The following is a 139,272-nucleotide window of genomic DNA, read 5'->3' on the forward strand; positions in this document are numbered from 1 at the left end:
AACGGACATTTTAATTACACTCATCATTAAAACCAACCAAGATTTTATTTAAGAATTGAGTACATATTTTATTTAATTTAATTTAATTATTTTAAATTTTAAATTTTTAAATTTTTATATAAAATTTAATAAATAATTTAATTTTTTTAAATTATAAAATAAAAATTATTTTATTTCATTTAAACTGCGTGACTAAATGACAACTTAGAATATACAATAGAGCGGAGACTCCAAAATCTGAAATTAGAATTGAAGGAGCAAATTGACTTGATATTTTAATTTTTAAAGACATTAAGGTCACCTAACAAGAGCACTTAAGATTTGATATATTAATATATGTAAAAGCATGTTTTCACAAATAAAGAAAATATAACCCTTACTTGGGTGTTGACAAAAAAAAAAACAAAGTCATTCGTTGAAACTTTTAAAGAAACCCCACACGAAAAAAAGAGAATAAAATAAGAAAATGTAGATATTTCTGAACTGTACATGCTATTGCTTAGGCGTGTACACACATCATGTACATGGGAAAGGGAAAGGGAAAGGGAAGGTGGGTTGTATGGAGCTAGCAGTCATGTTGATGGCACATTCCACACTTGCCAACATGGAACAAAACCTGTCGTACTAAATTAATGTCTTAAAATGCTATCTTTGCAAATAACTTTTAATATGTTTGAATTCGAACATTATAATTATAATAAAAATAAATCAGGTCTAAATGCAACACTAGTTCCAGTGTAGATTACTTAGCCTCCATATGTAAATTAAATATTTGAACAATATGAAAGATCATGACTTCATTTTCGAACTACTTAATTGGCTCCCGAATATAAATTTTATGTTTCGACATATATAGATTCCGAAGGTAATTATTTTGTATTTGAACATTAATATTTAATAGAATAACAAAGTATAAATACCGATTTCGATAACATTTTACTTTCAAACGTTAAAATATGCCAATATTCGAAAGTAAATTATTTAACGTCCAAATGTAAAGTAAGCATCCAAACAAACGCACGGGATAGACTTGGAGAAAGAAATAAACAGGGTTAAACGCTCGGGATGGAGTTTGAGAAATATATCATCTCCTTGGGTCTATGCTAAAGATGATATCCCTATTACTACTTGTTGGTACAAAAAGGGGCTGCAAAATAAAAAAAATAGGAGAGAAAAAATTATTTCAATGAGCGTTACAATGTCATTTTCTTAAAAATAATATTTATCCTCACTAATAATGGTATGCACACGAGTTACAAGCAAATTTATCTTCAAGATACAATAAAATTCAGAACAAGTTTATTTGTCTAATTATGTTATGTACACATAAAATTAGACCACGAATATCTCCAAATTTTTTTTATTTTACCAGAAAATTATAAATCTGCTCTCACAAGAATAAACAAATTCTAACAAGTTGAACGAAAATTTATTGCTCTTTATTTTTCTAAAAACTGTTTGGAATAGAGATGTATATCGTGTTTGTTACCATAAGACAAAACACTTGGACTTTGGTCCAATGGTCACCACGTTTCTCCTCCAACCAGTTGGCACCAGTTTGAATCAGTGTTCGCGCAACATTGGAGATTTTTAATTTTTTCCATGCGTTGCAAAGCTTCGCTTGTGCCCCTTGACGCGTTGCAGCGCCTCGTGCATGGCTCCTAGTCCGCCTTGCAGTGCCTTGCCCTTTGGTGCTGGGCCACGTTCCACGTGAATCCATCCCCATAAATCAATAAAAATCCCTTCTTATCATGGGGTGATTTGAACCTCAACCCTTTCGGTAAACCAAGAGCATCAATACCATTAAGCCAATGGACCTATTTATAAATGGCCAAAATGTGCAAACGTTTGTCTGAAAATTGTTCGAAATAAGTATATATATTGTGTCTGTTGCCATAAGAGAAAACATTTAGAAACATTTTACCATTCTTAATACAGTTGTAGACTATTTCCAACTCAACTAACAGTTGAACTTGTTCAGGAAGCCACTTCCTTGCTCGACCTTATCCCCACTCTTCTCTCAGAAGATGATAATAGTTCCATGCTTATCCTCCCACATTGGAGGAAGTTAAGAAAGCGATTTATAGTATTCTTATTGAATCATCCCCAGGTCTACATGATCTTTCTTCTTCTTTCTAGTTAACTTGTTGGGATATTATTTACCCTGATCTTTATGAGGCTATCATTGAATTTTTTTTCATGGTGGAGCATTACCTTCCTCTTTCAAGCATTCTTTCATCACTCTATTTCCTAAAATGGATACCCCTTCATCCTTTTTGGATTTTAGCCTATAAGTTTATGTCAGGTCTTTTACAATATTCGCCTTGCCTCTTTACTTCCCAACCTCATTTTAGTCCACCAATGGGCTTTTGTTGCAAGGAGGCTTTTTTTTTTTTGGAGTGAAATTTATTCGGTCCGGCCCGATCAATTCATAGGAGAATTTTTGGATTTAACTGGAAATTTTGGTCCGCCCTATTTTGAGACGAAGACCGGACCGATTGACCCTATAGACCTAACCAAACCATTAGCTATCGGTTCGATAGGTCCATTCGGTCCAGGCCAATGTCAAATGAGACAAACATATAAAAAGCCCAAAATCACTTCTAATGTATATTTTCAGCCCAACTATACAAAAAACCTCACAAATTTTACATTTTTTAATATCAATTATTTAAATTTATTTGCACGTTTTGTACTTGAAAATAGCCTAAAAAAGTTGGAGAAATTATCAAAATTCTCCATATCCATCCATGAAAATTAGCAATCATCAAAATAAAGTTAAAAACAAAAAATAGAGAAAATGAAGTTGAAAAATGCAATATCATCCAAAATTTAAATACATATGATCAATGGTAATAACTTAGACAAAAATTACAGAATTAATTTATACAACTATTATATAAAATAATATATATAATATTTTAAAAAATTATATATATATTTCGATCGGTCCTGTCCGGTCCAAAACATCCACACCCAGGGACCAAACCAAAAACTAAAATTCTAAAATTATATAGACCAAAACTGACCAATATACTTATCGGTATATTTATTATATTTATAGAGAAAGGAATGCTTTGACTGAAAACCTTGCTTTTTTTGGTTTTATGGGTAACACGGGTAATTTCTCTCCCCTTTTTGAATTACCTAGACACATGGTTGATCTCTTGTATATGGAAGGTCTTTTTTGGCATTAAACTTTTAGTATGATTGTATTAGTTTTTGTTAGGTTTATATATTTTCATAGGAGCTTGGTTTTAGGATTTTTTGTAGACTCATTGTTTCTTTTTGTATAACATATTTTTCGTCATAAACGAAAGTTATCAATAAAATTAATAATTAATTTTTTTTTAAAAAAAATAATTTTATTTGCAAAATGACAACGTACAAATGACGACCACTTAAACATTTGCATGTTATGTAATAACGGTTTATATACATTGGAATATTTGTTCATGGATATTCGATCGTAATGTCTAATTATTTAATGAGAAAGTGATGATAATTAGGATGATAAATAACATTAATATTACTCTTTTCAAAATTATCACCAAAAATTATCTCTAGTGATTTTTTTGGGTTAGCGTCAGAAACAATAAAAATGTTCCAAAAACAATTTTTGTGGCGGTGAAGAAAGCAAGCAAGGCTGCGTAGTAAAGGGAGGCCCGGGCCCCGATGTTTTATTTAAGCTGAAGACTACGTCTCTTGCTCTGCTGCAAGTACGTAATGGAAGCCATTTGTCACGAGTCACTTGGAGATCCAGCTTCTCCCTCGGTTTCTCGATGGCAATTGTTAATTGTTGGAGGCAATATCGCATGTAAAGGCCTGAGTGCAAAACAAGATTGCTCTCTATATGATGAAAGTATCTCTTACACTTTGGGTGTAAAATAGAGGGACAGGCTCCTACCGAAAATAAACTAATAAAGACATTAGCATGCCGATATTGCAACAAGTAGTGCACATTTTACCGAGAGCAATTAGCCACCTGTCATTAGCCTAATCTCCCTTTCAACCGCTACAATGGCGACCGCGAAAGCAGGATTTTCTTCTCACCTCTTCATATATATATAAATGGAACCACTTAATCTCTAACGGTCCTCCATTTCCCATTACTGTGCTTTGGCTTCTAAAGATCACCCTCGTGCATTTGCTTTGTTTTTAGCTTTTGGAATTCTTGGTCACTGCGATATATTTCATCTGGATTCTGTAATTTTTTATCCATTTTCTTTTGGGACATCAAAGACTTGGGCATGGAGATGCGTTTGGATCCTTGGAAAGTCCGAGAAATGTTGGTGGGCTACAGTTTTCTTGGTAGCAAGAAAGCCGTTTCTTGTGATTTGTATACATACCTCGCAGGATTTTAGTCTTGGAACAAGTGCTTGAGCGGGTGGAGGAGAGTACAGCTGGTTCGTACTGTATGGGCTTTCGGGTTTTTGTCTAAAAATGGGACTTTTATTTTAAAATTGTGAGCAATGGGTGTAATCTGACAGAAATGATTTTCGGAAAACTCTTGGGAATTCAGGGAATGACAATTTCTGGAGCTCTTTCTTTGTTTTGCGTTTTTGGTTGTGATTAATGGATTGAGTTCTTTATGAGTAGGTAGGGGGAGAGAATGGCTACAGGAACTGAGTTATCGCCTCAGATGGCCGTAATGGATGGTGGGTGCTTGAAGGAAACTGGTGTGACTACCATGGAGGGTCAGAATTATAATAATGATGATACATTGGAAAGCATGGCCCAAACTAATACGAGGAAACCCCCGAGAAACCTCTCTGTTATGCGGCATTGCACTAGCTCTGCTTTGTTGGCTGAATCGGTGAGCAAAACCTCTTGTCCTCCAAACTATTTTGTATATTAAATATTTATACAATTTGATAGTCCTTAAAGTCTGCTCATTGATACAAATTGTATGTGGATTTGCAAGACTTCTAATTCTGCAATGTGTTTTATCGGGAAAGGAAATGTGAATCGTGCTTATGGATATATAGGGGATTGATTCTTTGTTGAAATCACCAGAGTAATATACTAATATGTTATGTTTTAGAAGGATCTGTCTTTTGGCAAGTCAAGGATTTTTATGCGCACGTCCCATTGACCTGCTTTTCTAATCAATTTTCAAATTAGGAAAGAGCTAAAGCTCTATTTGGCATCCGATAGAAGAAGCTGATAGTGGAAACACCTATTAATGTTTTTGCTTTCAAAATGATTGGGTATAGGTTCCTTCGTATTCTTGGTATGCCAGTTTTAAGAATCAGGGCTGATGTCTTAATGATTGACCATTTAATATAACTTTCATAAAGTCACAGGAGTAATCTTCCCTTCTAAGAACCAGCAAAAGAAACTTCCTTGGTTTTGTTTTCTTGCATTTGTGAAGTAAAACATTATATTTTGGATAACTAACCTTGTTAGAGCAAAGGCTCAACACTCCAATGCAAGGTGCATGCTAGATTCAATTATCAGAGATCCTTCTAGAATCAACAAGATTCACTTCTCTGTGAAGTGTATACCATAATGTCTTTTGTTTAACATCGGGTCAAAACCTGTATACATTTTATATCATCCTTTTAATATGCTCTTTGTATCTGTACTTGCATGTGGATTGGCTTAGGTGGAATATAGGTGCGAGGCTTTGAAGAGTTGAGTTGTAGTCTTCCTATGACACATTCAAGATAGATTTAACTAATTATTTATTTATATTCCTTTAATGTAGGAAATAGATATTGGGGTTTTAGGCTTGAAGTCACCTTTGGATGAGAAAGCCGGATTTTTACCTATATGTCGCTCGGGAAGCTGTTCTGAGAAGGGGCCAAAACAGTACATGGAGGATGAGTACATCTGTGTAGATAATCTTCATGAACATCTTGGCATTGCAGCAAATTTCTCTTGTGGTGGTGCATTTTATGGGGTGTGTAACTTGGTTTGAATAGTATGCATCTATTACTTGGCTGAAACACAGTAACACGTATTCACGAGTGGAATAAGTCTCATAGTAATGCATCCAAAAAGTTCTTAATTGTTTTGGAACATTGTAATTTAAATGCATGCATCCCGGTTTGCGGATGCAGGCATTCATTTGCCAAGCTGCATGACATTAGCCATCTTATCAAGATAGTTTATCATTCTTTTACTGATAATATGGCAATATGAAGATACACGAGGGAAAATCCCTCCCTCTCTAAGAGGGGTTGAACCCAAGAAATACTAGACTCAGTGGTGACTCTTTTTTTAACTACTTTTAGCACATATTTGTTATCTTTCCCAGATGTTGCTCATGTCTAACCTGTTGGGGCCTACACACCAAGGAGCATCTATATAAAATTCCTCAATCACTCTACATTGTAAGTCAATGACTAATTAAAGTCATGGGTGCGGTATATACAGGTGTTTGATGGACATGGCGGTATAGATGCTGCATCATTCATCAGAAAGAGCATACTTAACTATATTGTTGAAGACTCTCATTTCCCATCTGGAATGAAAAAGGCAGTTAAGAGTGCTTTTGTGAAGGCTGATCATGCATTTGCAGATGCTGCAACTCTTGATAGCTCCTCTGGCACCACGGCTTTGACTGCCCTAATCATGGGAAGGTTAGGATTTGTACTTCGAAACTACCTATCCCTGTTGCAAATAAAATTGGTCTTGACGGGTTCAGGTATTGGTTTTTTCATTGAAGTTGGCGCAACATGATAAGGTTTAGTTTTCTACTTTAGTGGTGTTTACATTGTTGCAAATATTTATTTAACACTAAATACCACAGGACCATGTTAATTGCTAATGCTGGGGATTCTCGAGCCGTGTTGGGCAAGCGAGGAAGAGCAATTGAGCTATCCAAAGACCACAAACCCAACTGCACCTCTGAAAGACTTAGAATTGAGAAATTGGGTGGTGTCATTTATGATGGCTACCTTAATGGTCAACTATCAGTGGCACGTGCCCTTGGAGACTGGCATATCAAGGGCTCTAAATGTTCAAACGGCCCGTTAAGCTCTGAGCCAGAATTAGAGGACATTGTCTTGACAGAAGAAGACGAGTTTCTGGTATTGGGTTGCGATGGCTTGTGGGATGTGATGAGCAGCCAGTGTGCAGTTACGATGGTGAGGAAGGAACTAATGGTGCATAATGATCCTGAGAAGTGTTCAAGAGCACTTGTCAAGGAGGCACTCCAACGTAACACCTGTGATAACCTGACAGTTATTGTGGTGTGTTTCTCCTCAGATCCACCTCCTAAGATTGAAATTCCTAAATCCCATAAGAGGAGGAGTATATCAGCTGAAGGGCTTGATCTTCTCAAGGGCGTCTTGAATGGTTTATGAACAAGATTTTCAGAAGACCTTTTTCAAGACAAGAATTGATGTATACTTCTTCTATGGGGCATTTTTCTCACCATGTGTTGCCCCCCTGGCCCCCAAACTGCGGTCCGACATTTGCTGGTTTCTTTGAAAAATCGTATTGTGCATTTGAGATACTTGTTGTCAGTCAAGAATTGAACTTTCCTTTTTTCCATTTTTTGATTGGATGGAGCAAAATCAAATGAAGGAGAGTTGTTCATCTATGTTTTTTTTTTTTCCTTGGGCCCTCATCCTATTAGTTGTCCTCCTGTCCTGACAAACCATTATACTTAAAACAAAAAATCAAGGTGGGCTTACGAAGCGTTGGGCCAAGACACTTCAACAGACTCTCCTACTCAGGCGCTCATCCCCCGATGCTTAGGGGATTAAGGTTGTCGAGGAGTTGGGTTGACAACATTAAATTAAAATTCTATTCTTTTCATGGGGCTTCCGTCACTTTTATCTTGCTTTTTAAAACAGACAATAATCTATACGAGCTTTTGAGTTTATAAGTTTTGTGAATTTTTTTGTGAGAACCACGTGAAAAATTTTAATTTTTTTTTATAATGACTTCCATTTTTCAAAATAACAACATGAGACTTGTACATCATAAATCTATCTAGCATTAATCTTTAAAAAACTAGTTTAAAGTTGAAGTTATAAAATTGTATGGTGTTGAATATGTCTTCAATTTATTATAATTTGAGTTTTGGTCCTAATGAGTATTAGTGTAACGTTCTGTCTTCGAGGTCCGGAGAGTTAACTCTTATAACTTAAAATCATATTCCATAACATATTTATATAGTCCAAAATTCTCATAAAATATAAATTTATTTATTCAAACCAAACATATATGTTCCTCCAAAAGACACCAAAAAAATACCTCAATGAAATAAATTAAAATTTTCACAAAAATTCAAAAATATTCATAACTCAAAATATCAAAATAACATAAAATAATAAACCTACTAAATAAGACTCTCTAATAAATACATGTACCATTCGACACTTATTTTTCTACAATCATCAAATCTAGCTAACACTTGCTACTCTTGACTTTTACCTGAAGCATCAAAATTATCTGAAAAATATTATAGAGATAAGGGGTGAATTATCAATAACTCAGTAAGTAAAAATCATATACTAGTATGTAAATATGAGCATTTACAGAGTTCAAAAAGTAGAACAAAATATTTTACTTTCAGAATGCAGAATAAGAATATTTGCTTTCAAAATGCATAATCAAAACATCTTATCAAAAATATCAGAGCAAAACTTTCAAAAACATTTTTATTTAAAAATAAAATCCCTTAGCATATAATAATCTGAGACGTCATTTTCATATCATATTAGAGCATTACATCAGGATAGAGACAGAGACCATATTTAACCCCCATGGTAGGTAGGATTATAAACCACTATTATACCCGTGGCGGGGCCGTATACCACTATTATCACTCATGGCAAGGTCGTATACCACTATTATCACTCGTGGCAGGGCCGTATATCACTATTATTACTCGTGGCGAAGCCTTAACTGAATAGAATCGAAAACAAAATCAGAAAGTTATGCTAAAGATTTTTCAGATGCTACGTCATATCAAAACAGAGTACTAAACCGATTCAAATCATTTCATATATTCAAAAACAGATTTAGAATATCTTCACATCACATACACAAATTTTCAAATTCCATATTTGCTCTTTTTGCACAGTTCTGTAACAGGATGCAAAAAATAAGCTCATGTCTACACCAATCATGACAAAAAATATTTTCTTCTTATACAATGTCTCATGAGTAATGCAGAACACATGACTAAGGTTATTTTCAAGTTTTCATTTCAAAACATATAATGCACATTTTTCATAAATTCAATCTCAGTCCATTTCTTTTATTGTAAATTTATAAGAATCCCGCTTGTTTGAACTTCTTAATTTTTCTAAATCTTTTCACAATAGTATCAAACGAATAACAATCATCATCTATAAAATAGTCATGTAACTTGAGTAAATTTCCAATTGAACCCGTACTTCGTAATTGAACTTGAAATAATTAAATAACATATTTTAATTCCTCAAAAACTAAAATTCTCATAACCCTAAAATACCATCACTTTCCAAATTCATCGATATCCACTTAATTTCTCTAAATTTAAATTCTAAATTATTTCTAAAAATGCATGACTAATATTTTTATTAATTACAACTATGCCCATATAAAATACATCTCCAGTTTAAATATTCTAAATTAATTAAATATTCTCGTAACATAATTATAACATAATCTATTAAAGCAAAAGGCAAAATTTTGTTTAATTAAAATAGACTTAATATAGAATACACCTAAAGATGGTGTTTTAGGAAATAATCATAAAATGCATGGGCTCTTTGGGAAGTTGAACTTTACAAATAATTTATGAAATTACAACCATAAAACCATGCCACAAAGATTATGCTCACCCTCGAGAGAGCTAACATGAGGGAAAGAGGGACAGAGAGACAGTGGGGGAAGGTTCGGCATGGGCTTACCGAAAGGAAGACGGTGGATTGGGGTGGCACTGTCGGCGGTTTATGTGGCTCGTCTGATCGGCATAGCTATACCTCACCTTGTCGTGGCTGGTGGCACCTAATGGGATTGAGAGCTAGGCAAAATAGAGTTGCTTTGTTTCAGTGTGGTGAAACAGAAGACAATGGAGGCCGAGTGTGGTCTGGTGGTGCATGGCAGCGCTGTGGAGGAGTTTTGGTATTGCACCAAAGCTGAATAGTGGGAGGAGGTTGTGACATAGTGGCTGGAGCTTCTGAACGTGGGTCGTTTGACTTCACATAAGGGTGAAGGTTCTCAACGGTAACAACAACATTGCTGTTACGACTGAGTTCGTGAGATGGGGGTGGTAGCGCACGGTGTGGCTTTAGGCTTTAGTGATGGTTGTTTACGATGGATGGAGGGGCTACGGTACAACGGTGGCTGTGTTGAACGTATGGCTAAGACGGGGGTTGGTTTCTTTCTCTGGGTTTGTCCAAATGCTGTAGTGGAGGAGTATAGGTCTACTGAAATGTGGGGCTAGCGTCTTGGGGAGGTGCAGTAGGGTAGGGCTTGGGTAGTTTCTACATGCCTGAAATGAAAATATGTGTGTATATATATATATATATATATATATATATATAGATGATTGAAACCCTAGAGAAAAATGAGAGAAAGAAACGTGCATAGGCGTAGAATTGACCCAGGGTTCTCACGGGCTTGGGATTTTTGGGCCCATTTCAAAGTATTTGGCCCACATCTTAGATATTGTATAGAGTTAATAAATTGGGCTGGTTTAAATAGTCCAAAAATGTCTTTGGTTGTCTTAAATTTTTTGAGTTAAGTGCTTCATAAAAATTAATGGGCCTCACCTCAAATTCTAAAATAACAAACTCATCCCATAACTAAATAAAAAGATTCCACCTGATCAAATGATTTTAACCTAATTATCAACCTCAATAAGAATCCATACTCTATCAATATAAATTTTTGGGCCTACAGCCAACCCCAAAATTATTTGTTGCATACCAAATGGACTTTTCATATCTATCAATCTAAAAGAAAAATTTTATAGAACATGCGATTAGCTTAGACTTGATGCTAGGCCTGAGTGTTATAATTAAGGATCTTTTTAAATCCGTTAAAGAGATGTAAAACCACTTTTACTTAATGAACATTATGAATTAATAAAATATTTTTAAAAATACTTCACCTTCTAAAAAATGCTCCTTCTCTTGAGATGAAAGGTGGAATAATAGGAGCTAAACCTTTTTTACTTCTATTTTGCATGATTTACATGTAGAGCACGATGGTCTTAATTGTTAATAATTTATTGATGAAATAATTGTAATTTCCTCCTTTCTCTATGGCCCATAAGTACAAAGTAGGAACCGACTATTGGTGGAACATAGGTGAGTCGCTCTCAACTCACGTTAGCATGTCGGGATGCGTCAAAATTATGTTTGATTTTTATGGAAAAAAAAACTATATAATCATAGAAACTTATTTTTATAATATCTCCACATAGATCTAGTAATTATCTTTTGTCCAATAATTTTCAACAGTTTGTCATCACTTTGGTTCTTAAAAAAATGAGCTATATGCAATCTTGAAATAATATAGCTGAAATAGATAGCCCAACTTAAAAATATTACTCTTTTAAATCATAAAATTAATGATTTGAGTTTTAGAATTTGTAGAAAACAAGAGAAGCTTATTTCGTAAAGGATAATGATAGGCTTACTACTTCTTACTACTTATTTATTATTTATTTATTTTATTTAATAGTTAAGAAAGTGATTATTAGTAAAGTTATATATATTTTTTAATTTTTTCTTAATAATTAAAGATATTAAAAAAATATTTAAAAGAAAATAATAAAAAAATAAAAATTTTAAATATAATATAGAATAGGAAATGAGTGATAAGCCTATTATTATCCTTCTATAAATATAATGAGTGAGTTAAATACTAAAAAATGGCATGTTTAGATGTCATATTGTTGGGTACTAAAAATGTATTTCTAAATATTTATTATTATTATTATTATTATTATTATTATAAATGTGATAGTAATAGAAAGTTATAATATATGCGTAGATACATTAAATTCTCAAGAATTAAATGTGATTTTTATTTTAGGATGTTAGACATAAATATTGCAGTCAGTCGTCGAGTTGTTGTGACAGAATGATGTCACTTTTGCCATGTTGGACACACCCCAAGACATCCCCATTCGCTGGGTCTTGACGAAGAAATATATCGGAGACAAGAGTCCAACTCCTCTAAAACTGAACTACTCGATCCTCCGTCCGAGATCGATTCCATCTCCTCTTCCATTCCAACACCTCCAGCAAGCTACTAACTTTTTGTGCTCCAATTAGCTCCCCCCACACACCCAACTCCCCCCAAGTGTCATGGGACTAGAAAAGGAAGCAAGCTCATTCTCACATGTCCTTCATGTTCCGCGGGAGGATGCGGTCACCCCTCTCCTTCCCAAATCACCCCGCCGCCTCTCCTCCCAATCCAAGACCTTCGCCAACGTCTTCATCGCCATCGTCGGCGCAGGCGTTCTCGGCCTTCCCTACACCTTCAAGAGGACCGGCTGGCTCTTGGGCTTCCTCATGCTCCTCTCTGTCGCCCTCCTCACCTACCACTGCATGATGCTCCTCGTCCACACCCGCCGCAAGCTCCAAGACCCGCTCCTCCTCGGCCTCTCCGAAATCTCCTCCTTCGGCGACCTCGGCTTCGCCGTCTGTGGTCCCCTTGGTCGCTTCTCCGTTGACGTTATGATCGTTCTCGCCCAAGCTGGCTTCTGCGTTAGCTATTTGATTTTCATAGCCAACACTCTATCTTATCTTTTCGATCCCTCATTAACGACTCGGATTATTGGTTTGACGTCGAAGACCTTCTATCTCTGGGCATGTTTTCCTTTTCAGTTGGGGTTGAATTCGATTCCCACCCTGACCCTTTTGGCTCCCTTGAGTATTTTCGCCGATTTGGTCGATTTGGGAGCTATGGGCGTGGTGATGGTGGAGGACGTGATGATTTTTCTTCAGCAAAGACCCGCTTTGCAGGCTTTTGGGGGCTTTTCCGTTTTCTTTTATGGTCTGGGTGTGGCTGTTTACGCGTATGAAGGGATTGGAATGATCTTGCCGTTGGAGTCGGAGGCTAAAGAAAAGGAGAAGTTTGGGAAGGTCTTGGGATTGTGTATGGCTTTCATTTCTCTGTTGTATGGATCATTTGGAGCTCTGGGTTACTTTGCTTTCGGTGAAGAGACCAAAGACATCATTACCACCAATCTGGGCCGAGGATGGATTAGCACTTTGGTACAGTTGGGACTGTGCGTGAACCTGTTCTTCACCTTGCCACTGATGATGAACCCGGTGTATGAGGTGGTTGAGAGGCGGTTCTGCGGCTCAAGGTACTGCTTGTCGGGGAGGTGGATTATAGTTTTGGGGGTGAGCATGTTGGCTTTGTTGGTGCCTAATTTTGCAGATTTCTTGTCACTAGTGGGCAGCAGCGTGTGTATTGTTCTGGGGTTTGTGTTGCCAGCTCTGTTTCATTTGTTGGTGTTCAAGGAAGAAATGGGTTGGAATGAGATGTTTTCGGATGGGGCAATTGTGGTTTTGGGAGTCGTTATTGGAGTCACCGGAACCTGTTCTTCAATCATGGAGATTCTTGCACCCAAAGTCTGATTTCATTACAACTGGCTTTATGTTATTTTGGAATCAATTAAATTTGATACCTTTGTAATCTTATTCTATTTATTCTGTTGTTGTAGATTATTTGGTAATTCATGTAATGAAGGCTTGGTTTGAGCAATGAATCTGGCTTTGGTTTTTTCTGGGACTCGGTTGTTCAATAATGGTACGAAGAGATGTGCTACAAATAAGTCCTATAATTTAATATGAAATATGAAGATAAAAAAATAAAATTATATATTTTTAAGTGGGTATGTAGGGTGTGGAGTTTATATTTAGAAATTTTCATGGTATGAATATCATGACACTCGGCATTGACCGAATAGGTGGAACCGTGGAAATGGCAAAGTGCATTGAATTGAAAACCTTAATAGAAGAAGAAAGCCGTGTGAACTGAGGAGAAGAAAATGAAATTATTCATGAATAAAACATTAATCGATATCTGTGCGGAAATGGAGAAATCCGAAATAATTAGCGTCATTTTAGATTATTTGAAAATAATATGTAAATAATTTGTGAATAATATTAAACTATTTGAAAATAATAGTAAAATAATTCAAGAACAGTTTAATTACAAACAGACTCTAGAGATGGTCCAATAGAATAATAGTATAATTGAGAAATGTTTTCTTTAAAAAGAAAAATCTTTTTCAAAATTTTCTATTTTCTAGAAATGAAAATAAATGATAGGAAGAGGTAAGACTTAAGAGGAGGCGGCTTCTCTATCTAACGTCATTACAGGAGAATTATAGAAAAAGTTTTTTTTTTTTTTTAAGCATTTTTGTATGTATTTTTTAAGAAAATATAAAAAAAATAAAAAACACAATACTAAAATATAAACAAATACAAATCTCAAAAGATGGAAAAATGTCGTTTTTAATAGAAAATTCAATCAATTATTAAGCTACTAATATTCATAATCTAAAGTAAATCTATATTTTATAAATAAAACTCTAAGATATATTAGTTAGAATTCTACTTGAGAGTAACTCTATAATTATTTTCTAATTTTATTATATTTTCTCTTTTATAAAATGAGAACATAAGACATTTATAAGTTATAATGTTAGCTCTTGTGATCAACTAGTTATACCACAAAAATACAGCCTTTTTGGGTGGTTCTATCAAAGATTCGAGTTTGAACTTTTTATTATTATTATTATTATTTTTTTTTTTTAGTGAGTGTTGTTTTCACACCAATCGAGTTTTTGTTTGAAAAATCTTACCTCATTCTCTTGCACCCTCTTTTATTTTGATTTTTTTTTTAAAAAAAAAAGAATAATAATTGAGAGAGGAAGTGGGGTCCCAAGTCGAATGAATACATCATAGGATGAAAGGGTTGGCAAAAGGTCGTTTTCCAGTTTCTTAAAGTGTCATTATCTTTCTAGTGTCGCATCTCTCTGTCTCTGTTTTTTTATTGTTTGTCGCTTCGAAATTAATGAATTCGGACATCGTCATTTTTCAGAGGGGCCTATTTTAATTTTAATAATTCTAAGCCCATTTCATTCATAAACTGGTTCGTCGCATTACAGCAACAAGTGTCAGCTCTCGATTGATCTATTCTTCTCCCTCCCCCAATTGAATTTGAGGTTAATTAATTGGCCATTTTGGTAATTATTATTAAACCAACAACACAAAAACAAAACTCTCTTCAGAATCAGAACAAATGCAACGGTGATTGCAATCTTGGTTTCTATCATGTTAACATTGAGACGGGTTCTCATATTCTAGTTAATTGGATTAGCAAGGGTGAGTACAAATTTGATATCTGGTAGATTTTTTGGAGGAGCTTCATATTTATCTTGAAATTTTGGATTATAGAGTGAATCATGTTTATCGTAAAAGGAATGTTGTTGTTGATTATCTAGCTAAATAGGGAGTTTGGAGTTTAAACATGGATTGATTTGCAGATTGAGCTCCATTGACTAGTACTCTAAGAGGCATCCTTCGCATGGATCAACTTGGTTGTCCCAATTTGCGGATCTCGCCATGAGGTATTACTTTTATTCGGTTTGATTAACTTGTTAATTAATTGTTATGCTTGTGCTGCTTCGTTTATTGCAGGTTTCTTTTTTATTTGTTTTTATTTTTGTTTCGTTTATTGTAAGTTTGACTATATGTAATTTGGTTTGGCGTGTAGGTATTTTTATGCTTGAGTTTTGATTTTTTATGAATATCTATAACTTTCAAGTATTTTGCTGTAATCACGATTTTCCTTCATCACAAGTGAGGATTATCAATAAAATTGAGATATCATCCTCTTCTTAAAAAAAAAAAAAAAAAATTGTAAGCCTCGTTTTCATTATTCGAAGTCCTGATTCAATAGGTGTAAGTAAGTTGGTACACCAAACCAAGACACATAATAACAGTTAACAGACTGTTCAAATCTATGGCCAATATCCCAATATAAATAAAATCAACAAGGGCCTTTCTAGCCCAAATCGCATGTCTCTTGCAACTTAATTATTTCTGTATCTCAATTGCAATATTAATGGGCCTTCACAGAACAATTATAGGCCCATAATTCGGAAGAATCATATGAATTATATTAGATGGTAAGAAGGCAGGTGGCGGATCCACATCATTCCCAACAACGATCCATCTACTCCTCCTAAACAATTCCACTCTACCTTGTACCCCCTCTTATTATCTGTTTTTTTCTTAATTAATTTTTTTTTCTATTTTTTTAATTCATTTGATTACTTTTGGTGGATTTGGATGATGATAATAATCTAACCTAATAATATGAATCCAATTTTCTAATATAATATTTACATCATTTTACGTTCTAATTTAGGATATATTGTCTTTATACACAGACTATTTAATCCATAGTTTATGACTAAAAAAAATTGTTTTAATTTTATTATTTATATATATTATTTATAATTTTTTTCTATGTTTATTTGTAAATATACTAAGAAAATCAAAACAATTTGAAATAAAAAAAGAGAGGTGAGAATGAAAGGGAAAGAAGAAAACAGGTGAAAAGAAAGGGAACAGACCCACCAGCAAAGGAGCCTGAGAGGGAGGGGTTGGAAAGAAAAAAGAGAAAAAAGTGGAGAGAGAGAGAGAGAGAATTCATTGTACATGGCGTTGGAAGGCCACAAACACACCAACAATAATAAGGAAAAAAAAGTTAAAGGAAAACCAAAAAAAGAAAAGAAATAAACAGGGTAACACAGCAAGGAAGGGGTCTCCTTCACATCATCACCACCTGCAAGTAACATAAAAAAGAGACCCACTCTCTTTTCTCTCCTTCTCTTTTGGTTTTGGGTCTTCTCCAAATCTCATATCCGTCCATTTTCTTTCTCATCGTCCAGGATTTTTGTTACTATAAAACGAAAAGGAAAGTAGTGGTGCATAATTCAATCATACCCGGAAAACTAATCTATTACAATCAAGTCAGACGGTAGAGGGAAAGACATGTCTTGTTCGTCTTCATCAGGTTCGGAGGAAGATGAGGAGGGAATGGAGTCGTACAGGAAAGGAGGGTACCACGCCGTCAGAGTTGGGGATCAGTTCGCGGGAGGCCGCTACATCGCTCAGAGGAAGCTGGGTTGGGGCCAGTTCTCCACCGTCTGGCTCGCCTACGATACTCGCACCTCTGTACGTTTCCTTCTCTTTTTTCTTTTTTCCTTTTTAATTCAAATTTGTGATCTTTTTTATTGGGTTTGGTTTTTTCCATGCTTTTGTTCTTGATCTCGCTTGGAATCAGTCTTGTTTTGTATTCTCTGCTCGTTAGTCGTTATCTATGGTTGTGTGAAATCTTATATCGGGTCATCGAAGTTGTTGTAATTTAATGATTCTTAGATCATCTTTGTCTCTTTTTTTCATGGACCTCATTTTTGCCAGAAAAATGTTCTTTATTTCCCTGTTTTTATCGCATAACAACGCAACTGCAATCTTCAGGTGTTAACTTTCAACTGAACTTTTTTTCACATGTTGTTGGAGTTTAATGATTCTTAGATCATGTTTGCCCTTTTTTTGGTCCGGATTATTGCCAGGTAAATGTTTGTTCTTTCCCTGTTTATCGAATAACAATGCAAATTACATTACATAAACCTGTTCCTGACATGTAACTAGGTTTAGTATTTGTATACTTCTAGTGTACTTGGCTTTGCCTTGTTACTTTTTTTTTTTATAACCATGAGTGTTCGGGCCAGCTTGCGCACACCTCAACTAATTCAATGGGACCCTGAAGTTAATGACCAGGTAAACCTCCAATGGCTCTAAGGGGACTCGAATTAGTGACCATTGGGGAGCAAACCCAAGGTCGGACCAGCTGAGCTACTCCTCAGGGTTTATCTTTGCCTTGTTACTTGTCTCAGTAAAATCTTTCTTATTCATAAAAAAAGAAAAAAAGAAAAAATGACATAAACCTGGCTGTCAAGTTTTGACTTAGATACGATAATATTTTTTATCAGAAAGTAGCTACGAGAATTTGAGTGGTTAGAACCAACAATCTACTTGTGATACAAATCTGATAAAAAAGAACTATTTGACATTTGTGATACAATTTGACCGATTTACACAACTTAGTATGGTACACCTGTTGTCTGGTGGTATATCAGACAGCTTCTTCATACACACATACAAGTCCAAACATTGTTAAGTCCGGTGATGCAAAATGTATATGCAAGCAATGTCATTTTATTGCTAGTTTGAGACTTGGGCAAGCTTAACTCCTTCCATTTATTGTAAGCTCATTTTCCTTTCTTTGTCAGGAATTTGTGGCTCTCAAGATCCAGAAAAGTGCAGCACAATTTGCTCAAGCTGCACTTCATGAGATTGAAGTCCTTTCAGCTATTGCCAGTGGTGATCCCGCAAATTCCAGATGCATTGTGAGACTCATTGACCACTTTAAGCATACAGGCCCAAATGGGCAGCATCTTTGCATGGTGCTTGAGTTTCTTGGCGATAGCTTACTCCGGCTGATCAGGTATAATCGATACAAGGGCCTTGGATTAAATCAAGTTAGGGAGATCTGCAAGTGCATTTTGGCAGGTCTGGACTATTTGCATAGAGAACTTGGTATAATCCATACTGACCTGAAACCTGAAAATATTCTTCTCTTTTCCACCATTGATCCTAGCAAAGACCCAGTTAGGTCTGAACTCACTCCAATTCTTGAGAGGCCTGAAGGGAATCCAAATGGTGGAACTACGATGAATCTCATTGAAAAAAAGTTGAAAAGAAGGGCGAGGAGAGCAGTTGCTAAGATATCTGAAAGAAGAGCTTCCATGGGAGGACTAGGAGGAGGAGCTGCAAAATCTGAGAGAAATCTGGATGGGATTGATGTGAGATGCAAGGTTGTGGATTTTGGAAATGCATGTTGGGCTGATAATCAGTTTGCACAAGAAATCCAAACTAGGCAGTACAGAGCTCCTGAAGTTATACTACAAGCTGGATATTCCTTTTCTGTTGATATGTGGTCATTTGCTTGCACTGCGTTTGAACTTGCTACTGGGGACATGATGTTTGCTCCTAGTAGTGGACAAGGGTTTGGCGAGGATGAGGTAGGATGGTTTTTCCTGTTGTCTTCAGTGATGGATCCATGACTTTATGCTGCACAATAGCAATTAGGACAGATTAGTTCAACTGGATAGCTTCATGATTTATCTTGGAAGTTGAATGGAAATAGCATATAAAGGAACATTAAGATGAACATATTGGAAAATATAAATATGAAGCTGCTGCTAATATAAAATTTGAGTTGTATTGTTCTTCACTCACGTTAGCTAGGCATCACGTTGTTTGTAAAATACATTTTTAGTTATTGTTACTGTTGCTGTGAACCTATATAGCTAGGTAATGGAACTCTCATGTGGTTGGTTTCAGGATCATCTTGCTCTAATGATGGAACTCCTTGGAAAGATGCCTCGAAAGGTGAGCACATTTATTCTGCCACTGTCGGTACATAGTTATCCAATAACTATGGTTTTGATTCCTGTCTTTGGCTTTGGTTGACAGGTAGCCATCGGAGGAGCACGGTCCAAAGATTTCTTCGACAGACATGGGGATCTAAAGAGAATTCGAAGACTGAAATTCTGGCCTCTTGATCGATTGCTGGTTGATAGGTACAAATTTTCTGAGAATGATGCGGGTGAGTTTGCAGAGTTTCTTTGTCCCCTTCTCGATTTTGCACCAGAGAAGAGACCAACTGCTCAGCAGTGTCTGCAGCACCCATGGCTCAGTCTCAGGAATTCAACACAAGGTGAGATGAATAATGAGGCTAATCTGGGAAACTTAAATGTAGGGTTGAGCAACCTTCAGATTAAGGTGGGTAAGTGAACAAGGCATGAAAAATGTTGGTGGAGCCACACTTTATTTCAGAGCCCCTCCCTTCCCCTGTATGACTATTGATTGCAATTTTTTGTTATGTTACGGTGCTATTAAGATTTATTTATTTTACTAACTCGACAAGATGTAAAGTAGTAATGATTCTTGAGAGTTGATGACTTTAATGAGAAACATTTGACTGCAACTATAATTCCTCTGAGCTAACGGGAACATTATATTTATGTAAATATGTATGATAGTATCTTTGAAGTAGCACTTAAGGAACTTACCCCTAAGGATTAGCTCAAGTGGTATGGGTCTTGGTCTTGGTCTTGGTCTTGGGGTGCTCATCCAAGTCTACTCAAAGCCTTGGGTGTAAACAATTTGTAGGGACCATGTTTCATCAGTGAAAAGGATGAATTCCTCGTTTCCGCGACTGGGTTATACAGAACTCATTATATAGGATTTTCACAAGTCTCCGGGTTCTCTTGCAATTCAAAAAAAAAAAAAAGAAAAAGAAAAGAAAAGGAAAGTGGCAATCAGAGGAACTCGTGCTTCGTGAGTTATGGATCTTGGTATATGGAACTCATCATATAAGATTTCTTTATGATCATGTTGCTAGGAAACTTTGCATTCTACGATATGTGTCGTGCACGGAAAATACACACAAGTTTCTCAAACTTCCACGCTATTTGCAATCACCTCATGAACTATCTATTAGACTATTATAGCAATCATCCCTCTAAATTATCAAGAAATTGCAATCCACTTCATGTTCGCTTTAGAAGTCTAATTTATCCCACAATATAATCAACTAAGCTGAAATGTATCAGCCCCGAACACAGTAATTAGTTGATTAAATTCCTATCTTCAGAACAACCATTTAGGTTCAGGTCGTTTTCCTACCTTTTCGATTCATACTTGTGAAGGCATGTGTCAGTGCTCCAAATATCCACCACTCCTCCCCTTATTTTAGAGAAACTTTTGCCTTATACTGAAATGATATTCTATCAGATTATAAAGTTATTTTTATTATAAGATAGATCTAATAGATTATATGAAATTATATCAGTTTATAAAATTAATTTTGTATAATCTCTTTGTGACTATAACAATACTGTTTCTTTCAATGTTGCATGAGAAAAAGTGAACCCTGAATTGGATTGCAACTAAGCAAGCAAAATAGGAAATAAATGTTTCACTGACAAAGGAAGAGCATGCGATATGATGAGATGGGTAAGATTGCAAAAGAAAGAAATGTTTCGTTGAGGCTACTGGGACCCGTATAAAGCTAACTTGCTTCATTTCACCCTCCAAGATGTGGAACCCTCAATAAACTCTCCTCCTCCATCCACCAACCAAAGATGTAACAAACCTTAGTCTTGCACATCTGATGAAAGTGAGAAATGGCCCCCCACATATAAATAATCATTTCACTGATAAACAATAATTGGGATTTCCTTTTATTTCAATTCTTGTATAGATTTTAAAGAAAATCAAACAACTGATGATAAATCAACTCAAACGTAAATGGTGTGCAACTCTGCCTTGTGTTAAATCTTAATGATTTCTTAGCAGTGCTTCAAAAACTAAACAAGAAAGAATAAACAAGTACCCTACCCCCAACATGCACCATTCTTCAAAACGTTTCGTAAAAGATCTTCCATGGAATTGGAAGTGCGTCGCTTTCTCCATGTCATCTTTACTAAAAATGTCAGATTTTCTAGTAAGTAATCAGAACTCGCTCGACCAAGACTGCCAGCCAGCCAGCTAAGAAACAGTATTATATAAAGCCAAAGTTTCTTGTGGCCAATATCTTCTTCTATTAAAATAGCAAAGATATTTTCTTATGGTATTGTTTGGAGTGAGCGCTGGATAGATAAGACCAGTCTTCCATACAGATCCCTATCACTGCACTTTCCACACGGATCAGAGAATAGATGTTTGAACAACTTAAATGTTACACTCCATTTTCTTTTTCTTCCAGCATTAAAAGAACCTGGATCAAGTACCCTTTTGGTTTGACTAACAACAATCATACTCTGGTCTCTATAAAATATATATATATATATATATATATATATCTTAATACTATCCATTGTCCTTTTGATTACTATCTTCTTAAATAATTTTCAATTATTTGATACGGCATCAAAGAATATTAAAAAGATGACAAGTATCATTTCTTTCTATACGTATGTATGTGTATATATACACACAAAGAGGATCCAAGATTTCACTGACACATCGCATTAACAGATGTTTTCTAGAAGTGTGAAAGTGGAAGGCAATGCTAAAAGTAATTGCTAAAAAATATATACTTGCAAGGTCACTAACCGACATATTCAACACATCACTAAGGTAGATATCCGTCACATGAATTCATATAAAAAATATTTATGTGTTAAACGTTTCTTTTTATAACCGTAATAAGTTCCATTTCTACAAGAAATGTGTTTACATATCAACTTGGAAGCGGGAAAACTCAAATAACACTGCACACCGGATCTTGAAGCAATCGAGCAACTTTTACAACTTTATTATCGATATTTCCCTTGCTAATACTCTGGATCTATAACAGCATCAACAAGTACCATCAAATGTCATACAAATTACCACACTGCAATAATTTCGTGTATAGCTTTTCGTACATAAAAAGGAAGAATGAAAATAGAATCAACTTGCAAAAAAAATTACATCATAGGGTATACACACTCACATTGTATAATTCATTTATCATCAGTTCTATGAGGAGGATGAACATGCAACATGTTAACAGATGCTATCCAATTTATTGCGTCAGTCGCGTCTTAACTTGAAGCTTTTGCTATTCTGTAAAGCACGGGTGCAAGCAATTAAATATCTATATTTACATTGGGTCAGTTTAAGTTCCTTACAACTCCAGAAAAAAATGAATAAAAACATCAATGAAAGAAAGCCTTTTCTGTAAAAAGAACGCCATGAATCCTACCTCAGCTATCAACTTCTATCATGGTATCTACCAGTCGCCACATTACATTTGAGCATCACGACTGCAGGACTTTATTTTGCTCGACACATGTTGGCACATTGAACTCCTGGCATTTCCACACCGGCGTAGTCCCGATTGGCATCACACCATCAGCCAAAGTCTGCATTGAGAACAAGAGCATACCGCTGGCAGTCGGGCTGCATGCCCATGTTATTCTCAGACAACGGGGAGCTTCTCACATTCATCTCATCCTTGGGGTTTGATTGATCCCTAAAGTTACAAATACTTAAGGGCAACCTTTTTAGCTTCACTCTTCCCCTCCTTTTACCGGTTGTACTCACGTCTTCTCCAGTTTTATCCTTTGGCTGACTTGATTCTGCTTCCTCATATTCCATCTCTAGTTGACCAGCTTTATCAGACTTGGATGACTTTTCATCTGCTTTGTGTGGGTATAATTCATGGATGGAGCCTTCAGATTCAATCTTGCCTGTTACGGCATGACCATTGGACATAGATGGGAGGTGTCTTTCCAATACAATACCCCCATTGGATACCCTATTTTTCTTAGAACTTGCTGAGCTTTTAGGTTTCTTGTGTTTATGACCCTTCCAGTCAGAACTTGAAGAATTCTTTGAGATTCTGGGTGAGCTGTTAATAGCATGATGCAACTTACGGGCCAACTCTTCATCTGTCTTGTTATTCTCAATAGGTTGGTATTTTTTGTACAAGAGCTGAACAGGGAGATGCTTCTTCAGCTTATTCTTTTTCAGATATCTTTCCTTACAGGCTGCCTCTCCAGAAAATGAGGCAACCAAATCTAAAGCGCGCTTGGCAGCAGCCCTTGCTTTTGATGCTATTGCAGCCTTCTCTTCAGATGCAGCTCTTGCTGCCTCTGCAGCCTTAGATGCAGCGATTGCCACTGAATTTGAAGCCTCTACTATCTCCCCTGGTGTAAGGTTAGGACTATTCGAATGAGAACTCAACAGATTGTTAAGACGGGTTTCAAAGTCACTCAAAGCAGCAGAAGATGGAGCGGAAGCGGAAGCAGAAGAAGCAATTATAGAGAGACTCAAAGCACCATCAGATTCCGAGCTTTGTTTTTTCAATCCAGCAAGCAGACGCTTTCGAGGAGGCAAAAGAACATCCGCATCCAAGTGATTGACATCACATATATTCGCCTCCATTATTCCTATTATTTATTAGTTTGCTTTACAACCAAATGTTGTATAATTTTTCGCATATGAAAATCGACAGCTCCAGTTACATTCAGGCTAAAAACAAACATCAAGACATTACACCTTCAGAATTAATCCAATACCAAATCCACTATGAAATCAATACAGATTTGAAAATTTTGAAACTCACTCTAGTTTGCGCATTCTTCTTCATCCAGATCCAAAATTCAACCGGTTTTCAAGAGTGAATGACATACACAGATGCTTTCGTTGGTTGTTATAAATAACAAAGACATAAAGAACGAAATCAACAACCTCGTGTTTTGAATATCTTGGCTTCCAAAATGAACATAAAAAGAATTGCCTCAACTAAATCTCACACAAGTATTTGAGCTGAATTCTGTTTCCCTTGGAAAACAAAAATGAAAAGCATAAATGTCGAGAGCACAGCAGAATTCTGACGCGAAAAACATTAGCAGAATCATGCATGCACCGAGTTGTATGCAAGGCACGGAATTGCCAATGTGTTACTAAGGTTACGATTGAAAACAAAGAATCAAATCAGAATTCAACATTTATCTGGGAAGCCAGGAGCTTGATTTCACAGAATTATACAAATCAATGACAGTTAAAGCGCCATTACATTAGATTATCATTATAAGAAAAAAAAAAAACAGAGTTAGAGTTGGACCCATGAGGAAGGGAAGGTTGGGAAATTACCTGCCGATCTTGTTTTTTTATCTCTGAAAGAAGCAGAGAAAGAGAAAGGGGGACTTTGAATTAGGGTTTTCGGAGAGAGAGAAAAAGAGAGATGAGGAAGAAAATGCAGGGCATGAGAAAAACCGAAGATGAGATTATATATGATGTCAGAAAGTATTTTCGATTGGCTCTGTTTCTACAACACCACCACCACCATTTTTACTCCTTTACTATCCCAAGTAACTTCCTTTCTCGTTTTCTTTTTTCTTTGTAGGTGGCCAGTGCTTCCCTTCTCCCAAGTTCTCAACATTTAAATCCTCTCGGGCGTGAAGTAAATCGATAAATCCAGGCAGTATCCTTGCACCTTGGAGTGATGCTTGGTGTAGGTATACGGGGATATTTCTATATGTAATTTTAGAATATGGATATGCTATAATTTCATCTTGCAATAAGATATCATGGGAGTAAAAATCAATCTATATATCAATAATTTTAATAATAAGATATTTTTTAATTAGATAATATTATCAAGTTTGTAAGGGATAAAATATAACAAGCTCATGATATTTTTTTAGGCATAACCCAATGGGAGAAGCTCATCAAGAGAAAAGAATAAGAAGAGGAGGAGGAGACAAATGGATGAGGGAGCGCAGAGTGTCGTGAGGGAAAATGGGTGATATGACATAAACAAAAGGTGATTGGACATAAAATAAGGGGCACAAGATAAAAGAGACGGACACAACGACTTTAGGGACCTTTTGGCCAAACTTTTCCGGAAAAAAGCTTATTCAACCTTAGGAAAGGAGTTCCAGCAACGAAATCTCCACCAGAAGATAAACCTTCGAGATCTATTGTACAGTGAGAATGAGAGACCATGAGAAATTGTAAAACAAGCTTATTTTAGTAGATCCTCCCCTCCCCTCCCCGAACCCCCTAGACGTAGGCCTAGTGGTGAACCACGTAAATATGTGTGTTTCCCTCTATTTATTTTCTCTACATTTATTTACTGCTCACCGTCATGGATGTACACACAGACACCATACAGCCGCACCGGCCCACTGTTAGGGGCTCCACACCACACCAATCAAGGCCTAGATTGTCATAGTGGACCAGGAATGACTATTTCTCTCTTCCGGTCTGTTGTGCCAATTTTAGGCGTTAACAACGTTAATCAAAATAGCATAGCACAATTCACACATGTCAAGTCATACCATCATGTTTAACTGTCATTGATCTTTACGATACATAGAAAAGGTCTGCCAAAATATTGACACATGAGGCTCATGACACTTCCCCGTGTATCCACACCTCTAAATGCAAAAGCTTGTCAGGATTGGAAGTGACTTAATATGCAGTCATTGATCTAGTCATTCGTTTTTAAACATCCAATTATATTTTGACTTTCTCTAACTAATAATCTAGAGAAAAAAGAAAATGAATATTAGGGGCAAAGGGCACTGCATCTCCCCGCCTCCCCCCCAGCATCCGTCTGGCCAGAACGGCGACCCTTATCTGTAGTTGGGAGTCTAGGGCAAGATTCGAGCTAGGCCCAAGCCCACCCGACGTTTACCCCATCCAGCCGGTTTAGCACATACATACATACACACATATATATCATGTATATATTAAGAAAAATTAATAAAAACAATGTGATTTTATTTTAAATTTTTTTAAAATGAAACAATGTCATGTTTGGGAGACTCCCCAAAACGATATCGTTTCTTATTAAGTTTTGTTTAAAAATTGAAAACCCTCCCCCTAGCGTATCTCTCTCTTTCCTTTCTCAATCTATCCTCCTCTTGCAGCCTCAGTGTCTTAGACCCCCTCCATCCATGATTGTCTCTCTTTCTTTCTCTCATCGCTGAGTCGCTGACCTCAAGTATGTCTCTTTATCTCTGCTGAAGTTTGATTTTGGATTTTTTTTTTTTTTTTTTTCAGTTGGTTTTGGTCAGTAGTTCTGGTAGTATTTTGGACGGTGATTTTTGTAGTGGTAGAGGCTAAGCTGTATTTTACACTCTCCAATAGAAAACAGACACATAAACGATTTACTTTATTCACGTTGGAATGGGTTTGAGGAAATAATTTCCCCATTGAATTCACTCTCTCTTTCCCCTACGATTTCCTCTTTGTGCGACAAGTGCTCTCTCTCTCTCTCTCTCCCAATTTCATAGCAACACCTCAATCCAGTAGCGACTCCACTGCACCAACAAGCCACTGCCATTGTTGTTGCGCTGAACTCCCCCCTCCCAGCCACTCTAAACCACAGTCCTAGCACCATGCCTTGACACCATCGCTGCCCAAAACTGGCAAATGGCAGCACCTCCGTCTCACACTCAGTTGGCCCCTTCCTCAAGCGGGAGCACACGACCACAGCAACCCAAAGTCACAACAGTCTCTTCAAAGCTACTCGTCCAACCACCACTTGCATCACCTAGCAAACCAACAACTTCACCATGGTCTCATCGTAACTTAACCCTTACGATACCATAAGCCGCCCAGAGACCCACGAATGCAACAATAAACCCTAAAGACCAACCACTGGTTGTACCATGGCCAACCATCAGCGAGCCACCCGCTTCTAGAAGTAACCACCAAAGCACCATGATGCTGCCCAGGACCTCCCCCATGACAACTGCCATAATCCACAACCACCCTTATTTCTCTGCTTCTAAATAGAGTGTCTTCTTACTCCTCAACCCAGCCCCATTGCATTCCCACCATCCTTACATTTGCTCTACCACCAACATTGGTTTCCTCTCCGTTGTGCGAGAAGCTCCCTCACCTCCACTCTCTTGGCTACAACCGAAGCCAACACTCATCTTCTAGCAACCGATTTGGATGTGACTCAGTCATTGTCTAGAAATTGAAAATTTCCCTAGCACCACTTGTTGCCTCAACTGTCTTTGACCACCGCTAGGTTGTGCCTCCATTCACAACCAATAGCCCCTGTCCAATTCAATGGTCTAACGTGGGAAGAAATTATCGGCCAGATGGACTCAAATCTAACCTTCGGCTTGAGGAGAGGGGCGAAAATTTGAACTTCGACTTGAGAAGAGGGTAGGGAGGGAGAGGAGAGAGACGGGGAAAAGTGCATCATGGGATATGTTTCTCTACAATAAGTTTATTTTTCACTTGATAAGATATATGTGTCAAAAGAAGATTGCATGGTGTAAATCTCCTATTAACATCGGGTTCGGTCCCTAGCGCCTTTCCAATAAGAATTGTATGATTCTCTTCATATATCTATCTTTTCTTGCTCTATACCTTATATTTTGAGTAAGCTTTTTAAGGAAATTTTATCTAGTCAATTTGGTTTGGATTCTTCATCACATTGAATGCCATAATAATTATAATAATAAAATATTAAGTATAGGATTTGTTAGGGGAGAAACCCACCAATTAAGCCTAAACCAACCTCTGGCCCACCTTTTGGGCCTAAATGCTAGACGAAAGTTGAGAATCAGTTATGGATTGAAGCTCTCGCTAAAAGAAGTGTTTGCCAAAGGAAGTCTGTGCTCACTAGAATGTTGGCCACAAAAGATGCTTGCCAAGGGAGAGACCCTTGCTCCTTGGAATGCTCAAAGAGATCCTCGCTCCTTAGAATGCTCACCAAAGGAGTGCTAGTTCTCAAAAATTGCTTGCCATTAGAAGTGCTTGCCATGACAAGTACCTCTTGTGGGAGTGCTCGCCAAAGGAAGTTCCTGAGTGCTCGCGAAAGGGAGTCTTCACTCAAAGGAATGCTCACCCCAAAATGTTTGAAGCAGGATGAGTCACCAAACCTCCTTAGGTTGTAGGAGGAGAAAAAAAGGTGTCTTGAAGCATTGCTAAGGGGTCGAAATATGTATTAACAGGATTTGTTGACCATCTTTGATTCAAAAACTCGTGTTTGAGAATAAGGCATGGTTTAGATAATGAAAGTCTCTCATCTCATCTAAATATATAAACATCACAAACACAAACACTTTTCAATTTCAAATCTTTAACTTTTTTATCTAATCATTATAACTTTTCCAAACTTCTGAACAAAACACAAAAAATAATTCAATTTTTTCAAATAAAAAAATAATATTCTAACAATATTTTAACTTTATAATATTTTTATTCAAATTTTTTTTTCTCATTTCCTAAAATTCCATAAAACATTTTAATTCAAATTATTTCTAACTCACATCATTCCAACTCAAATATATCACTACTATTCACAAACTATTTCAACTCACTATCTAAATCAGCTCTAAGAATTCGACAGAACAATATTTAGTTTTGAGATTTAGCATTAGTAGACTACTTTTGTTTTAGTTTTGAGCATGTATGCATGATTATTGTATTTTAATTTTTAATTTTAGATTTTCTAACCGATTTTGCCAATCAGTATTGCTATTGAACCATCTGAAACTTATTGTTCAAATGATCTTTTTGATATAGAATCACCGCGTAGTGCCACATGGGCTATTAAAAATAAAAAAATAAAAAATATAATTAAACCAAAAGAGTGTCTAAAAATATAAAAATAGGAAGATTAAAACTCTAGGTTTCCTCTACCTCTTTTGTGTTTGTATTTTTTATTTGCTTAATAAACATCATGATAGTGCCACATCAAGAAAGTCATTTGAACGGTAAGTTTCAAACGACCAAAGAGTATTATTCTTGAAAACATCTATTTAAAAATTTTAATTCTATCACGATTAGTACAATGCAAAACTATCCACGACAATTATACTAAAAATAATTAATTTTTAATTTTTTTAAAATTATAATACCATTATAAATAGTATGCTAACACCCCTCTCAAGCTCTCCTTGTTGCGAAACTATTATTTTGCCCGTAATTACTATAAAGAGTAGAGTAATAGTCTAATTTTAAACTAAATTTAATATTTAAATACTTAATTATTAAATTATTAAATTTATATTAATTTAAAATTTTTTTACACATAAAATACATAATTTTTTTTAACTTAACATTTTTTTATACGTTAAATTCATAATTTTTTTTTTAATTTTTTATAAATACGTGTAAATTTATCTTAAATTCATCATAAATATGATAATGGAAAAGCAACAGGTTACACGTGTCCCAAGTAAGCTCTTCCCCTGTGATATTGTCAGAGCGCATCAATCTCCTCGACCGCCTTTAGCTTCCCCAGTCGTCCATTTCAAATCCCGCGAATACAATACCGGTGCTGATGGCCTGCTCAATCATCGACGTTGGTACAAAATCCTAATCCCTAATAATAATCATCTCTTCAGGTCACCAGTTCAATCCGTCTTTACATTTTGGTGCTACCCAATAATTGTATGGGTCGAGATTCTGTGAACAAATAGACCATAATGTGGTCTGGTTTAATTGCGAATTTACAATGGTCAAAATTGTTTCGTGATTTCCAGTTTAATTTCCAATGAGGAGCATCAATCCCTTGCCAGGGGCAGTTCGTAGTTCGATGCGCTCTGGCGTTATCCTCTTTGACCTGCCAAGGGTTGTGGAAGAGCTGGTTTTTAACAGTCTGGATGCCGGCGCGACGAAGGTAATATGTCCATGACGTATGACTTATTCTATGCTTTAGGAGATTGGATGTAATCTAATTTCTAGTGCCATATAAATTGTTTTATTGTAGAGCAACATCAAAATTCTGACATCCGACGATTATTTGTTGTTTCAGGTATCAGTTTATGTAGGGATTGGCACCTGTTCAGTAAAAGTAGTGGATGATGGTTAGTACCCAAGTCTTTCTGTGGGTTGAATTTGCTTAGCTTGTTTACTTTCGATATTATTTCTTCCCGTTTAATGTACTTGCAGGATCTGGCATTCCTAGGGACGGATTGGTGTTGTTGGGAGAAAGATACGGTAACCAAGTTATCAGTTATTATATATTTTTATTTTTATTTTTACAGGATTCTTTATAGTGGACGGTAGTCGAGGTTTTCAAGTGCTTATGTGATAGTCATTTTGGAGTTAACCAGTCATTTGTTTATCTTTCTATGATACCCTACTTTTTGTTTTCGTTTTCATCTTTATTTGTGGTCCCCAGGTCCCCAGTCCTGTTAATATTTGAGGAGGTTTAAATATTGGTAGTACATAAGTCTCAGAAAATTAAGTGCCGTGTTTTAAAGATGTGCTTGGACTCCCGAGATTTTCTCTTATCATTTTATGAGAATGTAAGGCAATGAGCTTGGTTTGGAAGGAAACTTTTTTCTCCTAACTGATACCAAGGGTTGCATACTTAGCTTTCGAAGGTAATGATAGTTAACTATTTATCTGGCAATAACTGTTTGCAGCTGTTTCTTTCGATCATTGGACCTGCAGTTTTCTTCTTATCAGAATTACAAAGATTTTATGTAAAACAGATGTCGATTTCCTCGATTGCAAACATAAATTAAAAAGAAAGAAAAGTGAGTGTGCTGACTATTAGGCTCAATCCATCAGACAAATATGGGAGGTTGAAGACTGTTAACACATTTAACTAATACATTGACATTTTTTTATAATGGGGATCTAGCTGGAGCATAACCAAAATTTGATCAATTAGGGGAACATCAAAGGTTGATCTTGTGGAATAGATTTAGATGCATCATGCATGAGAAATCAGGATGTATATTATATGAATTTGGAGTTGCTAGTAGCTAGCGTTTGTAATAATGTTTGGATATGAGCTTATAAAAACTTAATGTTTGGGTGTTTGTGCAATTTGTCTGAGCAGCGACATCAAAGTTTCACCAGTTGGCTGATATGGATGATGCAAGTGTGAGCTTTGGCTTTCGGGGAGAAGCATTGGCTTCCATTTCCGATGTTTCAGTGTTGGAAATTGTAACAAAAGCTTATGGGAGGCCGAATGGATATCGTAAAGTCATAAAGGCATGAGTTGTTAATTACTATTTCAATTTGCTATTCCAGAAGCTAAATTGCTTATTTTTGCTGCTATTCATGCAAGCCTGGCTCTGATTGACTTTGGCACCTGTTCAGGGATGCAAGTGCATATATCTTGGAATTGATGGTGATAGGAAGGAGGTAGGCACCACAGGTAATATAATGTTTCAGTTTTTTTATATCATTTGAACTACCTTTATTTATTGCGTTATTCTTCATAATAATTCCGTTCATTTCCACATGACCATGTAACTTAAACTTACTATATATGGAGATGATTTTTGTATTCTATATGTTAGTTAATTACCACACACTATAAACTTTCAACTAATTGCTTGACACATTGCAGTTAATGTCCGAGATTTATTTTACAACCAACCAGTTCGGAGGAAATATATGCAATCCAGGTTCTTTGGTTTTTTTTTGGCCCATAGTTTTAAAAAATATGGTTCTCAGCTGTCTCAGATAAAATAACAATTTTGCACTTCTATTTGAACTAATTCCGTTCGCCTTTCAATTTGCATTGCTGAATTGGTAGCCCCAAGAGGGTGTTGCACTCGGTCAAGAAATGCATCCTTATGATTGCCCTTGTCCACTCACAGATTTCCTTTAAAGTCATTGATAACGAAAGGTTTCTTTCTGTCACATTTTCAAGTTGGAGCTAATTCGGTTATCTTGCTTTTTTTCTTATATTTTTATTCTCTACATTTAGTGGGGACGAGCTTCTTTGCACTCATCCTTCTTCTCCTTTGTCACTATTGAAAAGTGAGTTTGGGGTTGAAGTTCCTGACTCTCTTCATGAATTGAACGTTAGTGATGATATATTAAAGCTATCTGGCTATATATCTGGCCCCTGTGATGGTTTTGAAATTAAGGTAGAAGATTTATATTTGATTATAGATTGATTATAGAACTGATTAATTGCATGTTTTTATCTTTTATTTATTGCCCTTGTTTCTTATTATACACTGCCTTCTTTTTTCAGGCCTTTCAATATGTCTGTATCCACGACTATGTATACCTGTCAGCAGAGTACTAGTCTCTAGGTTTGGTGTCATGGGGTTGAAGAGGATTAAGATATTCATAAGAATGTTGTTGTGACCTTCACATTAGCAGATATTAACTCACGGTTCATTTGCAAAGGTCCAATTCATAAACTGCTGAATCAATTGGCCATTCAGTTTGACTGTTTGGATCCATGGAAAATCAATTCCCAAAACCAGAAAAGAAGTAGGTCTCAAGCTTATCCAGCTTATATTTTGAATCTAAGCTGCCCTCGTTCTCTGTATGATTTGACCTTTGAACCATCAAAGGCAAAAGTTGAGTTCAAGGTAATCCTCTTTCTTGCCTGAACTTAAATTCTGATTTACATTAATTGCTAATTGGTTGTATGAGTTCTTCTGGATCTATTTATTTTAACTTCGACATGGTCAAGTGTCTTAATGTTTATAAAGTGTCTTAAGTTCTAGAGGATTTCTTTGTTATGGACCCAAGCTTATTGTAATATCCAAATAAGACCTCTCTTTCTCTCTCTCATGCATGCATGCGCACACACAAAATGAATGTTTAGCAATTGGTTTTTTAAAATCTGTGGTATATATTCCCACAAGACAGAAATGGCAAGATTGTGAGTTTTCTTTGTCAATGCGCACAGGGAAATTCTTAGCCTCAACTTTTTAGTAAAAACTCCTAGAACATGTGAATAGTTAAGAATTCCGTTACTTTTGTTGGCCCCCACTGACTTCTCTCAATTCTTCTTGTTTGCTTTTGCCAGGATTGGACTCCTATACTTACCTTCACTGAGAAGGTCATTCAAAGATTTTGGAATGACAATCTAACTCTTGGTATAGACTTGTCAGAAACTTCTGAAATTGAAAAAAAGAAGTGCAGGGTAAAAAATCATAAAGCTTCTCTTGACATTTATTCTTCCCCTTCAGAGATGCTCAAAGAGTTCGACCATTTGACTGAAATAGAACATGATAGAATTCCTTATGCAAACCTGCACAAAAATTCTGCTGAGTTTAGAGAGCAACAAAATGAAATGGGATTTGTTTGTCAAAATGATTATGCTTTCCAATCATGGGATGGTCTTGAAGCCAAATGCATACCCTCAGCAACCTGTAAGTATGAGAACCATCTGTTGACATCTGATAACAATTTTCTATCCATAGAAGGTAATTGCTTGAAGAATAGATCCAATGATGATGTGGGGAACAGTTTAAGCTCAGCATGGGGAGTTGAGTTCCTTAAAGTTGATCCAGTTGTGAGCAATGAATTGGCAGGGATTGCATTATCTTGTGACTTGGTTGGCAGGGATATCGAGAAACCTTTCCTGCAGGTTTGCTCCTCACAACGAAGGCTGCCCCTTGAGAGGGCTTTGTTTGCAAATGATGACGGATATGAATTTCAAAGGGATGGCTTCAGGACCAACTGGAAGCAAAGAAGTGCTTATGGCGGTGATGATGTTCTGGAATTTGAAGGCACTAAACAAAGTTTTGATTTACTTCCAAGGACCCAGTGGCAAGAAGATGCATCATATTCTCAGTCCTTTACCAGAGAAATTAAAAAAGTTGACGTGCCTGCAGATTTTGATTTTCCATCAAGAGCTTTTGGGAAGTCAATCCCATCTTATGCAGAGCATTTCATTGAAGAAGATGTTCTTGAATATGATTCAGCCGTCAAACACTTGGGGAAATTAGCCTCTAGTCATTCTGACCGGTGTCCCCTGGCCTCAGATTCCTTATTTCTAGCCAACCCTTGGGGTTTTAAGCATTTAAGGGATGGAAATGCACTCAGGGAGAGTCCTCACTCTGGTGAAAGTACTGGTTATGGGCATCTTGTGTCTAAGGGAAAGAGCGACTGCAAATCTAGTTTTGATATCATGCCAAAGGGCTCTAGACAGGAATATTGCACCTCCACTTGTCTGTATAACAAAGTAGATTTTGATGATTATGCTTGTTTTAGTAGAAATTCCTGCAAATTCTTTCCTAGAGTTAATCAAGAGTATAAATTTTCTCTTGAACATGCAAATATATTGCCAGATGATACAGGCTGGTTGAATCTGGAATCAGAAGCTAAAGATTACACACGTGTTGATAAATATGAAAGCCAAAGAGATACAATGGGATATCAAGATTCTGAACAGGATCGTGTTCCTAAAAAAAGGTCAAGAAGAAGCCTTTCAGCTCCACCATTTTACAGAGGGAAAAGGAGGTTCTTTTCCTTAAATTGTCCTTCAATTATGAAAGCGGGAAAACCCGGAGCAAAAATCTTTCACAATGCTCTTCCTTATCCAGGTTTGGTGTGATTTGACTTACCTTTTCATTGCCAAAAAAATAAAAAAAATAAAAACTAACTGAAAATGCACCTGTAATCTTTACAGAAGATGATCTGCTGAAACATGCCAAACAACCTTCTGGTGCTCATCATTTATATTTCAAGCCAAGTTCTGTGGAGCATTTGTTGTCAGACAATAGGTACTATAAAATTTTTTGCATCCTTATTATAGTAGTGCTGATGCAAAATCCTGTTGCTTAATTTCTTACTTGTCTTAGTCTTGCTTTCAGACTGGATGTGGAGAAGATGACAAGCATTTCAGCAAACTTGAAGGAGAATGAAGAAGGTGACACTGTTGAACAGTCCTGTTATTTTGGCAGTCAAGACATGGCTCCAGGTAATGGTAATGCCAATATCCAGGATCAAGTATGCTTCTTGTTTGAGGACTTATTATGCCAACGTGCATGTAATGTTGATTCAAGGACTAATTTCATAGGTGTGGATACTACATGACGTAAGTATTGATATACATATGTATGTATGTATGTATGTATTTTGCAAAGTTACACACATTCATACAGTAGCTGGTACAATTATTTTCTTGATATGTACAGAAAATATTTTGTGGACATGGAAATTATGTTCTTCAATAATGCTAGAAACTTTTATTAATTGGCCAATGGGCAATAAATGTTGTATCAGAATTTGTTATTGAAAACTTTTTGCTAATCTTGTTTCATTTGGGTTGTGCTTGTTGCTATTACATATCTTTGTTATCATGATTGGGTAATGTAGCATGGAACTATTTTATTTCCTCTTTCAGTCTTCTTCTCAAAGAAAACTCAAGATTCCATGAATTCTTGGTCTAAATGGCGGAGTTTCTCTTCCCAGATAACAGTTAAGTAATTTTTCAGATTAGGATATTTTGCTAAATACAGATGAGATTTTCACACGGTTATTTAAACATAACCAATGAATGCATGATGGATTCTATCCTTTTTTTCAGAACAAAAATAAATCGTGTGATACCAACAATGAAAGTCATATACTTGACATCTCTTCCGGATTCTTGCATCTTGCTGGTGATTCTTTAGTTCCTGAATCTATCAACAAGAACTCCCTAGGTAATGCCAAAGTTCTTCAGCAGGTGGATAAGAAATTCATTCCAGTTGTGGCTGGTGGAACACTTGCTGTTATTGACCAGGTTTATATATGACTAATTCTTTCGGATCCTTTTCTCCTTGCTTATGCATTATCTGCTTTTCATATTTCAGTGATAAGTTTCTTACTAGCTAGGAACACCTTAGATTCATTTATGGGGTAGCAATAAGAATTTGTGCATTTGATTATATTTTTAAATTGTATTGACTTGCATGGTAGTCTTTAGAGGCAAACAAGGGCAGTAATGATGATAGTAGTTTCCTATATGATTTTATGTTTGATGGACACCTTGTATACCTGGGCTTGGCCTATTCTTATTTATACTATCGTTTACTTATCAAAAAAAAAAATTGTTTGATGGAAAGTAAATCCAAATAAGACAATTGCCTCTTGTGATACCCCATATGATAAGGATAAAGGTAGGTGGTGCATGAGTCCCACATTGCTTGGGAAGGAGAAGTTCTTGCTCTTTATAAGGTTTCAATGGGGCTTCAATTGTATCATTGACTAGTCATTTTGGAGTATAGGTCATATGGTCTATACTCCAAAGGACTAGTTAATGATACAATTGAAGCCCCATTGAAATTTTATAAAGAGCAAGAACTTCTCATTCCTAAGCAATGTGGGATCTCATACACCATCTACCCTTATCCTTATCATATGAGGTATCACACATATTTTCTTCAAACTATATATATATATATATAAAAACATAAGTGCACTTGCATCTCAACACATGCACATACCCACATGCATACACACACATTGACTCTGCATAAATTATGTTAAGAGTTATGACTTCAGCAGTAGTCCATTTCTACAGCATGCTGCAGATGAAAGGATCCGACTGGAAGAACTACGCAAGAAGGTATTTTTTTAAACTTGTGTAGTTGATACATCTACTGTGGCTAATAAGACTACTTGACTACTTAGGTGTTTTCTGGAGAAGCAAAGACAATTAATTATCTTAACATTGAGCAAGAGTTGGTATGTCGGAATTTGATTCTATGTTAAGATTCTTCCGTTGGCCTGTAGAAGGAATTCTTAAGTATAACATCAATATTGCATTAACAGATCCTGCCAGAAATAGCCTATCAGTTGCTGCAAAATTATGCTGAACAGATAACAGATTGGGGTTGGATTTGCAACATTCATGGTCAAGATTCAAGGTCTTTCAAGAGGTATTCTCTCTCTCTCTCTCTCTCTCAAATCTTCATATGTGTTGATAATCTAAATAGAACAACGCAACCCTGGATGTGTAAATATTGGTACTAACACTGTGTTAGCATGCCTGTGTCTAGCATTATGAAATATAAACAAAATTAATAGAATTTTATTGCTTGGAAATGAACTACGAAGGCGTTCCTGGTTGAAGCAGTTTCAAGGTGCATGTTCTTGATTTTTTTATTCCCACTGTTAATGAGGCTAGATAGGAATTTCACTGTTATACAGTTCATAATGTCCTATTATTCTTCCTCTTTCTGAGATAGCTTTTTTAAAATATTTTTTCCTCACCTAGATTTTGTGGTTCCTAAATTAAACGTTTTGGCAGGAATTTGAATCTTCTCCACAGGCGTCCAATACTTGTCACTCTTCTTGCGGTGAAGCACTGCTCTTGTCTTTTTACTTTCTTACATTTAATGTTTCTATGAGTTGAAAACGTGTAATTAGAAGAAATTTATCCATCTCTACTGGTGGCTCCACTTATGCATGATTGAGCCTGAGCTCAGACCCAGCTGTGCATGGTTTGTAAGCTTTGAAGTCAATGTTTGATATATTTAAGTTTATTTTGTATAAATAGATCTTGCTTGCCCCAAGCTTGAGCTTGTGCTTGAATTAGGTGGGGAGATTGTGCTTGTGGTTGGTGACAGATTGGTTCATCAGTCCTATGCTGGCATGTTGGTGAATTTACTTCTTAATTTATTCTTTCCATGTTTGTGTCAATTTTCTCTTAATTATAGGATTTTCTCATTAAGTCTAGATTCTCCTATGGATGCATAAACAACAGAGCATATCAATGAAAATTTAGTTTTGGGGTTGAATTTCCCTGAGTATATTCCACCATTTGGCACAAGTAAATAGCCTGAGCTTGAACACGACTCTTTTATTATTAGCAAAGATTTTTAGGAGGTTAAGCAAAGCTCAATTCAAGTTCAAGCTGAGCTCAAGAGCCATATAAACTTGATTGAATCAAGGCAACAAACTAGGCGCCAACTCATTCTGTTTGCAGCCATAGTGGAATTTATTGCAGGTCACTTTTTAAGAGGTGCAACAAGTGCTGCCCTGTCTCATGTCTATTATTATTGAGATAATTGCTTTCTATGCAAATCTTGCAGGTACCGAACATTTTAGGTGTCAATTTGTCTGATGTAGATCTTTTGGAATTTCTTCAGCAGGTATTGCCTGGCACTCCACCTCTTACTGGAACATTTCCTTTTATTTTGGTTATCCTTTGTTCTTTTCCTTCAAACCATATTTGTTGTCTTTCTAACTCTAGTTTTTTGTGCAATCTGTAGCTTGCTGATACGGATGGATCATCAACAATGCCACCATCAGTCCTCCGCGTCCTTAATATGAAAGCATGCAGAGGTACATGCTTTATCTCATTACCAACATGAAAGTCATGAACAATGGTGTATCGAAAGCATGACTTTGATTATAGCTTTTGTCATGTGGGAGTAAGTTGTTACTCTTTATATGAATAATTACCTAAACAAAATACTCCCAAACTAACTTGTCTTAGTAAGTGATGTGAGTCTCTCTTACTTTAGAGATGCATCTGAGACTTCTTTTCCCTCTCATTTCACCTCCTTTCAAGTTTCTGCCTGTTAGCCAGTTTCCAGTCCTTTTCTTTTCATGTGTAGCACTCCTGTAATGATGAAAATCTTCATCTTATGTCAAGAAATCCTTACTTTTGTTGTACTCTGTATTAAGGTGCAATTATGTTTGGGGACTCTTTGTTACCTTCGGAATGCTCCCTCATTGTGGAAGAGCTAACACAGACCTCGCTTTGTTTCCAGGTGAGTGAATAATATTTAGAAACATTTTGAGTTGATTGGGCAAATTGATTTCGTTTGTGTGTGTGTGTGTGTGAGAGAGAGAGAGAGAGAGAGAGAGAGTATTGATTAGCTGTCCACTTTAATAACTGTGAAAAGTTGGTTATGCAGTGTGCTCATGGACGACCAACAACTATCCCCATTGTCAACTTGGAGGCCTTGCACAAGCAGATTGCTAAGCTCGAATCTTTGGGTGATAACCCAAACAAGTTGTGGCACGGTTTACATCGACAAGAACTTAGTATTGATCGTGCGGCACAGCGGTTAGGTTCTGCAAGAGCTTAGAGTTGAGGAGACGCCAAAGGCATTCCCAGAACCATTGCGGCAGCCCTAAATGTAATAGGCACGTCCATTGCAAACTCATTCTTTGTCATATGGTGTATATTTTCGTTTGTTAACATTTTAGTACGCGTTGGGATCCTGAATTCATGCATTGAGGGATTACAATAGCACATTGTTTGCTTATTAATATTCAATTTTACGTAATAAATCACAATTTTTTTAGATAATCTTGTAATACATTGTGTATGTGTATCTTGTGTCCAATTAAGGGAAGGGTAGGGTAACCAGGAATGTTAACATAGACTATGGTTATTTAATAGACATGAAAAGTTAATTTTAATTTTCGCTAGTGAAGGCAAGAAATCGTTACAACCATGAATTCGGCCTCCAATTTCATATTGTATAAGGCTATTGAGAAAGCTATGAAGGTATATGAGAGAGAGAGAGAGAGAGAGAGAGAGAGAGAGAGAGAGAGATTATCACTCCATAGTGTTTAAAAAACTAGAGATTCCAAACGGTGGTTTATTTGTCATAGATACTGGGTTAAAAATAGGAGAAACGTCCCCGAGCAAATGAGAAACACGGCAAGATGTAGCATTTCTTACCCAAAATAAGTTATCACAGCTCGTGCGGATCATCATTGATAAAGTGGCGTGACAAAGGTGAGTCACGGGTAATGCATGTATTAATACACACGAAAAACAATCGATTCAATCATTTGGAGTTTTCAAGTGTGGCATCTACCTAGGCTTTCACCCACCCCATCCATCTCTTATGGAAGCATAAATAATGATTTCAAGCGTCCAGAGGATAGTGATATTGTGAAATGTTATGCAAAATACACACACTAACGATGAAAAATAAAGTAAAAACAACACAATCAAGAATATGAAACACAGTATACGTGGTTCGGTAAATTGCTTACGTCTACAGAGCTGCAGAAATTTTATTAACTAGAGGAGATTATAATCACTCAATCTCAACTCACTCTCTAGGACTTTTTGCTCTCTCACACAATATACACTCACTAGATAATTATTCTCTCTCAAAATATGCTTGAGGCCGTTCAGCATAAGTCTAATATGATGTATTTATAGTGAGTGGCGCTGGAAACCATAATCTGGCAAAAACTGCGTACTTCGCTCAAGCGGAGTATCTAACGCGATTTGAGCAAACTACCAAATGAACATTGGCTCGAGCGGAGTGTTGAGCGAACACTAGGGTTTGTGTCTCGCTCGAGCAAACTCTTGGACTTGATCTTCGCTCGAGCGGTATGTCGAGCAACGTCGAGCGAACTTTGGTTCAAGTCAACTTTCAGCAAATACTTTTTCAGCTCCAAAACCAGTATCCACATATACCCCAACAAGTGAAGCAAAGAGTTGTAAAAGCATGCGAAATTAAACAATGTGAGGCAGTTGCACTACACTGCGCTGCTGTGGTTGAATCTACCAGCCAGCTTTGGCATCAGGACAATATGAGCACGCTCTCACTAATGTTGTGGTCAAGACCGACTTTTCCTTGATATTTTGATTTACGCAGACCGGCTTCAATCCAAGCACCCATACACCCAAAATCTCTAGCAATGCACGGTTCATGAGCATTTATCATGAACAGCATGAAGTATGGGAGCCAAAGAGTTGGAGAAGCATGAGAAATTCAACTGGACCGGCTAAGGTTTCAATACCAACTGATAAACTTCATCTTGCAGTCGTAAAGCTAAAATTTCATGAAGTGGTTGAGATGCGGATTTGGGGTAAAGGTGATTGCAAACTCCATCAAAGAAAACAAAGATTGTAGAAACATGGCATATCATAGACGAACAATTGATCGCCAGTCATTCTTTAAGCAGAACACTAACTTGCAAGTTCCTTTAAAATGACTTAGCCAGAAATTAAAAATATTTCTTATAAAACAAAGTGTGATATCCTGCACTGAATAGAAAACCTATGCCAGCAGAATTAGCAGGAGAGAGAACCCCAGTTGCAAAATGATTTGGAAAATCGGTAACAAATACCACCCTCAATACATAAGTATCATGCTGCAAGAAGAATAGATATTTCAGTAGTAATGTGGCTGCATATTGTCCATCAACCATTAGTTGCACGGCTCCTCAAACGCACAATGAAAACATTGAACCAAAATGAAATTAATAAATAAACAGAGAAGATAACATGAGCTTTTAACCTCAATGGTAAAGATACTAATTAGAATTAACTAAAGAAGCCAGCACATTGATTTCGAAGAACCATTAGCACCATGTTACATACACATTAATAGAATATGTCTGCATGGCTGTCACAATCATGCCAGCTTATTGCTAAAACGTTTCTTTCTGACAAAATAGATTATAAAAAATGTAGCAAGCTGTGATCATACAATCGACGAAATCACATAAACTAAGACCAGACAATTCAGAAGTTGGGGGCCTACTCTTTGCCAGAAAAAGGCAATCAGAAGAACTAATTTGGGCTCAATCAGAAGTTCAGAATCAAAGTCCTGTACTCAGAGATAATTCAGTTAGCTGACAACATCTTAATCCACTAAAAGTCATCCAAATTCCCTAATTTTAAAATACAATGTTTTTAAGAATACAAAGCAATGATAAATCTGAAGAGCAAAAAATGCCAAACCATTTTGAAAATCATAATGGCCTAAAAATTATTTTCATGGTGCAGTCACTGCTTACAGTATCAAACCACGCATTGGTAATGAAATTTAATAGCTAACAGAAAATGATAGGTGGAGTTTAACCCTAGTATGGATGCATCCACGAGGACAATTGCGGTTCATATCAGTCATCCAAAGGAATGCCTTCTGCTATGGCCTTTAGAAAGTTTCATAACTACTTCCACAGCAGTTTAGATAAGGCAATGTCTTTGAACACTGAGACACACAGGGATTACAAGATCCTGCTCAAAACCTGAGACACAACTAAGCAAGCATGTTTCTGCATATCGAAGCATGAACTATAGGCAACTTTCTGTTAAACATCTTCCCTTCTTTTCATTTGAGACTCCTCGTATGCTTTACCAACCAACCCTCAGACGAGCCCCAATAATCCATCATATAAGGTTTGCAACATATAATAGGACAAATAAATGGCCAAGTTTCATAATTATGTCAACGACTGCACAGGAAGAAGGGAGGAATTAAAGTCTTCAAAGATAAAGAATAGCTCTTGAATCCCGCTTCAGTTTTATACATGTAGAAAGACTCATGTTTGAATAACCAAATGAACAAAATTAAAAAACAAAGGTCTGAACTTCAGTCTGCATTTCTTTTGAAGGGTATAGTAGATTTTGTGAAGTTACCTCTTTTCTTGCTTCAAATTTGTTTCTTCATCCATGGATATCAACATATTTAAACCCTAATTCATTTCTGGCAAAAATGAAGACAAATGTGAGAATGATGCCAGTCCCAGCAAGAAAATTTAACACGATCCACCATCTTGCATGACTATTGCTTAATGATAAGAATTCTGCCCTTAGTCCTTGGATGTTGCAACATATTGTTGTTACCAATATTGAGACATAGAAACAAGCAAGCAACAATGCTCAGAGGCCACTGCTGGAAGAAATGCTGCCTGATCTAGGAGCACTGATGGGTCCATTAGTCGTTTTGCTTATGATTCCTTTTCCAAAGTACTCAGCAATCACCGAAAACCCATCCTTTGAACTCTTCACTTGCTGGAAGAATTGCTCCTGGTCTTTAGAATTCTGCTCCAAGCTTCTCTTCGTTTCCAGGACAGACCTATATTCAGGAGCACATTCAGGACATTCTTTTTCATTATCACCAAGGCAGCGCTGGTGGAATGAGTGCATACACATAAAGTGTACAGCAGGGAGATCAAGTGTGAAAGTGCAAGCAGTACACTTGCTAAGCTGAAATATTCTGGCATTTGTCCTGAGATCTTGAACTTCTTTTCTCATTGCCGACGTGTCTTCCTGCAAGTAGAATAACTCATTTAATAATTTTGTCTTCTCAATGAATAAGAATTAGGATGGTAATTGAATGTTTCAGAGTTCTATCATGCATCAACAAAATTCTTCTCACACCCCAGACTAGTATGGGGAAGGGTGGATAAGGAGGGACAACAGTTTATTTTGTACATTATCAACCTGAAATAATTATGTCATAGAATAGTGATTTTATGGTGACAATTAAGAGTATAAATATGCATGGTCAAAAAGAAAACTAAAGGATGCTTAAATGATCAAGTTTTCATTGATCTGCTACTGGTTACCATATGACCATGCATATGTAACATACCGAAGCCTCACACTTGCTAGGACAACTATAACCGAAGAACTATACTCAAGAATCATTAAACCAGTAAATACATGAAGATTAAGCTAGTTGTCTGCTTTGGATAGGGTACTAACATCCTGCAGCTATTAGAGCTCTTAGAACTTTTTCCATGCTTTAACTTGTCTACACTCAGGTGTCATTGAAGGGCTTTACAAATTAGTATAGTTATGCACTTCAAGACCTTATTAATAACAGATAATCTTGAAAACTAAAAACTGAAAAAAAAAAAATTGAGCATCCCTCCAGAGGTATAGGAATCTTAAGAAAAGATCCTTGACTTCTGCCACTGAGTTCTTACAACTTCCACTTTCAGAGGTGAAACTTCCACCGATCAAGAAAACTCCAGACTTTCAAGGTCTTGTTGCCTTGCTGATCAGTAGAACAATACCCAATGCCAGGACTAGAACCAAAAAAAATTAATGCCAACATGCCAATCTCTTAAAAATGCAACGGGGATTTTTGCGACATTAAGCATACGTAAATGTCTAATCCACCTTTTTTCAGACTATATTTAAGAAGAATACAAAATATACCGCAACAAGACATCTGGAGAAGCCTTCCAAGGTGGAATCTTAATCAAAGCCATAAACATAACCATGACCTTCTATTCTAGTTCCTTTATTTACGTTTCCACTTCAGGTTTTTAGGAGATTTTGATAGCTGTTTCCACGCCATTCTCTTTTGGTGATACCTTCCATGTATTGCATATTTTAATAAATCTCTATTTATCACAGGAAAAAAAAAAATGTCACGACACCATAATTTGAAGTGGGTCTGATAACAGTCATAGTTTCAACACATAAACTTTGACGGAAAGCTGCAATAAGCAAGCACCAACCTGATACTTCTCAATAGCTCGCCGGTCCTCTTCGATCAGCTTTGATTCCTGTTCAAGCTTTCGAGCAATATAATCCTTGATGACAGAGAGTGTGAGGCATGGATTTCTGGACAGCATTTGAAGAACAATAATTGGAGGCAAGATGTCATCCCTTTCGATATAGGTCAAAACTTCCTTCACTTCTTTGGAGCAATCTTCTCCAAGTTCACCAAAATACTTCAGCAGATCTGCCCAAAGAGAAGGGTCCCCTCCTTTACCTGAATCCCCAAGTCTTTTGCAGCAACCAATCAATCCTTCGTGATCATGTGCCTGCATATAGCAAGCAATCACCTCTTTATAGAGTTTCATCTTTTCATATAAATACAGCAGCCCTTCATTGAATACATTCATTTCACATAGAATAATAGCTAAATCAACATCATATAGCGGATGTTCAAGCTCAGATGGCCAAGCACTTTTAAGCAAGCATAGCCCCTTGTCCCGCCTTTCCGGACGGTCCTTTTCCTTGTCTGAGTCTTTGCAATCAGCGACATATTTCCCATTGGACTCAGCTCTTGACATCCCAGTTCCTCCAAGATTAAGACCCTCAATATAGTTTGCTTGTAAGGTTGATGGAAAGTTCATGTCATTGGACAAGTACAACTCCAAGAGTGTGTTGTGGATTTCAACTTGAGCAGGTGAGTCTTTCACCTTATTGGTATATCTTTCAAGAAAATCCATTAGGGACTGCGGGTGGTGGATGAAAATGTTGAGAAAATCAACAGGAGATGGCAACATAGATAAGTATGCATCACTTGAGGCTCCTTGGTTAACTGATTCTTTATCCTCTGTGCAAAGCCTCATGAGTATCTCAATTGTCTCCACTGGCTTGTGCTTTATAAGAATCTTACCATACTCCTTCACCGTCATCCCTGCTTGACTTGGTTCAAGGCTTGAAATATATTGCAAGGCTTCGTCATATCTACCAAGATCTTCGAGTAAGATTTTTAAGTACAATTCATGCCTCCCTGCCTTCTTAGCGACATACATTGCATGCTCATGATAATTGGCAGCACGGCAAACCCTTATTGCAGTTTCCACATCAAACTTATGTTCCCCAACACCATCCTCACTTTTAATAAATATATTTAGCTTTTCCACATCTTTCAATTTTGTGTAACAATTCAAGAGAAGAGTTGTGTGATCTTTAGAAGCAAGCCCCTTCTCATGTAATTTCTCCAAGTAGTTGGTAAGGTTGTAGATTCTTTGTGCATCTAAAAACTTCTGTATGACATACGAAGGTTCAAGATGACCAATAGTGTGGATATACTGGGCCATAGCCTCATCATAGTCTTGTTTAATATATAAATGGTCCCCATACTTTCTTAGCACCTCTGCAGTTGCGGCAGCATCAGCCTGTTGACTTTGAACAAGATTTATGGCTACTGTATATAGGTTTTTTTTAAACAGCATATCTAACTTGCTTTCCATATCTTTCTCCCCAATACACAAAGCTGATTTGTCAGACATTATAAGGATTATGTTACCCCATTCACAAAGCATGTGAGTAACTTCTTTAACCACTATACTATGGGCAATCAGACGGTTCTTCAGGTCATAAACATTGAAAGTATTCTTGCCATTTCTTTGGTCTGCAATAACGCATAAAAGGTATCCACGAAACCATCCCAGAAATTTCTTCTCTCCTTCAAAAGCCCAGCACGGACCACGTCCATCAATTTCATAAAAATACACGGCCTCAGGTCGACCAATTATCAACTCCTGAACAAAAAAAGAAAATTGACTCTTACCTTTCTTGGAGAATATAAAACACAGTTATTGAGGCAACATACACAAAATGGGGGCACAAAAACTGCATACCGAGCGGTCACTCATTGTAACACTGTTGACATTGGATCCAATATGATCTAGAGTTTGCCGTCTCGGTGGTTGGTCCTGCAGACTAAACAAGCTAACTGAAGCTGGAGTAACAGCAAACAGTTGAAGGGCTTGACCATCCACTCTGAAACCTAGACCAGTTATAGAAGACTGGCTTTTGTCTGAGAGGTTATCAACCTGAAGCTTGAAACGGGAGATACGCTCCCGTCCAATATCCCCTTTGATGCAGTAAATGCAACCATTATCTAAGCCAATAGCTATCAGTAGTATGGGCGGTGCTTCCTCTAGTACTAAAAATGATGTAATCTGCAGTATATCATATGGTTTTCAAAACTTCATTAAGATAAACACAGGTGCAGAGGCAGATAGATAAGCAGTAATTTTAGCTACACAAATTGAAGTCGATATTACAAAATCAACTAGGAAATCAGATAAGAAGTGAGGTTTAAGTGCAAACATCCGCATAGCAAGCTACCTTTGCCTCAGGGAACTGACTAGTGAATATTCGCAATATACCAATACAATCAGGGATCGTGGTGCTTGATCCCTCCGGCTGCATCTTGTCGAGATCAAAAACTTTAAGGCAGATAGCTGACTGCTGCGGGGATATTTGTTCATCTTTTCCAACAGATACCAGAAAGTTGCGTTGCTGAAGTTTTTAAAAATCACATCAATAGCGGCTCGACAATATCAAAATAATTAGAATAACAAGTTAAAAAAGGCCTCAAAAGATTTAAAGTTTCTAATATTCTTGACGCATTTTGTCAGCCTCAAACAAGAAAAGAAATCGGAAATAAAAAGATGGGAGAAGGAAAGGAAAAACCTTGAGCTGCTGGAGAAATAGGACGGAGGAAGAGTGAGCCTGGAAGGCGTAATTGAAATTGAGGCCGCGATCGAGGAGGCTGACGGTGCCGTCATTGCAACCGATGACCACCTTGCCTCGGCCGCTTGAGCAGCAACCGATTCTAGCGCTCACCTCCTCCGGCACCCTATTGGATTTGCCAGGGTTTTTCTCCTCGAAGAAGTCGAATTTCCTCCACTGGTACATTGTGACGAGAGAGAAGATCCGAGGGTTATGAATATCTATCGAGGGTGGATGGGATCGATCAGAAAATTCTAGGGGGAGAGGTGTTGGTCGGTGGCTCTGGCCATCTTGAAGAACAGATGATGGTGATGATTTTTTTGATGTGTTTTGGGAAAAGAAAGGTACATCAATTTAATTCAAATCAATTATCTGTGAAAAGAAAAGACGAGGAGAGGAGAGAGGAGAGGGACAAAAAACGATATTTCCTGCTCTTTCTTTCTTGTCGTGGTAGTAGTAGTAGTAGTAATTTAATTATTATAATATTGTATAAATATTTTAAAAAAATGAAATTTATTATTAAAAATATTTTTTTATTTAAATTCCTAATTTACTCTCTTATTTTTTTTTTTAAAATATTATTTCTCTTATAATATTTTGTTATTCGTAACGACTCGAGAAATAGCATTAATTTTTCCTTTTTTAGTTTCATGCTATTAAGTATTAAGGTGAACAAATATTTATTTACGAATAACATTACTTATCAAGGCGAACAAGTATTTATTTATTTATGAATAACATTACTTACTTACTTTTGGGTAACAAATTTAATAGGGTTCTTCATAAATAATAGCACTTCTAGCTCCTAAAAAAGAGAAATTTATTTATAGTCTTGAGTAAGAGATTGTATGTACAGTTTTATTAATGAGTATAATTTTAATTTTAATTTTTTTAAAATATAATTATTTAGATTTGTATGAACAATTTCTATTTAAGAATTGCATATAGACTAATTTAAAAAAATAATAAAAAATAAAAAAGAGTTCGGAACCGTTCGTTGGTATAAGTAAAGATCGAGGAGGATGAGGTTAGGGGTCACTGGGCCCATGATTGTATCATTCATGGACTAATCGTCTTTAATGGCCCAACTCACCACAAATCTATATATTATATATTGTTAATGTTATATCTTTTTCTTTTTGAGTCGAACTATTCTGCGGTCTAAAATAATCGGTTTTATTTGATCGATGGTTATATTTTATAATTTTTTTATTTATATTTATTTAATATTTTTAAATATTTAAAAAAAATATACTAATATATTTAAAATTATTTTCTTAATTATTAAATAAAAAAATTAATTGAGCGGTCATATTTGATTAGCAAACTAGCTTTTTCCTTTCTTTTTTAATATATATCTATCCTTTATCCAATAAGTCAGAAAAATACAACTCGATCCATTACCTACAGTTCCCGGACACCAAACCAAATAGCCACTGTCACACGTACACACTGTTTGAATATATTGCTATGCGGCATAGCATGCATTGGCCACGGCTGACTTGGCACCTCCAGATCTTTCAAATTATATATGGTCCTCAATTGCATGCTCCACCATTCTCGCAGCTTGCTTGTGACACAGAATCGCTGATTCCGGCCTCCTAATTCTAATTGCAATTTAATTTGGTTCAGCTTTTCCTAACTTAGTCCACCATCTAATATGCAGATGCTATATACTGATTATCTGTTTAAAAAATAAAGAAAAATCTTATGATATGAATCATATTAATGTACGTGTTAACAAGATTTAATTGTTGACTTCTATTGCCTTTTTGTTTTTCTTACGATCCATACGTTGGTGGGTTTTTTTTTTTTTCTTTTTTTTTTTAAGATAAATTATGTTGACTAATTTGCTTTTAAAAGGCAATAATAAGTAGATCACGAGATCATAGACAATTTTATTTGGGGGTGGTTGGTTTATTTTTTAAATTCCATTTATCCTTTTCTTTTTTTGACGAGGGTGGTTGGGTTTTCTTGAAGGGAAAGTTTCAAAGAATTAAAATCAATATTTTTCTTTGTTTTTCTTTCTATGATCTAATAAATTAACTGTGACTTAATACGATAGGCCTTCTTACTTACGTACAGTAACCATGCATGCTGTTAACAGATATATATCAAGCAATACAATGGTACGTAAAGAAAGTAAAGAACAGATCCAATAAAGTGAGTATTTTTCATACTTAGAGCATTGGCAATGACCTAATGATTGCCAAGTCTAAAATTTAGTTAGAATTTTAACTTTTAGCTATAGTATTAATTTTTTACTAAATGAATCTACATTGGACTAGCTATCTTAAAGTTAAAATAATAATATAATATCATTTTTTTTTTTTACAAATACAATTTATATATTTCCTAAATCTTCATGTTTTGTAAAAATAATGTATCTACTCTATCAATATTTGCGATCAGTAGAATAAATAATGTACATGCCATGCATGTTTTACCATTCAAAGAGAGAGGGAATTGAAGAAATAATAAAATATTACTTTCCATTGTGAATAGTAGCTAGCTATGTTTGGAGAGGACTTAAGATTTACTATAGCTCAAGTCTTAAGTTTTGGACTTTTGGCTAGTCCAATGTGGAAGCTTTTTCTCACATCTAGCTAAAGTTTAGACTTGCATTAGCATTTAGCTAGTCCATTGCCAATGCTCTAATGGGGTGTGTACAGTAAGGTTTATATACACCCAAAGTACTGTTCGTACAAAGCTATGAAATGGGAGTATAAACTGTACAAGCTGTAGGGAGACTTTTAGCCAACGTTCGACTTCCTTGTAGAGAGGATTCTATTCTTGATTGGTGAGTTGATTGAGTTTTTCGTGAGATAGAATTCTGGTTGTTTTTGTTAGGCATTGTCCCATACGTGATCTCAAGTGTGGGTTGTCTATTATCACCCCACCCCCCTCAGGCACGCAAACTAAGCTACTGTTGAAGGTTCAGTTTGGTTGCAACGCCCATCAAATGGGCGTGCGATAAGGGCTTGATGAACCTATCGGCTAACTGAAGAGATGTAGGAACATGACGTGTTTGAATGAGGTCCAAGGCAACATGTTCTCGCAAAAAGTGGTAATCGATGTCGATATGTTTGCTTCGAGAATGATGGATATAATTATAGGTTAAATGAAATGGCGCTAAGGTTATCACAAAGGAGCAAGGGAGTCTTGTCTAAAGGAACGCCTAGACCACAAAGTAGAGCAGTTAACCAAGTCATCACGACAATAGTATGAGCAAGACTTCGATATTTGACTTTAGTGCTCGAGCGGGACACGGTATGCTACTTTTTGGCACTCCAGGAGATACAATTTCAACCGAAAAAAGTGTAAAAACCAGTGGTGAAGCAGCGTGTTTCTAGACATCCAGCCCAATTAGCGTCGGCAAAGGCATAGAGGTCAAGTGTGGATTTGGCAAAGAGATGAAAGTAGAGACTGGAGAATCCGCTTGACCATTTGATAATGAGCCTGGGATGGATTATGCATGTATTGAGCAACAAAATTGACACAGAAAGCCAAATCGGGAGGCGTGAGAGTGAGGTATCATAGGGCCCCAACTAGACTTCAATAGAGCTTAGGATTCGAGAAAGAATGAGAAGCTCCAAAGTCCTTAGATTTGAATGGGAGTGACAACTGGTTTACAATCTGGCATCTGAGCTCGACGTAAGATATCCAAGGCACATTGAGTCTGTGCTAGAAAAAGACCATGAGAATTATGAGTAAGTTGTATACCGAGCAAGTAATGCAAAAGTCCTAAGTCTTTCATATTAAATTCACCATGTAGAGCCTGAACAAAGTGATTCATTACTGATGCATCGGAACTAGTAAGAAGAATGACATCCACATATAAAAGGAGGAACATAGTTGCATCAAGGGATCAAAAAGAAAATAGAGAAGGGTCAGATATACAACAAGAAAAACCAAACTCAAGTAAGAAGGAACTAAAACAATCAAACCAAGCCCTTGGGGCTTATTTTAAGACATATAAAGCACAGTTTAATTTTCCAAACATGATTGGGGTAGGAAGGGTCGAGAAACCCCGACAGTTGCTCCATGAAAATAGATTCCTGAAGGTAGCCATGGAGAAAATAATTTTTTATATCTAATTGTCGAATTTCCTACCTGCACACAAGAGCAATGTATAAGACCGTTCTAAGAGTACCAAATTTAATAACTGGAGAAAATGTTTTAAGAAAATCAACACCATCTATTTGATGGTAGCCAATGGCCACCAAGCAAGCCTTAAGACAATCAAGTTCACCATGAGCATTCAGCTTAAGTTTAAAAACTCATTTATTTCAGATAATGTGCATGTCAGGGGTGCGAGGAACCAAAGTCCAGGTATTATTTTTCTCCAAAACAGTAATCTCCTCATGCATGGCACGATTCCATACTCATGGCTGAAGGCAGCACATATGTTTTTAGGTACCTGTGGCAAGGACAAAGTAGTGTGTAAGTTGGCATACTTGGGATTGGGTTTTCAAATAAATGCTTGAAGACGAGTGAGCATTCAGTGAGATAGTGAGGGTCTGGGACAGTGGAGAGATGAGGATCTATGGGTGATGTCATGGTGGTCGAAGAACTATCCGTTAAAGAAGTGGAAAGAGGAGATGATGATGACTGAGATGGTGCAATGGGAATTTCAATAGACAGGGTAGAAGGAGCTTGGGCTCCTGGGAATGCAACCTAAGGAGAAGAGACATTAGCAAGAGTAGAAGGAAAATTAGTTGCAAAATTGGAGGCATCTTACAAATGAGGCATAGTCATATGGCATGTAGTAAAAGAGTCCAACCATTCTGTAAAGACAGAGATGGTGCCTGGGAGGTGGGATTGAGCATGAAGGTTGGCAAAATTTTTGAAAGGGAATTCATTTTCATAAAAAACAATATGTCATGATACAAACATTCTTCTGCCTGGTGGATAAAAACATTTATAGCCTTTATGTTTGCTACTATAACCCATAAACACACATGGTAAGGATTTAGGATCAAATTTATTAGTTTTCTTCGACCAGAGATAAGGAAAGTATTTGGATCCAAAAACACGTAGAGAAAGATAATCAGGGCGTTGACCATATAATCTAAAGTAGGCAAAGTCATTACCAAAAGTGGAAGAGGGTGTTCCATTGATTAAGAACACATCGGTAGAAAAAGCTTCCACCCAAAAATGTTTAAGCATACTACTGTGAGAGAGCATTGTAAGAATGAGTTCCCGAATATTTCGGTGACATCTTTTGGCGATGCCATTTTGTTCCAGGGTGTAAGGACAAGACATCTGATGTAGAATACCTTGATCCTTAAGAAAATGAGCAAAAAGATTGCTAGAAAACTCATTGCCATCATCAAATTGAAACACCTTAATTCATGTAGAGAATTAACAAGAGACATATTTCATAAAGACACAAAAGGAATCATAGAAATCAAGTTTATTTTTTAAGAGAATAAGCCAAATGAAAAGGCTAAAATCATCAATCAAAACAGTATATTACAAAAATTTGTCCAATGATTATACTGGGGCAGGGCCCCAAAGATCACACTGTACAAGGTAAACCATACTTATTGTCTGATGAAGAAATAAAAGGTAAACGACTAAATTTACCAATTTGACAACTATCACAACTAGAAGAATTATTTTTGCCAACTACTTTTATTAAACCAAGTGACTGTAAAACATCAACTGCTGCAGGTTGAGGGTGGCCAAGCCATTGATCCACAAATTTGGATTGACAGCTTGAAAATGAGTTGAAAATAAGACTTGGTGTGGAGCTTGAATGGTGTAAAGGTTACCCTTCTTATGGCCCCTCAGCAAAACGTGGTTGGTTGCATGATCCTGCATTAGAAGTCATATGAACCGAGGCTCCAGTGTCGATCATCCACTCGTGGTCGGTGGAGTTGTGGATGGTAAGAGCTGCAAGAGCTTCAGGAATCTCAGTGTCTTGAAAAGCTTTGTCAAAGTGGTGCCAGCATTTAAGGGCGTGATGTCCAAATTTGTTGCAAATTTGACACTATGGAGGGCCACCATTGGCAGCAATGTGAAGTTTTCACTAGAACCACAATTATTTTAATGAGAAAAACCTTTGCCTTTTGAGGAGAAGTTCTGGTTAGTGTTACAACAGCCTCATTTGTGGTTGACGTAATTAGACCCCTTTTGTTTGTTACCATAGAAAGCCACATGATTACTTAGTTCAGTGGCATGAAGTTTGTGGCGAATATCAAAGCTTCACAACAGAGGCACAACTTTAGCATAAGAGGGCATTAGAGGTTTGAGCATGGCAGTAGTGAAACCTTCATATTGAGCTTCAAGACTATTGAGTAAGGAGAAAACATTCTCTTTATCTTCCACAAGTTTTCCAATCCCAACAAGATTATCACAAAGACGGTTAAATTTATGTAAGTAGTCGTCTAAGGAGAGTTCAGGGGACTTACACATATAGGAGAGTTAGTGACGCAATTGAAATGCACGTTCTTGAGAGGATTGTGCATCAGCGTCATGAAGTGTTGTCCAAGTTTTTGCAACTGAGTCAATGCCAATGACGAGACCATGAGCCTCTTCAGTGAGAGTTCCAATAAGACATCCTCTAAGTAATCGATCAAATTGCTTCCAGTTAGGATGAGCAGGACTCGATGCCTTATGTCCATCATTAGAGCCTTCAGGATCATAAATGAAAGGAGCAGGAATTGATCTTGTGCCAGTGAGAACACCAACAAGGTCCTGGCTTTCTACCAAGATTAAAAATCGCTCATGTTAGAAGGGATAATTCTCATAGTTTAAGCGAAGGTTAACAAAGTTTTCAACATTAAAGGAGGGATAACCCATGTGCTCAAAGTTAATGAAGAGATCAAAATGAGTGAAGAAAAATAGGAGGAAACATCGTTAGCCTTTCCTAGCTCTTGATATCATAAAAAAAAAGAAGAAGTAAAGAACAAATCAAATAAAGTGAGTATTTTTCATCATAATGGGGATTTGTATAGCATGGGTTTATATACACCCAAAGTGTTCATATAAAGTTAGGAAATGAAAGTATATACTGTATAAGCTGTATGGAGACTTTTACCCAACATTCGACTTCCTTATAGTGAGGATTCTATTCTTGATGGCTTAGTTGATTGAGCTTTTTCTAGGATAGAATCATAGTTGCCTTTATGAGCGTTGTCCCATGCATGATCTCAGGTGTGGGCTGTCTGTTATCAGTACATAGTTAATTCATACTCGTAGGATCGAGTTTTATATATATATATATATATATCTGCTTATATATAAAGTGCGAATGAGGTGTGAACAGTGTTTTCGTCTAACATTTTTTCATCTCATTTTGCCCCTGCTTGTATCCCAAATTTTCGTTCTGCCCAGTGTATTCCCTCTCCCCTTACGTTTATCTCGGCTCCTCCCAGCCACAGCAGCCCACCGCCGCTCGTCACCAACCACCACCGCACGAGCTCCCCTTTCCACTTGTGACCACCTCTCACGGACCCAGCCTCCACGAGTCTCTCTCTCCCCCACCCGAAATAGCTTCCCTCTCTCACGAATTCGCCCTCCTCAACCCCACACCTCCGTGAGACACCATCCCACCAAACCGAGCCCCTCATGGCAGTCCGTCTTCCCCCACTCGAGCCCCTTCTCTCCTCTCGGGTTCCTCACTTCGCACGACGGTGGCGCCGCCGTCTTCAGCCTCCAACTCCACCGAGCACCACCAATGGTCTCCCCTGACCTCCCCCTTCCTCCTCCCCGTAGCTCCTCCCTAGGCCACGCACGAAACCCACAGGTTTCTCCCCCTAGCGCAACCGTTAGCAGTTCCCACAGCTACCGCACCACCACCAGAAGCTCCTCCTCCCACTAAAGACCTCCCCTAGCCACCCCCATGCCCAGCCCAGCCACCCAGCTCCCCCACGCTCTCTCTCTCTCTCACGGGTGTTCCTCCACCTCACGCTCTCTCACTCTCTCTCACGTGTTTCTCTTCTTCTAATGTCAATAATAGATCAAATAAAATAATCAAATCTGCAGTTTTTATGAATTTTTTTTTCTATAGATACATTATCAAAATTTATTTATTTATTTTATTTATTAATTTTTACAATATACTATATATCAGTTTATCTATTTTTTCTTCATATCATTTAAATATTATATTTTTTAATAAAAAATCAATAACAAAAGAGAGAAATTAATTTAAAAGGTTTATAATGATAAATAATTTCCTCTCCATAATTCATGTAACAAAATACAAAATAAGGAATCAAATATACATATAAAAAAAAAAGTTACATTTGAAAGAATCTCTTTATATTTTAAAAAAATTATATTATAGTGGAGAGCTAAACTACATCCTATCTATTACTTTATAAAAAATGCTAATCACCGAATGTAGGTCTTGAATTTGTGTTCCAATTCATTTTCTATTTTACTTAGTGATGTTGTGAATTTTTTTATTTTCCAAAAAATATTTAAGAATATAAAAAAATGAATAAAAAAAAATTAAAAAACTTTTTTCTACCTTTCTCGATAGGTTCTCGAGCTACATCCCTCGGGGATATACCATTACTCTTACTTTATTGGATTCATTTTTTTGGTTTCCTCATTTTATCGAATGGTGAGTCCACGGCCTAGAGCTATTGGAATCATCTTCGTTTTTTATTTTTATTTTTTTTAAAAGAAGAAATATCTGCTTCAAATTTTATATTCTTCACTTTGATTTTAATTCAACCTAAACGATGCATGCCCACATTAATTATTTCCTGCACTTAATTCACTTCAACGCATATTAGAAACCAATTTTTATTTTTTTCTTAAAAAAATAAAAGAAAAGAAAAGAAAAACGAAATATAGATATCTTTTGATTGGATTCGATGACTCATAATTTCATACAATAGAAGTATAGAATCCCACCAAATGACCAAACAGTTAACTTAAATAACATCTTAAGAAGGGAAAGTATTTCCAAATGATTTATAAATTTTTCTTTTTTTATTTTTAAATAATAAATTTAACTTATTATATAAATTTATAAATTTATTTCAAAGAAAATTTCTACGTAGTTGTCCTACTTCTTAGGAGCTATCATTTCTACGGCATAATCCCACCTACTTTAAGCAATTATTTATTGCAAAAAATATAAAATCATACCAAATAATACAATAAATACCTTAAAATAAATTTGACATATTAAAATAACTTATTAAAGTCTGTAGAAATAATGAAATATTATTTCCAATTTTTCAGCACGCAGACATTGAAGAGAGAGGGAGGGACAAAAAAATAGTAATAATTCATTTCTTTCTTGAATTCTCTTATTTTTGAGTGATAGCGATAATTTTTTTTAGCAGTGAGTAGGATAGTGATAATTGATAAATTTACTTTTGTAAGTAAATAAATAAATAAAGTATGCAGGATTCATGAAGGGAGTAGAGCTTTGATATAAAAGAGATAACTCACAGGACGATCAACATCTGAAATACACGATACACAGTGAGCCACCGATGCACGCAGTCAATCTCAAGGGATGCCGAAGCACTGTTTTTAATTTCGTACTGTACCTGCCGGTACGGCCAAAATTTTTCTTATCGGCCCAGTGGCTGGTACAAGTATCCTATGTGTTTCGTACTGGCCTGTATTTTGGCCTATACCGGCCGATATTTTGGCCTTAAATTTTTTTTTTTCATTTTTTTAAACTACAAACTTGTTTTTTGACCTACAATTCAGATTAGACTATTTATAGTTTATATATATGTATTTATATATAATTTATTCGTATATAGACTATTATTTTGGAATATAATTTATATATATTTATATATATAATTTATTCATATATCGACTATCCCGAAACGGTACCGATATCGAAATATTTCGTTCTAGTGCATTGACCGATACACCATCCGGTACGGTATTCCAAACATTGCACCGAAGGCCTCCCACATCTCAGATTGGCAACATCTCCTTCACCTTGAAGTTCCACTACATGTCCTGTACAAATTGTAATAAAACAACTAGATATTGCAACGAAAAATTTGTGTGCTATAATTGCAAAAACATGAGCAACTCTTAGCCACGGTAAATAATTTTATCTAATCATTTTAAATGATCATTCCTTACATGATAAATATAACATAGTAATTGTTAAAATTATGCAATTATTAATATTCTCATTAATTTTAGCTGACGAGTCTATCTAGAAGTAGAGGAAGATACTGGATGTATAGCGGTTGTTATCTTTTGACTGATAGCAAAAGAAATATTGAATTGTACAACTATTGATCTTTTCAAACAAACAGGCGAGGTAGAATATTTAATGCATTATGTCTTTATATTTTTTTATTATTACAAGAGTACCTACCATATTTAGCGAATATTGTAACTACAGTTTTAGAAAATAAATGGATTATGTACTTGGGCACAGAAATGAATCAACATGGACAATTGCGCTAGAATAAACTCAACATACTCTCTGTCCATCCTATAAATCAAACTACGTCATAAATACTCAAAATCTCTTCTTCTTAAACTTCTCATTGTTGTGATTATATACGTAAATATTAAGACACTAAATTGTATGTAAAGTCTATACTTCATTCTTCACTTTATATATTTTGTTTCATTTTTGTTTAAATTTCTTTTCTCACCTTCTCATTTACTATTTTATATATATATATATTTTATATTTATCAATTGGGTATACGTACAGCGCACGTTGTTTTTGCTCGTGTGTGTATATATATATATATCCTCCTAATACTTAAAAGCATGTATAAGATCTACAGTAGTGAATAGTTGTTAATAGTCATCTCCGTCCAGCGACCTCTTTTTGATTTCTCGTTGCTTTCTCTGAAATTTCTTTCTTTTTAGTCAGGATTTTATTCTTCTTCGTTGAGTTAGAAACATCTTGACATTGATCTATTTTCATAGTGCGACAGTTAAAATATTTGGCCTCTTCATACAAGAGATGGAATGCAACGTCTCTTGCTTTTCCACCATCTGCAGAACAACTTTCATACTCAACTGGAGGAAGAAAAAAAAAATTCGTGCTATTTGAGATTTTTCTCGCCGTTGGTATGCAATTCTCTTCTGATTTCACCTCTGGCTTCTGCATCTTGTTTTTCTTTTTCCGTTTCTCGCATGGTTTTTTTCTTTTTACACCTCAACAACGTAAATCTATTTCTTCTTCCTTTCCGATTTTTCCCGTGTGGTTGCTTCTTCGTTTCAGATTTATTCTTCAATCTCTGTTTTGTTTTTCGATTTATTTTCGCATCTCTGTTTTTTTTCTTCTTCATTTTTTTCTTATTCGAAGACAAAGAGGGAGAGACAAGTGCAGTGAGAAATGGGTTTCTGGGTGCAAATCGCAGTGTGCGACAGAGAGGGAAAGGGAACTTCGTGGTGGCTGGGTCCGCTAGAGGTTGTCATCGGTGTCAACTGGTGGAGGTGCAGTGGCCTGGGTGGCTGCCTACGGCCGCGGAACTGCACACAAATGGGTTAAACCCATTTCGGTTCGGTTTCCGCAAGGGAGAGGGAGGGCTGCGCGTGGGGGACTTCGATGGTGGCTGGGTTGGTCGCCGGCTTGAGGGGAACTCGTCGGTGGTGGTCGTGAGGTTCGGTGGCCGCGTACGGCGGTGCAATATGAGATAAATGGGAGAAACCCATTTCGGTTCTGTTTCAGTGGGGGAGAGCGACGGCTGAACGTGGGGGACATTGGTGGTGCCAGGGTTGCTCGTCGGCGTGAGGGGAACACGCCGGTAGTGGCGGTGATGATGGCCAGGGCTCGGCGGCACCGGGTTGCGCTGGAGGAGAACCGGCAGTGCGGAAGAATAGCATAGAAGAGAGAGAAAAATTAGGAAATTTTTTTTTTCCTACAAAATTACTATAAAATCACTTAAAAAAATATATATATATCTTCCTATATTTTACAATTTCTCATCTGAAAAAGATTAAATAGTAATAAATTCCTTTTTTTTTCTTTCTTTTTTTACAACTTTGCTTTGTCTTTACTATAATATTACATTGTTGAATTTTTTACATAGGTTGAGCTCCGTGACGTTGAAAGTGAAAACAAAATATCTCAACGACTAACTACTTATGAGAGTGCTGAAAGTATGGATCCTTTAACTTTTTAGTTTCGTATTGTGAATTAATAACTCAAAATTATCAACTGTCATTGTTGGAATATTAATGGTTGATGCTTGGAGATCATACACATTTCTTACTTGTCTTAAATAATATAATCTGCTTCTCTGATTTTAGGATCTTTTAAATTAATTATTTAATGTTAACACTTGAAGAGATAGTAGATAGTTGAATACTAGCTCAATAATTGTTTTCCATGGACTTTGAGCTATTTCTAACTCATAAAATATTCAAATATGAATTCTAAAAGTGGATCTACCACATTTATTTTCTCAAAAAAAAAAAAAACCCATCTCATCTCACATTTACATCTAAACATATGCTAAGATAAATCATATAAATGCAAGATGATATTTGTTATAACTTATATTGAATCCACAGGTATATACACGTGATACCACATCTAAAATTATAATTTCGAATTAATCTTAAAATAATATTATATTTTAATTAATGAAATATCATTGCTTAAAACATTCACTAACGATATTTTATTTAATTAGTTCCACCAGTCTTAGTTGATTTTACACTATAATTTTGCTTCTTTTATAATTCCAAAATAAACAGAATAAGTTTGCCATTTGAAAAATGACATCAATACTTACAGTGTTACCCATATAATTATACGTAATCAATTATTGAAATGTTGAAAATTTTAAAAATTGAAATTTGAATTAAAGAATTTGATAAAATAGAGTACATACTCAATAAAAATAATATTGTGCATAAAGTTGTACTCTAAAAGATGCTTGAAAAAAAAAATTGTGAATAATAGTAAGAAAGTTTGTAAATAGTAGAGAAGTAGTTTTGGATTAAGTAATTATTGGATTTTAAGAAATGAAACATAACAGTTGAATAAAAAATATTATAAAATTAAAATATTTTTAATTTAAAAGAACACAATTTTCAATCAGATTAAGTTTTGCGATGATAATAAATAAAGCACAAGGAGTTACATAAATTTAAAAACATTTGATCTTCGATATTCAAATAGGGAGTTACATAAATTTTCTTTTTTATACCCTAAATTCAACAAATATTACAAATTACCATTAGAACATTTTTAAAACAGATCTAAGATCGTATGGTTTTCTTGTTTAGTTGTTAATTTTAATATGTTAATACATCTGGTTTTGATATTTCATTTATTTAGTCAGTTAGAAATATAAAATTCTATACTCATAATAATATCTTTTACATAAGCCAGTACTCTTTCAAATTATAAACTGGCCCATTTTATAAATTAATAATATTATTATTAGATGTAAACACTACATTTATATTTGTTCACCATACTTTATTTATTCTATATTAACATGCTTCTAAATCTTTCATAACCATGCTTAGATTCCAAATTTATTTCATGTAGAAACATTTACCTTATATCTAAAATATTGTAAAATTATGTTCAACCAAAAAATAGATTATACAATTAGGTACAGATTTAGATTAACTCTAAAAACAAAGTCACAAAAACTTCAATGTTCTCTCCATAAATGCTGTGAATGAGGAGAACACACCACTTTGAATCTATAGCCCGCAAACTTTACTTCCAATAACGAAAGAAACAATTATATAATATTTAGTCATTTCAGAAACAAACTGTAATATAAATTTGAAACATAAACCTTTACTTTCCAAACTTGCTTAAACGTATAGTTTGTTTAAATTTATTGTTATTTGATTAGTAATTTCTAATTAGAATTAGTTATATTATCTTCATAGTTATATATATAAAAAAAATGCTACTCATCGTCATCGACAGTTGGATTCCGATTGAGTTCAGTATTTTTTAATAATATTATAATTTTTTAAAATATATATATATTTAAAAGTATAAAAAAGAATCAATAAAAAAAAAGAAATAAAAAAGTCTTTTTGCCCGACCGTCTCGTGCTACGCCCACGGCATATATATTATAGAGAAATACTATGCATCAGCCCCACACCAGCACACACTTCACATCATTTTTTTTTTTTTTTTCACTCAATAAGTTGAGTGTGTGCTGATGTGGAGCTGATGCAAATATTTTTCCTATATTATATACTTCTCATGGCACATGCAATGTGATCATAGCTAGCCAGCCAGGCTATCTTCATTATCGCAAGCTGGTCACCCCGATTAATTTAATAAACACGTACTTTTGACCTAACCATTCGACAAGGACCACACACTCTTTTTTATATATATATATATATATATATATATATATATATATATATATATATCTTTTCTATGAATAAAAGTGGTTAGGGGTTAATAAATGGTACTTTTTCTTCAAATTTTATTTTTCCATTCTGTCTTTACTTTTTCTCCAACCTTTTTTCCATTTTATCCCTCTTTATTCTTTCTTTTTCCATTTTTATCCTTGTCATTGCATTTCTCCAAATTTTATTTTCTCATTTTGTCCTTGCTTTTTTTCCAATTTTTTTTTTCCATTTTTATTCTTCTCATTGCATTTCTTCTTCCATAATATAATATAATATAATATAATAAAAAGAGCTTATACGTACATAAACAGTGATTTTTCACCAATTTTTATTTTCCCATTTTGTCCTTCTTTGATCATGCTTTTTCTCTATTTTTTTCCCATTTTATCCCTCTTTATTCTTACTTTTCCTGTTTTATCCTTGTCATTGCATTTCTTCTATTTAAAAAATTATGTTTTATCATTTTATTTTATAATTTTCTTAATACAAATTATTAAACAACTTATTTGAACTAATCTATTATTCTTATAATCGACCCCAATAAATGTAAATAATTTGGAATCATTTTTATAACGATCTTCTATTATTTTATTCAAATTTTATTTACTTATCTCATTCTCTTTGGGGACAAGAGGAACATCTTCACTATTTTTATTTATTTATTATGAATATGTGTTATTTTGTTTGTGGGAAATGAAATAAGTATTTCAAATTGTATAATCTTTTTTTTTTTTAATGAATCATTCTTCCTATTTTTTATATTTATCTTATTTTATTTTTATCTTGATGATGCAAATGCTCTAAATTCATTCCATATAGGAGCAACCGCCTTATTTACAACATATAACAAATCAAACTTCTAAAAAAGAATTGATCATTCAACTCACTCCAGACATGGATCAATAGAAACAATAACGCTACAAAAAATTCAGTACCGTTTCCATTCATGATGTTGAAGAAATAACAACATAGCTCTTGAATGAATGCATCCTCCAAACTACACAACAACCACTTTGATAGTCCTATAAAATATTTACATTCTATGCACAATTTTTTTAAAATAAAAACTATAATTTCACTTCTTATATGTTGCTTATTTTACTAAAGAGGAATTCAAAATGGTTTTCAGCATTTTCTTTTTTTTATATATATATTTTTTATTTTATTTTATTCTTATTAAATTAATTAAAATATTCTACTTGTACATTATATATTTATTATAAAAAAATAAAATAATAGAATAAAATTAATAAGTGAAGCGTCGTGCGTAGCATGATTATAAGTAAATTATTCATGTAAGTAAATGTGCGCGTGTACTAGCTCTATGTAAGTTTCCAATATTCGATTCCACCAGCAATCAAAGAAACTCCCCAATGTCTTCATCATCTTCTTCAACACTTCCATGGAAACACGATGTTTTCCTCAGTTTCCATGGCGAGGACACCCGCAAAGCTTTTACTGATCATCTATACGTTAGTTTAAAAAAGAAAGGTATTATTGCCTTCAGGGACGATGAAAAACTCGAGCGGGGAACGTTCATAGCTCCGGAGCTCTTAAAAGCAATAGAAGAATCCAAGCATGCGGTCGTCGTTCTCTCACCAAACTACGCTTCTTCGAGGTGGTGCTTGATTGAACTCGCCAAGATCGTTGAATGCATGAAAAAGACAGGGTTGACAGTTCTACCTGTTTTCTACCATGTGGATCCCGCTGATGTGCGGAAACAGGCAGGTAGTTTTGCAAAAGACTTCGTCAAACATGAACAAGATCCCAGAATTACAAATGAGGATTTGCAAACCTGGAAAGCTGCTTTGCAAGATGTGGGCTATATCTCAGGATGGCCCTTAGATATATATCGGTAATCATTTCATTTTGTTCCTATTAGAACAAAGATAATTTTGCAGAATTTTGGGAAATCGTTCTGTTTTTATTTTTCAAGTTATCTACCATTTTGGTTACTTTCAACGCAGATCAACTCTATCGTGCAATAGTCAACTTGATTTCTTTTTTCTTAAGAACTATAAGTTTCCATGGCGAAGCTTGATACTCCTAATTAATTGTTATGTCATCTCTATCAAGAAATAGTCAACAAGAGATTTGTTATGTCTTTTATGATTAAGGGGAAACCAGCTTGGAATTAAACAAACGTAAGAAAATACAAGAGATGTAAACTCATTAATGAACCGTACTTGCAGTAGACAGGAAACACAACAGCTCTCAAGAAGACCATATGTTTGTACTTTTGGTCGATCCGAGCAGATTTCCTTCCTTCTAAACATGAGAACCAAATAATTATTCAACACACTATCACTTCTCTCTCTCTCTCTCTTTTTGGTGGCCTTTCTCGTTTGGGATGTTATTTTCCATGGCCAATAGGGCCGTGTAAAGTGAAAAGAAAAATATGATCCCAAGTATTTAGAATTCTGAATTCCTATTTCTATAGTAAGGTTATAAATTTATTATATAAAGTTATCTGATATTCAGAGAAAACATTATATATATATGTCATCAAAATTATTGCCGTGATGATCCCTTCTTTACAGGTATGAATCAACGATTATTGCAGAGATCATTGCGACCGTAAATAGGGATGCAGGTAATAGCCAACTTTCGAGTGTTAATTCCAGGGACCATGTTGGAATAGAATTACGTGCGGAGAAAGTGATGGATTTACTGAACATGGTGAAGGATGAAGTTCGGTTTATAGGGATATCTGGGTTGGGTGGAGTGGGCAAAACCACCTTGGCAAAACTCATTTGTGACAGAATTTCATATAAATTTGAAGCTTATAGCTTTATTTATAATATCAGGGAAGAAGCCGAAAGACATGGTCTAGTTTATTTACAAAGAAAACTTCTTTCGGACATCCTTATCATGGAGAGAGAAACAGTAGGAAATGTATGGAATGATCATGCAGTGACAAAAAATATGGGGAGTCGACTACGTGGGAGAAAGGTTCTTATTATTTTGGACGATGTGAATAAAGCAAGTCAACTAGAAGCATTAGCAGGGGAGCATGAGTGGTTTGGAAAAGGGAGCAGGGTAATTGTAACTGGTAGAGACAAACAGCTGTTGACAAGCAATAAAGTGCAAGCTATATATACGGTAAGTGGATTAGATTCTGATGAAGCACTGCAACTTTTTAGTCGGAAAGCCTTCGGGAAATCCTATCCCGAACAAAATTATTTGAGTCTATCCATCGATTTTGTAAATTATGCAGACGGCCTTCCTCTAGCTCTAAAAGTTCTGGGTTCCTCCTTGTTTGGTAAATCGACAGATATATGGGAAATTTCAAGGGATCAACTCAAATCCAATCCTGATAGAGAAATTTTTGATATACTGGAAATAGGTTTTGAGAAACTGGGGGATATGGAGAAAAAATTATTCTTGGACATTGCATGTTTCTTCAGAGGAGAGGACACAAATAGCATAAAGGATATACTAAAAGGTTTAGGTTACCTTCCAGATTGCAAAAAAAATATAGATGTACTTGTGGACAAATCTCTCATAAGCGTCGTTGGGAGAAAACTGTGGATGCATGACTTGCTACAAGAAATGGGCCAAAATATAGTTCGTCGTGAATTTCCGGAAGATCCTGGCAAGCATAGTAGGTTGTGGCTCTGGGAAGATGTGATTTCTGTATTGAAGAATGCTGAGGTACTGATCACAGGTTGAATTATTATTAGTGTATATATAGTCAAAAGGGCAATTTGTCGGCGTCACATAAACGCCAGCAATTGGACAATAAACGCCGGTAATATTTTTACCGGCGTTTGTTTCCTGGCACAACCCAAGCGCCGGCACCTAAGGGTCGGGAATATTATTTGCCGACATTTATGTAAACGCCACCATCCCATTTTTGGATACTGACGTTTTGTTTATGATGTTGCTGACCTTTTTAAATGCCGGCAATTAACTAGTTCCTTTCCAACTTTTTTTTTCACCGGCGTGTATAAGTGTCGTTAATATTTGTTTCAGCCGACGTTTAGTTACTGACACTTACAAATGTTAGTAATTATTTTTTAATTTACTGACGTATATAAACGTTAGTAAATATTTTTTATACTTGCATTTTGTAGATAATGCTACCGACATTTACAAATGCCAATAATCATTTATTATTTTACTGACGTCTATAAACGACTGTAAATTATTTTCGTATTGACATTTTGAAAAATATTATCCGCATTTACAAATGCCAATAATTAGGTAGTTATTTTGTTAACATCAAAATAAGCACCCACCAATCGAGGTAGTTTATTTTATCGACGTCTACAAGCGTCGGCAAATATTTATACTCCCGTACCGTTCTAGAATATTTTATTGACACTTACAAATGTCAAAAAAGTAATTAGTCGATTATTTATTTTTCGATAATCATGAATAAATGTAGTTTTATTTTATTGACGTCTACACGTGCCAATAAATTTCTTTAGTCCCAGCATTTGGAGACTGGATTCTCAACACTTACAAATGCCAATAATTAAACATTATTTTACCGACTTTTTCAAATGCTGATAAATTACAATCTCAACATTTTAGATATTGCATTATCGACACTTGTAAATATTGGTAATTGAGCAATTTAAATTTACAATATATCATCTACAAAATTTAAAAATGCACAAAAATAGGCACCCACAAACATAAATAATTTTATTTATTTCAGCTCTTTGTGAAAAAAAAAAACTATTTCTAAACTAATAAAAAGTATTATCGGCCTGTTCCTTTTGTTAGGAAAAAATAAACTATAAAAAAAAGTAAGGCCTAAACAGATGATTCTCCAAGCAATACATAAACTATAAATTTCCTATATACAATATAACTATCTAATTTCCAAAATGTAATACAACTTATAAAATCCTAATGACTACTTTGCTGTTGTATACAACTTATGTAGAATTAAAAGATTGTACCACCCACCACTTGGCCCATCTAATTAGTCCCGTCTTGCTCATGCTATTGAGGGAGTTATTACGATCCAAATGATTCTCTGGCATTAGTCCCATCTTCATCTTTGGCTTCAATATAAGGCTTGCATTTTACACGATTGAGATCTTCATGGAGCCCATCCAACAAAAAAGCAAGAAGCTCCTATGACAAAAACAAGAATTGTCATTTTATCCGAAGATAAATTTATGATAAACCCACAGGCCACAACCCAGAAGTTACAAAAGGGAAAACCAACACCTGTTTTTGACATATTAACTTCACTCACTTGGGAATCATGTTGATTATAGCCACTGAATTGAGGAGCAAATCGAGCTAGCTTTGACTTAAACAATCTTGGAGCCACTGGAGCTGCGCCAGGAGCCCATAACTTCCTTAACAGATCTCCAAATGCTAAAGCAATCTCACCCTAGTGAAGAAATAAATTAATATTAGAAACAGAACATTCGACAAATACTCCGAGCAAAATGAGGAACCTCTCATAGAAATGTACTCGCAGAAAACTCATGTTAATATTAGATGATTAATAGTACTTTAACAGGGAAAGCATATATAGATATACATATATATATATATATATTCCATCGATCTCATTCTGAAGAAAGAGTTTGTTTGTAGGCATTGATTCCATCCGCATGGACATGAAGGTGAAGAAACTAACGGTGACAGGGACAATGGATCCGATAGAGTTAGTAAGCAAGTTGCGCAAATATTGCTTTGCAGATATAATATCCATTGTGCGGCCAAAACAAGTAGTTGAGAAGAAAGGGGAGCCGAGATCATGGAAGGAAGAACCCAAGAAAGAAGAGAAAAAGGGACAACAAGTCAAGAAAGAAGAAATTAAGAAGAAGGAAGAAGAAGAAGAAGAGAAAATTTCAGAGCTTGTGAAAGCGTATAATGCTTATAATCCCTACCGCACCTCACATAATTACTATGTCCAAAGCATGGAAGAAAAGCCCAAGGAACAAGAAGCCAAGAAAAAGGAAAATATCGAGCGGGGTGATCATTTTGAAGAGATTGCCAACAATTACAGGGCTTATTATAATCCCAACCTTACCCAATATTACTATGTCCAAACCGCGGAAGAGAGCAATCCAAATAGCTGTGTTATTTGTTAAATATTTGTCTTTTTTTTTTTATCAAAACTGAGTGACAAATAGCTGTGATCAATGCAATTAACGCAAGTATTAATCTCAAACCGTATATATATGATTAACTCAGAAGAGAAATCATGTATATTATATATATATATAGAGAGAGAGAGAGAGAGAGAGAGAGAGTAAATAAATATGCTTTGGAATTTTGTCTCAACTCTATCTCCCAGATCAGGATTCAGGAATCAGATCCATTTTCCTGAATCCTGATCTATCGTTCCATGTCCATTTTGTTCCATATGAAATTGATGAAAAAAAAATAATCAAGGAATATTTGTGAGTCTCATTCATGATTTGTCTCTCTCATAAGTTAGTTGATCGATGCTTATATATTATGAAGTTTTTGTGGATGTATTAAATTTTGTACCGTATTGGCCTGTACAGTCGGTATTTATTGTATTGGAATAGTGACAGGTATAAGAAAAAAATGTGTTTCGTACCGGATCAAATACCAACCGTACCGGTACGTTTCGGTTAATACCGGCTGGTTTTCGATGTACAGGTTAAAATTATTTTTTTTTAATTAATGTAAAAATTCTGATTTTTTTCATAATTTTTATCCCAATTCTCATAACTGAAGACTATTTTCTTAACTTTTTTAATCCTCTTTTCATGATGAAAATGAGTAATTATTTTTTTAAATAGTTGAATTGAGAACTTAGAAGTTTATTGAATTTTATAAATATGTGTTTTAACTTTTTAAGACTTGCATTGATGTTATTTTAAAATATAATTTATACATATATAATTAATTTATTATATATAGACTATCTCAAAAATAGTACCAATGTCAAAATATTTCATTTCAATATATTAACCAAAACGGGCACCAAAACGATATTCAAAACTTTAGTTTTTCTTGCTCAAATAATCGTGTTGGATTGATAGTCGTGAGTTTATTTTTTCCCCCAAAAAATGAAACATTTCTTTTTCACTTTTTATATAGTTCATTGGTATACAAAGAATATTAAAGACTTAAAAGTTAGGTTTATCTCCGTTCATTTTTCTTTCGCAACACTCTGCCTTTCCCTACATATATATCCCAGCTCTGTATCTTTTCTCTTCTCTTGTTTATTATTTCAGATAAAATGGGGGGGGTGGGGGGCAAGATAGCATGAAGCCAGGTTGGAGTTTGGTGGGGGATATAGAGCATTCACAGGTATACATACATACGAGGCTACATATATAGTAAGTATAAGTACCTAAGTAGTGCGATCTTCTTTTCTTTAATCATCATTCAACAATATTGCTTTAATAGCAATAATCAACTAAAAAAAAAAATAGAGGTCCTGTATCAAATTACACAGAATCGGCTCTCACTGCTATGCCATTTTAAAAACCCCTCACATCAGTACTTTACCATAATTACATCAAAACCAATGCTAGTTAATGCAATGATTATCGCCAACTTTGATTGCGCGTAGCTGCTCCCTCTCAACCCAACACTCATGTCCTATTCTTCATCCATGGGTGCAAAATGTCAAAAAGTGAAATAGGCAAAATTCCAAATCTGTTTCCTTTCAAACAAAGCTAAGCTATCACAGTTGTTCAAGTCTAAAAGCAAGTTTGACATCATCACACTTCTCATGACATATCAAAAAAAGGCTCACCCTGTTAACAAAAGACAAGAAGCAACCCAAGATTATGATCTCAAACTGGTTTATATACACTCCAGCTTAATTCACATCATTCCTGTCATTGAACTATATATGTATGGCCCTCTACTATGTTAGGCATGATAGTCTCAATGGGACTGGATGGGCAAGCTCTGATTGCTGCTTACTAGCTCAACAAACTGCTCAATCTAGGAGGATCTCTCTAGCTTCTAGTGATGATATAACATCTTGAAGAAATATAACAACGCTGGACAAAACAAGTGTCAACCTACATGCCATAGTCTTCTGTTTGCTGATAAAGGGTATAGCTCCCTGGCACTTCCAATTTTCCAGTCAGGTGATCAGTTCCTGCAAAAATTAATCAGGGAGGTGGTAATAACAGTATTGGTGTTGAGAAGTTCCAGTTGAAAAATAAGTAGAGACATATGCTCATACATGAATGTAACAAGATAATTCTTTATTCCTTGCTATGATCTACTTGATAGGAATCAGCTATCCTCTGAAATTCTAGTCAAGCGATCCTTTTAATATGAAAAGGAATTAGAGAATGGCAGCGAAGACCAACAACTCAGCTAGTACCGGCAAATTAGGTTTAAAAGATATGTGATTTACATTTTATCGATAACTGAAAGTACTATATCTACTGAATTACTTGATAAAAATGATAAAGCACTGCTTTACAGTCCTCCTATAACAAGGAAATGCATCAGATCCCAGAAAGATGGTCAGCCAACAGAAAGAAAAACGAAGTTAAAGAACATGCATACTTGCAGTTGGTAGCAAACCATCGTAAAAAGAGACTTGGCCTAAACCTCTAGCAGGTTTTAGACTGCCATCTGACGGGAACATAATCTCTTCTTTACCACTCTGATCTAAGAAATGCAGATCAGAGCTTATCTCCTGGTTCTGGAAGCACAAATCTTCAGCCCTGGGATCTGAGTTCTGTTGGGAGTGAAATTCCTCTGGTTTTGTCTTCTTATCCTTTGGTGAATCAACTTCTGTCTCTACTTCTGATTCAGCATTGTTTGGTGCTACATTTTGTTGTTTTCGTTTTGATCGAGCACGTCTGTTCTGGAACCAATTATAGACATTTGTTTCTGAAATTTGGCCATGCTGTCTCAGTTCAGAGGTTATCTCTTTGATCTTCTGCTTGCTTGGAGTTCCAGTCCCTTGATCAAATATACGCTCCAGAATTTGAAGCTGCACAGGAGTTGGAGTCCACCTCTGTCTGGAAGTAATTTTGTGGCCAGCAGATGTCATTAAAGAATCACAGTATATATTGCCCAGCCTCACTCCTGAGAAAGCAAGGGTGGAAGTTCTGTTTAAGCAAACATGGACTCTTGAAGGATATTGCTAACTAATAGGCAATGAGAAATGTTATTATTCATCCTATATTTTACTTCAATAGATGTGAGGATAACACTTTTAACTGATACATGATGTCAAGATTCCATAATCCCCTTTCAGTCAAAAGACTGGACTGGATATTCATATCTTGCACAAACACACACCAGCTTGAATGCCTAAGAGAAAAGATCATTAGATCAAACGAAGATACTAGACATCAATAACCAGAATAACATGTCATGTCCCTTTAGTAAGATAAAGAAACTGAAACAAACTAGATGAAGAAGTAACTATTGCTCTAAAAGAAAAATGCCAAATTTAATGAAAAATCTTGAAAGAGTGAGGGTCTTAAAGAAAAACAAAAAGTTTCTATAATTATACTATCTTACTTGTCAAGTCCTAATATAAACATCAATATCCAGCATCTAAAACCCGCATGCCCCACAAGTTGGGGAGGCAGAGACAATCGTGAATGTTTCCACTCCATTCATTTCACATGGGTAATGCCTTATTTCAGAGGCATGTCCCCTCTCACACAGGAAAAATGCAGGCAAAAAGACCACAAAATTGAAGATTCTTAATGCAAAGAACACCAATTAGCTACTCAAATTGAGAACCAAAAGGCCAAAAGATGAGAAGAAATTCATTAGGGAATAGTTTTACTATCAATTTAGAGAACATCTAGTCTGATTACAGAACGACTGCTTTCATATTTAATAGCTCTTTCAAGATAAAGCAATAAACACGGGATCCATATGCCTCGAGTCTGGCTGTCCGGGCACAATATTGAAATAACATCTACATTAAATAGATTAGTGAGACATGGTACATCTCCCACTTTAAACGCATTACAATTTCAAGTAAAAATGATCAATCTGGGACTAAATTAATTTATTCCAATTCAGAAAGGTGGCAAAATCTGTAGGATTCCACACAATCCCCTTCAATCCAACTGAGTTGTACCAAAAGCATTTATTAGAATTCCAAAATGATATAGCGAGATATAGAGCTCCAATTTATCAGTTTCTCACCACAATGCCCATAGGAATTTTCCAAAACAACAAAGCCATGGATCAATGGTGAGAGCAAATAGGTATTAAACGAGAACTCAACAAATGGAGAGAAAAAACAGAAACCAACAGAATGATAATAACGAATGAAAAAACCACAAGTCAAAGTAGTAACAATGAGATCCACCAAGGACAATCTCGTCCCAAGTTATTAAAAGAAAAAAGGGAAGAAATTTCAAATGTTTATGGGGACAAAATTTTTGAAATACGCATATTGGATGTGTGCATGTATTAGAGAGAACAATTAACAGAATAAACAAGCCATAAAGAAAATGAGAAAGGTATAGACAAAATTATCATAAATATGAACCATAACAAAACTAAAACCCAAAAAGAAGCAATAAATTCCCCATAAAACCATGAGCGCCCTTGTGAGATCACCATCAACAAAATCATAAAGTACAAAGCATTGAATAAAAAAGCCAAAATCTTCGAACCAAATAGCATCTCTGCATCTCGCGCGTAAGCAGGAGGTGAAGAGTGAGATCGCGAGTTTAATTCTATAAATATGGACTGAAACCTGAGTTGGGCCATGTAAAATGGAAAAACTACAAACAAATGTCATGAAACAAGAAACAAAGCAAAACAGCGTATCAGATAGAGGAGTAGAGACCTGCAAGATCTTGTTGGGCTGTAAGGTTTTTGTGCATCTCAACGAGTTTATCGCAAATGATGGCGTACGCAGCAATCTGCTTGCGGAGAGTGTCCAGCTGCTCATCGGTCATAACCTTCACATACAGTATCCCTCCATTTCCATTCCCATTCGCATTAACTTCAATATTACCAACATTTCCATTCTGCACTTGCTCCTCCCTCTGTTGCTGCTGCTGCTGATGTTGATTATGATGATGGGGCTGGTGATCATGATTTCCTTGCTCCTCCCACTCCATCATGTTAAATTCAGTCATCAAACTCTCTCTCTCTCGCTCGCAGAGAAAAAATGAAGTCAGTGCGGTCTTTGGCAGGGAAGGAATGGAAGATTAACGAGAAAGTAAAGAAAGAGACAAAACGGGGCAGAGACCCAAAAGAGAGAGAAAGAGAGAGGCGTGGAAGAAAAGTGTGCCACAGTTGTTGGGAGGCGCAGTACCCTAATGCGCGTATTTTAGCGTCACCATGTGTCTCGTGCGCATTTTGCGATTTTCTTTGACAATTTTATTACCAGTTTGACGTGTACCAACCGACAGATAATGTACGAGTACGGGGTTTCTATGAATAGAAAAATATGCAGAATGTTTTGTTTCGACTTTGGGCCTTCCATTATTTTTACTTAATTTATTTGATACAATAATACTTTCTTCTCTTTTTTTTTTTTTTTTTTACTTTATTAATTGTTTTACTTGAATATGATACTTTAAATTAAACTTCTTAAAAACATCCTAAATGATCTTCTGTTAATTTTTTTTTATTCCTTAATAAAATTTCACATTGAATGGGTTATTAAAAATTAAAATTTACTATACATTAACTACTATTCACTCTCACACTTCATATTTATAACTTTTTCATAAAATATAGAGTGTAAAGTAATGAATAATGATTTATAATAAGAGTTTTTCTTAAAAATATTGCATTTAATCGCATCAATAAATGTGACATAATTTAAGTAGTTTCACTTATTAATCACATGAACATAAAGTTATATGAGCGATGCCACATTGGCCAAGTATGACTTATATATACCGAGTGAGAAGTAATATTTCTTAAATATTAGCAGACATATTGTAATAGATATATGTGTAAACAATAATTAAGAAAATTATTCAAAGTAATTATTAATTAATCAGAGCATAAAACTCGGATGGTTGTGGAAAATTGGAACAACGAAAACTTGAACATGGCTATTGGCTTGCAATTGCATAGGAAACAAATCAAGGAAAGAGAAAAGTCTTCCCATCGGTCAGATATCGGTGCAGAGTGAGTGCAGACCATCCTGCTACTCTCGTGCACTAACTGTACAGTTTGAGTGACAACACGTGTTACAGCTTTACTATGGGTCAGTTAGGTTCGGTGGGAATGTATGTTCAATCGTCAACATTTCTTTTTTTTGTTTTTCTTGTCAGTGCCAGACCTCTTTCTAACCTGCACTTCTGTCTCTGACACTACCGATGCCGCGTTGCTCTTAGAGAATTACTGCTGCTGCCATTTGGCCCATTTCTATCTGACACTTTCAGCTTTCTGTCAAAATAAAAGGCTCATGTCTTTTCCATCCCCAAATCAGAGTAAGCTTATTCACATCATCTGCAGTTGTGCAAGCATCCAACTGTCACCTATTCATTGGAAACTCTCTGTCTGCTGTCACTTATCCATTGGGACATCAGATTTACAGGTAATCCACCACAGAAATTCCCCAAGACAAGGAAATTCATTGGGAAGTTGGGTGAAATTCAGGTGGTGTGTACACATCAGCATCAGGCCTGCCTACCAATCAGATTGGCCTTACCTTTTTGCTTGCTTTTATGTTTTTTTCCTTTTCTTTTTTCTCACATAGGCTGGAGCCAACAATTAGATCATATTTTTGAGAAATAATAGCATTTTTTTAAAAAAAAAATATTGAATTTATGTGAAAAAAAAAATAATTTTTTAATATTATATCTCACTTTTTTTTAAAATAATTATACAATATTTACACATTTTACGACTGCATAAAATATTATTCTAAATGTAATTATAATAATGTTTAAAACTAATTACTATGATGTTGTGTTTTTTTTTTAACAAGAATCCACATGAAAACTCATGCAAGACATATATGTTTATTCAATATGGATTGATAGGATAGGATAGGATAAGAATGCATCAAGGGCAGATTACAAACATTTTAATTTTGTCTTCATCTTAAAGCTAAAGCTGGCATGTGATGTCTTCCAATGACATGTGTAGCTGCCACATGATCATGATCATGTATGATAATTAAGTCGTAAAAAACCGCATTAAGTGTATTTGGAGCATAATCCATGACTCTTGCGAAACTTGTGTCGACTGATGAATATGGTCTTTGACCTAACAATGTCTAATCTTTCATTTCCAAAACATGATTAAAACAATTTAAATTAATTCTTGCACCACGCTTGCTTCGACACGTGTGCGTGATTAGAATCTAATGAGGCTACAAGGACATGATTAAGCGTATTAAACCAGTTTCTGGAAGTGCTTACAATTACAGGAAGTCGATCCGACATAGCATGTGCACCTCATCTGATCTTTACCTTCACCACCGGGGATGGGGTCAAAAAAATATTGATCAGGCCAACACAACACATTCAATTTCACATTAATTTCATCCCTACATATATATTCTCATATATTACACTCTCTCTCTTTCAACAGATGATCTGCATATATATATATATATATATATATATACACACACTTTGAAGAGTTTTGTATGATAAATACAACTCCATGAAGTCCTTTATATATTGATCAGAGTGATTAGATTACTAACAAATAACAATGTTGGGCTTTTAGGAAAAGGATAAGGATACAGATTTCATTCCATGCAGTATCCTCCCGATTAGAGATATGAGAACACAACTAATTCACTAAAAAATTAAAAAAAAATACCCAAAAGACTATAATTAGGTATTTAATATTTCATATAAGAACAAAACTGTTGTGACTAGTGGCGTAATACCTTTTTTTTTTTCTAGAAGGAGGACGGTACCTCCAAAACTTTATTAAAAATTAACCCGCTTTTGGTGGAGGAATACATAGAAACATCAATACAGAACTAAAAAAAGGACAAATAAATCCATAGACATAAAATAGTGGCGTAATACCTAACTGCAATAGTCAATAGGTATATACAAATTCAAAATACACAATGTCCACACTATTTGAATGAAACAAAAAAAATGTCCAAATAGTTGTAGTATTCTCTTTATTATCCTTGACTAATTTGTTCCGTTTGTTGCATTAGGTCACAATCATGGACCCTTTCACTAATTGTAAAAGGAGAAGACGAGAGTCGAAGCTATTAATCTCGTCCATATGATTTTTTTTTTTTAATTAGTACATGGTGTCCAAAAATAAAGTCTCAACTAATCTTAGAGGTGCACAAGTCCTCAATAAGGAGTTTCTTACAAGTGGACATCGGCTAATTCAATGAAAAATTCTCTCAATCAAATGGTTTCGAAAAATTGTCTACATTCAAGAAGATTTGAACTTTAGACCTAAAAGGATCATACCACCAAAATTAAAAGTTTTTAAGACTTGAGCCAACTCTTAAGAGTTTATCTGACTTCTTATGATCATGTATTTAGCAATATTAGAATAAAGCTATGACTTGATTTATCTTGATGGAGTATCATGTAGACTCTCCCTAACGAGTCACGAGCATGCCTAATCCCTTCCTAATCGATCATATATTTATTCATTATATACACTATTATGATCACGTACTTCAATTGAGAGCTCCAACCGCTAACTTAATTCCCTCGTAATTTTAGTCAACCGTACGTAAAAATTAATGAACAAGATGCACTACAAGAAAACTGTTTATTTGTGATTAATTATTTCTAACGAAATGATTATTTCATATTAAAATAAATCTATTTTTGTCACAAATAATCATTTTTATTATAAATAATTGACCACAAATATCCGTTTTTCTAGTAGTGATAGACTTATAACACGTACGTACTACCTCGATGCATGGTTAGGGTCATTTTTGTTCTGGTTTTAATGGTGTTAAAATATGGTGCTTGAATATTGTGCTCAAATAGACACAATATTAATGCATACATGACTTCAACGTGGGTGAGGGAATATTTATGGAGTAGGAGGGGTCTCCCTGTCTATTGGATTCCAACTTGAACAGAAGAACAATTAGTACTGCAAGATAATTTTGTTTACCTAACGTACGATACCACCCAAGTTTTTATGTCCATATCTGGAGAAAAGTATTGACAGATCTATAGCATTGGTTCAATCAACCTTATTGCCAAGTGTTCGATCGGTCTTTCTTTTTTCCTAATTTCTCGTTACTTCCACAAGATCTCTATAATTAGTGGAAGATCTTCTAAAAGTCTGGTTTGAATATTGTTTGGTCTCACACACTTTCCTTCCTAACTTTTAGCAACAATCTTTGGAAAAATCGTGCTACACAGAAGTCTCACATTCTGCATACCACTTAAAAAACATATGATATTACTTTTTTATCTTCATATTTTATTAAATATGAGGATAAAATCATATATTTTTAAGTGGTGTATAGAAATATGGGGGGCTTATGTTTAGAATTTTTCGTCTTTAGAAATAACTTTTCTACAATTCTATTCTTAGTGGGGAAAATGTTACATAACTCGATCGTAATTTGATTATAACTCGATCGTAATCAAAATGGGAGTGGCTAGTTTGGCAGTTATATAAGGAAACCTGGATATGATATCCAACCAACCCTTTTATAGAAATTCAAAAAAAAAATTAAAACTTTATTGCTCCTTTTTTTTGGCGTCAGGCCCAAAGCTATTTTGGGGGTATTTTCCTAAGGCCATTGGGATTTATCCAATACATAAGTTGGGCCCAACTGCCTAACCCGAGTACCCCCAAGCTTAACTGGATTGTTTGAGTTAACATCTTCTATAATTTTCTAACAAAAGCTTATCCAAGATCAAGCTCAAGTTGCTCATGAACAGCGTGTTACAAGAAAATAATAATAATAACAACTTTATCAACAGCATGAGATGCCTAAGAGTGGCTGCTGATCAAGTCATCAAGCAAACAACTTGATTTTTTTACTATTTATTGAACTGTTAGGACTGAGAATATTGACACCCACTTTCTAAACAATACCAAGAATAAACATATCCCACAAATTATCGAATTCTCCAATAAAAAATAAATCAAAATTTCCCCCCTTTTTTGGTGAACAACAACCTAATAATACATGCACAAGTCGTGTACATTACCTATAGCATTGACTCAACTCAATTCTACACGATGAACACGGACAGAGAACATATATACAGGCACATGCAACATGGTGTAACCTTTTGGGTACATCAATGTAAGCATGTATATACTAAAATTCCAAATATACACTGCCGACCATAATTATCAAAACCAAAGAAGTCTAAAACTCGCGTCCTCTTAATTGCATTTCCTTCACAATTTCCTCAACCAAATCTCCAATTATCAGACACTCCATATCTTTTCCCATGACATTGACCTCTTCATCTGTAAATACAGACCAATGGGTTGATCCCAGATCCCGGGCCACCATAGTATCAAGTGAGCAGTGGGATTTGTCAGTAGGAGGGTGTAAGTGTATACGGATAATCTCCCACACACAATCCAATAACCTCCTTTCACATAAAGTGGGCAGCATAGAGGAATGAATCATTTTTCTTTTGAATTTCAACATGGTCGAAAGTGGTCCAAGAAGAGTTGAAAGTGTCTCATTTAACAAATCAAATAGCATCTTGTGATCTACTTTCTCATTGTGATTCTTTATCGTGCTTCCATCCTCCTTGGCCAAATTTATGTATGCTTCTTCCACTTCTTCAAAGATGGAGTTGCTGATAGGCTTTGCAATTGTGCCCCATCTAACTAAAGATTTATCAGATGATCCATCATACAAGCCAGAAGAAACGAGCAGATCTCTTATGTAAGCTTCTGTTGGGTCAGCCAGCTCAACCGTTTCAGACTCATTGGACTCCTGTTCGATTGTTGTGTCCTCAGGCCCATGAGACTTGAGTTGATTTAGTTGCTTCCGCAGCTCTGTAAAATCGAAACATAGGAAATAGCGTGAGATAATTATTTCACATGTTGCTATAATGCCAGAAAAAAACACATGGATCTCTTCTAGGTTTGCTGAGGTCATTCAAATTCAGTCACAAACTTGTACTAAAATTAAGAACAAAATTGATATATTTTATTGAGCAATGCTACTCATCATCCTAACTTCCATCATCCTCCTATCATCCTATTATGTGTCATTAGATAATTAGAAATTAGTTATTATATTTCACTTATAAACCTATCATTTAATGCCACATCATGGGATGATGGAAGGATGATAGAAGTTAGGATGATGAATAGATTTTTTCTATTTTATTTCTGCAGACTCTAGTCCTTTGTAGCATATAGCAAACAGAAGTTCATCTGTATATTTGCAAGCAGGTGCAGAAGCCATAAGAGACATTTGCCTGTGTCCTTGACTCAATCAAAGTCAACAATGAAATGAGCCATAGAAAGCAGCACAAGTTTACAACACTCCATAAACAGGCATCACCATTTCGCACATATGCAGAATTTTATATGTCAACGCTGGAAATCAATTGTTTCCATACCATTCAGATTGGAGCTGATCTCTTTAAAAACTTGTGGCATGTCATCATCCACTGGAGTTACATCCGGTGTTGACAATGGGCTGATATGGTCTGCTGGCCTCCAGAAATCTTCTTGAGCACTGCTGCACACAGATGCAGGGCTAGGAGGCACCTCAGTGGAGTTATCCTAAAACCACACCATAAAAGTTTCGTTAACTTGAGAACAAGAAGAAATGGTAAACAATTGAGCCCATACCATACTTAAATTCATGAAAAAACATATAAATGAAGAGATAGTATATTCTTACATGCCTCTCGCCATAGTTCAGAAGCACTGTTGGTCCACTCATGATATCTCCCATAAGAGTGTTTTCACTGCTACGTGATTCCACCATTGTTTGGATCCTTTTGCCAAACATCCTTGTTCTAAAAGCGAAACTGTATCTGAAATTGGAAACTTTTTCTTTAAAATTGAACTTTTCTTTCCTCTGGTTTTTAACATCCACTGTAACATTGTCAATGGCTTCATGCTTTCTCCAAATGTGGGCACCAGTCAAAATGTGACGATCTTCCAGAAGAAGCTTCCCAAATGATGTTCCTGAGACTGGGGCTGACAAGGACCGCATGAGATTTCTAGGGGACAACTCTCTCTGGAGCACTCCATCATCTGACCCATGCCTGAAAGATCGCGTTTGCATTTCTCGTTCATCCTTCACAATTTCCAGGCAGCTCATCTCATTTTCGGCCGTCAGTGTATCTCTAGCTTTTTTTAGTTTGACCTTCTCATTTTCTAACACTGATGATGAAGAGGTTGCAATGGGGACGTCAAGCTGTGTTTCTTTCTTGAGAACATTCCTTCGTCTCTCTGACAAGAATTTCCTGGTATCTCTGCTGATGAAATCTGGGGAACCTGGTCCATTGAACTGAATTTCACTTCTATATGATCTTGCTGATTCTGACCTACGCAAATTACTTCCAAGATCCTTAGTCACACTATCTCGGACTTGTTTTGCTATATGCCTAGCAATCTGTTTTGGATCTGATGGCTTTTCGCTGAAAGGGGTCTCAATTCCACTGCCTCTGCCCGTACTACCCCTCTTAAGAGTGTGCCCTTGCAGTTCACATTTCAACCGCTCCTTTACCTCCTCAAGAAAATCTTCTATGCTACCTCGCTCTGCTAAAGTGCCCGAGGGACTTGTCCAAGATTCTTCATTGTTATAAATCATATCTGGACCGGGCTTCAATATCACTATTTTTGTGGGAGCAGAAGATTTCTCCAGTTTCTGACTAGAACTCATCAGGTAGGGCTGCTCAAAGTTTCTCCTTATGGTCCTACTTCTCAAAGGAAGAGATTCTTTTTGCTCAGACGGGAAAAATTCCATGTTATCTCCAGGTTGCTCTAAATTGCCTCTTTCAGATGACCTTGCCATTAATGTATGATTCTCAGGTTCTCTGGGCCTCTCACTTGCTGTTCTCCCAGAAGTTGCATAAAGTGCCATCTTTTCCTTGTTGAGGTCCTCTTGAGCAAGCAATTGTCCAGGGATGCTGTCAAGTTCAATAACCCTTGAACATTCCTTAAACCTGGCTGCTTGCCATGCTTCAAATTCTTTCTTGAACTTCTGTAGTTCCTCCTCTTGAGGATGTTCTCGCCGCCTAGGTTTTTCTAACTTTTGCTCACTGCTCCATCTATCAGCACTTCTATCTTTACTACGGTAAGATGGGTTGAATTCCATCAGCATGGACGAATTTGAGTCCCAAGAGACATCAGCAACTGAGCTCTTTCCATTCCTTTCCTTCTTAGATAACTTTGTTCCCATGTTTTCATTCTTTTTGACTATTGGTTGAACTGCATAATTTGTAGCTGACGGCAACGTGTCCACTCCCATCAGCCGCGCAACAATGCTTGGGGCATTTTGTCTGGTGTTTGATTGTTTGGTTACTTCCTCATTTATCAACTTCTTCATTGAAGCCTCAATTGGGTAGCAATTCTTTTCAGACCAGTCTTCTTCAACTTGATGAGAGAACTGATAGATAATAGCAAAAGTACATTTTTGCAACAGGTTACTACAAGATATATGTGAAGCAATCATTTTGGAACAGTAGGTAATATTTAAAAACTGTTTCTTAGAAAAGCAGGTCATAATTAAAAACTTATTCAAGGAAACTAACCGACCTATATCGGTAGAACATAGCTAAGTTAAATAGGACTCGACAATAAATGATGATGGTTGATTATAGAAAATATCTTGTGAGGTTTGCCTCTCATAGATTTATAGAAGTAAACCCTTTCAAAATTGGATAAAAAAGTTCACCAGATTTTCACTGAAATGAGAATAAAATAGCAAAATACTTTTGGAAAGCCAACACAAAGCACCCAAAGAAATAATGAGAACGCTTTCATGCTCACTCCAATACCCAAGAAGATTCATGCCCATCAGAAATTCCATAATAGTTGCTCCCAAATCCCAACAATTCCACTCAAGAACTATAACTGCACACTAGTGAAGACCACAAACTTGCTACCCCAAGAGTGCAGTCTCCACCCATTATAACCACCTTGTCACATTAAAGCTATAGCAAGGCATGCAATGAAAGTTACCGGTACATCTCCTACAGCACAATAGCTCTGAGGAGTTTCTAATCGCAGCTCCAGACTATTCTGAGGAGCTTCAAGGCCTGCAAAGTAATTAGAATAACAACATTGCCTTAGTAAGCTGGGTAAGAGAGTATGATCAGTAAGAAACAATGCAAGTACTATTTCATTCACTCTTCTGGAGGGGCAATTTTCTTATTTTTTAATGTTGGTTTGATGTGGAGATAAACCATCCATCACGACTTTGCTTCCAGACCTCTAGTGAAAACCTATAGACGAAATGTTCCAAGATTTTGTTGATATAAATCAGCCAAGTTTGTTTCCTCATAAATGCATGGCACACCCGAGAAATCAATACCCTGAACTTACTGATATAAACATTGTTCATCAAATCGCCACATTGAAACCATTGGCAATAAAAGCCATCGAGATGTTTATATTTAAACTGTAGATTCTAAAACGAAAACATAGACAACGATTTAAGTGCATGAGCCTGTAAAAGAAAAGCGTTCAAGGAGCCTTTCCTAGTATACGTACTCTTCTGCCGACGCATAGAAGGGGGCAAAGATACTTACCCCCAACATGTCTCTTCTGCGTACGAACTTTCCTGGCCATGTTCCCCTGATTGAAGTCGAAGAAGTGCAAGAAGCCTCCCATGCAGCCAGCGAGCTATAAAAAGGCTGTCATCAACTCATCCCCTTGCTACCGAGTCACCACTTCCATGTATGTATCACCCCATTAGAAGCAAAAGGAAGTATTTTTTGCAATCTTCACCCTATAGTCTGCAAATTGCACAAATCACCCAGGTATCTTTCAAATTGCATTTGGATATTGGATATATATATTTATATCAAGTTCAAATTGGTCAATTATACACATATTGACACACACACAGAGACACGGGTGTGATTTTGAAGTGGTGACCGGATTGGAGCCCAATTCACGACTCACGAGTGAATTTAAAAAATAAGAGCAAGAATTCTATGAGCTGAGTTCATAGAGTTTTCATACGAAAAACACAAATCATAAGAGGCAAATTTTGAATCTTGGAAACTGTAAAGCAAATTTGAATCTTGGAAAGTATAAAACGTCCAGTCAACTAGGCCTACTATGATCGATTGAATTCGTTTAAGACTATTTCAGACTGTTGAAATTGTTGGGAAAAAAACAAAACCAATGTACAAAGCTATAAGGATTTTTTTTTCGCATTTTCACACAATTCCGTTAACCGATTTCATACACTTTTTTATCAAGGAGCAAACGTACCGTTGAGAGAAGTATGAGCACAGAAAAGGCATCGCATCAGCAACAAAATTTGTAAGATTCGGAAACGAAGAAGGTTGCGAGGAGCCTCGGTAAATGGATTCGAGCGCAACAAAATAGTTGATAGAAATCAGTGAATCCAGTGATTGAGAGAGAGAGAGAGAGAGAGAGAGAGAGAGGGAATTCAAAGGTAGAATTTGTACAGTTTTTGAGCCCCAAAAACAATAGTAGTTAGTAGTGATTGCGGTAAAATAAACAATTAATTATTTATTGAGGAAATAAATTTATATAAAAAGCCATTAGTTAGTAGAAGAAGGTGGAGTCCGTTATTACTCGACCAGAAAGCGGAAAGCTTCCACCCCGGCCTTCCCGAATCCCCTCCCTTTATTCTTAGACGTTATTTTTTTTTATATATAAAATTCAAGAAATAATAAGTAATGTTATCATTTATTTTAATTTTTATTATTTTTAGGAACATCTACTTCTTACTTGACATATATTTAGATATATCTTATGTCTATTATCTTAATAAATATATCACAATAATTAAAAATAAAAAAGTCGGGTTCCAACCTGAAACTTAAAATTCGAGTTTTTTAAAATTCGGATTCATCAAAATTTCAGTCTAGATATATCTAAATTCTCGAGTCGAAATCCGGATCAACAATCTTAAATTTCATAACAGTCAGTGTCACTCATACCTACTTACAAGTAAAAAAAAAACTAGTACATATATACATATATATCTTATTGTGTGGGTTTGGGGACCACGTGAAGGCAAAAGAGGTGGGTGAATAGTGTAATTAGGGAGGGCGTCGTATGAAAAGGTGTGAAGTAGTTGGGTTGGTTTATGGCATCGCATCATTTCAATTAATATGGAATGGAATTGGAACTTTTGGAAGTATATATTTTTATTATTATTAATTTTATCTATTTTAAGGCAGAAGAGAGTAAATAATAATATAATTGAGAAGAAAGAATGGAAGAAAATGGTATGGCATCGGTACATAGAGAGGACTAAAATCCGAACCGAGCCAAGACAAAACAGCTCAGAGACAGTTTGTTTTTGTGCTTTTTGGGCAGTACTCCACTCCTCCATTTGGCGCAACTTCTTGCTTGCACGTTTGTCTTGCCAAAAAATAATACAATTATATTAAAATGTAATTAGATGGATATTCCATGTAGACATCATTGGCACGTTGCCTGCCATGCATACTAGCAGGTGGATGGATCATGGAACCCACCCACCACCACCACCACCACCCCAACCTCTCTCTCGTATTACAGCCAATTTTGATGTTGCTGTGCCCATTTTCACCATTGCAACAATTGTCATCATATCATGTGCAACGTCAACACGGCTCCTCCAGTCCTAGCTACGACGGACATTATAAATGTATTTGAACTACCTTAAACTCCTTTATTATAGTCATAAGAAAAAGCAAAAGATCAAGCGTTTTCAAGATACTAAAAAATAGGCGACATATATATATATATATATATATATAGGTAGTCCTTAATTACCTTTTGAAGGAGGACCCAAAACATATATAAAACCAGGCACCATTCTATATATGTATTCGTGAATTGTGATGATGCCTTTCTATGGCTCACGTTCCTTTTAATAGATCGAAGACCCAAAGTACACATGAATGGAAGTTTACTAGTTAAAAAAACCAATATACTTTTGGCGTAAAAGAATAATAAAGATGGATGCCCGAAGATATGTGATTAAAAAAAGGAGAAGCCTATCTCATCTCATGATACAACTCAGGAAGATGATGATGTTCTGTGCGTGGTAGGGTAATTGGGTTGTAAAGTGACACTTTTTCAAACGACGCTGAGAGCGTTTCTCATGTGCTGCTTCCTAGCTATTCCTTGAGGACCCAGGCCAAAACGTAAGGGGGACCAATGCATGTAGTACCCACGACCACGAGGCGCTATCACAACTGGACAGCTCTTTGTTACTAATGTTTCCTCTATTATTATTATTGACCCCCCCACTGTCCATCTCCTTTATTGGCAGCTTCTTGTGTTATGTTATGTTATGGGGGCGGCGCCGCTGCTATCTTTCTACCTATTGCGTAGGCCCAGACTGGCCTATCTCTAATGATGGCTTTCATTTCGGGCTTAGAGAGTCAGTCTAGTCTTCTTAATGGGCCAATTATCAACCTCACTTTGAGATCTGGGTTGGATCTATCTGTATGGGATTCTTACTTAAATCATAGTTGGGGGCCTATTCAGCCATATGGCTATATTGCACTGACATTATGCATTATTACTATAATCGATACACTGCCAAAGCAATCCACCTTATCAATGAATTTTGAGCTTAAAAAAGAAAGGGATGATTTTAGTGATCACTTTTACTCTTCTATTTTGAGGTCATTTATAAAAACAGCTCAGCGGATCCACAAAATAAAAACAAAAACCTGTGAATTTAATCACTTGTAGGATGATGCAATTGGTACTTTAAAGAGGAATTGTGAGGCTGATATGATAATAAACCACGCAAATTCCTTCTATTTTTAGGTGAAGTCAAGAGCAGAAATATTCATTCCAAATCAAATAAGAGGATAAATCTTTATTATTATTAAAACGAAATCTACAAAAAGGGGTAACCGAAAGCAAGATTTGACATGCAAGCCCCTTTCACTTATGCCACGTACCTCACCAACGTCCAACCACCGACATTAGTTTATCCACGTGTTGTTGTCGTACTCGTCCGAGAAAGGTGATATTGTTTGATTCGTCCACGTATATATACGAGAAATACTAAACGTTCTGAATTTAAGATTTAAAAAGTATTTTGAATGTGTTTTTTTTTAATAATTAAGAAAATATTTTTTAATGATATTGTGAATTTTTTATTTTTTTAAAAATATTTATAATGATTAAAAAAATAAAAAATTGAAATATACTGTTCAAAAAGTGTATTCAAAATTTTTTTTCAAAAAGTGTAGCAGCGCTCCGTGTATATATATATATATCTCTCTTGAGTAATAATATTTATATAATATATTTTACAACATATTTCATAATATATATTTTAAAATGATATTATTTTTATAAATATTTTATTAAATTATTTTTTATTTTAAAATATAATTATATAATGTATTGTAAAAAAAGGACGAATGTTTATCAATTTTTCGTATATCTTTGCTTGTGATTGTCACTCACAAGTTTTTAATGCCTTTGGCTTTTGTTTCTCCTTTTGGCTTAATTAAGAATTGGATACCACGTAAAACGGTCGAAATTGATCCTAAACAGCAATGTTTTCGACCATCTAATCAACCACCACGTGTACAAACCTCTCTCATCCTGATCGTCCCTTTTTGTTTGTCTATTAAAAAAAAAAAAAAAACCGCTCTATAGTATTTGGTGTCCCTCTTTTCAACTTATTATAAATAAAGAATACTATAAAGAAAGCAAACTGCAATCAACCGCTCCAATCCTCTTCGGTTTCTTCACAGTCGCGTGTTTCTTTCTATTCGTTGTATTCGTCGTTCTTGGGCACTTTGAATTTCATCTGGGCTGTTTATTCTTAGATCATCATCCAATGTTTGTCAAGAAGCTTGTCGAGAAGGCTGCAAAGAAGGTTAGTGATCGATCATCTTCTCCGCGATTCTTTGCTTGATCTCACTTCCTCTGATTTCTCACTTTCTTTGATTTCTACCTTTTTTCTTGAGGATCATGAAGATGGTCCTTTAATTTTCTATCTGGATCACTGCTTTTTCTTGTTTCCTTTCTTTTATTTTCCAAGCTTTGGTGCTCAGTACTGTTCTTGTTTGTTTTTCGCTTTTGCTGTAGTAGTACCTGTAGTACTTCTACTTGTGAAGTCTTGTCAAAAAGAAAACCATGATCCTTAAATATCATATCATTGAATAATATTCTGCAAATCACGCTTAGTTTAATACATTAATGTATGTCACCGATCTTGCTTCCCAGTTTTCAATCCATGTTTTCTCTTATAATTTGAGTTCAGATTTTACAGTGTGATGTGTGGTGAATTTTGCATTAAGGGTGACAAGGTGCTTCTAATTTCTTTTTGCCGAATGTCTTTAGCTTTGTGGGTGGGTAAAGGTACAGAGAAAACTCTGATCAAAATGATAATCGAGTCGTGATCTCTGTCTGCTGTTGGATCATGACAATCTTGACTCGCTTTTCCGATATGCCATTGATGTCATTATCAAAAAAAAAAAAAAAAAAGATATGTCATTGATGTTTTTTATGGCAATAATTAAAGGAGTAATGCAATCCGTTTCATCATGCATTTATTATGTTATAAATGAAGTAACATATGGCATCCATCCAAGAACATGTACGTAAAGATTAATTTGTTTCTTTCAATTGTAAAAAATAGAAGACTTTTATTTTACATTTGTACTTCTTTTTTCACCTAATCCATGTTTCTCTATTTTTATAAAGTTTTTTTTTTCTAACATAGGACAGAGAAAATGAAATATTTTATGTTGTAACATTAATTTAACCTAAAACGTCGCGTCATTTCAAGTATCATCCCCTCAAAAAGCCCTTTAAAATAGGTTTTTTAAAACATGACACATCGCCCCCATCCACGTCGTAGTTGTCAAATTTGCCTACATTACAATATTTATCATTGAGGGGAAGACAAAATAAAGGAAAAATCTGCTTCTTATCCTCAAGAGACAAGTCGTCACACAAAAGACGAGCAAATGGATCAGAATTTTTGGTACGAAAGAGAAATGGGGCAAACTCAATTAATAATAATAATTACTATTATTATTATCTTTATTATTATTAAAGAAAGTAGTGGTGTATTTAGTAAGTAGTGATTGTCATTAAAGAATGTTTCGATGGAGAGATCGAACAATGTAAACTTGATGAGTTGCCAATTGATGATTGGGCATCGGTAAAATATTGTCCGAAGAAGATTTGATGGATTTAGCCTATTAGAAATTTATCTCATTTTATTATTATAATTTTTTTAAATTTTTATATAAAATATAATAAATAATTTAATTTTTACAAAATTTTAAATAATAATAATATTAAAAGTAATATTATATTTTTAACTCATTTTTTAATCGAGATCTTGATACTATAAATAATTAATTAATTAAGCAGTCAACACGCCCACGTGAAGGGCGGTGGCAAATGCCAATGGTATTAATACGTTATCTTCTGTATAATAGTAGTAAAGGACGGTCAAATGAATCTCATCAGATGGCAGACTCTTCAATTATATACATATATATATATATATATATATATATATACAAAAGCTAAAGTTTGATAATAGTCCGAATTTTTAGGGAGATCTTCTAAACCCTTAAAGATCACTCATGTTAATCACCAAAAAATATGCATTGTTCTTTGAAAAGATTAATAAGAGCACTTGAATTAATTTTATTTGTTGCAGCCTGGAGGAAATTCAGATGGCGTGAAATCGAGTGAGGTAGACCCACGAGTAGTGTTCCATTATGGGATCCCATCGGGGTCTACTATGTTCGCTTATGACTCCATTCAGAAGATACTTGCAATTTCTACCATGTAAGTTGCTACTTTTCCTTTCTCCTCCTCCTATCTTAACTTGTTCCTTTTCCTTTCCATCTATTTCTATTTGCCTTTCTTTCTCTTCTTTTCTTTTTTTTTTTTTTTTTTTTTTTTTTTTTTTTTTTTTTTTGTAAGTAATGAATGTTTTTCTTGAGGAAAACAATAGGCATAGCTCATGTATACAAGACTTGTGCAAGAGAGACACCAAAGCATTGACGTTATTTGCAATCAACTTTAGAAACATTTGATCTAATATCGAATATAGAACATTCATTTTTTTATAGATAGAACTCTCAATCCTTTGAATTTGACCATGATGGACTGCATGAACTTAGAATATATAGATGTTTATGTTTCACCAAAATGTGGAAGTGTTATTGATTTGAAACTTTTTATTTTTCACCCTTCTCTTCCCTTCTCAGGGATGGCCGAACTAAATTATTTGGAAGGGATAACACTCAAGCTTTACTCGAATCAGAGGAGATGGTCCCAAGCAAATTTTTACAGGTATATTTATTGATGTCTTAAAAAATCTATCTTGATTATTTATCTAATATCAGTAATGGTATTTATCTTCAGTTCGTGGGGAACAAAGGCATCCTTTTAAACGTGACTTCCAAGAATCTCCTCGAGGCAAGTATATTCCACTAGACTAGTAGCTGATTTTTTGAGTTCGGCCGGTTTTCTCTGTTAGATGGGAGGGTCGGTCAGTATTGTTACGCTTTCATAAGAACAAAATCTACTTCCGGTCTATGATTTCTGGGAATTGACTTGCAAACCAAATTATAACTTAGGTTTGGGACATAGACCAGAAGCTGTTATCTCATGTGCACGTTTTTAAGGAAGATATTACCTCCTTCACAGTAATGCGGCATAGTCTCTACATGTAAGTGTTATAGCCTTTCGGACTGGGATTCGTGCACCACCTTCTACTAAATTATGAGTGTGGTATATTTGTTGGCAGGTACGCTGGAGATTCTGGTGGTAATATTTCGGTTTTGAAGCTTCATGAAGAACCATTTCTTATAGAAAAGATGAAATACACAATACCTCTCTCAGCTTCACATGGTGAGATACATTCCTGTCCAATTTTTTGTTGTTAAAGTTCTTCTGTTTTTAAAAACTATGTTGCTTTGACTCTATATTTCGAATCATTTCTCCATGGATTTTCTTGCATACCATGGTTTTCCTTGATGGGGAGATCTTGTTATCAAAGACTCACCAATGAAGAGCCAGTGAGGGATCGAATTAATCAGAATAAGAACCTACAACTTTGTAAAACACAGGCTAATATGTATTTGACCTTTGTTGCAATCATCTGATCAATTTCTTTGCCTTTTCTTCGAAATCATTTCTCTTCTCTAGTTCTTTTTCACACAATGCTTTTTGTTGTAATCTCTAACGTGCTCAATGATCTTGTGTAGGCGATCTAACTGAAGGATCTGGCGATACTGCTGTGCTGCATATTTTACCTCAACCAACGGCTGAAAGTAAGAGGTAGTTTCACCAAACACGCTGCCCTTGTGTTTTTTTTTTCAAACTCTGAATGATGGTGTTTTTTTTAACCTTATTTCATTATCTATGAAAATCCTCGATTTCCTCATTTGTTATGTTTAAATGCAGGGTTCTTATAATATTTAGAGATGGCGTAATTACATTATGGGAAATTCAAGAAAGCAAATCCATTTTCACCACAGGTGGAAATATGTCGCAGTCACTATATCAAGAAGCAAAGAAAGTGACCTCTGCATGCTGGGCATGCCCTTTTGGAAGTAAAGTTGTTGTTGGGTACAGCAACGGAGAGATTTTCATCTGGAGTATTCCTTCTATTGCAAATACTGAATTAGCATCAAGCCAGGGTTCTCAAAATGGCCCTATATGTAAACTGAATCTAGGTTATAAGATGGACAAAATTCCCATAGCATCATTAAAATGGGCTTATGCAGATGGGAAAGCAAGTCGACTTTATGTTATGGGTGCCAGTAACTCTGCATCAACAAACTTGTTGCAGGTATCCTAGCAATACTATTGTACACCAGTGAAGCTAATATGTTCATTTCTTGACACGTTCAGTAGTGATTTATCATATGTATTAGTTCAGTCTCTCAATAATAGCTTTTTTTTCATTTACATGAGAATGCCCTATTCATGAGATATAGTGCAGAATTATTCAGCATTCAGATGGACTAGATAGTCATTTTGAAAGCTATCAGTCTTTGAGTCCATCGGTCTTGTAATGGTATGAGTCGGATGAGGTAGCTTGAAACCTATAACACAATCAAAATCACATAGTATAGAAATTTCAAACAAGCCCATCCAAGCAAGTATATCACAGTGAGCAGAACAACTTTCTTATTTGCAAACATCAGCTTACTTTCCCCTTTTTGGGTTTGTTTGGATCAAGATTACATGTTGATCATAACTCTGCAATGTGCATTGGATTTTTGCATATAGTCATGATTTCGGATGAAATTGTAAACAAATTCATTATGACAATTGACAAGGCAGGCTGTACTGTTGAATGAGAATACTGAATCTCGCACGATTAAGCTGGGACTTCATTTGTCAGAGTCTTGTATTGACATGGAGATCGTTTCAAGCAGTGAGCAAAGCAAGCATAAACAAGATTCTTTCCTCTTGCTAGGAAAATCAGGACATGTTTATGCTTATGATGATTGTTTAATAGAAAAATATCTTCTACAATGTCAATCTAGGTCCCCACCCTCACTTCCAAAGGAGGTCAAATTGAAGATGCCATTTGCCGATTCAAGCATCACAATAGCAAAACTTATTACAGATGACACCTGTTTGCTTAGACCTGCAGATGAGGTAGCGATAGACTCAATGCATTATTTTCCTTATTTTATATGGTTATTCTTAAGAGTTTGGTGATCTAGTCTTCTGATATCTCTGATCATTTTTAGGATTATGTTCAAATGGCAAGAAATATTCCACCACTTCTCCCCTCCGAGACAAAACAGAAAGATGGAGGTCCCTTTAATTCAGCCCATTTCAGTGGATTTTCCAAAGTTAAAAACTTGTACATTACTGGACATAGTGATGGCGCTATGAATTTCTGGGATGTATCATGTCCCTTTCTTCTCCCAATTTTATCGTTGAAGCAACAGGTAAGTTCTAAACTAGTTGCTTATGTGATTTACATCAGTAGGAACAATTATTCCTCTGTTAACTTTGTTTTTATTAGTCTGACTAGCATTGTTCCTACCGCTGACTGGATGACTACTGCTTAGACTTCTCACTCTAGAACATACTTTCTACAATGATTTATTTTATTTTATTATTATTATTTATAAGCTAGAGTCGTTAAAGAGGAGATTTGGAGGATGAAGAGATGAATAGGCTTTGCACAATGAATAATGACCCAATAGTTTCTACTTGAAGTTAAATTTGAACCTCTTTTACTTCTGACATAATGGGCATGTTACTTGTACCAAAAAAGAGACGTCTTAATGAACATGTCCTTGTTTCTCATTTGTGATTTTCTAATGCAACCTAGAAGGATATTTAAGGCAGTAAATTTCTTAATTGCTTTGCCAGATTGTTCCAAGGTAATGGATATAAGTTTTTCTGTTGTGCTTATTGTACTTATTTCTTTTTAATGCAGAGTGAGGATGATTTTTCATTAAGTGGTATAGCACTGACAGCATTGTATTTTGATGGCCAGTCTCGGCTCCTTGTTTCTGGAGATCAGAGTGGAATGGTGAATTGTCTCTGCCATGTCAATTTCTGAAGTTAATCAGTTTTTCGGTGTTTAGGAGATTTTTGGTATTTATACTATATAATATATATATGATCCTCAGGTCCGCATCTTTCAATTTAAACCCGAGCCATATGCCGCAGAAAACAGTTTCATGTCGTTCTCAGGTATTATTAATTGGATGGTTCAACTATGAAGTTAAATTTGTTGCCTTTAATTCTTAAATTTTGTTCCTTCACATATTAGTCCAAAGGCAATGATTGCTTTTTTAACTTTCCTTGGCAGGAAGTACAAAGAAAGGAAACAATCACATCATCCAGAGTGTTAAACTTATAAAGATTAATGGCTCGGTGCTTTCTATGAACATGAGCCACAGTTCAAGACATCTTGCTGTTGGGTCTGATCAAGGACTTGTAAATTCACTTTTATTTTCCTGGCTCTTCCCTTCTGTTTTATGGTTAATGAATTGTTATTTACATTTGTATCTAAGTATAATTAATAGAATTCTTGAAGGGCCGCTAGACCTTCACTTTGGTGGTATAGGGTGTGGCTGGGGGATGGGAAAGATCTTGAGTTCAACCTTAATATGGTTGATCTTGAATGATGACAGTATGTTTCAAGAACAAGTTTTGATAGGAAATAGCTACGTTAAGTGTGGACTTTATAGGTACCATGTTATTAGCATACAGGGCTTTGATAATCTTAATTAGCTTCAACTAATGGCTAAAAATCAATTAGTGGGAGGTAAAAGCCCTGATCTTTTCTATCTTGAGTCGGGAGCAACTAACTAGGGTGTGGGACATTGTATAATTAAATAGCTGACACTGATATCTATATTTAGTTTTCACCGTATAATAGTACTTTTCTGCTGGAGGCTTAGTTGTATTTAGTTTAACACTTTCTTAAATAGTTTTTATATATAATAGAGTTCAGCTAGTATTCCAGGTTTCCTAGTAGGCTGTCTATCATAAGGTTTTATGTTACTGACACATAAATTTACTTGTGTCTACTCATTTTTTATACAGGTTTCAGTAATTGATATAGAAGCAACCACTCTATTATATCAAAACCATATTGCAAGTGAAATTAGTGCTGGTGTCATCGCTCTCCAATTCCAAACCTGCAGTTTACACAGTTTTGAGAAGAAAGTTTTAGTTGTTGCAACAAAGGATTCATCTGTCTTGGCACTTGATAGTGATACTGGAAATACACTGAGCACTGCCAGTGTTCATCCTAAGAAACCTTCTAAAGCTCTGTTCATGCAGATCTTGGGTAAGTGCAACTGGCTTCAGGTTTCTACTTGACAGGATGGTCAATAAATGATACTGTCACACAATGGTGACCTTAAGTACTACCTCTTTGATGGTCAGTTATTATACTCAGGACATTGAACTATCCGATTGAAAGAATTGTCTTTTATTGTTTCACAGATAGGCAGGATATCTTAGCTCAAAGCTCTAATATATCAAGTGGTCAAGATCTTAGTAAAGGAAATGCCTTGGAGGATTCCATACCAAAGCAGTTACTATTGATATGTTCTGAGAAAGCTGTTTATGTCTATTCTTTAACACATGTCATTCAGGTAACCTGTGCTTTATATATATATATAGGCAGTCATCAATTGGGGATCTACATTAGCTGATACCCGACAATACCCTTCTCCTTTGTATCAGGGAGTTAAGAAGGTGCACTACAAGAAAAAGTTTCAAACCTCTTCTTGTTGCTGGGCTTCAACATTTTACACAGTCTCTGATGCTGGGCTTATACTCCTTTTTACTAATGGAAAAATTCAAATAAGGCGAGGATAATTTTCTTAATCTTTATGCCCCAAATTTTTGTCAATAAACATCAGATGAGTAAGGAGTCATAATTGCCATACCACGTGTTGTAAAAAGTGAAAGATATATAGACTCCTGCTCCATATGATACAAAAGAAAGGGATGCATGATCTATTTACAATGGAAGATATGACTGTTAGCCATGTTTTGCTCTTTGCTTGTAGTGATTTCATATCAAGAAAAGAGGAAGAAGATTTAATCTTATTAGATATTCTGAGTAAATTTTTCTGAGAAGCAGCATTATACATGGTTGCAGGCTAGTTAGCAAAAGCTAGTATTTTGGGTTGCTTTTTTGGGTTAGTCTTGATGTTTAAAATGAATGCATATGTGATTTGAAAACATTTAATTACTCTAGTGTCCATTTGTGTGTCTTTCATGGAAATTGGTATTTAATACATTTTAATATTACATATATGTTTTTGTGAAGTTTAGATCCTTGCCAGAACTCTCTCTGATAAAGGAGACTTCAATTAGAGGTTTCAGTTATTCTTCGTCAAGACCAAATTCGTTGCCTGACATTTCAATTTGTGCTTCATATCAAGGAGAACTTATTATGGTACAAGACAGAATGGACTTACTATTTCATTTCAAATTAGTTGCTAAGGATTAATCTTGGAAATGCTCAGACCAATTACTTGGCTTTCTTTATGCTCAGGTGAATGGTGATCAGGAAATATTTGTTGTCTCAGTTTTATTCCAGAGGACAATCTTTAGGTATATAGATGCACTTCAAAATAACTTCGGTTATTTATTTCTATCTCTTCTCCCCTCCCCTCTTAAATGCCACAAGCTATTTATCTATTTATATGAGATTTCTGTCATGGTTTTCCAGAAGGACATTCCCAAGTGGGAAGGACTTCCTTTATCCATAGCTTCTGTTTAAGAATCTATGTGAGAGAGAAAGCAATGAAAAAGTGCATTTGAGGCTACTATTTATACATATTTCTTGACTTCTTTCTATTATTCCAGGCTTTTGGACACTGTCAGCCACATTTACAGGAAAGATTTGAAGCTTTCACAAGAAGAGCTTCTTGGCCGACCCACCACCTCCAAGGAAAAGAAAAAGGTAGACGGCAATTGGTCATTGGTAATTAGATCATTTCTCAAATACGTCTATATGATCTTATAAATTCTGGATATAAAGCTTTTATACATTGGCATGCCAGGGTATATTTAGCTCTGTCATTAAAGATATTACAGGCAGTAAAGCAAAGCATGTACCTGATGTGGAAACAGAAGTTACTAGAGCAAGCATCGAAGATCTTGAAATCATCTTTTCAACTGCTAACTTTCTAAGTGATACTGGGGATGGAGATAACATGGCCATCGATGAGGATGAGATTGACATAGATATAGGTAAGATTTGCATTACTAGTCCCCTTCTCTATATGCTTGAGACAGTAATGCCAGCACTGATTTTATTTTATCATTTTTTGTAACCCAAAATGGAACTTTGAGATTGCCAACTACGTGGTCTTTTGTTTGTGAAGATGACATCGACCTTGAGGATCTTGGAGAAAAACCTAAAGAACAGAACATGTTGGCAGCTATTAATAAGCAGAAACTTGCAAGCAAGCTACAGGCTTTAAAAGGTAATTATAAGATATATCACTGTATGAGACAGCAATTAAACTCCATTGGTATACTTTCCATATTTGTCATCATTTGCATTTGTGACATGTTTTATCATGAAGCAATATGTGTTCCAAAAACACCATTATAAATGGATTCAAGTTACAAGGGAAATGTAAATTGGGACCATTTTGAATGACAAATTGACAATAGACATCTTATATCCTTAGCAATTAAGCCTTAGAAACCACAATTTTCTACTGCTGAGACCGCAAAGTTTAAATGAGAATTCAAAGCATTGTTTTTTTTAACCCATATATGATTTTTTGTATGAGCAAATGTTTAGACTGCCAAAAGGGGTCCCAGTCTTGAAGACAGCGATTAGAAGACTGGCTAGATACACTAGTTGACTTGGGAAAAAAAAAAATGTTTCAATTTTACAGGAAAGTTTAACAAGATGAAAGTCAAGAACCAGAAGAGTTCCAGCAAGGAAGAGCAACCAGAAGAGAAGGCTGGTGCTGTTGATCAAATTAAGAAGAAATATGGGTTTTCTTTGTCTGGTGTAAGCGCAATTAATTTCTTTGACTTTTCTAATATATATTACAACTACTCAGTTTGTAAAACTTAAATCATTGTCGGGGAATGTCTTGCTTCTTCAAATTATATTGTCATTGCAGTATCAATGTACCGCCAAAATGCACAAGAAATTTCTTTTTGTCTTTGGCTGCAGGAACCTAGTGCTGCTAAAATGGCAGAAAGCAAGCTGCACGAGAATTACAAGAGGTTGCAGGTAACTCCATAATTTAGTTGCGGGGGAACCAAGGGTTTATTATCTTTTTTATGCAAAAATGTTATGTTCTTTTTCCGAAAAGAAAGTTTTACAGGAATTGAAAATATGGTATTTATCACCTTATTGATATTAACATGGTACAACTATAAGGAAGAGAAGGGTGGCAATAGTGTTAAAGAGTACTGAATTAAATGCAATGTTTTGCTCCATCGAGCAGGGAACCAACTTGAGAGCTACAGAGATGCAAGACACAGCAAAGTCATTCTCTTCTATGGCAGAACAAGTGCTGCGTGAACAGCAAAGACGAAGCTCGTAAGCCCCGATGTTTCTGCTTATTCAATTCTTTAGCACATATATTCATTTCCATATAGGGTGAATTGTTGCTGTGCAACAAAGTTTGTATGGTATGGTGTAATTCATACGGACTTGTAAAGAAATCTTCTGGTTTATAGAATCGATAGAGATATGTATTTTTACTGTTCTTCAAAGACGTGCAAACACATTAGATTCAAAGTTTCTGGATTTATTCTGATTTAAATTAGTCATTTTACTGAGGAAAATGTTTAATATTTAAGATAGATCAGATTGAGATTTCAAGCGTGTACACACAGCCTCACTTCTGACCTCTACTTTTAACATTCATAATTTCAACGAGTTTGCAATTTTTTCTGAATAATGAAAAATTATACTTATCGCCAGAAAAAGATACTTCTATTGGTCTCAAGTCACCTCTCCCCTCGAAAAGGGCAGGAGAACAGATTTAAGGCAAGAAAATAAACAGGATATACTTGGGCAAAAATTTAAAAACTATATCATTTGAACAACGAAAAGATTTAGGTACAGAACCATATGGGATTCAGGAAGATCCTGAAACTAATCCCTTCTTCTCTCTATCTACTCTACTTCTACGCGAACTTTCAAAAAATAAAAAGCAGCTGTTCTATCATGGACAAACTACCCGCGCTTTCCCCTACTACTCATCATCCTCTTCTTCCTCCTACATATACAAACAAACAAACTCCGTTTAAAAAGATCGAATAATTTAAGAATTTTATCGATCGAAATTCAAAATGAACATACCTCGCCGCTTTCGTCCTCTTCTTCCTCATCGTTCACTTCGGACTTGGACTTGTCGGACTCTTCCTCATCCGCTCCGTTTCCTCCCGCCTATCGCAACCAAAACCAAATCAATTTTTCAAAACCTCTCATAAGATTACCAAAACAACGATTAGTTTTATTTGACACGAGCTAACAAAACTACGTACCAGTTTCTTATTGTAAGCCTGCATGTTCTTGTTGTACTCCGCTTTCCTCTTCTCTGCCTTGGCTACAAAGGGAGCTTTCTCCTAAAAATTTCGACATATGCCGTCAAGCAATGCATTTAGTGCTTAATCTCAATTTTTATTAATTATTTCAAGTCAGTCATTAAAATACTTACGGATTCAGACAACGATTTCCATTTTTCTCCTCCCGCCTTACCGACCTAGTGATCGTTCATATAAAAATAAATAAATATATATATCCAATAATTATAATCGAATTCCGCGGACAAAAGAACCACAAACGAATAGATCTGAGTTGCTGAGGTTAGTTTTACCGCGGAAACGGCCTTGTTGTTGGGATGCTCTTTCGCGTATACCTTCCGAAACTCCTCCCTTTATTTATGTTTTCATTACAAACATAAGAAAATTATTTTTCTCCCAGAAATAAGGAATCCGGAAAATACAGAAAAGAAAAATCGAAAAACGAGAAAACTGCGGATCTGTGAATATAGGGTATAAGATTTAGAATTCATACATGAAAACGAAGAAGGCACTCGCAGGCCTCTTCGGCTTGTTTGGATCCTTTGCAGCTTTCTTCGATTGTCTCTTGCCAACTCCAGCATCTTTACTCTTCAGCCTAACAAAAAATCCCAAAGGAAAAATGTGAAAATAGTTAATATTATTTTTAAAAAATAAATAAATTTAGCTAATGTACGAGAAAAATGAGACCTGAATCGCAATATTCAAGACAAATCTTGACAATACACGGTCCAAAATTATTCACGGAGAAGAAAACTCACCTGCTGTCCGTTTTTCTGGTGTCAGCCTTAGACTTGCCACCTTTCATGGCGATTTCTGCACGAAAACGACGAAAAATGTCAGAAACCGGTGGGGATCCGTTGGAAAACGATGTGACACGGTCCGAGTCGGTGGCTTACCTTAGGGAAGGGTTTTCGAAGAAGAAGATAGGCAAGGAGGCGCAGAAAGAATAAGAGAGAGATACGCTTTTGCTTCGTTGGTGAAGTGCGTGCGTGAGAGAGGGATAAAGAAGGGAAAGGGCAGGGTGCTTGGGAAGAGGACGTGCCCCCGAAAAAATAAAAAAGACAACTAAAATTAAAACTGAATCGCGAAGGAATTGAAGTCCGGGTTTGGGCGGGATTTCAAAAAATCTTTAGCCACGTCAACTATCCGTGTGATCTTCAACTATTGGCTGTCCACAAGTCTCTTGAATCTTGCTTACATTCACATTGTGTTTCCTTTTGTGTTTCTTCCTCAAATTCGCTGGCTCAGCATCGACGGAGTGAACACGTGGACTTCTTAGATCGGTATTGCTGTTGAGGGCCTTTGATTCCTGAGGTTTATTCTCTTTTCGACACGTGTACTGACGTTGGCCGGAATGACGAAGATAGCCTCTTTTTTTTTTTTTTTTTTTTTTTACGTGAAAGATTCCTGAGCCTTCAATCGAGGTAGTTGGGACTCTTCAAAGGGCAGTAACAATAATAATAATAAGGAAAATGTTAGATGCCCCGCTAGGGCTCCCGCCGGCCTCTAGTGTTTTTTTATACGTATTTTTTTTAGTTTTTTTTTTTATATAGATATTTTTAATAATTTTAAATATTTTAAAAAAATCAAATAAAAATTACAATATTATTAAAAAATATTTTTTTAATCATGAAGTATAATTTTTTATTCTACTTCGTGATTAATAAATTATTTTTTAATAATTTTTTTTTACTTTCTAATTAAAAAAATATTTTTTAATAATATTTTAAATTTATTTTATTTTTTAAAAATATTTAAAAATATAAAAAAAATCTATATAAAAAATAAATTAAAAAAATACACATAAAAAATTATGCGCTAAGCCCAGCAGGGCTGTAGCATGACCCTAGTAATAATACGAATCGAGTCATTAATGTTTCATATGTTGTAAATAATTGCGTTTAAATATGTAGAATTTTTTTTTTTCATAACCATAAAATATGTTATGGGTAGAAACTTTACGAGAAGTGGTTTAGATTCAGAGATAAGTTGGGATGGATTGAGATGGTTTGTGAATAGTAGAATAAAAGTTAAATTATTTATTATATTTTGTGTGAAAATTTGATAAAGTTGTTTTGAAATTTGAAAAAGTTGAATTGTTTATTATATTTTGTGTAAAAATTTGAGAAAGTTATAATGATAAGATGAAATGAGATGAATTGAAGTGGATTGAGATGTGTTACGAATACAAACAAAACCTAAATTTGTGGTAGGAGGAATTTTACAATGCAATATAGGGTTGTGCCCCACCCCGCTTCCACTCCTCTCCCGCATGGCGGGACTGGCAACTCAAGTTATCACCATTCTTAAAATTATAACGGTGAAATATAACTTTTTTTCTTAAATGAATGGGATAATGAGATCATATTGATGGTCAGATATTAATAAAGAAAAATGTTATAAATTAGTTATTATTCACTTTCATATTTAATACTTACAATCTTTTTTTTATAGGATATGAGAGTATTTTTTTATAAGATATGAGTATGGAGTAGCGAATAGTGACTGATAAAAATAATTTTTTATTAATAAAATATGCACGTCTTTATCCTTTTAAAATAAAAAGTTGTTTCTTTTTCCATAACTTAAATTTTGTGATTAACTTTTGAATGCAATATTCTTCCTTTTTTTTCTTTTCAATGTTATTGAAGCTTAAAAATGACTTCTAAACAAATTGATCTGTAGGTTTGATTGGTTTTACCTTTTATTGTTTAGATGTGAAATAATGAGATGTATTTCGTTTGAACACAAACAACCTCCGTCGGTTCCAAGAATAATATCCTTTTTTAATTTTCCCAAGTCTTCGCAAGTTGTTATAACGATGGTAATCTATCGGAGAGAAATATTATAAAAAAGCTTTATACTATATATTTCTTAATTAATACGCGGTTTATCAATTTTTCTATTTTATTTAAACGCATATATATTTAAGCTGCTAAGCATTAAGATAGAAGAGTAAAAATGAAAAATTATATATTGATTAAGCTATAGTTTGAATGATGATATGGAATAATTTTAGATAAATTTTAAAATTTTAATAAAATATTATTATTATTTATTTTTTAATATTATTATTATATAAAAAATTAATAAAATTATAATTACAAGAGTATGATAAAAATATGTCCAAACGGGCATATATTATCTCTGTATTAAGAGTTTGTTTGTTTTTAGAAATGAGATTAAAATTAAAATGTTGAATAAATTATTATTAAAATATATATTTTAATATTATTTTTATTTTAAAATTTAAAAAGGTTGAATTGTTTTTTTTATTTTATATTAAAAATTAAAAAAATTATAATAATAAGATAAAATAAAAGAGATATATTTAAGGCTTAAAGTCTTGCGCGTGAAAGTGGAAACGACAGGTGAGAGATCATATTCTACGCAGAATATAATGTTGCAATGAAATACCGTTGACTCCCAATAAAAAAATAATAATAATAACGCGTCTAAAAAATTCAACAAAACGCGTCTCTTTTATTTTCCATCTCCCTTCGTAGATTGTAGGCGAAAAAGGAACAGATGTTTAATTGGCCACATTCACCTGCAGAGTGCAGATCAGAGGATTTAGATAGATCGATCATTTTTCATGAATATGCAGGAAAAGAGAAAAGTCGTTTTAAGAACGGAAACCATGTTATTAGAGAAGCTGGTAATCTCTTGGCGGAAAAAGGAGAGTCGACATGAGAGACAAGCAGAAAGGGAGAGACTGTTTCTAGACAACGGAAGCAAGGTCTTGGAGAAGCTGGTTGCCACTTGTAATGGCAAGCATACTCCAATCCGTAGCTTCTCCTACGAAGAACTCAGGTTAGAAACCGATAACTTTGACTATCATCGTGTTCTTCATGATCATCGTATGGAATATCCTACATGGTACAAGGGTTCTCTCAACAACCGAACATGTTCCATTAAGTACGAAAATCGTGGGATCGAGACAGTCGTCAACGATATCGCAATTTCTGCAAAAGTAAGCGCTCACAAAAATGTTTTAAAGCTAGTAGGGTGTTGTCTCGAGACTCAACCGCCCACTTTAGTATATGAATCTGCCGATGGGATCCTTGCCGATCGTATCTATGTTATCAAAGACGATGGAACTCGGAAAGAATGTCAGCCCATTGCATGGCAGAGCAGGTTGAAGATTGCAAGGGAGATTGCTCATGCTGTTGCATATCTCCACAACGCCTTCTCCAGACCCATCATTCATAGGGATATAAACTTGGAAAATATCTTGTTAAACCAACACGATGTTCCCAAACTGACTGGATTCTGGGTCTCCATTTCGATCCCCGAGGGTGAAACTTATGTAGAAGATAGTCTGTGTGGGACTGCCGGGTACATATGCCCAAGCTATTATGCTACCGGCAGGGTAACAGAGAAAACAGATGTCTATAGTTTTGGAATGCTGCTGTTGGAGATTTTAACATCGCAATATCCTCTTGATTGTCGAGCAACGTCTGCTGATGATGAAGGAGATCCGAGCTTCGTAAATTACTTAAGAACTCGTGCAATAAGTGAAATTGTGGATCCGGCATTAATGGTGGATGGATCAGAAAGTGGAGTAATAGGTAGGGAGGAACAATTGCAAAGTGTACTGCAGCTTGCCCTCACATGCATAGATGAGGATCCAGAGATTAGGCCGACCATGATTGATGTTACAGAAGAACTACGGCGGATTGAGAGGTTCGTTTCATAATTATCTCCGATCTCACGTATATACTTTTACATGATCCAAATCCTTTTATGAACACGGCCAATTCTGTTCTGAACGAGGCAATTTGCTGCTGATCTCTTTGCTCACGTGCAATGAAAATAGTAACTTTAATATGTTGTTAGCTAGCTAGAAACAATAAGATTTAGTACGCTAGCTGCTCGTGATGAGTGCATGTACTCATGAAATGTTGATCAATTATAATTACTTTAAATTTCATGTCACAGCAAATAAACCAAAAAGTTGTATGTTGTATGGATGTGTTTTAAAACAAAATTGCTATCTAGTTATTCTCGTCATATATATGATAAGAGAACAAATGCCATTATATAGACCAAAGACCCGAACAAGCTAGCTAGGAATACGATGATATATATATGGATGTTCTAACAAATTAAGAAACGAAATAGTACCAACTTAATTAAGAATTAAACAAATCAACATGTACTGAAAGGAGATTTTTTTTTTAAAAAAAAAAAATCAGGGTCACAAGTCCACGAGTGATCCCTCTTCATATTTATTAAAAAATCCTCACTTATGACAGAGAAATACCTTAACAAAACGACTCAACCCACTCAAGAACTACCAACATATGTCAACAAAACCTTACAACCAAAAACACGCCGGAAATTAAAACCGACGTCGAAAATTAGCCATACCCATTGAATCTAACCTGTACAAACCTCGCACCTCACATGGTAAATACACTACCTCTAACAAGAGTAACTCCTACCCTAAATCCCCAGCTTTAGCTAATTCATCAGCCACTTTATTTCCTTCTCTAAAAATATGAGTGATAGAAAAATCAAATCCAACCAACAAATTTAACAAATGTTTCCAAAAATCCCAAAGATACCATATTGTACAAGCTTTACCCCTCAACCAGGACACCACAATTAAAGAATCACATTCAATATCTATGAAAAAAAAAAAAAAACCAATTGCCAGCATATTTTTATTCCTTCAATAACTGTTCGAAGCTCCGCTTCATTATTAGTACAAGAATAAAAAAATATTGAAAAAACAAATACTAACCTCCCTTCATGATTCCGAATAACCCCACCTCCCCCACCAGAACCCGAATTCCCAAAAGAACTCCCAACTAGATTCAGTTTCAATCTTCCAGATTAAGGCTTCAACCATTTAACAATGTCAACTCTAGGAGGTCGAGCTTGTACCAATTGAATCTCCAACCTTGACAATATTTTTAAATCCTGCGTAGACATCTTTTTCACTCTGGCTTCCGAAAAAAGGATCTTTACCCACATTAAAACCGAGCACCATACCTGCTAAACAGATTCATATTTTCCTTCTATGCGTGCAATAACATCGCCTTTTCCACAGTCTCCATGTAATCACAACAGGAAGTAAACCCAACAAAATAGCAGCCTGGGAATTTCTAGATGACCTAGAAAACCACAATTGTACTCTGTCCCTCCAAGATTGTTGCACCAAGGAAGGGACACCAACCTTAGCCGTAACTTTTTTCCAGATTTCCTCTGCAAATTCACCTTTTCCAAGCACATGTTCCAGATCTTCCTCATTTCCTCCCACACAACAATTACATCTTGAAACAATAGGTATGCCCAGCCGACGTACTCTCTCATCCACACTTAAACAACTAAATGCTGCTTTCCACATCACAATAGACATTTTTCTTGGGATAAGACTATGCCAAATCATTGCCCATTCAAAAGTTTGCATCTTAATTCTTAGAACCTGCCATGCCAATTTTGTAGAAAACGTCCCCTGTTTATCTGAAAGCCAAATCAAAACATCCTTCTCATCTCTTAACTCTCCAACCATTCACATAACCTCACCTTCTTTTTGTGTTCCCACCAGCATCTCAAGTCTCTTGGCATCCCACCTATTATTTACAACCAATTCCCTAATAGTAATACTCGGCTCCTCCACCATTTCCGTTGCATTACATAGCGGCCCATGCTCTAGAAAATTATCAAACCACAAAGAAATGTTTCTAGCACTAACCTTCCACTTAGAATTTTGCAAAATAATAGGCATTCCCTCCACTATTTTCCTCCAAAATCTCGAGCCCTTATTATCAACCAGAGACAAAGAAACATGTCCCATTTTAATGTATTTAGCCTTAAAAAATTTTGACGAAAGAGACTCTTTAGTCAACAAATTCCAACCAAATTTCAAAAACAAAGATTTTTGTACCTCTTCAAGCTTTCTCACCCCTATTCCCCCTTCCTCCACTGGTAAACATACCTTGTCCCAAGCTCTCTAATGTTTTTTACTTTTTCCATCTTGCTCCCCCCAGAAAAATTTTGCAAATAATCCTTTCAACTTTGTAAAAACTGCTTTAGACACCTGCAAAATCAATAATAAATGGAGTGGTAAACTCGTAAGAACATGCCGAAATAAAATCAATCTTCCTCTTTAGGACAAAAGTCTACTCCTCCAACCCGATAATTTATTTTCTGCTCTCTCCAATAGAGGCATGAAAGGCCTAATTTTTGATCGACCCTCCACTATTGGCGCTCCCAAATATGTAAAAGGAAACCCACCCTCAGAGAAACCAGTTTCCCTCAGTATCTCCCTGGTCCTGCTGCTCGTCAAAAGCTTGGATACAAAAATAACATATTTCTCATAATTCACTCTCTGTCCTGACCAGCCTTCATAGTCTTTCAATACACCCATCAAACATCTAACCGATTGCTTGCTTCCATTCACGAAAACCACCACATCATCCGCATACAAAAGATGATTAATTCTTGGGGCATTAACAGGATGAGAAAAAGGCTAAATACCTCCCTCTACCAACCTTTTTTAAGTAGCCTTGAAAATACTTCTTCCATAAGAATAAAAGATATGGTGATAGCGGGTCACCTTGTCGGAGCCCTTAACTTGAAAAAACCACGAAAAGTATCATTCATCATAATTGAAAATCACACTGTAGAGATACAGTTGTCAATCAGCTTCCGAAAGCAATCTGGGAATCCCATAGCTCGTAGCACGTGATCTAAAAAATACCAATCTACTTGATCATATGTTTTACTCATGTCAATTTTCAGCATGATATTTCCATCTCTCACCTTCCTATTCAGTAACCGTGTCATCTCTTGGGGAAGGAAAATATTCTAAAAATTATTCCTACCCTTCACAAATGCCCCCTGCTCGGATGAAATAATACTTCTAAGGATCCCAGACATCCGATTGACTAAGATTTTAGAGAAAAAAACCTTATAAATGAGGTTACAAAAACTTATAGGCCGAAACTTATCAAAACTTTTAAGATTTTTCACTTTCGGGATAAGAACAATGAACGAAGCAGTGAAAAATCTAGGAAGCACCGTACCTTGAAAAATTTCTTTCACAGCAGCCATAATATCCTTTTTCACCAAATTCCAGCATGTCAAATAAAAAGCAGACCCAAAACCATCAGCCCTGGGCTACTGTCCGCACTGATTGATGAAATAACTATTTTTACTTCCTCTTCCGTTGGCTCCACCATCAACTCCCAAGTATCTTCTATTGATAAAATATGAGGGAACAAATGGTCCAGATTTGGCAAATCTACCATCTCCTCCTGCGAAAGGAAATGCTCAAAATATTTAACCCCTCCTCATGTACTCTTTCTGGGAAATCCAACACACGACCATCTGGAAGCTTCATTTGTGTCACACAAGCCCTCTTCCTCCTTTGCACAATAACGACATGGAAAAAATTTGTATTACGGTCCCCTTCTAATCCTCACTTATTTTTTGCCTGCTGTGCCAATCGAGTATCTTTCCTTAAACTCCAGACCTCAAGTTCTACCTTAGTAACCAAAAAATCCTCTTCCACTTCTGCAGAAAAATTTGATTGTAACACCCCCTCTAGAATCTCAATCCATTCCTCCAGCTCCCAAATAATCCCATCTACTCTACCAAAAACATTTTTATTCCAGCTTCTCAATTTAATCTTCAACCGCTTTAATTTCTCAGCTAATATAAATAAACCACTACTACTCATTGTTGGTTCCTTCCAAGAACTTTCTACTACATTTAAAATATCAACATGTGATATCCACATATTCTGAAAACATAAAGAAGAAGGACCATACCGCACAAACCTCGAAACTAGCTTTAAGACAATTGGCGAATGATCCGAAGTCTTTCTACTTAATAATTATGCCGAGGCATCACCAAACTTGGAAAGAAACAAATTATTCACAAGTACACGATCCAATTTTGCCCAACTTCGCGCCATACCGGATTGGCCATTACACCAAGACATTTGTTTTTCATGTAATTGGAAATCTATCAACCCACACCTATTAATACGTTCATTAAAATCCTCTATAGCACCAAGAGGTCTCGGCCTCCTACCAATGCGTTCATCATCCGCCCTTATAATATTAAAATCACCCAATACCATACATGGCACCCCCACACCCGAGATACCATTCAAGTGTTCCCATAAAACTTTACGTTCAGTCTGAGTGCACTTCGCATACACAAAAGTACCTAACAACACCATACCATTTTTGGAGAACAATCCAGTAATAGACTGATTTAAAATACCAACCAGATCCATTACCATATCATCTTTTCAATAAATCCAAGTTTTACCACCTGCCTCCATATTTGAATTATACTGCGAAAACTCGATAGATTGAGACCACCTTTATAAATTCTCCACACTTTGAAACAGCTCTGAAATAACTAGAATAGAAATATCAAACTTACGAATCAGTTTAATTTCTTACCCAATTTTTTGTCGTGTCCAATCCTCTAATAATTTAAAATAAAACATTATCAATCATAAATTTAATTTTTGAGGGAGGGCCTTTACCCTTCGAGATTTTCGTAACACTAACTCCCTACCCACACCTTTACCAGCCCCACTCGGCTTTGAGCCTGGATCGGTACAATAATCTTTTTGTACATCGAAATCATTATCCCCATCCCCATCAGAAAGCACTTCAAATCTATCTGTTAGAATTTCTCACTTCAATACCAGCAACTGAAAAACCACATTCACCGTCCATATTAATATTGATTGGTTTTACCTTTTATTGTTTAGATGTGAAATTATGAGATGTATTTCGTTTGAACACAAACAACCTCCGTCTCTTCCAATAAAAATGTCCTTTTTAATTTTCCCAAGTCTTCGCAAATTGTCATAACGATGGTAATATATTATAAAGAAACTTTATACTATATATTTCTTAATTATTACGTGGTTTATCAATTTTTTTATTTTATTTAAACGCATATATATTTAAGCTGCTAAGCATTAAGATAGAAGAGTACTAAAAATGAAAAATTATATATTGATTATGATATGGTTTGAAAAGTGAAATTAGATAAAATTATTTTAGAAGAAAGTTGAAAGTATAATAAAATATTATTTTATAATATTATTATTGTTTTGAAATTTAAAAATTGAATTGTTTATTATATTTTATAAAAATTAAAAAAAAATTATAATGGAAAGACGAGACTGACTGTTCAAACCGGACAATTTCAAGTCTTGCGCGTGAAAGTGGAAAAGAGAGGCAGAGAGATCATATCCTACGTAGAATATGTTGCAATGAATGACCGTTGACTCTCAAAAAGAAAAAGTCCAATAAATTCAACAAAACGCGTCTCTAATTTTATTTTCCACTAATTTCCATCTCCCTTCGTAGATGGTAGGGGGAAAAGAAACAGATGTTTAATTGGCCACATTCAACCCCTGCAGAGTGCAGATCAGAGGGCATAGATAGATCGATCATTTTTCATGAATATGCAAGAAAAAAGAAAAGTCGTTTAAAGAACGGAAACCATGTTTTTATTAGAGAAGCTGGTAATCTCTTTTACATATTATTTGAATTGGCGGAAAAAGGAGAGTCGACATGAGAGACAGGCAGAAAGGGAAAGACTGTTTCTAGAGAACGGAAGCAAGGTCTTGGAGGAGCTGGTTGCCACTTGTAATGGCAAGCATACTCCAATCCGTAGCTTCTCCCATGAAGAACTCAGGTTAGCAACCAATAACTTTGACGGTCGTCGTGTTCTTAATGAAATCAGGAGTTATAAATGGTACAAGGGTTCTCTCGACGACCGAACAATTTCCATTAAGAAGTACGAAAAAGATTGGATCGAGCATGAGTATGTCGTCACCGATATCGCCATTTCTGCAAAAGTAAGCGCTCACCAGAATATTTTGAAGCTAGTAGGGTGCTGTCTCGAGACTCAACTGCCCACTTTAGTATATGAATCTGCCGATGGGACCCTTGCCGATCGTATCTATCTTTTCAAAGACGATGGAACTCGGAACGAATGTCAGCCCATGGCATGGCAGAGCAGGTTGAAGATTACTAGGAAGATTGCTCATGCTGTTGCATATCTCCACAACGCCTTTTCCAGACCCATCATTCATAGGGATATAAGACTGGGAAATATCTGGTTAAACCAACACGATGTTCCCAAACTGGCTGAATTCTCGCTCTGCATTTCGCTCCCCGAGGGTGAAACTTTTGTACAAGACGATGTGCGTGGGAGCATCGGGTTCTTATGCCCAAGCTATGTTGCTACCTGCAGGGTAACAGAGAAAACAGATGTCTATAGTTTTGGAATACTGCTGTTGGTGATTTTAACAGCGCAACGTCCTTATAATCTTGGAGCAACGTCTGATGATGATGAAGAAGATGCGGGATTGGTAAATTACGTAAGAAATCATGCAATAAGTCAAATTGTGGATCCGGCATTAATGGTGGATGGTTCAGAAAGTGGAGTACTAATAGGTATGGAGGAACAATTGCAATCTGTACTGCAGCTTGCCCTCAAATGCGTAGATGAGGATCCAGAGATTAGGCCGACCATGATTGATGTTACAGAAGAACTACGGCGGATTGAGAGGTTCGTTTCATAATTATCTCCGATCTCACGTACGTATGTACTTCTACATGATCCAAATCCTTTTATGAACACGGCCAATTCTGTTGTGTACGAGGCAATTTGCTGCTGATCTGTTTGCTCACGTGCAATGAAAATGGTAACTTTAATATGTTGTTAGCTAGCTAGCTAGAAACAATAAGATCTAGTACGCTAGCTCATGATGAGTGCATGTACTCATGAAATGTTGATCAATTATTACTTTCAATTTCATGTCACTGCAAATAAACCAAAAAGTTGTATGTTATTTGGATGTGTTTCAATTAAAGTATGCTCGACCGCATCTCTCGCGTGGGGAGTGAAATAGTTTTATCTAAGAGAGTTTGCCTTGGGCGTGTTTAGTGTAGAAATCCGCTTGAGCGTGTCCTGCATGTTTCCACACGAACGATTATTTTTATAACTCTTTATACAACCGTATTTTAAAATGAGAATATTTATATAAAGTGATGTTACTTTTATAAGTTATTCTACAAAAATACTCCTCATTTAAAATATAATTATATAAAAAATTGTAAATATAATTACATGCAGTCTATCCTTTTTCTAGGTGATAAAAATCCGACTTATTTAATATATTAAAAACTCTTATTTATTTAACGAGTGTTTCCTCGTCAACCCATAGTAAAATGGGCCAAGCTTAATTCAGCCTTCAAGCCCAGGCTTGGACTCGTTTGTTCACTTTGCCAATCCACCACCACATAATACATTAGAATGAGTCCAGTTCCCGGCCCGGCCATTAAACCGATCTCGTAGGATTGGCCCGGCCACCACCACAGTCGCTGCCATATCGCTTCGTAGGAATGCGTGGAACTGATTCCTAAGAAGCGATCGGTCCAGCGAGCGAGAGAGATGGGGGAAGAAGAAGAAGAAACCCTAGGACATCAGGGCTCGCTTGCATCTCTTCTCGTCTTCATGATTGTAATCAGCTTTCAGTTAGTCTCCATCTGGCTCGAACACTTGAAAAAGGTTCGTTCATATTATTTTAGCTTTATTTCGTTTGGTTATAGATTTTGCTTCCCGCTAAAAATTATATTTCTCATCGGGATGCTATCTGATAGATGCTGACGTTTTATATTTGTAAATTGGAGGTATATATTTGAATTTAGTTCTTAGATGGGGGGTTTTATATCACACTTAAAAACTTTCCTTGAACCAGAGCTTAACCGAAAGGTATCGTATATATTTAAATTTGGTTCTTAGGCTGTCTTAAACGTAGCGTATTTAAGATTAAGATTGTCTGCAATGTTGTAGCTTATATGTATATCGATATCAATAAGGTAGCTGACTGCAATAATTGCATGCTGGTATTATAGGGGAAAGATTCTACTCTAAGGTTGTAAATTATTTGAGTGACACTTATAAAAAAAAAAATTATTTGAGTGATTTCTAGTCATTCTTTTTTATTTTTTATCATACTGTTTCTTTTTAGAGAGGACCCAAGAGTGCTGAAGTACTCCAGTTGCGGGGAGAGATAAAGCAACTCTTGAAAGAGGCCAGCTCCTTGTCAGAGTGAGTGGTTCGGTAACTGAAGTTAAATTTCTACTTGATTGGGTGGAAGCTGTTCTGAGTGCCTTATCTCTTTTGATATTAGATCAAAACAACATTTCATTGGTTTAACATTTCATGATTCTTTTTTTAACCATTAATGGTACGTAGCTATGCATCACTGCAATCTTGTTTTTCCAAAAGCTTGATTTTCTTACCCTTTGCTGCCCAATGAGGATCCTCAACCAGTAGTAGATTTCTGTTTACAAGTTAATCTGCTTTATTTTTTTTAATACAACTTAATATGCTTTATTTTTAAAATTTATGCTTGTTCAGTTTCTATTTATTGTTGTCGGAAGAGTTTAGATTTATTTTTAAAGGAATACTAAAGCCTTAAATAACAATTTACCTTTCAGAGAGTAGATGTTAAATATGGATAAAACTACATATCTTTTCTTTTCTGATGAAATATCCATATATCTATATGATTTGCTTCTTTGTTGATTACAGGCCATCCACATTCGCACAAGCTGCCAAGCTTAGAAGGTTAGCAGCTGCCAAGGAGAAGGAACTTGCAAATTGTGAGACTATCTGCAGCTCAGCTCATCAACTTACATTTACTCATTTTATGGACATGTTAGCATGTATAGTCTTATCAATTTTAATTTCTTGATTGATCGATTGGGCAGTTTTGGAAGTCGTTCAGTTTTTTGTAATTTTGCAGTTTGTTTATCTTGAGTTTTCAGTAAACCTTCTTTGGATTTATTGTGGTAACTGTACTTTAGGAAAATATTTATTGCTTCAACTGTTATCCTCTTAATGCACTTATGTGTAATGTAGCTGGTTGTGTGGCATGCGCCTGCTATGCGATTCTTAAAATGGAAAGGTAAAAAAAAAAAAAAAACCTCATGAGATCTTTGCACTGCATTTGTGGAGGTTTCTCTGCTTTATCTGTTTATCTCATATCCCTGTCAAAATTATTAATTCCCGCTTGTTTCTTTTCTGACCTCCGTGTCTTCCAGTTTAAAAAATTGTGCAGTTTTTGTTATATTTAATTTTATTTCATTTTTCCCTATTTAAAAGAAAGCTTCTGACACCTCACTGATTTCCAGATCAAGAATCACGTGGCAAGGAAATCAAAATGTCATATGGTTTGCACCTGAAAGTTCTGTTTCTTTTTAAGGTGCTTCTTGAGCATTTGATTTTGCTGAGTTAACCTGAACTTGCTGCCTTGGTTGAGTTCCAAAGAGTTTATTGATTTGGTTCTGTCATGTAGGTTCTGACATATTTTGTGCTTGTTTGCTGGTTCTGGGGAGTTCCTGTTGCCATCATATCTCAGCAACTTGTGCAACCGTTTGGTAATGCTTGTTGCCATTAATCATTTTACTTTGTTCTCTTATGCTGCTGAAATTATACTGTTACAGACTTGTAGTTTGATTGATCAGCTCATACTATCTTCCTTTTGTAAACTAACTAAAAAATATGCTACTTGGGCAAAACAAAGAAGTTGATAGGTGCAGAACTAGCTGCTCTTGCTCCCCATGAGAGAGCCCTTTGAAATTCGCTTTGCACATAGAGTTACTTATGGTATTACTAACGTACTGGGATGATAAATCATTTCATACTTTCTAAATATCTTTTGGCATCCCGTTAAAAGATTCCTGGCTTTGTCTCAAGAAGGCAGGATGTTCATCAAGAATAGTATGAAAATTATTTGAGACTTCCTGCCTCATTTTGAACTTATATGTATCTGCCTTTTTTTGCCTTCACAGGGAGGGTGTTATCTTGGAGGACTGGTGGTATCTCAAACAACAATGTTATGGTAAATAGCCCTTGACTCATTTACTCTTCTTGTTGTTTCTGTGCATCCCATGTGACAGAAACCTATGTGGAGCATGGGAAATTTGTTTAGCTATTTCTCTGTTGAGAAATGGCTGTGCTGAGCCTCACATCCTATACCTGCTGACCACTTTAGTATATATTTAATTGTTGGCCATGGTTCAGAAAAGATATCAATGCAATTTCTTTATCAAGAGAACACTTGGTGCAACTTAATAACAAAAAAGCTATGAATTTTGTTATCATATTAACCGTTTAACAGATGTACAAGGATAGCATCTCTTAGTGCTTGAAACCGTGTACTTTATGTATCTAAATAATCTCATAAAACTTCAGAACCGTCTTCTTTGAACCTGGCGGTAATAAGTTTAAGATCTTGAGTCTTTTATGGAAAAATAGGAGATTAGGACCCCTTTTAAGATATCCGACTATCCCACATTATGATTGTTTGCGTGCATGATGTATTTAAATCAAATGTTTGACAAGGACATAACTCAATAGGCCATATCCTACGTAAAAGTGTTGGGCCTTGAGGCTCAATTGTTTAATCAGTTGAAGAAAAAACAAAAAAAAAAAAAAAATGGTCATTTTTAAAGCATGTATTCATTCTAATGCTTATGGGATTTCTGAATATTCTGGCGATTGACCTCCTAATGTGGCTGCAGGTTGGGATAATACCTTGGTTACTATTATCCACGAAGGTTAGCAAACTTGCTTGTCGACTCTTAAAAGTAGAAAATAGATTCCGGTGATTATTGCATCGGAAATTGTAGAATCTCTGTTCTCTAAACACCGTCGTAGTAAAATGTTATTCTATTGTTATTTATTTGGCCTGAATGTAGATTCATATTATGGAATGGAATAGTGAGTAATGAAGTTAGCCTCTTGAAAAATGAAGAATTCAATCCGAATGCGTAATTGATTGTTATGAGATTGTGAGGAAATGCCATATGGTGGGTGCACAAGGAGACACAGGATATGGATTTATCATGTCAAGAGTGATCAGACCCAACGCTACAACAAATCCCCAAAGATGTAGAAATAAACGATTTTTTTTTTTTTAAACAAACGCAGACACGAGATGTATGCATCGCGTACCATCATGATAAACTGCATTTGCCACGAAATGCTAGATGAGGAAGACACATACAGTTCAAAAGTATCCGAGCTTCATTTCCGAACATGCTCAATATCATGTGATTGAATAGTTGTTCCAGTTCTATTTCAATCGATATTTTTTCTTCAAAAGCAAACATAAAATAGCAAATTTAAATATGTTCAAAAATTTAATAAATTGATATCTTTTCATATGATATACTTTGGATAAATATTATTTATTATCCTTACACTACTCGCTAATATATTATTTGTCATTTTATTTAAATATGAGTAGTGTTAGGCTGCTGTCCAGTATTGACCTTTTGGCGTGCCGTTAGCACAAATTTATTTTCTTATTTTTTTTTAAATTTTTTTATTCATATTTTTTTATTATTTTAAAATATTTATAAAAAATATAAAAAAAATATCAATACTTCATTAACTATTAAGTAAAGAAAAAAATAAAAAATAAAATAAAATATATGTGGTGTCAAAGTAATATTTTCTTTTAAATATATATTTATACATTTATTTAAATAAAATAATAAAAATATTAATTATATATTGATGTATAATATAAGAGATGATAAGTAGACGTTCAAAAAAAAAAAAAAGATGATAAGTAGAATTTTTATGTACTTTATTCCGGACTTTAACTCGGTTTTATACCAAATGCAATTGTTAGAACAGAAATGTTAAAATTTTCGAAAGGGTATCTCGAAATTTTTTGTTTTTTATTTTACTTTTTTTTTTCTCAGCTGTTTTTTATTTTACTTAATGATTAAGAAAATATTTTTTAATAATATTATGAATTTTTTATTTTTTTAAATATTTATAATAATTAAAAAAATATATGAAAAAAATAAAATAAAAAGATAAAATGTACTTTTGGAAACACACTTTAGAATAAATTTTGGTTAGATATAGTGTTGCTCTTGTTAGAAAAGAGTAATATTATGGCTCTCGAAATTTTGTCTAGAAAAAATATTCTGAACGGTATATTTTACTTTTTTATTTTTTTATATATATTTTTAATCATCATAAATATTTTTTAAAAAAATAAAAAATTTATAACATCATTAAAAAATATTTTTTTAATTACTAAAAAAAAAAATTCATTCGGTACATTTCTTTAAAACTCAAATTCGGGTCCCAAGTGTTTCTGGTTTGAAAATAGTTGGTGAAAAATAACTTACTTGACCATAAGGCTATTTAGGTAATTGGACGGAAGCTCTTCTGATTTTAATTTTGGAAAGGACCAAAGACTCAAAAAACAAACGCATGACGTTGGGGGATGGATGGTGGCTGATGAAGAGCTACGGTTAGGGTAGGGTTTCTATTCTCTCGCAACTACAACGGCGTTCTGTTTAAGGTTTGCTTTCTCTTCTCTATATCATTCGACCTTTCTTTTTCATTTCTTCAGAGAATCGAAGCAGCTACCCAAGACACCAAGACAAGCAAACTAACCAACAAAACAAACGAAAAAGCCTCGTAGCTATGTACGGACCGAGAGGGTAAGTTGAATAAATCCCGTTCTCTTTGTTGCTTCCATTTTTTTGGTGATCTCTATTTGCTTGTAGCCACCCTTCTTCGTCCTGCCGCTTGCTATGACATCACCGTGATTTTTTTTTTGATTTTGGGCTTATGATTCTGACATGATGATACATAGGATTTAGGGCTTTTGGCTCCTTTTTTTTTTTTTTTTTTAATTTTTTTATGAAAGAAACCATATTTGTGGGAATATAGATCTTCCATTTTCTAAAGGAATGAAGCGAAGAAAATCCTATTCGGCTTTTAATCGCTTGTATTGGGTCGATAAATGTTACTGATTTTCTAGAAACTCATGTATATTAAAATAATCAGTGTAGATTATTTATCTTTTTTATTATCAAATATCATCAATAGTAAATTGATATGTTGTGTTTAATGGTATTTTACAAATCTTATGCGTCAAGGAATTTCAGATGATTTTGTTATAAGTTGATAAACATCTATACAATCTCATCTAGACCCAAATGTTCACTCTCTAGAATTTGCGGCAGGAAGTGAAAAATATTTATTTCTTAATGCTTCGGTTTTTATAAGTGCGAGCTCAATCGTTGTTCCACCAACATCTTATTTGGTGAGGAGTTGGTGACTGATTTATTGCCTAGTTTTTATGCAGAACTTCGTATAATGACTGGCCTATGCGACCTGTTCCTTTTTTAATTTTGCATATCGCTTGCCCTATGCCCTGTTTCTTTGTGCAACAAAGTTTAAGCTGAAGTTGGGATGTGGTATGAGCAAATTGTGTGAGTTGATCAACTCTGAAGATGAAATTTTTTTATTCTTTTACTCACCTAATTATTTTTTTTATATCATTTTAGTTCTTTATAAGGTATAATTTTAGTCAACATGCTGTATTTCCATGTTTCATGCTTTGATGATTATCACTGCTAAAACTTGATTTGTATGACTGTGTGTTTCCTTGCTTATGCATAGTCATGTTTGGCTTCTCTGGGGTTTATATGTTGTTGGTTGATTTAAAAAGGTCTCTACATATGCTTTTTGTTTTGAGGATAAAAAAATGTAATGATAAAGAGTTGGGTGTCAGGGAATAGTGGGTTGGGTTTGGTTTTATTAACAGGTTGAGTGGGGGATTTTTTTTTTTCTTTTTTGGGTATTTATAATTGAAGGGCAATGTTGGGAAGCGGGGGGGTTTCGGACGGGTACGAGGTCGGCTCAAAGAGACAAAGAATGATGGAATCCAATCCCTACTTCGCAGTGAGCAGTGGCACAAGTGGCTTTCAACCTTATGGCTATGGTGGCGGCTTTCAACCCCCTCCCTTTCCAGTGATTCGGCTCAGGGGGCTTCCCTTCAACTGCACCGACATTGACATTTTCAAGTTCTTTGCTGGACTGGACATTGTGGATGTTCTGCTTGTCAACAAGAGTGGACGGTTCTCGGGAGAAGCCTTTGTTGTCTTCGCGGGATCAATGCAGGTTGAGTTTGCTTTACAAAGAGATCGGCAGAGCATGGGTCGGAGGTATGTGGAAGTTTTCAGATGCAAGAGGCAGGATTACTACAATGCTGTTGCTGCAGAGATAAACTATGAAGGAATTTACGATAATGACTATCATGGAAGCCCTCCTCCAGCTCGATCAAAGAGGTTCAGTGACAAGGACCAGCTGGAATACACTGAAATATTGAAGATGCGTGGCCTCCCCTTTTCAGTGAAAAAACCCGAAATTGTTGAATTTTTCCAGGATTTCAAGCTGATAGAAGAAAGGATACACGTTGCATGCCGTCCTGATGGGAAAGCTACTGGAGAGGCGTATGTAGAGTTTGCTTCTGCAGAGGAGGCTAAGAGAGCTATGGGCAAAGACAAGATGACAATTGGGTCTAGATATGTGGAGCTGTTTCCTTCAACACCAGACGAAGCAAGACGGGCTGAGTCAAGATCCCGACAGTGATTAGGCACTTTGGCCAGCGCTGAATCTTGTGGATTATCTTTGGTGTTCCAATATGATTCGCTTGTTTTTTTCAATCTCTTAAGATGTATCTTGGTGCTAGAACATTTGATCAACTTACCCGTTATGGTTTGACTTTTGGATTTTACTTAATGCATAGGTGCAAGAATTCGAAAATTATGTTTATTTGGAGATACTTTGAGGTCCATATGGAGAGGGATTAGGTTTTTCTATCGGTATGCTTGACCGGTTGACCAGGTTCAACCCAACCTCAAGGCCAACGCGTATGAAGAAAGCAATAATGTCAAGGAAAGTAAATAGGCTTTATAACATGATATAAATATGGTGGCAAACCAGACGATAAGCGTTTAAGGGCCACAATCAGAAACAAAACTGTACAATTTGAAAGGCCAACTTGCATATAATTAGTTCTTGCTCCTATGCTCTTTACACGGCTCTCTCTCTCTCTCCTCGCTCTCTTCTGGATGATACCCTTTATACAACTTGCACATGCTCATTAGTTCTTGCCCTTATGCTCTTTATATCAACTGATTGTTTGAGATTGATAGGCCATGATTTCTAAGAGCTCTAGCTCTATGCCTTCTTTTGAAAACATCTTGCCTGAATCTTTTGGTCTCGGTCTGCAACTCCATGAAGGGTTTTCTCTCTATATTTTCTTTTTCGCTCTCCAACATCCTTCGCCTTTTTGCCACTACCATGGCAGCTGCCTCATTCTCCTGCTGTTGGCGTTTTGCCTCTTCCTGCAAATAAATAGGTCTATATGAACTCTTCATGTACCATACTGCAATATCATGTACCATACTGCGATAGATATGTTTGTGGGTGTGCTCACAAGTAAGATACATGCTTGCCCATGAACGTGCATACGTGTAGAATAGAAGAATTACTGTGCCATGTAATAAATGTAAATGCGTCACAGCTATTCTTGCATCAGCATTTATCAAAGTGAGAAATTTTGGTCCAGGGGGCTGATTATTACAGTTGAATTCCTACTGTCTTTTTTTTTTTCTTCTATACTTTTGCTTTCTTTCTATATTACAAATATGGTACAAATGCTTTATGCCTCATTTGGTTACGCAGTTCAGATGAGATAAGATGAGTTGTTTTGTTAAAAGTTGAATAAAATATTATTATAGAATAATTTTTTAATATTATTTTTGTTTTGGAATTTGAAAAAGTTGAATTGTTTATTATATTTTGTATGAGAGTTTGGAAAAGTTGTAATGATTATATGAGATGAGATGAGATGGGATGAGATAGTTTGGTTTTCTGTAACCAAATCAGTCATTAATGACAAAAGCTAACAGAAGGAGAAAACGTCAGGTAAAACTTTTTTGTTTTTTTTGCAAGTGTGCACCAGGCAAAAACTCTCTCCATTGAATGGTGCGACAAAACTACGAAATAAATATAGAGTTGAAACCTGTTTTGAAGATGATTATAATATGGAACATTGTGCAGCAAAAGTAAACATATTAGGAAGGGAAAAGAGAAAGGACCTGAAGATCTTGAATGAGACCATCAAGGGATTTGATCTTCCTATGTGGCCAACGAGGAATACCTAATTCTCTACATTTCTTCTTGAGAACTGTAAGTCCAACTTTCAAATTTCTTGAAGCTTCCGTGATTGGAAGATCAAAATACTTGGCTAGATCTGATAGAGCAATGCTTGCAATGTGTTCACTGGCTGCCCTCTTTTTCTTATTGTCTACAATACCTGCACTCTTCCATCCTATCTTTAAGATATCAAATCTGAAGAATTCAGTAAAATTCTGAAGTCAAAAGGAAGAATGAAATGTAACTTCCAAATTCTTTTTCCAGAGGAAATACACTTTTCCTGCCTAAGGTAGATTGAAATTGTATCCTATACAATAACCATTTGTGATTTGCTTTCATAAAAGGAACTGAATAGAGTCAACAACACTATTGCAACAACAAACTACATTGTCAATATTATGTGAGAATTTGACATTATCAACCTGCTTTCTCTCTCTCTCTCTCTCTTTTTAAAAAAAAGATGTTATCTATTGAACATTAATCAAGTTCTAGCATTCTGATTTGAGGTTTAGCTGAGATGAAACCTTTTCTCTTTTGTATATAACAATTTCCAAGATCAAAGCTTGACTTCAGCTCCACGGTATTGCAATGCTTTAGACAGGGGGGAAAAGAGAGAGGAGGAAAACAAAACCAAGGATTTGACTCAATGTAGAAAGTTATACAAAAAAGATAGCACAAGCATTAAACCTGTTGAACATTGCTCCTTATGCTGATCTTCAGATAATTCAGACATGCTTGCTGGATAAGGAAGGCAGTTAAGATCCTGGCGAAGTATGGGCGAACTTTTCCTGGATTGATGATAATTAACATAGTTCTCTTGGCATGTTTCCTCCTCTGCAAATTGTGATGGCTCTCTGTCTTCCCTTCTGCAGCCCAACTCCAAAATAGTTTGAAGATCGCGGGACAATGTTGGCACTGACTTCAGCTTGGGATTTCTGAATGATTTAAAAAGGAAGTTAGGAACAGGAAAGGCTAGTTTATCAGCCAACTTGGAATCACAACACGAAAGTTCAACTCATAGTCCAGCAAGAAGTGGCATTCTGATAAAAAAAAAAAAAGTGGCATGACTGGAGTTAGGATTGATAAGCAGTTTAGACCATATGATAGATAGAACCTCTATTAAATTAATATGAATTAGGAGAGGGATGACTTTATTAATTGAAATTCACAAAATTATCTTTTTTTTTGTGGTTTCGAAAAGCAGAGAAAATAAGGGAAATGCTACCAAGAACCCAATTCATAGGACTTCCAGAGGGCATACTGACGCTCACAAAGGCGTAATATATAATAAAACTAATAATAGATTGTTGAAGACCAAGTCAACCACATTGGTGATAAGCTTGTTATGAAGGTCTAAGTCCACAATCTGCTGCTAAAATGTTAATAATATCTCAGGGAGAAGTGCTATTTGAAGGCCTTTACACCCCATATTATCTACATGGCACAATTTTATTTATAAGATTTAAATTTTAAGATTTATCTTCCAAATTAAATTATACCACGTGAATGATCTATGGTGTAAAAGCCTTCAAATAAAATTATTCTGTCTGTGGTGGTTGGTAAGGGAGAAAAAGGAGAGGCTAGATCAAAAACACCAAGCACCACCAAGAACGGGGTGACCATTATCATAAAGCATCTCCACTACTTTTATTGAAGATTGCTCCGATGCTTTTCTGGGAGTGTGATTTCCACAAATACAGTCAGTACTGCTAGTATCTGAAGCCCTGGCTTCAAAACAGAAAAGTGATTTCTTGAAACAGATATGGTTCCACATGGCAACCCCTTTGCTTATTTTCATGCCCAAACAGCCTTCAAGAATAAGGCCAAGAGAGGGAGAGGCTACTTGGAAAGTGTTGTCAGTTCCCAACTCCCTAGAAGGAAGCCTCTCATGGCACATTATCCTGATACATGTTGAAATCCCTGCCCAAGCAGTCTGTTGACTGCTTGCTGCTCAATCTCAGCGCCTTAGCGCTTAACAACTTATTGAATGCAACAATTTAATGCATTCATACGTTGAGGCGCCTATAAATTGAAGCTCCATGCGAGAGCTTCAGAGACACCCAAGAAGAAAAGAAAAGAGAGAGAGCCGGGAGAATTCTGAGAGAAAAGAAGAGAGTTGAGTTGAGTGGAATGTGATCCTCTTCCTCTGTAATATTTTCTAGTGTTTCATTATTTATTAGTGAAGCTCTTTTATGTGGATGTATGCAGTTGCCGAACTACGCTAAATTCTTGGTATCACTATGCATGTGTGTGCTCTTTTATTTCCGTTTTTATTCCTTCCGCTGTGTTGATTTCCCCAACAATACAAGCTACTGCTGCCTTCAGCCACTACAACCAGTTTCTCATCTACAAAAGTCTTATAACACCAAAATGGCTTTTTGAAGGTCCTGCGTGATTCTATTTGCTGTCTTCTGTTTATACGCAATATACCCACACAAAAATCTTTGCAGTTATTTTCTAACAAAAACCAGTTTCTGTGTGTCCAAGAAATATCATGCTTCGATATATATCATGAAATCAAACGGTAATCCTTTGAGTTAAAATGAGTCAATCTAGCAAATGGGTACCTCAAATCGAGACAGGCAAAAAAAAGAAGAAAGCTTCGAAAGATGGAGAATTCGGATAATAGTGTACCTGGAGATTGAAAGCAGAGAAGGAATGCATGTGAGATGAGGCGAATGATCGGCATGATATGCAAATATGCAAAGCCAAAAGCCGTTCATAAGCCCTTCAAACACTTCGGAAGGCCGGAACTTAAGCAAGAAGAGAGCTGGGTTGGCTTCAATTTCCATGTATGACCCACTGACCGAGAACAAAAACCCCCTCTCAACTTCATTTTCCTTCCCATTCTCCAACTGGTATACATGCATGCTCCTGATCAATTCTGCAACCAAAACACGAAAAACAAAAGATCAAATGTTGAGAAATACCACTTTTTAAGACAGAATTTTCTTCATTTTGGAAAAAGAAAAACAAGAAAAAAAGGCTTGTGCATTGAAAAACAAATCCTCTAGGCCCTGGGGTGGGATTCGGATACCTTCGTTTATAGTGTTTTGAAAGACTAAGAGAGCTTTTAAGAAATGGGTGTCAGAAGAATCCATGAAGAATACAAGATGATGAGCATTGAAAAACAAGTGCTTCAAGAACGAGTCGGCAGATAGAAGGAACAGGGTCGGCTCATGAGGCGAAGAAACCGCGTTTTATGACAAAGTTTGGATGATGTTCTTTATTGGTTGCAATTCGAGGGAGGTCCTGCCAAAGCAAATAATATATATAAAGAAAGGGCAATTTGTCGTGTAAAAGCCTTTTAACATAATAATATATCCGTTTGATTGTTGTTTACGTCTGAAATTTTCGGGTGAAACACTCGGAAAAACTAAAGAAAGGAAAAAAAGAGGAGCAATTTGTAAAATCCACAGTAGTGGAGTGATCCGAAGTGATTTGTTTGGATATTAGCTTCTTTGAAATAAGGGATTAGAATCCGAGGTTAGCCCTTTGTCGTGTAGCACCTCAACGCACGCAAGCTGCACTCCTTTTGTTGTTGGACCTTTCTGAGGTTTGCCCTTTTAGGTTCAAGGCAGAAACACCTCTGGACAAACCCACTATATAAGGGTACGAGCATGCTTGATAAGTGGCAGCAGAGCCAGAGGTGTTTTTCATAGGCAAATGAAATGAACATAGGATTACATAAATAAGGTAAGTCTTAGATGTAGAATGTAGCTTCGGATCACAAGTGTTGACTCTGAGAGATGGATAATTGATTTGTGTATGTATTGCATGACCTCTCCCCTATATATGAGAATATTGCGATGCATGTGTTAATTTTCTCCTTTTCACTACGTTAATTTGATGATTAAGAGCAAAAATCAAGTGATTTAGTTCTTAAAAGCAGAAAATAAATTTTGTAAATTACAAACCGGATAAAGATTCACCGCTCTGCCAGTGACGCATCGATCAAAGACATCTAGTCTGAGAATCAGAGCCATCCGATAGGGATGCTTCTTCGGTCAACCTCGATCAAATTCTTTTCATGCTCTCTCCCCGGGGCCGTAGACGCCATCCCCTCTAGAGTGCCAGAACCGTCCATTGCACTGCTAATTCAGAAGAAGTCGAAGCCTATATCGATCAGCGAGTGCAAGCAAGTCCATGCAAAGCTTGTAGTGTCGCGAGCAATCTCAGAAACCCACGTCGCAAACACCCTTTTGAGCCTGTACACGAAATGTAACGCTTTAGATCATGCAGATTTATTGTTCGACAAAATGCCTCGCAAGAACGTGGTGACGTGGACTTCGATGATTTCGGCTTATGTTCATGACGGGTCTTTTCGGAGAGCTATGAAAATGTTCAAAGGAATGCTTGAAACGGGTGATAAACCAAACAAATTTACTTTTTCTATCGCCGTTCGGGCTTGTACCGGTCTTAGTTCTCGCGAACTGGGTCAGCAAATTCATTGCTTGATGGTTCAACTGGGGCTTGAGAGTAATGAGTTTGCGGGTAGCGTTCTTGTGGACATGTACTTCAAGATTGGGAATGATCTTGATGATGCGTGTCGTGTTTTTGATGGGTTGTTTACCAAAGATAGAGTTACATGGAATGTTATGATTTCTGCGGTTGCACAAGTTGGTGATTCTAGTAGGGTTTCAAGATTGTTTTCGGATATGCGGGTGTTTGATCAGTTGGAACCCAATGATTTTACCTTTACGAGCTTGCTCAGGTGTTGTTGTTTATTAAGAGAGGTGGAGCAAATACATGCACTTGCTGTGAAGTTTCACGCTGAAGATGATGTTGTGGTGGGCAGTGCTTTAGTGGATTTTTATGGTAAGTGCGGTGATATGGCTTCAAGCTGGAAAGTCTTCGATTCCATTGAGGAGAAAGATATGTTTGTTTGGAGCTCCATCATTTCGGGTCATACGAGAAATGGTCGAGGAGAGGAAGCTATCATTTTGTTCAGGGAAATGTGTAGACAAGGCATGAGACCTGATCAGCATTCATTGTCAAGTACCTTAAAAGGTTGTGCTGAGAATGGAGACTTGAACACAGCAATTCAAGTCCACGCCCAAATGATAAAGAACGGATGTGGAAGAAACTGTTTTGTTGCAAGTGTTCTTTTATCTCTTTATGCAGATTCAGGCTATATATGTGAAGCAGAGAATTTGTTCAGAAAAATTGATATGAAAGATATTGTTGCATGGAACTCAATGATCTTGGGTTATGCTCAAATGAAGGAGGGTTCTCTTTCTTGCATCCAAATGTTTCAAGAACTTTGCTGGACTGACTTAGTGAAACCTGATGCAGGCACTCTAATTGCTGTTCTGAAGTCTTGTCAGAGTAAATCAGATATGGTCACAGGTTTACAGATCCATTCCGTGATAGTGAAATCAAGTCAAAGTCTTGAAACTCCAATTGGAAATGCACTAGTCCATATGTACTCCGAGTGTGGAACTGTAGATGATGCTTATAAATCTTTCAATGATTTGGTTGAGAAGGATGAAACTTCTTGGAGTTCCATAGTTAGTTGTTATCAACAGAATGGGTATGATTTAGAGGCTCTGCAACTTTGCAAACAGATGCTAGCAAATGGGGTCCATTTCACCAGTTATAGCCTTCCATCATGTCTTTCAGCTTGCTCGAAAGTGGTAGCTATAGATGTGGGCAAACAGTTTCATGCTTTCATTATCAAGTGTGGTTTTCATAGAGATGTCTATATTGGGAGCTCGATCATAGATATGTATGCTAAATGTGGAGACCATGAGGAATCTAGAAAAGTTTTTAATGAAGAGCAAAGGTCAAATGAAGTAACTTACAATGCCATGATTTCTGGACTCGCACAGCATGGGAAAGCCCTGGAGGCAATAGAAATATTCAGCGAGATGGAGAAGATGAATTTAATGCCCAATCACATTACATTCTTAGCTCTTCTATCAGCTTGCAGCCATGCAGGTTACACAGAAAAGAGTTTTTATTTCTTTAATCTGATGCACAAAAAGTATCGTATTAGGCCAGAATCTGAACATTATTCCTGCTTGGTTGATGCATATGGTCGGGCTGGAAAGCTCGAGGAGGCGTACCAATTCATTAAAAATGATGGAAGCGTTTTGGCATGGAGAACTTTACTTAGTGCTTGTAAGATTTATGCAAACACAAAAATTGCGGAAAAATCTGCAAGAGAAATTATAGAACTTGATGCCGACGATCATGCTTCATATGTTATACTCTCTAACATTTACTCTGGGGAGGGAAAATGGGAAGAAGCAATGAAGTTGAGACAGAAAATGGCCGAGATTGGGTTGAAGAAATATCCAGCAAGTAGTCGGTTGATATACTGATATATAATTCACGACTTTGCTCAATCTGTATGAGGATATGGCTACATTTTGTTGACAGAAGCTTGAGGCAAATGTAGGAAAGCTTGAAACTCAGATTTCTAGTGGATAAAACGCCAAGAATCTGTCTCAATGAATCAGAACCAACCCTCCTTTATTGGAGCAGGATGTACAGGGTGGACATCACACTGATGATCTCAGGTTGCAGAATCATGTAAAGTCAACTAATTGTGATGAACTGAATGGCACTTATTCTCAACTGCAGCCACCAGATGATGAGCTCGCTGCTGCTGATGCTGCTGTAGTTAATTTCCTAGGGAGTACTCCATTGAGCTGAGCTGGTTGTGTCTGTTTTTGTAATTTTAGAGTTAATTAGTGAGCTGTACAGCTGCATTGTATATTCTTTGATTCCTTTAGTCAGTTAGTTTTCTATTTCCATTTTCAGTATGAAAAATTTTACTCATCATCCTCACACACCACACACCACACATCACACTTATTTTTATTTTTTTTCTTACCAAATGCTTGGTATATAGATTATGAGTAGAAGAATTCAATTAATTTAAGAAGAATAAAATTTAAAAAAATTAAAAATAAATAAAAATAAATGTGGTGTGTGGTGTATGAAAATGATGAGTAGCAAAACTCTTTCAATACATGTGTGCAGGCATGTCTGTATTGTAAGACATATAAAATTGAAACCAATCAATGAGAATCGAGTAGCAACCTTTCTCTCAATTCTCTCTCTGTTTCTTCTTCTCTAATTTCCTTAACATTTGATGAAATCAGATTCTGGCATGGACAATGTGGTTATATTGATTAATTACAAAATGATCTGTAAAATAGTTATGAAAAAGTCGTTGGTATATGACTGCCGGGTCAAAGGTATCAAAATAGGGAAATATTCACCAGTGAAGTGCCTGTAGAGTCCAACCATAGCTCTTACCTATTTATTGACATCTCTATTAAAGAGTACCGTATCATTTCAGCAAGTATGAGAGACGCTTCGGATGTTTTTGCGTGGAAGAGATTATAAAGAACATTAAATATTATGTTCCAAGTTGCTTGTCGATTGCCTCTAATGTCTCTCAACTGTTGTGCTTTTGGACCCATCTATATCTATTATTGTATTCTGGTTTCAGTTATGTACATTTATCTATACCCTTTTCGGTGACTGTAGCAGAACTCATGTTCATTTACGCATGTTTTTTCATTTACAAAAAAACGCACTGAATCTCCAAAAGCAATCAGAGATGGGAGAGTTGGGTGCATGCCAGGCCAGAGACGGCCCTACCCACCATCGACTTTACCATAAAGACGTGCATAGAGTAAACAGGTAAGGAAAATCCTCCAAATTAAAAAGCTATAATTCATGAAAAAGTAGTATATTTCGAGGGCCCCAGCTCCTAATTATCAGATGGTGACATATAATAAAAAAAATCAATCAACTTAGATATATGCATACGTAGAGACCAACGAGTAGCTCGACCCGACTGACTCCAAAGTCACTGAAACCGAGTAAGACGGTTAGTTTTGTTCAACGGAGACTATAAACTGGATGGTCCACTCCAGTCATTTTCAATTGATTATCACGTTTTCCACTTCCCAAAAACATCTAAAAACTGAACTTCCAGATTTAGTGAGTGGTTTTCATATCCAATTCCCAAGATTATTTTGTTTGACGGTTTTCTTTATATTTTTATTTATAAAATTTTATTTATTAATTTTTTTTTCAAAATTTTTAATTTTTTAATTTTTACACGTAGAAAAATAATTTTTTATAAATTTTTTTTAAATACATTTAATATTTTTCATATATAAAAAAAAAAAATTGATTGATTACCAAAGAAAGAAAAAAGTAAAAAAGTATTGCGAGAAAAACTGATTTGCTGCATTTATGATGGAAGAGCCGAGACTTCGTTTTTTATTTTTATTTTTAATTTTCCACTCGTCTTCACCCTCGGATCATCAAAGTTTCCTAGAGTTGTATCATATACATGTTTTCAAACCTAATAAAAAAAAAATTCCAACTCTCTTTGGTCGTTGATGGAGATAGTCGTGTCGAGGAGATCTAGAAAGTCTCCCCCTTCACAGCATCCATGCAAATTTTTCTGGACCATACTCGATCTCATTACTCATCACTGGTGTGGATTCCCAACACATGGCAAATTTTTAGTGAAGATTTGTGCACATATGCCACATATATATGTTCATTACCAATATCCCAACGCAGGATACGACGCCAATTTAACTTGCCAGGTTTAGAATAGAAACGGCTTGTCTATTTTTCTATCTCGGTATTTACATCTCTTTGTTTTTGTGTACTTAGTTTTTTGCAGGTTCCCCTCTTTGACTTGTTTGGAAGTAGGTTATGTATATTTCTTAAGGCCTGTACGCTATATGGTTACACTGGTTTTGATGCCTGGGTTCTCTTTTCATAGTTTTAGTTTTTTGTACCTCCCAGGTGTCGTGATTGTAACCACGATTTTCCTCCGTCAAAAGTAAGGACAATCAATAAAATTGAGGTTCCGTCACTACAAGAAAAATGGGTTTTTGTGGCCATTTGATTGCGGTGAAAAGGTTATTTGTGACCAAAACAGAATTATTTTGGCTGTAAATAGTCATTTCGCTGGAATTAAATGGCCACAAATAAGCAATTTTTTTGTAGTGCGTCCTCTTTTTAAAAAAAAGAAAAAGAAAAAAAAAATGTCCCAAGAAGTTGCTTCTATAGTATGGAAGATCCTTGTGGTCTGCTAAACTGTTAGGTTTGGATACTTACTTCTTTCAGAATATCTCACTATTATTTATTATTTTATTATTATTTTATATATATTTTTAATTATTATTTAATATTTTATTATTAATTTTTTTATTACTATTTACATAATCATTATTCAAATTTTTATCATTCTATAATGTGATATTAGGTGATTAGAAATTATTTATTATATTTTATTTATAAATTTATCATTTAATAACACATCATGAGATACTAAGAGGATGATAGGAGTTAAAATGATTGAATATGTGTTTTCTCCGCATAATACCTGAGATAATCTCACTGGTCACTACCCAAACGTATGAAGGAATCATGAATCATGATGCATGGAAGAGCATGGACTGCCTAACTTCTACTTGTCTTTTTCGCAGTACAGTAAAAGATATACTACATTGCAGGCAGTCATTTGAACTTTTGAAAAGCTTACAGGCGTTTCAAAATCGATGTGCGCATTCTTGTACAGCAGAATGTTTTCTTTGAATTTCCTTCTTGAACACTAGCGTTTTATATTTCTTAATGTTACCATGCTTGCTTAGAAGAAGAAAAAATAAAATAAAATATGATCAAAAGTTATTTTGTGACGCCCAACAACTCGCTTTTCACACGGACGTCGTAAAAAGGGTGGACAAATCGCCAAGACACGCTCAGTCGTTCGTTGACTACGATATTGCGACAAACATAGCGACCCGATTGGAGGAAGGAAGGTTAAAAACGAAATTCTCAGTGATTACCTTTGAAATTGAACCTTGTAACCTTTCTATGAAAGAACATAGCGAATTCATGGTAACTGCGTCGAAAAAAGTCCAACGAGTAAAGATACGTACCCACACATAATATATCTATTATGCACACACATACACATAATGGAACTCCGCTTTTCCATTCTCTCCTGCAACTTTGGCCTTTTCGCCTTGGACTCAGCTATAGCTTATAAGCAAGTTAATCTCATCTTGTTGGCGTGGTAACGTACGGGCATAAGAATCGTAGGTTGATATGGGTCTTTGCTTTGGATCTCTCGCTCATGAGTCTGATCCTACCGCCACCAGCTCACCACCTACGACTCCTGGTTGCATTCTAAATTAATCTTCATTACCCCTTTCTTTAATTTCTGTTTTACCATTTCTTCTTTTAACGCCTACTAATTATTATATTTGATTCTGTTGTTTTCCTTTTTCTTAGCAACATCAAGCAGCAAGACTATGGGATCATCGGCGACAAGCAGCAGTACCGGGAAGAGTCTATTTTCAGACGGAACAATTGGAAGCGTTGACGAGTCATATCCTAATGGGAAGATCCTGGAAATGCCCAACTTGAAAGAATTCAGCCTTTCGGATTTAAAGACCGCGACCAAGAATTTCAAGACGGGTTCTTTGTTGGGAGAGGGAGGCTTTGGGAAAGTTTTTAAAGGTTGGATGGATGAGATGACACTCACACCCTCTAAGTTTGGCACCGGCATGGAGGTTGCAATCAAGAAATTGAGCTCAGAAAGTATGCAAGGCTTCCAAGAGTGGCAGGTATTAATTCCAACTCTAAGAAATTAAGCATTCATTTTACCGTCGTTTCTATGTTCTGCAGAAAACATTATATTTTATTTTTTTGTAACAGTAAAAAAGAAAAAGCGATAGTGATATTAATTACAGCTGATATTCCATTGTGGAATCCTGCATATAGCAGTTGGGTATTTAATTCTAACTTTGAATATCATTAACAAAGTCTTTAATAAGCATGTAATTTATTATCTTTTTCTATATTCTGCAACCTATATTTGATTATATTTTTCTGCACTATTTATCATTAAACAAAAAGATGGGGGAAGGAAGAGCTGCTACTGGTTGCAATCATTTTTGTGTTTAAGTACAGCCCCATATCTCATCGCATTGTGGAATCCAGCATAGATCAAATTGGGGTCCCATGTGTATCACATGCTCTGTTGCTACTGACGGAGGGAAAGAGATGCGGCTTTTAAGGTCACCACCGATGTTCACGCTACTGGCACATTGCTTAACCTTGAAACGTCCATGTTGTTAGTCAACGCCATTTAGCATATAGGCCAGCGCAATAATGAGTTTTTCGATGTATACTTATGTTGGTTAATTTCAAGAATGGAATCTTACTATTGAACCAACCCATCACTAATTCAGTTCCAATTTGAGCTTAGGTTTGTTTCGACATCGATTAATCACAAAAATAGAAAGAACAAAAGAATAGCAATGAGATTAGGAGTGACCCTAAAGGAATAGCAATAAGATTAGACGTGACCCTAAAGGAATAGCAGTAAGATTAGAACTTGGTCCATTGTAATGCCTGACTAGACTGAAAATCTACTCTTACTAAAGTTCGGTAGTTTGTAATTCACTATACCTGTTTCTAGTCAACTAAAATCCTGGGTGTAGACTAATCATTTCACTGAAATCCTTTCGGGACTTAGTTTCTAGATCTCTACTTTGCAATTGCCAATCTGTTACTAAAGCCTCAGTCAAAATGAAAAACTAATGCATTAACATCTTACATATTTTATACTTGATATGTTATATGAAATGACCTATTGAATTTGGTTTACTACCCAAAATTAGTGGTAGAGTTTGGGCCTCTGGCTAGTTTGACCAGTTCCCTATGTTTTTAGGACTTTCTAATATAAATATTTCCGCTGCCACTAATATCTTTTTTTATTTTTCTGTTTCAATCTGATTGTGCAGTCAGAAGTAAATTTTTTAGGAAGACTATCTCATCCCAACCTGGTCAAGCTACTGGGATACTGTTGGGAGGAAAAAGAGCTACTACTTGTGTATGAGTACATGCAGAACGGGAGCTTGGAGAATCATCTTTTTAGAAGTATGAGTTTGAGGAGAAAATTTAATAAACAAAAACTGCTTTTGCTGGATTAGTCGTGTTAACTGAATGAGTTTTTTGGTTCAGCAGAAAATCCTAACATTGAATCGCTTTCTTGGGACATACGACTCAAAATAGCTATTGGAGCAGCTCGCGGCCTGGCTTTCCTACACACTTCAGACAAGAAAGTCATATACAGAGATTTTAAGGCCTCAAATATACTGCTTGATGGGGTTTGTCTTTCTGTGATTCATGTCTTCTTTTTCTAACTGTAGTGTTAGTATCTAATACTCTAATTGTTGCAAATAATATCAGAATTCAAAACCAGATAGGAAGGTAGCTGCTATTTTGAAATGAATGCTAGCATCTTGTTATTCCGAAATTCATTTTTGTTTCCTTTTGATTGATTTGGCTACAAAATGCAGCATCGTCCTTTTTGATTGATGATTATGAAGAGTTGCTGAAGAAGATACATGAGCCTGTCATTTTAGTGGTAGTTTGTGGTTGGAGTATAATTGAAAATGCTGTTTACTCCATGAAACTTTTGAAGATCAAAAGGAGCAATAGGTTTACTAAACCTGATACCTTTTTGCAATAGTTTGTTGTTGGAGTATAATTGTCAATGCATTTTAATCCATGAGACTTTTGAAGAATAAAATAGAGCACTAGGATTACTAAACCTGAAAACTGGTTGAAGGTTATCACTTGATTATCACCCTTGCGCACAAAATGATCCAATCATGCCTGTTGCAAAATATTGGTATGTTCCTATGTTAATTAATGGTATATGTAGCTTCCACCAAGTCAGTGGTTTGATAAAGAAATGTGTTTGATAAAGAAATATACTCATTGCCTATATTAAATAATACATATTTATCTATAGGCGTTTTTATATACGTTTTTACTCCTACAGAACTACAATGCAAAAATCTCAGATTTTGGCTTGGCAAAACTGGGGCCTTCTGGTGGTGACACCCATGTGACAACTAGGATTATGGGCACATATGGTTATGCTGCTCCAGAATATATAGCAACAGGTAATGATATCTCTGACAAATCTCAGAAATTTATGGAAACGGAGAATTATATAACAAAGTCTTGTAAATTCAATGCAAAAATGAATTTCTAATGTCCATTTAACACGACAATTAAGCCATAATTTTAACATCAAGTGCAATCTTTTATTTTTTGGTCAAGGAAACCAGCTAATACGCCTGCCTTTGCCTATTATTCAACAGGTCATTTGTACGTGAAGAGTGATGTGTATGGCTTCGGTGTGGTGCTGCTTGAAATTCTAACAGGTTTACGGGCACTTGATACGAAAAGGCCTGGCGGGCAGCAAAATCTGGTTGAATGGCATAAGCCATCTCTTTCTAATAGAAGAAAGTTGAAAACCATTATGGACACAAGGATGGAGGGCCAATATTCATCAAAGGCAGTGTTACAGGCAGCAGAACTCACTCTAAAATGCCTGGAATCAGATCCAAAAGACCGCCCTTCCATGAAAGAAGTGGTGGCAGCTTTGGAACGTATTGAAGCAATCAAGGCAAAGCCAAAGGAGAACAAAACCAACTCTACTGCTGCATCAAGGCCACCACCATATTCATCAACATTCTCCCTTTCATGCTCGACACCACGGTGCTGAAACTTGATACAAACATAAATATTTACATAAAGCATGTGAAGCAATCTGTTTTTTTTTTTCTTTTTTTTTTTTTTAGTTAGTGATCTCTTTGGATTGAAACAATTTTGTTGTTGTAGCTCACCAGTTCTGTGTGATGGGGTGTCTTTATTGTAATTCTCTATTGTAATACCCAATACAATGAAATTCTAAGGTTAATTCCATTGGTTTCTTGTTATTTTTGTTGTGGTTCATAAAGGAAATATAGTGTGGTAATTAAAACCCAGAATGACCTAGTAATTCTGAACAATGAACTTGTGCCCTGAAGTTAGATTAGCCTAGTAAAGAATCATAGCTTGATTTGGTTCTTGCCTAAGAATCTCTTGCTCATGAGCTTGATCCTACCAGCACCACATCACCACCTGCTCCAGGTAATATTCCGAACTAATCTTAAATACACGTTGTAAGTAAATGTTGTGATCATCTGGTTTCTTAATTTCTGTAATTCCATTTCTTCTTTTAATTAAAATATCTTCAATTATATATTTGATCGTATTGTTTTCCTTTCCTTAGTGACATAAAGAAGCAAGAACATAGGGTCATCAGCAGCGAGCAGCAGTACTGGGAAGGGTCAATTTTCAGATGGAGAAAGTGGGAGCATCGATGAGTCATATCCTAATGGGCAAGTCTTGGGAACACCCAACTTGAAAGAATTTAGATTTGCGGATTTAATGACTGCCACAAATAATTTCGAGTCAGATACTTTGTTGGGCGAGGAAGGCTTTGGGAAAGGTGTGGAGTGGGGGTTTCTATCAAGAAATCGAATCCAGAAAGTTTGCAAGGTTTCCAAGAGTGGCAGGGACTAAATTAAACCCTAAATATCATTAATGTAGTTGTTCCAAAGCATTTAATTTTACTGTAATTCCTATGTTTAGTCTTATTTGCGGCCTCATATTTTATTATTGAATCCAGCATATATAGGAAATTGAGGTTCCACTTTGCCTCACATGCTCTGTTGCAATTGAATCCAAATACACCAATGAAGGGAAATATATTTGGTTTTTAAGGTCCCCTTCACACGACTAGAACATTACTCAACCATTAAATGCTGTATGTGGTAGTAAATGCCATTTAGCTTTTAAGGCCATACCAAGAATGGATTTTTCAGTGTTTATTATATTCTAAAACATGAATCTTAATATCCACAAAACGTGTTGCTAATTTGGTTCCCATTTTTAAAGTTCATTTTGAAATGCACAGGACAGGTAATATAAAAGGCCCTCTGAGTTTAGGTTGTCTTAAGTAGCTGCTAATCACCAAAAAGTTTTGCCCTATGCACTCGTAACAAATCATTGGGAGCTAACTGACAGGAATCTACGGTGAGATTCAACCTTGGTATGGTGGTAATTTGTAATTCCCCTTACCTGTTTTAGAGTTCAATTTATTGATTTGAGCTTTTGTGTCAACTAATAATGGCACTAAACACCAGTCAACATGAAAACCAATGCATTAGCATGGTGCACAGTTCATGATCTGATGGGGACTATTTTGTATCTAATCCAGCAAGCCAGACACTGTGTAATAGCAAATTGCATATCAATTTATTTTCCTTTAATAGTGTTACAGTTTGGGCCTGTTTTCTTTATTTTTATACTTCTAGAATGTAACAATTTCCCCCTTTAATTTGATTGTTCAGTTGGAAGTAAATTTTCTAGGAAGACTATCTCATCCCAACCTGGTCAGGCTACTGGGATATTGCTGGGAGGATAAGGAACTGCTCCTTGTGTATGAGTTTATACAGAGGGGAAGCTTGGATCATTATCTTTGTAGAAGCGTGAGTTGGAGGAGTAAACTGAGAAAATAAAAATACTTGTGCAAGGATTAATTGTAAAGGAGATTTTTTTGGTTGAGCAGGGAATCCTAGCGTTGAACCGCTTTCATGGGACATTTGGCTCAAAATAGCTATTGGAGCAGGTTGGGGCATGGATTACTTACACACTTCTGAAAAGAAAGCCATATACAGAGATTTTATGGTCTCAGATATCCTGCTTGATGGGGTTTATCTCTCTTTAATCCATGTTTTCTTTTCTGCCTATAGTTTCAGTATAATATTCTAATTTATTGCCGATAATGTAGGATCTGATAACCTGATAGGAAGGATCGGATAAAGAAAGTATATACAGAGATTTTAAAGCCTCAAATTGCTTGATGGAGTTCTAAGTTGTTTCTTTAATTTGTTGCTGCTACTTTGAAATGATTGGTAGTATTCCGTTTCTAAGAATTCCGTTTTGTTTCCTTTACCTTGCCTACCAAATGCAGCATTCTGCTGTGTTTGATTGATGAAGTGACACTAGATAACATATATATACCCCCCCGTCTTAATATTCTGCTTTGTTAATATTTAGTATGATCGGCTAATACTCCTGCATTGACCATTATTCAACGATGGTCATCTGTACACGAAGAGTGATCATGTGTATGGCTTTGGGGAGGTTCTGCTTTTAAGGCCTAGTCATTGTCGGGAGAAATATTTGGTTGAATGCATGGCTTAAGCCATCTCTTTCTAATAAAAGAAAGTTGAAAACCCATAGGGAAAGGAGGATGGAGGGCCAATATTCTACAAAGGCGGCAGAACTCTCTCTAAAATGCTTAGCAGCGGATCCCAACAGCCGCCCTTCCAAGTTCCATGCAACAAGTGGTGACGACTTTGGAACTTACTGAAAATGGAAAGCCAAAGTAGCCAACAACCGATTCATCACCATTTCCCATTTCACGCCCAGCATCATGGTACTGAAATCTGATGCCAAAAATGTTAAATATTCTAACATGAAGATTAATAATCGGATCTTCGATATTCTATAATCCACAATAATAAAATAACAACTGTTAAAAGACGTTTCTTTATCTATCACAGATTGATGAAGAATCTAACTTAACTATGAGAGAATAATCATTCTAGCAATTTCGTCTCAAAAGTGTCTCCCGATAGTTGGCACACAATGATGTTGTAGGTAAGAACTCTTAATCCTCTAGTACTATTTATAGACTTCTAGCTATCAAGAAATTTAAGGACTTTGTGTCTCATTGTGATTAGAAATAGGATTGTTCTTATCCCACTGTAACTCATCAATTAAGTTATAATTATTTAGCTATCTTAAACCCATTAGGATATGGGTGTTTGGGACATAGAGTTTAAATAAAACTCTTAAAAAAAACAAAAAAACAAAAATTAATGTGCAGCTTGACGTAATTGAATCTGGTTGATTTATTTATTTATTTATTTGCTAGAGATCACTGTTGATTCATAAGAAAGTTTGCTCTCATATGATAAATCACCATTTAGGTTCATGAAGTGGATGATATTTCGTAATTAATAACAGTCCACCCGGCCTGTAATAGTTCATCCTAACTCCCCAAAAAAGTACGTACTGAGATAAATTAACAAATAATTTCCTACGAGCTTTAAATAGATTATAAAAAAATGAACATGATTACAAAGTAACCAAAGACTTGGAATCCTTTGCCTTTATTTAAAATAAAAAAAGAAAAAGTAGCTATATATTGAGTTGGTATAATTTGCTAAACTTTAGATAGTTGAAAGGCACCAACCTCGGCATAAATTATAATTAATGGAACTTCCACTAAGCCGATCGATGGGTTCATTCAAAGATCTAGCTAGCTCTTTTATTCTCAATTACATAATTGCATTATTAATTAGCTAGGGAGAGAAGAGATCAAAGACGTCAGCTGAACTTTGATTACACGAACGTACGATGGTCTAATGGTACTACAGCTCAGTGATCATATTTTGAAATGGAACGACAAAAACTGGTGTGTTAATAGGCGGAGGAAACTCTCTCTCTCTCTCTCTCTCTCGCGAAAAGGTAAACCCTCTCTCTCTCTCTCTCGTAAAAAGCTTCAAGATCTGATTTTCAGAGGAGGAGGAGGAGGCCTCAGCTGCCTCCTTCTTTTTCCTCTCCTTCCTTCGATCTTTCTCCACCCACTTTGTCTATTAAAATAATTCTCTTTAATTTATTAATTTGTTTTTGTTTCCTTCAAGACCGAAAAAGATAAATCTATAGTTTTTTAGAAACTCTAAAAAGTCACGCGCAGCATAAGAAGACTGACTCCCAAGCCACAAATCATTTGGAGGATAGTGGCGGTTTTGAAAAAATAATCGTGCGTGGTACTTCTCAAGCGCTACTTACAACTGCGTGTGGTCCTCATGTGCCAACCCTTCTGGCAGCTTTTCTTGTCACACTAACTGTGTGAGGGAGGCCGTTCCCGGGGTCGGGCCGAACCACACGGGCCCAGCCCATGAAGCATCAATGGGTCTAAGGGTAGCTTGACACCACTATTGGCCAACAATCCAGTCAGGGACAACCTTGGTCCTTGGACACTGACGATTGGACAAACTTGGAAGGTGGGCACGCTAGTCCGAGACCACGCCGCATTTAATGAAGGTCTGGGATCGTGAACGCTGGACTGTTAGCGGTTGCCACGGTCAGGCATGGATGACCTGTCGCATGGCAGAATGTCGGGAGAGGGCATGACCTGAGTACGGAGCAACATCACCACGATCGGCTTGCCAAGGCACCACTCCCAACCAGGTATATATACCCGTCTCGCGGGGGCAAAAACCACTCTAAGTACTTTCATTTGAACGACCTTAAATCATAAACTGAAAGCCCAAGCTGACTTAGGCATCAGAGGTGTTTTTGACCACCCTGAGCCCTCATTTCTCCATATTCGTAGGAACGGATCGACCCATCGTGGAGTTGCTCGGGCTGGGAAACACGACATCAACACGCCAGATCATCGAAATCGCCACCATTAGATCTTTTAGATCTAACTTTTGTGGCTGAAAAGAGACAAACGTGTTGCCTTCACGTGTCATCGCAAATTCCAAAGTCTACCGGAGTTCGTCCAAACTGTAATCCTTCTTTTTTCGCATCTATCTTATTGTTTTTCTTATTATTTTCGTTATTGTTTAGTAAAAAAAAAAAGAATTTATCTCTTGAACGTTTGTCTGTAAACGTTGAGTCTCTATTTAGACAGAGGGTTGTCTCTAATGCTTGTTTTGTAGAGAGTATCGATAGTAATGAAGACCAAACCAATCATAAAAGGAAATAGTATATTTGTGGAGCTCCAAATGCATTAATTGATTTATGAGGTAATAGTTGATATGAGGATATCCCTACATGTATCCAGTCATGGATGTAAGTTTATCTGATAAATGAATTGTGACAATTTTTCTTAAAAAAAAAAACAATATAGCTCAATGTATGAAGGTTGGTTCAATCTATGCAACACGTAAATTTAGTTTGGCTATCGTGGTATATCAAATGCTTCTTTTATTACAAGGTGGGTACGTCTAATATATATATATATATCACATGATCTAATTAACTACATTAATATGTAAAATTTATTTTTATAATAATATTTCTTTGTGAACCTAGCACTTTCTTTTTTGTAATATAATTGATATTTTATTCAAATATTTTAATAATTTAAAAAGATATAGTCATATATATAATACAAATTAATTCCATTGCAATTAGTATTCAGATGCAAATTAAATATGGACAATATTTAATGTCGTGGGGTTTACAAACTATATATAATAATTTTTTGCGCTAGAAAATGGTAGAGAATCTCAATCTCTTTTCTTGACTCTAGCTTCTCTCTTGAATTAGATAATTGCTTGGGTCTACGTATGAATCATAATTTTACACGCTGATCATGTGTCTGTTCGCTTTATTCCGAAATTTAATTTTTTAATAAGCTTTTTGATGAGTTAAGACTGACATTGTTATTGCTGGATCATCAGCATATAACAGTATAACTTGAGCGCCTTTTATAAAAAAAACTATGTGCGTATGCGTAGCCATTTTTGTTGAATTAAGAAGAGCTAGCTAGAGTTCGAGTACGTATATAGAGTCAGGCTACTTTGTCATTTTTGTACATCTTGTGTAGTGATTTTGTGATTTGTGTGATGATTTTGTGGCGATTTTGTTGTATTTTGTGGCTGCGATTTTGCTGGATTTTGATGTGAGGAAGTTGAGAGCGATGTAAAGAGAAGAAGAAAACGTAAAAAATAATAGCCTGTTCTTATTTTTTTTTCTTATTTGTTGTTGTTGTCATTTTTGTACATCTTGTGTGGTGATTTTGATGTGTTATTTTTGGTGATTTTGTGGCTGTGATTTTGCTAGAATTTGTTGGATTTTGCTGTGAAGAAGCACCTTTTTTTTTTTTTTTTGTCATTTTTGTACATCTTGTGTGGTGATTTTGTGGCATTTTTTTTGGTGATTTTGTGGCTGTGATTTTGTTGAAATTTGTTGGATTTTGCTGTGAAGAAGCAGAGGGACGTAAGGAGAAGATTTTGCTGCAATTTGTTGTGAAGAAGCAGAGGGACGTAAGGAGAAGAAGAAAATATAAAACGAAATTTACTGTTCATACTGTTTATTACTGTTCATTAGCGATAAGCGCTTTTAAGTATAAAGAGATATATAAACTGCATGCATGCAGGATGGGGCGGTAAAGTCTGATAAACTAATCTGTCATTAAACATCCCCTAATTCATTGGTGGGGGCAAGTAGATATATAGAAATTAAACTGATCAATAATTTAACGTACGGTGCCTATATGATCAATTGAAACCAGAAATTAAAGCACATGCAAGTGCATCGACAAAAAGATTAGTTTAAAATTAAAGTCAAGATACATTAGAATAACATAGACATTAAAATAGCATCATTACCACTACAATAAATACTACCAGGCTCAAAGAATGCATAACCAAGTTTTTTTTTTTATAGGAAATAGACATCATTTTATTCCATAAGGAATTTATATCTGTGATTCAAAATTTCAAGCCAAACTAAATTCCTATTGTAAGCTCTCTATTAACCAAGATTTTAACAGCCAAGCATTGCACAATCATGTAGAACCACCATGAAAACACATTTAAACTGAAGTGCACATTTATTAATAGAAAAGGCTAAAAAAAAGCTTTGGATCGAAAAGTTTAAACTCTGAAAAAAAAAAAAGTATATGTATGTCACTCAAAGTATCATTCCCCGTAATCAAAGCAATCTCGAACTCCTTTGTAGAGAACTCCACGGAGATATTCAG

The 139,272-nt window shown here is 35.7% G+C and overlaps 18 protein-coding genes and 1 pseudogene across 35 annotated transcripts; 13 read left to right on the forward strand and 6 right to left on the reverse strand.

Annotated features, from left to right (window-relative positions):
- The first annotated feature begins 3,714 nt into the window (after window positions 1–3,714).
- On the forward strand, window positions 3,715–7,557 carry LOC108984268 (probable protein phosphatase 2C 47). 3 transcript variants are annotated; one of them, XM_018956162.2, is made up of 5 exons: window positions 3,805–4,406; window positions 4,600–4,816; window positions 5,711–5,905; window positions 6,382–6,587; window positions 6,758–7,552. In XM_018956162.2, exons 2-5 carry the CDS (start codon window positions 4,613–4,615, stop codon window positions 7,311–7,313), a joined length of 1,161 nt encoding a protein of 386 aa, XP_018811707.1. In that variant the 5' UTR covers window positions 3,805–4,406; window positions 4,600–4,612; the 3' UTR covers window positions 7,314–7,552. The 3 variants fall into 3 exon arrangements, with proteins under 3 accessions (XP_035538533.1, XP_018811707.1, XP_035538535.1); XM_035682640.1 differs by having other exon boundaries at window positions 3,715–4,816; window positions 6,758–7,557; XM_035682642.1 differs by lacking the exon at window positions 5,711–5,905 and having other exon boundaries at window positions 3,805–4,816; window positions 6,758–7,532.
- A 4,466-nt stretch (window positions 7,558–12,023) lies between these two features.
- Window positions 12,024–13,696, forward strand: LOC108984276 (amino acid transporter AVT3C-like). Its single transcript, XM_018956174.2, has one exon. The coding sequence runs from the start codon at window positions 12,267–12,269 to the stop codon at window positions 13,545–13,547; it is 1,281 nt and encodes a 426-aa protein (XP_018811719.1). The 5' UTR covers window positions 12,024–12,266; the 3' UTR covers window positions 13,548–13,696.
- Window positions 13,697–16,615: 2,919 nt separating this feature from the next.
- Window positions 16,616–20,055, forward strand: LOC108984275 (SRSF protein kinase 2-like). 2 transcript variants are annotated; one of them, XM_018956173.2, is made up of 5 exons: window positions 16,616–16,776; window positions 16,877–17,162; window positions 18,281–19,072; window positions 19,395–19,442; window positions 19,527–20,055. In XM_018956173.2, the coding sequence occupies exons 2-5, from the start codon at window positions 16,980–16,982 to the stop codon at window positions 19,845–19,847; spliced, it is 1,344 nt and encodes a 447-aa protein (XP_018811718.1). In that variant the 5' UTR covers window positions 16,616–16,776; window positions 16,877–16,979; the 3' UTR covers window positions 19,848–20,055. The 2 variants fall into 2 exon arrangements, with proteins under 2 accessions (XP_018811718.1, XP_035538532.1); XM_035682639.1 differs by having other exon boundaries at window positions 16,616–17,162.
- A 2,173-nt stretch (window positions 20,056–22,228) lies between these two features.
- LOC108984277 lies at window positions 22,229–25,041 on the reverse strand. Of its 7 annotated transcripts, XM_018956176.2 has the most exons (4): window positions 24,702–25,034; window positions 24,172–24,245; window positions 22,807–24,077; window positions 22,235–22,667 (listed from the first exon to the last, which is right to left on the reverse strand). In XM_018956176.2, the coding sequence occupies exon 3, from the start codon at window positions 23,988–23,990 to the stop codon at window positions 22,956–22,958; it is 1,035 nt and encodes a 344-aa protein (XP_018811721.2). In that variant the 5' UTR covers window positions 23,991–24,077; window positions 24,172–24,245; window positions 24,702–25,034; the 3' UTR covers window positions 22,235–22,667; window positions 22,807–22,955. The 7 variants fall into 7 exon arrangements, with proteins under 7 accessions (XP_035538787.1, XP_018811721.2, XP_035538786.1 ...); XM_035682894.1 differs by having other exon boundaries at window positions 22,229–22,667; window positions 22,807–23,003; window positions 23,065–25,041; XM_035682893.1 differs by lacking the exon at window positions 24,172–24,245 and having other exon boundaries at window positions 22,807–23,995; window positions 24,702–25,035.
- Window positions 25,042–29,761: 4,720 nt separating this feature from the next.
- On the forward strand, window positions 29,762–39,546 carry LOC108984270 (DNA mismatch repair protein MLH3-like). 2 transcript variants are annotated; one of them, XM_035695670.1, is made up of 24 exons: window positions 29,762–29,890; window positions 30,068–30,204; window positions 30,340–30,391; window positions 30,477–30,524; window positions 31,378–31,532; window positions 31,641–31,698; window positions 31,894–31,951; window positions 32,083–32,175; window positions 32,257–32,419; window positions 32,530–32,545; window positions 32,661–32,875; window positions 33,319–34,840; window positions 34,927–35,020; window positions 35,099–35,217; window positions 35,644–35,717; window positions 35,827–36,024; window positions 36,805–36,849; window positions 36,915–36,968; window positions 37,056–37,162; window positions 37,534–37,582; window positions 38,318–38,377; window positions 38,498–38,570; window positions 38,916–39,001; window positions 39,149–39,546. In XM_035695670.1, the coding sequence occupies exons 2-24, from the start codon at window positions 30,079–30,081 to the stop codon at window positions 39,320–39,322; spliced, it is 3,639 nt and encodes a 1,212-aa protein (XP_035551563.1). In that variant the 5' UTR covers window positions 29,762–29,890; window positions 30,068–30,078; the 3' UTR covers window positions 39,323–39,546. The 2 variants fall into 2 exon arrangements, with proteins under 2 accessions (XP_035551563.1, XP_035551564.1); XM_035695671.1 differs by lacking the exons at window positions 37,534–37,582; window positions 38,916–39,001; window positions 39,149–39,546.
- A 1,664-nt stretch (window positions 39,547–41,210) lies between these two features.
- LOC108984271 (vacuolar protein-sorting-associated protein 11 homolog) lies at window positions 41,211–47,556 on the reverse strand. 3 transcript variants are annotated; one of them, XR_004802801.1, is made up of 6 exons: window positions 47,167–47,556; window positions 46,819–46,992; window positions 46,326–46,649; window positions 44,466–46,226; window positions 42,631–43,263; window positions 41,211–41,357 (listed from the first exon to the last, which is right to left on the reverse strand). XR_004802801.1 is itself a non-coding variant. In XM_018956166.2 (5 exons), the coding sequence occupies exons 1-5, from the start codon at window positions 47,389–47,391 to the stop codon at window positions 42,874–42,876; spliced, it is 2,874 nt and encodes a 957-aa protein (XP_018811711.2). In that variant the 5' UTR covers window positions 47,392–47,556; the 3' UTR covers window positions 41,928–42,873. The 3 variants fall into 3 exon arrangements, 1 of the variants encoding a protein (XP_018811711.2); XR_001994991.2 differs by lacking the exon at window positions 41,211–41,357 and adding an exon at window positions 41,928–42,446; XM_018956166.2 differs by lacking the exon at window positions 41,211–41,357 and having other exon boundaries at window positions 41,928–43,263.
- Window positions 47,557–62,890: 15,334 nt separating this feature from the next.
- On the forward strand, window positions 62,891–65,189 carry LOC109014147 (disease resistance protein RPV1). The gene is made up of 2 exons (XM_018996493.1): window positions 62,891–63,372; window positions 64,058–65,189. Exons 1-2 carry the CDS (start codon window positions 62,891–62,893, stop codon window positions 65,187–65,189), a joined length of 1,614 nt encoding a protein of 537 aa, XP_018852038.1.
- A 3,931-nt stretch (window positions 65,190–69,120) lies between these two features.
- LOC109014142 (WUSCHEL-related homeobox 13-like) lies at window positions 69,121–72,715 on the reverse strand. Its single transcript, XM_018996487.2, has 3 exons — window positions 72,265–72,715; window positions 70,002–70,529; window positions 69,121–69,582 (listed from the first exon to the last, which is right to left on the reverse strand). Exons 1-3 carry the CDS (start codon window positions 72,557–72,559, stop codon window positions 69,503–69,505), a joined length of 903 nt encoding a protein of 300 aa, XP_018852032.1. The 5' UTR covers window positions 72,560–72,715; the 3' UTR covers window positions 69,121–69,502.
- A 4,715-nt stretch (window positions 72,716–77,430) lies between these two features.
- LOC109014141 lies at window positions 77,431–82,994 on the reverse strand. 2 transcript variants are annotated; one of them, XM_018996485.2, is made up of 6 exons: window positions 82,782–82,994; window positions 82,091–82,297; window positions 81,522–81,598; window positions 79,231–80,946; window positions 78,944–79,109; window positions 77,431–78,371 (listed from the first exon to the last, which is right to left on the reverse strand). In XM_018996485.2, exons 2-6 carry the CDS (start codon window positions 82,170–82,172, stop codon window positions 77,725–77,727), a joined length of 2,688 nt encoding a protein of 895 aa, XP_018852030.1. In that variant the 5' UTR covers window positions 82,173–82,297; window positions 82,782–82,994; the 3' UTR covers window positions 77,431–77,724. The 2 variants fall into 2 exon arrangements, with proteins under 2 accessions (XP_018852030.1, XP_018852031.1); XM_018996486.2 differs by having other exon boundaries at window positions 82,053–82,297.
- Window positions 82,995–86,240: 3,246 nt separating this feature from the next.
- On the forward strand, window positions 86,241–96,716 carry LOC109014136. Its single transcript, XM_018996479.2, has 24 exons — window positions 86,241–86,379; window positions 88,183–88,313; window positions 88,739–88,823; window positions 88,896–88,949; window positions 89,111–89,202; window positions 89,281–89,384; window positions 89,741–89,813; window positions 89,940–90,327; window positions 90,825–91,145; window positions 91,241–91,444; window positions 91,942–92,037; window positions 92,138–92,201; window positions 92,320–92,447; window positions 93,060–93,306; window positions 93,465–93,616; window positions 93,708–93,832; window positions 94,305–94,428; window positions 94,528–94,586; window positions 94,842–94,938; window positions 95,039–95,228; window positions 95,363–95,464; window positions 95,888–96,006; window positions 96,175–96,234; window positions 96,452–96,716. Exons 1-24 carry the CDS (start codon window positions 86,341–86,343, stop codon window positions 96,548–96,550), a joined length of 3,153 nt encoding a protein of 1,050 aa, XP_018852024.2. The 5' UTR covers window positions 86,241–86,340; the 3' UTR covers window positions 96,551–96,716.
- Window positions 96,717–96,993: 277 nt separating this feature from the next.
- On the reverse strand, window positions 96,994–98,601 carry LOC109014140 (high mobility group B protein 3-like). Its single transcript, XM_018996484.2, has 8 exons — window positions 98,435–98,601; window positions 98,297–98,351; window positions 98,032–98,133; window positions 97,832–97,889; window positions 97,673–97,717; window positions 97,500–97,580; window positions 97,315–97,401; window positions 96,994–97,231 (listed from the first exon to the last, which is right to left on the reverse strand). The coding sequence occupies exons 2-8, from the start codon at window positions 98,341–98,343 to the stop codon at window positions 97,208–97,210; spliced, it is 444 nt and encodes a 147-aa protein (XP_018852029.1). The 5' UTR covers window positions 98,344–98,351; window positions 98,435–98,601; the 3' UTR covers window positions 96,994–97,207.
- A 2,577-nt stretch (window positions 98,602–101,178) lies between these two features.
- Window positions 101,179–102,237, forward strand: LOC109014138 (non-functional pseudokinase ZED1-like). Its single transcript, XM_035695579.1, has one exon. The coding sequence runs from the start codon at window positions 101,179–101,181 to the stop codon at window positions 102,235–102,237; it is 1,059 nt and encodes a 352-aa protein (XP_035551472.1).
- A 5,697-nt stretch (window positions 102,238–107,934) lies between these two features.
- On the forward strand, window positions 107,935–109,440 carry LOC109014137 (non-functional pseudokinase ZED1-like). The gene has a single exon (XM_035695572.1). The coding sequence runs from the start codon at window positions 108,028–108,030 to the stop codon at window positions 109,111–109,113; it is 1,086 nt and encodes a 361-aa protein (XP_035551465.1). The 5' UTR covers window positions 107,935–108,027; the 3' UTR covers window positions 109,114–109,440.
- A 436-nt stretch (window positions 109,441–109,876) lies between these two features.
- LOC109014139 lies at window positions 109,877–113,375 on the forward strand. The gene is made up of 7 exons (XM_018996483.2): window positions 109,877–110,102; window positions 110,566–110,645; window positions 111,132–111,202; window positions 111,734–111,804; window positions 111,898–111,979; window positions 112,394–112,443; window positions 113,126–113,375. The coding sequence occupies exons 1-7, from the start codon at window positions 109,986–109,988 to the stop codon at window positions 113,210–113,212; spliced, it is 558 nt and encodes a 185-aa protein (XP_018852028.2). The 5' UTR covers window positions 109,877–109,985; the 3' UTR covers window positions 113,213–113,375.
- A 1,416-nt stretch (window positions 113,376–114,791) lies between these two features.
- On the forward strand, window positions 114,792–117,200 carry LOC109014134 (heterogeneous nuclear ribonucleoprotein F). 2 transcript variants are annotated; one of them, XM_018996475.2, is made up of 3 exons: window positions 114,792–114,885; window positions 114,982–115,072; window positions 116,234–117,200. In XM_018996475.2, exons 2-3 carry the CDS (start codon window positions 115,056–115,058, stop codon window positions 117,009–117,011), a joined length of 795 nt encoding a protein of 264 aa, XP_018852020.2. In that variant the 5' UTR covers window positions 114,792–114,885; window positions 114,982–115,055; the 3' UTR covers window positions 117,012–117,200. The 2 variants fall into 2 exon arrangements, with proteins under 2 accessions (XP_018852020.2, XP_018852022.1); XM_018996477.2 differs by having other exon boundaries at window positions 114,824–114,885; window positions 116,323–117,200.
- Window positions 117,201–117,312: 112 nt separating this feature from the next.
- Window positions 117,313–122,630, reverse strand: LOC109016766 (protein RKD5-like). Of its 3 annotated transcripts, none has more exons than XM_035682765.1 (5): window positions 122,501–122,630; window positions 121,218–121,467; window positions 119,271–119,518; window positions 118,526–118,758; window positions 117,313–117,769 (listed from the first exon to the last, which is right to left on the reverse strand). In XM_035682765.1, exons 1-5 carry the CDS (start codon window positions 122,532–122,534, stop codon window positions 117,548–117,550), a joined length of 987 nt encoding a protein of 328 aa, XP_035538658.1. In that variant the 5' UTR covers window positions 122,535–122,630; the 3' UTR covers window positions 117,313–117,547. The 3 variants fall into 3 exon arrangements, with proteins under 3 accessions (XP_035538658.1, XP_035538656.1, XP_035538657.1); XM_035682763.1 differs by lacking the exon at window positions 122,501–122,630 and adding an exon at window positions 121,621–121,886; XM_035682764.1 differs by lacking the exon at window positions 122,501–122,630 and adding an exon at window positions 121,621–121,883 and having other exon boundaries at window positions 118,526–118,743.
- On the forward strand, window positions 122,575–125,321 carry LOC109014133 (pentatricopeptide repeat-containing protein At4g13650-like). Its single transcript, XM_018996473.2, has one exon. The coding sequence runs from the start codon at window positions 122,579–122,581 to the stop codon at window positions 124,907–124,909; it is 2,331 nt and encodes a 776-aa protein (XP_018852018.2). The 5' UTR covers window positions 122,575–122,578; the 3' UTR covers window positions 124,910–125,321.
- Window positions 125,322–128,444: 3,123 nt separating this feature from the next.
- On the forward strand, window positions 128,445–132,359 carry LOC109014132 (probable serine/threonine-protein kinase PIX13). 2 transcript variants are annotated; one of them, XM_018996471.2, is made up of 6 exons: window positions 128,445–128,751; window positions 128,865–129,199; window positions 130,382–130,517; window positions 130,602–130,747; window positions 131,428–131,551; window positions 131,753–132,359. In XM_018996471.2, the coding sequence occupies exons 1-6, from the start codon at window positions 128,679–128,681 to the stop codon at window positions 132,157–132,159; spliced, it is 1,221 nt and encodes a 406-aa protein (XP_018852016.1). In that variant the 5' UTR covers window positions 128,445–128,678; the 3' UTR covers window positions 132,160–132,359. The 2 variants fall into 2 exon arrangements, with proteins under 2 accessions (XP_018852016.1, XP_018852017.1); XM_018996472.2 differs by having other exon boundaries at window positions 128,447–128,751; window positions 130,605–130,747.
- Window positions 132,360–132,716: 357 nt separating this feature from the next.
- LOC118343816 lies at window positions 132,717–134,413 on the forward strand (annotated as a pseudogene).
- Window positions 134,414–139,272: the final 4,859 nt, after the last annotated feature.

This window comes from Juglans regia, chromosome 11, assembly GCF_001411555.2.
Source record: "Juglans regia cultivar Chandler chromosome 11, Walnut 2.0, whole genome shotgun sequence".
NCBI classification, from domain to species: domain Eukaryota; kingdom Viridiplantae; phylum Streptophyta; class Magnoliopsida; order Fagales; family Juglandaceae; genus Juglans; species Juglans regia.

Bases quoted from the DNA above. Each gene is read 5' to 3' on its own strand.
- LOC108984268 (XM_035682640.1), top strand. From the start codon at position 4,613: ATGGCTACAGGAACTGAGTTATCGCCTCAGATGGCCGTAATGGATGGT. The intron at 5,906-6,381 runs GTGTGTAACTTG...CGGTATATACAG, and splicing joins GTGGTGGTGCATTTTATGGG to GTGTTTGATGGACATGGCGG. The intron at 6,588-6,757 runs GTTAGGATTTGT...TAAATACCACAG, and splicing joins ACTGCCCTAATCATGGGAAG to GACCATGTTAATTGCTAATG.
- LOC108984276 (XM_018956174.2), top strand. From the start codon at position 12,267: ATGGGACTAGAAAAGGAAGCAAGCTCATTCTCACATGTCCTTCATGTT.
- LOC108984275 (XM_035682639.1), top strand. From the start codon at position 16,980: ATGTCTTGTTCGTCTTCATCAGGTTCGGAGGAAGATGAGGAGGGAATG. The intron at 17,163-18,280 runs GTACGTTTCCTT...TTTCTTTGTCAG, and splicing joins CCTACGATACTCGCACCTCT to GAATTTGTGGCTCTCAAGAT. The intron at 19,073-19,394 runs GTAGGATGGTTT...GGTTGGTTTCAG, and splicing joins AAGGGTTTGGCGAGGATGAG to GATCATCTTGCTCTAATGAT.
- LOC108984277 (XM_035682894.1), bottom strand. From the start codon at position 23,990: ATGGAGGCGAATATATGTGATGTCAATCACTTGGATGCGGATGTTCTT. The intron at 23,004-23,064 runs CCCCAAGGATGA...ATGGGCATGCAG, and splicing joins AACTTTAGGGATCAATCAAA to CCCGACTGCCAGCGGTATGC.
- LOC108984270 (XM_035695670.1), top strand. From the start codon at position 30,079: ATGAGGAGCATCAATCCCTTGCCAGGGGCAGTTCGTAGTTCGATGCGC. The intron at 31,952-32,082 runs GTTCTTTGGTTT...CTGAATTGGTAG, and splicing joins AGGAAATATATGCAATCCAG to CCCCAAGAGGGTGTTGCACT. The intron at 35,021-35,098 runs GTACTATAAAAT...TACTTGTCTTAG, and splicing joins CATTTGTTGTCAGACAATAG to TCTTGCTTTCAGACTGGATG.
- LOC108984271 (XM_018956166.2), bottom strand. From the start codon at position 47,391: ATGTACCAGTGGAGGAAATTCGACTTCTTCGAGGAGAAAAACCCTGGC. The intron at 46,650-46,818 runs GTAGCTTGCTAT...GATATACTGCAG, and splicing joins GTCAGTTCCCTGAGGCAAAG to ATTACATCATTTTTAGTACT. The intron at 46,227-46,325 runs GTATGCAGTTTT...TTTTTTGTTCAG, and splicing joins TTACAATGAGTGACCGCTCG to GAGTTGATAATTGGTCGACC.
- LOC109014147 (XM_018996493.1), top strand. From the start codon at position 62,891: ATGTCTTCATCATCTTCTTCAACACTTCCATGGAAACACGATGTTTTC. The intron at 63,373-64,057 runs GTAATCATTTCA...CCTTCTTTACAG, and splicing joins TGGCCCTTAGATATATATCG to GTATGAATCAACGATTATTG.
- LOC109014142 (XM_018996487.2), bottom strand. From the start codon at position 72,559: ATGACTGAATTTAACATGATGGAGTGGGAGGAGCAAGGAAATCATGAT. The intron at 70,530-72,264 runs GTCTCTACTCCT...TTGCTTTCTCAG, and splicing joins AGCCCAACAAGATCTTGCAG to GAGTGAGGCTGGGCAATATA. The intron at 69,583-70,001 runs GTATGCATGTTC...TAATTTTTGCAG, and splicing joins TGGTTTGCTACCAACTGCAA to GAACTGATCACCTGACTGGA.
- LOC109014141 (XM_018996485.2), bottom strand. From the start codon at position 82,172: ATGGGAGGCTTCTTGCACTTCTTCGACTTCAATCAGGGGAACATGGCC. The intron at 80,947-81,521 runs GTAACTTTCATT...ATTATCTATCAG, and splicing joins GTGCTGTAGGAGATGTACCG to TTCTCTCATCAAGTTGAAGA. The intron at 79,110-79,230 runs GTAAGAATATAC...GTGTGGTTTTAG, and splicing joins TGAACTATGGCGAGAGGCAT to GATAACTCCACTGAGGTGCC.
- LOC109014136 (XM_018996479.2), top strand. From the start codon at position 86,341: ATGTTTGTCAAGAAGCTTGTCGAGAAGGCTGCAAAGAAG. The intron at 89,385-89,740 runs GTGAGATACATT...GATCTTGTGTAG, and splicing joins ACCTCTCTCAGCTTCACATG to GCGATCTAACTGAAGGATCT. The intron at 91,146-91,240 runs GTAGCGATAGAC...GATCATTTTTAG, and splicing joins TGCTTAGACCTGCAGATGAG to GATTATGTTCAAATGGCAAG.
- LOC109014140 (XM_018996484.2), bottom strand. From the start codon at position 98,343: ATGAAAGGTGGCAAGTCTAAGGCTGACACCAGAAAAACGGACAGCAG. The intron at 97,718-97,831 runs GTAAAACTAACC...AACGATCACTAG, and splicing joins ACAACAAGGCCGTTTCCGCG to GTCGGTAAGGCGGGAGGAGA. The intron at 97,232-97,314 runs GTATGTTCATTT...TTGTATATGTAG, and splicing joins AAGAGGACGAAAGCGGCGAG to GAGGAAGAAGAGGATGATGA.
- LOC109014138 (XM_035695579.1), top strand. From the start codon at position 101,179: ATGTTATTAGAGAAGCTGGTAATCTCTTGGCGGAAAAAGGAGAGTCGA.
- LOC109014137 (XM_035695572.1), top strand. From the start codon at position 108,028: ATGTTTTTATTAGAGAAGCTGGTAATCTCTTTTACATATTATTTGAAT.
- LOC109014139 (XM_018996483.2), top strand. From the start codon at position 109,986: ATGGGGGAAGAAGAAGAAGAAACCCTAGGACATCAGGGCTCGCTTGCA. The intron at 110,646-111,131 runs GTGAGTGGTTCG...TGTTGATTACAG, and splicing joins GAGGCCAGCTCCTTGTCAGA to GCCATCCACATTCGCACAAG. The intron at 111,805-111,897 runs GTGCTTCTTGAG...TCTGTCATGTAG, and splicing joins AAGTTCTGTTTCTTTTTAAG to GTTCTGACATATTTTGTGCT.
- LOC109016766 (XM_035682763.1), bottom strand. From the start codon at position 121,684: ATGGATTCTTCTGACACCCATTTCTTAAAAGCTCTCTTAGTCTTTCAA. The intron at 121,468-121,620 runs GTATCCGAATCC...TTTTGGTTGCAG, and splicing joins TCAAAACACTATAAACGAAG to AATTGATCAGGAGCATGCAT. The intron at 119,519-121,217 runs GTACACTATTAT...TAAATCATTCAG, and splicing joins TCTCTGCTTTCAATCTCCAG to AAATCCCAAGCTGAAGTCAG.
- LOC109014133 (XM_018996473.2), top strand. From the start codon at position 122,579: ATGCTTCTTCGGTCAACCTCGATCAAATTCTTTTCATGCTCTCTCCCC.
- LOC109014132 (XM_018996471.2), top strand. From the start codon at position 128,679: ATGGGTCTTTGCTTTGGATCTCTCGCTCATGAGTCTGATCCTACCGCC. The intron at 130,518-130,601 runs GTATGAGTTTGA...TTTTTGGTTCAG, and splicing joins GGAGAATCATCTTTTTAGAA to CAGAAAATCCTAACATTGAA. The intron at 130,748-131,427 runs GTTTGTCTTTCT...TTACTCCTACAG, and splicing joins CAAATATACTGCTTGATGGG to AACTACAATGCAAAAATCTC.